General features: G+C 43.1%; 13 protein-coding genes across 15 annotated transcripts; 7 read left to right on the top strand and 6 right to left on the bottom strand.

The window, feature by feature from the left end:
* The first annotated feature begins 2,169 nt into the window (after nt 1-2,169).
* Nucleotides 2,170-6,961, top strand: fzr1b (fizzy/cell division cycle 20 related 1b). The gene is made up of 14 exons (XM_079172842.1): nt 2,170-2,307; nt 2,659-2,841; nt 3,112-3,213; nt 3,294-3,357; nt 3,470-3,597; nt 3,694-3,776; nt 3,907-4,090; nt 4,223-4,288; nt 4,404-4,506; nt 4,774-4,955; nt 5,045-5,278; nt 5,500-5,604; nt 6,165-6,257; nt 6,823-6,961. Exons 2-14 carry the CDS (start codon nt 2,764-2,766, stop codon nt 6,862-6,864), a joined length of 1,464 nt encoding a protein of 487 aa, XP_079028968.1. The 5' UTR covers nt 2,170-2,307; nt 2,659-2,763; the 3' UTR covers nt 6,865-6,961.
* A 775-nt stretch (nt 6,962-7,736) lies between these two features.
* Nucleotides 7,737-15,311, bottom strand: LOC306705947 (importin-13-like). Its single transcript, XM_079172841.1, has 21 exons — nt 14,692-15,311; nt 14,003-14,128; nt 13,218-13,852; nt 12,998-13,138; nt 12,759-12,900; nt 12,451-12,617; nt 12,133-12,253; nt 11,793-11,940; nt 11,476-11,657; nt 11,367-11,393; nt 11,070-11,204; nt 10,249-10,395; nt 9,985-10,065; nt 9,726-9,863; nt 9,519-9,615; nt 9,386-9,438; nt 9,237-9,303; nt 8,652-8,710; nt 8,442-8,531; nt 8,048-8,229; nt 7,737-7,865 (listed from the first exon to the last, which is right to left on the bottom strand). The coding sequence occupies exons 1-21, from the start codon at nt 14,758-14,760 to the stop codon at nt 7,772-7,774; spliced, it is 2,901 nt and encodes a 966-aa protein (XP_079028967.1). The 5' UTR covers nt 14,761-15,311; the 3' UTR covers nt 7,737-7,771.
* Nucleotides 15,312-15,500: 189 nt separating this feature from the next.
* On the top strand, nt 15,501-21,031 carry LOC306706272 (uncharacterized protein). Its single transcript, XM_079173272.1, has 3 exons — nt 15,501-15,624; nt 16,411-16,689; nt 18,231-21,031. Exons 1-3 carry the CDS (start codon nt 15,558-15,560, stop codon nt 18,818-18,820), a joined length of 936 nt encoding a protein of 311 aa, XP_079029398.1. The 5' UTR covers nt 15,501-15,557; the 3' UTR covers nt 18,821-21,031.
* A 150-nt stretch (nt 21,032-21,181) lies between these two features.
* mgst3a (microsomal glutathione S-transferase 3a) lies at nt 21,182-23,129 on the bottom strand. Its single transcript, XM_079173273.1, has 6 exons — nt 22,989-23,129; nt 22,600-22,725; nt 22,334-22,407; nt 22,131-22,188; nt 21,824-21,896; nt 21,182-21,723 (listed from the first exon to the last, which is right to left on the bottom strand). Exons 1-6 carry the CDS (start codon nt 23,088-23,090, stop codon nt 21,584-21,586), a joined length of 573 nt encoding a protein of 190 aa, XP_079029399.1. The 5' UTR covers nt 23,091-23,129; the 3' UTR covers nt 21,182-21,583.
* Nucleotides 23,130-26,563: 3,434 nt separating this feature from the next.
* LOC306706563 (leucine-rich repeat-containing protein 52-like) lies at nt 26,564-32,449 on the top strand (the record flags this gene model as incomplete). The annotated part of the gene is made up of 2 exons (XM_079173686.1): nt 26,564-27,212; nt 32,130-32,449. The coding sequence occupies 2 exons, from the start codon at nt 26,564-26,566 to the stop codon at nt 32,447-32,449; spliced, it is 969 nt and encodes a 322-aa protein (XP_079029812.1).
* Nucleotides 32,450-41,776: 9,327 nt separating this feature from the next.
* LOC306706278 (protein zyg-11 homolog) lies at nt 41,777-49,934 on the bottom strand. 3 transcript variants are annotated; one of them, XM_079173280.1, is made up of 14 exons: nt 49,861-49,934; nt 48,520-48,670; nt 47,349-48,148; nt 47,059-47,199; nt 45,606-45,782; nt 45,260-45,324; nt 44,883-44,982; nt 44,570-44,620; nt 43,973-44,134; nt 43,827-43,874; nt 43,420-43,620; nt 43,275-43,327; nt 42,757-42,854; nt 41,777-42,280 (listed from the first exon to the last, which is right to left on the bottom strand). In XM_079173280.1, the coding sequence occupies exons 2-14, from the start codon at nt 48,590-48,592 to the stop codon at nt 42,099-42,101; spliced, it is 2,151 nt and encodes a 716-aa protein (XP_079029406.1). In that variant the 5' UTR covers nt 48,593-48,670; nt 49,861-49,934; the 3' UTR covers nt 41,777-42,098. The 3 variants fall into 3 exon arrangements, with proteins under 3 accessions (XP_079029406.1, XP_079029404.1, XP_079029405.1); XM_079173278.1 differs by lacking the exon at nt 49,861-49,934 and adding an exon at nt 49,148-49,290; XM_079173279.1 differs by lacking the exon at nt 49,861-49,934 and adding an exon at nt 49,148-49,290 and having other exon boundaries at nt 43,973-44,131.
* A 1,653-nt stretch (nt 49,935-51,587) lies between these two features.
* Nucleotides 51,588-59,811, top strand: angptl1b (angiopoietin-like 1b; the record flags this gene model as incomplete). The annotated part of the gene is made up of 5 exons (XM_079172562.1): nt 51,588-51,708; nt 55,017-55,855; nt 57,046-57,239; nt 58,362-58,632; nt 59,624-59,811. Exons 2-5 carry the CDS (start codon nt 55,054-55,056, stop codon nt 59,809-59,811), a joined length of 1,455 nt encoding a protein of 484 aa, XP_079028688.1. The 5' UTR covers nt 51,588-51,708; nt 55,017-55,053.
* A 5,916-nt stretch (nt 59,812-65,727) lies between these two features.
* tada1 (transcriptional adaptor 1) lies at nt 65,728-70,162 on the top strand (the record flags this gene model as incomplete). Its single annotated transcript, XM_079172965.1, has 8 exons — nt 65,728-65,801; nt 66,298-66,389; nt 66,480-66,545; nt 66,894-66,988; nt 67,194-67,406; nt 68,167-68,318; nt 68,436-68,592; nt 69,018-70,162. The coding sequence occupies 8 exons, from the start codon at nt 65,728-65,730 to the stop codon at nt 69,168-69,170; spliced, it is 1,002 nt and encodes a 333-aa protein (XP_079029091.1). The 3' UTR covers nt 69,171-70,162.
* A 573-nt stretch (nt 70,163-70,735) lies between these two features.
* On the bottom strand, nt 70,736-72,592 carry LOC306705943 (transcription factor Jun-like). The gene has a single exon (XM_079172832.1). The coding sequence runs from the start codon at nt 72,434-72,436 to the stop codon at nt 71,465-71,467; it is 972 nt and encodes a 323-aa protein (XP_079028958.1). The 5' UTR covers nt 72,437-72,592; the 3' UTR covers nt 70,736-71,464.
* Nucleotides 72,593-76,284: 3,692 nt separating this feature from the next.
* fggy (FGGY carbohydrate kinase domain containing) lies at nt 76,285-87,040 on the top strand. Its single transcript, XM_079172452.1, has 16 exons — nt 76,285-76,366; nt 76,689-76,882; nt 77,591-77,702; nt 78,201-78,352; nt 78,966-79,054; nt 79,343-79,458; nt 79,618-79,746; nt 81,174-81,277; nt 81,608-81,715; nt 82,013-82,074; nt 82,814-82,976; nt 83,391-83,465; nt 84,212-84,332; nt 84,545-84,639; nt 85,998-86,059; nt 86,495-87,040. Exons 2-16 carry the CDS (start codon nt 76,700-76,702, stop codon nt 86,574-86,576), a joined length of 1,653 nt encoding a protein of 550 aa, XP_079028578.1. The 5' UTR covers nt 76,285-76,366; nt 76,689-76,699; the 3' UTR covers nt 86,577-87,040.
* A 542-nt stretch (nt 87,041-87,582) lies between these two features.
* LOC306705658 (peroxiredoxin-6-like) lies at nt 87,583-91,159 on the bottom strand. Its single transcript, XM_079172472.1, has 5 exons — nt 91,025-91,159; nt 90,291-90,447; nt 88,562-88,711; nt 88,279-88,425; nt 87,583-88,162 (listed from the first exon to the last, which is right to left on the bottom strand). The coding sequence occupies exons 1-5, from the start codon at nt 91,114-91,116 to the stop codon at nt 88,037-88,039; spliced, it is 672 nt and encodes a 223-aa protein (XP_079028598.1). The 5' UTR covers nt 91,117-91,159; the 3' UTR covers nt 87,583-88,036.
* Nucleotides 91,160-91,661: 502 nt separating this feature from the next.
* LOC306706053 (polyisoprenoid diphosphate/phosphate phosphohydrolase PLPP6-like) lies at nt 91,662-93,080 on the top strand (the record flags this gene model as incomplete). The annotated part of the gene is made up of 2 exons (XM_079172964.1): nt 91,662-91,955; nt 92,595-93,080. 2 exons carry the CDS (start codon nt 91,662-91,664, stop codon nt 93,078-93,080), a joined length of 780 nt encoding a protein of 259 aa, XP_079029090.1.
* A 1,706-nt stretch (nt 93,081-94,786) lies between these two features.
* Nucleotides 94,787-97,310, bottom strand: LOC306705790 (myocilin-like). Its single transcript, XM_079172641.1, has 3 exons — nt 96,706-97,310; nt 96,033-96,137; nt 94,787-95,901 (listed from the first exon to the last, which is right to left on the bottom strand). Exons 1-3 carry the CDS (start codon nt 97,181-97,183, stop codon nt 95,099-95,101), a joined length of 1,386 nt encoding a protein of 461 aa, XP_079028767.1. The 5' UTR covers nt 97,184-97,310; the 3' UTR covers nt 94,787-95,098.
* Between the last annotated feature and the right edge of the window lie 7,219 nt (nt 97,311-104,529).

The raw sequence follows: 104,529 nt of genomic DNA, 5'->3' as shown, positions 1-104,529 counted from the left end.
TAAAGCCCCGGAGTTTTCCTCCCCAGCCTGACCGGGGCAGACAGCTGCTCTGAACCCCCAGACGCTGCCCTCCACGTCGGCATGAGGCTCCTCCAGTGGGGGGCCTCTGTGTGGAACTGATGGAGGATGCAGATAAGAGCGGCTGTTGTGACTGGGCTGACTAAATGCAAAACGGGATGATGGCGCGATAGCTTCTTGTGTGTTATCGTGGTGTTTGTGTCTCAGTGTGCGGAATGTTTCTAAAGTACAGTGGTGGATGTACTAAAGGAAAAGTACCAACGCAACCATCTAAAAATATTCCTTCACAACAAAAATGTTCTGCATTTAAGATGCCACTTAAGAAGAAGTACAGAATTATTAGCAAAATCTACTTAAACTATTTAAAGTAAACTCATTCTGCAGAAAACGTTTCTAGATTGTCAGCGATGCCTTAATGCATAAGTTGCATTAAGTTGTTTTAGGCCTAGCTGGAGCTAGTTTTAACTACTTTATATACGGTAGACCGGGCCCCCCTCCAAAGGGTCACAAGATAAACCTGGGAAATCATGCAATGATTAAATGATTAGGAAATTGAAAAAAATAACTCTGCCACTCACATTTGTATTCATGAACTTTCCTCTAGAGATCCCCAAGCGGAGCGCACTCTAGCTCAACTGCTTGATTGAAAAATTAGATATTACAATTTGAATTAAAAAATATATCCATATATTGAGTCAGCTGTAACACCTGACCACCACGTGCATGAAAACTAGTTAGAAAGCGAGCAGAGATGCTGAAACCATGAGCCAAACATTGATAAATAGTTTAGAAAGTGGTTAAATTTGCCCCACAAGGCCCCAACAAGACATAGCTTTTTTTGTAAGGAGTTACAAGGCCGCCGCTGACAACGTATGTCAAGATCAGAGTGCCACCAGCGATGCCTTGTCTCCACTCTCCCCTGTCAGTCCGTCTCAATAACCCCTCGGCAGGAGCAGGTCATGAAAGAGATCGAAGAGCAAACCTATTTTCTGTCTGTTTGCAAAGCGTGCTCTCGGTTGGCATTAGCAGGAGTGGAAAATGTAGAATCGGTGAGGGCAAATGTCAGATCTTTATTTACTTTGAAGTCACACTCACGCGGGGGCCCTCAGGCGAGCATGTGCTAACAATACTCTCACTCTCTGCTATTGATGACAGCACAGATGGCATGTAGATTTGTGTGTGAGGAGTTGGTTTTAAACGTTAATTAAAATGCATTCCTTGTGTGTGAAGACCTACGTGGCAATAAACCGCTCTGCTCTGATTGCTAACAATTGTGTTACATGTGTTTGTATGGCAAACACATGTAACACAACAAACAGCCACAGGCGAGCTTCTCTGTTTTGGAGCAATGGATGCCAGCATATGAGAGAGAGAGAGAGAGAGAGAGAGAGAGAGAGAGAGAGAGAGAGAGAGAGAGAGGCAAAGCATGAGGAGTTAGAGGAAGAGGAGGAAGACAGGAAGGAGGAAGAGGAAGAGCAAGACAAAGATCAAGGAGAGCCATAATCTCTGAGATTCAGGCCCCTGTGCTTGATCATGAAAACATGAAACAGAGGACTGTACACAGTATATTTGTTCTGTATGTAGGGCACTTTACATATACACATTTGTGATGATTGGGATGCAAACAGTATTTCTTGTTTTTTTTTCTATTTCACAATAAACTACTGTACATATGCAATAAGTGTCACACTGCAGATGCAAAAGGCACAAGTTTCCTGATAAGACATTCAGGCATATCCTGTATTTCATTTGTTCAAATGATGGTGTCATTAGAACACAAAATACCATTTTGAGAAGACACAGCAATGTTTTGAATGCAGAGTTTAATTTTGCAAGAGAGTTTCTGTATTCTTGAGTAGAGTTCTGAGAATATGAGGTAGGGTCTCAGGGGAAAAACGCCTGCACACAATTTAGAAAAACTGTAAGAATACCTCTACATACAGGACTGAGTGGATTAGTGTGCAGTACGGCTGCGACACCTCGTGGCAACATGAAGGAATAACCGCTGTGTGACTGTAAATGCAGTGAGCACGTATCGCCAGCGGGCGTCGCTGTTGAGCGGCGCACTGCGTCCACTGCACGGGACAGCAGGAGCACAACTAGATAATTTCAGCTACAGCTGATTCAGACGCCATTTTTTTTGTCACGAACATAAACAACATCAGTCGCGTTGGCATTTGGATGTATCGCAGTTTGGAAGAAAGCGACGACAGCCTCCCCGCTGCAGCGCCCTCCTTTTCAGCCGAAGATGACGGTTGACTTGGTCACCTGAGCCGCCGTGTCAGTCGGGTAAGAACGTCTCGCGGTCGTCAGCTGGTGTTACACTGCGTGTAAACGGGTTGTTGTGTGCGCGAGCATGATGCCATGACAACGACGCGGCTGTCATTAACGCGCGGTGGAGCCGTTAGTCGATTTAACGCGGATACCGCGCTGCTTTAACGCGGTTAAACGTCAGGTGGAGCCTTGGTCTTTAAACCATGCAGCGACAACAACAACACGCCACCTGACATGCGCTGACATGTACACACACCGTGCTAACCAGGCCGTTCGGTCTGTGTTCATCCAGCACCCAAGAGCTGCTCGGTGTCTTTGTGAATTAATTTAACATTTAACATTTGTTTTGTTTTGTTTTCTCCACAGAGATGGGAATCCTGGGTGGATTTCCTCAACGGGAGGGAGCGGAGGTTTAAAGGGGCGGGCGCGGAGGGCAGCAAAGGGGCCTTGCTGCTCGTCAGCCCTGAGGAGATGGACCAAGAGTACGAGAGACGGCTGCTGAGGCAAATCAACCTCCAGAACCTGCCGACAGAGGCCCGCCTGTCAAAGGTCAGACACACAGGACGATGGGAAACCCGTTCATGTTGTGTGTTTGTGTGTGTGTGTGTGTGTGTGTGTGTGTGTGTGTGTGTGTGTGTGTGTGTGTGTGTGTGTGTGTGGTACCTGGGTCTTTACATACATATTTAGCATAATTTAGTTCTCCATCCTCAAATAGTGTGGTATGAGCAAGGGCTAAACTATATTTAAATGCCCTGAATATTATTGCCCAATAGTAATAACCCTGCTGGATTTGTTATGGTCTCTCTCTGTCCATCCCAGTGTGTGAGTGCTACCTGCAGTCCTGTCAGCATTAACTCAGGAGACCGCTTCATTCCCACCCGCGCTGGAAGCAACTGGAGCATCAACTTCCACCACGCCAATGTAAGCAGCCTTTTGCACAGCTCGGTAATCAAAGCGATAGAAACACATCTTTTACTCACCGTTCCTTTTTCTCTCTGCAGGAGAACTGCCGCTCCCCAAATCAGACCCATAAAGCAAAGGATGCCACTTCAGATTCAAGCAAAGGTCAGACATTTTGTACCTGGTATGAATCGTCCAGGTGGTCTTTTTGCGGTCCTGAGCTATATCTCTCCACGGTCGTGTGTTTCCATCACCATTTTCACTGCCACCCCTCCAGATGCTGTGGCGTACGCGGCCCTCTTGAGGAATGAGTTACTGGGGGCAGGGATAGACACTGTGCCAGACACTCACACAGACGACCGGCGTCACGCTGTCCTCTCTCAAGACTCTCACAGCCTTTTTAGGGTAAAAAAGGACCACTCAATTACAGAATCATTCATTCCTAAATAGCTCCCAGAAGTCCCTAATTATAATTCTGCTTTGTGTGTTTATTCCCTGCAGTACACTGTCCACACTAAGAGAGTGCCTTTCGATAGCGATAACGAAGTCTCACCGTACTCCCTTTCTCCGCTTAGCAACAAGAGGTATGACGTATATCTCACATGCTGCACACCGAGCGGACACGGCGCTCAAACGATGCTGTCAGATAACGTTGGTTTCCTCCCCCCCCCCCCCCCCCCCCCCCCCCCCGGTTCCTTCTCAATGTTTCTGTAGCCACAAGCTGCTCCGCTCCCCTCGTAAACCAGCCCGGAAGATCTCCAAGATCCCCTTCAAGGTGCTGGACGCTCCGGAGCTGCAGGATGACTTCTACCTCAACCTGGTAGACTGGTCGGCGGGCAACTTGCTCAGTGTCGGCCTGGGAGCCTGCGTCTACCTGTGGAGTGCCTGCACCAGCCAGGTCAGAGGAGGGGCTTCAAAGACTTGTTATTGCAGAATTTCTCCTCAGTGTAAAAGGGAAGCAATAAAGTCTGTGTCTGATGTGGTTCAGAGAAAAGCGTCTGTTCGATTTCTGTACTTTGTGTGCTAACAGGTGACGAGGTTATGTGACCTCTCTGTGGATGGAGACTCCGTCACGTCAGTCTGTTGGAATGAGAGGGTGAGCTGCCAGAACGGATTATTACTACTGCTTATTTAAGAGAAAATGAACTGCTCGTAGTAAAGACACAATGGGTATGTAACCTTGTGTTTGACTTTGGCTCTGGTCCCATCAGGGGAGTCTCGTTGCTGTCGGAACCCATAAGGGTTACGTTCAGATCTGGGATGCAGCAGGAGGGAGGAAGCTTACCAGCCTGGAGGGTCACTCAGCACGTGTAGGTCAGTTATAGCTGGAGAAAAAGTGGATTTACAAACTGCTGATTAAAATCAGTTTGAGTTTCCTTTTAGCAAACTAAAAGGAAGTAAAGGAGAACCTTCCGTTATGCATTTTACCACTTTCATTTTTTATTTTACCTAATAGCCTAAAATTAAATTTTACTGTATATTGTACCACCAAACGTGCTATTATCATATAAGAAACGCCAGATGCGTTCCAGATGGCCACAGTGAAATATCAGACCCTCCCTCCCACCCTGTGTGCCCAAGGTGCCCTGGCATGGAACGGGGAGCAGCTGTCGTCGGGGAGTCGGGACAGAGTGATCTTACAGCGGGATGTCAGAACCCCCCCGTCGGCTGAGCGGAGGCTGCAGGGTCACAGACAAGAAGTGTGCGGCCTCAAATGGTCTCCTGACCACCAGCACTTAGCATCCGGAGGCAACGACAACAAGGTGAGTGGGTTTGAAACTCATCTTTTGGGGTGAATTAAGCCTCAAGAGTAAGCAACATAATCCCATTCCTTTGTGGTCTTCCTGCCCAGCTGCTGGTGTGGAACAGCTCCAGCCTTCTCCCCGTGCAGCAGTACAGCGACCACCTGGCAGCAGTGAAGGCCATCGCCTGGTCCCCCCACCAGCACGGGCTGCTAGCGTCGGGCGGCGGCACTGCCGACCGCTGCCTGCGCTTCTGGAACACGCTGACGGGTCAGGCGCTGCAGAGCACAGACACCGGCTCACAGGTCTGCAACCTGGCGTGGTCCAAACACGCCAACGAACTGGTGAGGAGACACGCACACACAGTTCATGAGTAATAACACGTTGATAATCAATGAAATGTAAACAATAGGATCCTTATTAACCAATTAATTTAACTAAATATTGGAAACACATTTTGAGATAGAAATAGCAGGCTGGTCCCATGTAAAATGTTATTACTGCAGTATAAGTCTGGATAATGTGAAAATGTGTATTTAGTAGATTGTTCTCTCTTTGTGTGCAGGTGAGCACTCACGGCTACTCTCAGAACCAGATCCTGGTGTGGAAGTATCCGTCACTAACACAGGTGGCCAAGTTGACCGGACACTCTTACAGAGTGCTGTACCTGGTAAGCATGCAGGGTTAAATGAATGGCCGTGAGGGTTCAGTGGCAATGTAACTGCACTAACAACAGAGCGTACACATGTCCAACGTTTTTCATACACTTATCCAGTGGAGGAGGTATTCAGATGCACCACCACAGTGTGAAAATACTCCTTTACAAGTAAAAGTCCTGCATTTAAAGTCTGTAAAAGTGAGTAGTATCAGAAAAACTCTGCCAGTGTTCTATTTACTTACATTGTATATTTGTTACTATTGATGCATTTAAGTACAGGCTGCATTTAAATGTTGCAGCTGGTCTAAGCTAGCAAATCCCTCTCTCAGTGCTCTGTACCTGCGTCCAGAGGGCAGTAGGGTGAGGCGGTGGCTGAGTTGGGTGTGTGATGTCTTGTTCTATTGAGGTTGCGATGTGTGCAGCGGCCTTATCGTTTAGGTCCGCGAGGCTGGGTGTGGAGAGACCAGTTACCCAGACAGCTGTGTTTGGTTTATTGGCCACGTATGTGTACACATACAAGGAATTTAACTCCAAAGTGTTCACCCGCTCACCAGTTTGTCCTCCCTCCTCAGGCTGTGTCACCAGACGGTGAGGCCATCGTTACAGGAGCCGGGGACGAGACACTACGTTTCTGGAACGTCTTCAGTAAGACACGCTGCACCAAGGTACCGTGTGCTTGTGAATTAGCTCGCCACAGAGCCAGGTCCGTCACCTCTTAGTCAATCAGTAAACCAATCGGTCTTTTTGGTTTAAGTCGACTGCGATTTCTTTATTCATTTTGTCAATGCACTTTCATGTCCAAGAAACTTATGAGCACTTCTCTGGTAAACACAAGATGTAAAGTGGTGCTTTTTGTTTGAACCTTTGTGGAGAAACTCAGTTTTACAGATATGTTTATTAACTCACCTAATCAATTAGTCGACAAAATCGTATGAGTGTTAGTAGACTAAGATATTCTTTAGCCCGACACATAACTATTATACACAGTTCTGATGTCTTTGTTGTTTGAAGTTACTAAATGAGTTCTTGAAAGTACTGATAGTCTGAGGGCTCTATGTGTTGATGACACAACAGTTTTGATTTCACAAACCCTGGATAATGTCTAATTTTAAGTTCTTGAACTCCACCAAACAAGATCTTGAAAGTCATTAAAAAAGCCCCTGAAACAAACCTCCTCCTGACTGACTATAAGACGTTTTGTAATGTTTTCACATTTCCTTCTATTTCCAGGAATCAAAGTCAGTGCTGAACCTCTTCACAAGAATACGATAGTGAGCAGACCGGGTCTGGACCGGGTCCTGGAGGAGGAGCCTCCGGAGCTGTGGTTGAGTCACCAGCGACACGTAGAGACTAGCACTTAGAGCGCTCTCATCTCAGTGCACCAACCACCAGTAAGACAGTCCTCAAGCCCACGTTTTCTACAGAGGATGCAGTCCCAACAACTACGACAAAAAAAACTGCCATCCCTCACAGTGATGTCACTGATTCAAAAAAACAAAAACAATTCAAGCAGTCTATTGTCAGGACATATTGTCTGCTTAAAAAAGTCGGTCTTGTTATCTTTTTTCTGTTGTGTAAGTGATATATATTAGCAGAAGTATACATGTACAAGAGTTATAAGCTATATAATGTAACAGCGTCAGAGAAGAAGAAGCCTGGCTCGGAGGTGTGTGTGTGTGTGTGTATGTGTGTGTGTGTGTTTGTGTGTGTGTGGGAGGGGGATTTCTATATTTTGATAATGTGTGACTATGCTCTACAAGCTGCATACGAGAGAAGAGAAACAATAAATAAGTGAACACACACACAGTTGCTCATGCAGCTGCAAAGAATGAACTGTTTATTGTTGTCTTGTCACTTTGTCTGTTGGAGAGAGGATTTGGATCCATTCCTGGAGAAGAGTAAAGGGCAGTGTGACACCTTTTCCTTTCCTTTTATCCCGCTTGAGCACTTGCAGAGGTATTTTTATTAGAAACGTGTTGCACAGAGGTCCGCTCATCCTAACAGTCCACCTAATCTGTGTGTTTGCTTTGGTTCAGTCCAAGCATTATGGTTTCTGTTGTCCACTTTCACCTGCCCAAGTGATCAGTACTATTTGGCACCATTTATCATTGAAACAGAAAGAGATTCTGGGTTTTCTTTTATCACTTTCTCTTGAACTCGGGAGTGCTACCAGCTCAGTCTAGTAATCAGAGTATCCAGACCCCTGCAGGCCCCGACAGAGCAGAGAAAACTCCTTCACGATATCCTTAATGCGACGCTTGTGGGTTTGCTCCCTGGAAAAAAGAAACGGAGATGATAAGTACATTTTGCTGAAACATGTAAACTCCATACAGAAAGACCCAAGCCGGCTGATTCTTTTTTTTTGACGGAATGAAGAGTTTTGAGAACACAACACCTTTTGAAACAAAAACACAGTTTTGATGTTTAAAAGCTGTGACAAGTGTATGATCGTCACCTCAGAAGCTGCACACGGAAGGCGTTTTTCTGCTCTGCGGAGACCTGTGCGGAGCGGAATCCTGGGGTCTGTAGTGTTTCTTTCAGCCACTGGGACAGCAGAGCTGGACAGTGTCTGTTTAGACTAAACAACACCTCAGAGAAGTGCTCCGTCAGACTGCGAGGGGACTCGCCTCCAATGGCCTGGGACACAAATAGAAGCCTTCCATTAGAAAACAAGTTTGGTGACGGCTTGAAATGAGACCAAACATCAGGGATGAAATGCATGCTCTGGTTTAATAAGAGGAAGTGTACAAAAGAGTGAGTGGGTGCTCTCCAAATCAATACTCACAACCACAGTACACAGGGCAATGATTCACATTTTCTTATCTAGTTGTGTTTAACGAATGACTCACCTGGAGTAGGGTCTCAGTCAGAAGCTTGCCATCCCTCTGCAACACTTCGCCAAGCGAGGGCATGTCTTTACAACGAGGCAACAGCTCCGTCTGCCAGGTACAGAGAAGAAACAACAACACATGAATCTATGAGCTGATGAGATGAAATTATATATATATATTTTTCTTCAAACTATAGCTTACAAGTTGCACATTTCTGCCTCAACTTACAAAGAATAGTGTGGCAGCTTTCACTGTGGGTGCCTCTGGGAACTTCAGGGTCAGAATCCCTGGAGAAAACAGATACACAGATGTGTTTTAATGAATGCTTCGGCTAATGAGCTACACGGTTGTCTCAGGCAGAATGTCAAGATGATGCGAGTGAGGTTGTGTCTTGATTTTGAACACAGTAATTTGTAAAAAAGCAATGCAAAAAAGTTAGGCTGCATGGAATGAAACATGTGGGGTCATATTCTCCCGTACAATTAATTTGAATCAGTTTTGATGCCATTTTTCGGAAACAGAAAAAAAAGATGTAAATCAGCAGCTGCAGCAGAGAAGAAGCTGCAGGTGTGTCTGCGGACGCAGGAGGGCAGAGCTCCACGATGAGGGCATCATCACACTGCTGAACTCTCGTTGGGAACAAAGTTAACTTGCCGTCTATTTTGTTCTTAAGTACATTTTTGACACAAGTATTTTTACTTTTATTTGAGTAATATTCATTTAAAGTGACAGTACGTTTAGTTTGTAGGCCCACAATATTCTAGTACTATCTCCACATCTGTGCATACAGTAAAACCATGCAATGATACTCACCGCAGTAAAACAGCCTTTCAACATCCAACTGGTCAGACAGGTACATATCAGGCTTCCTTTTAAGAATCTAAATGAGGCACAAAGTAATCAGGCAAAGTTTCCTGTGAGCTGCAAACGTGCACAACAATGGACAAGTGTACGCAACCCACCTGAGCATGAAGGAGCATAAATGATTCTGCAATATCAGGATGATCCCGTGGACCTGTACAATAAATATAAGATGAGACTAGACAAACATGTATGTCTAAAAGTAAATTGGAATTAAGTGCAGGATTTTATTACCTTGCTGAAATATAGTAAGTGTGGCAGAAGTCAACACCTCAATAAGGCTTTTGATGTTCGAGGTGTGATGTTCCTCTCCGGCAAATATGTGAACCATCTAAGAAAAAAGAAAAAGAAGGACATATGATCCCAAAAGCATGTTAAAAGTCTGAATTGCAGTTTGAAGGGATGATGCTTTTATTCATGCCCTGATCTGTGGGGGCGTACCTGCCGTGCCAGATCCAATGCTGAGGCTTGTGGGAAGGCACAATAGATCTGCCTCAGCATCTCACTCAGCTGAGCCACCATGGGCCCGAAATCATGTAGGAGGGTTCGAACTGACTTATCAAATATCCCGCACACTGCCTGGAGAGAGAGAGAGAGAGCTGTGAGTCAGTAAACACACATCGATAAATCACACGCACACACACACACACATATACATCAGCATACACATATTTATGCAAGCAGTGAAAAACCCTCCTACCTCAACTACCTCTGAGTCATCGAGCCACTTGCTGAGGATGTTCTGGATCAACGTGAACACTTGCTGCAGCACAACAACAACCTAAAAACACAATTTGAATGTATATTTTGTATACGTATGTTTGGTTGATTTCAGCATATTTAAATATTTTGCATGTTCAGAAATATTGATGCACAAGGCCCATTCTAGTAATTTGATATCATTCAGATAGTTTATGGAGCTACCCATGTCCATAGTTATGCAATTTTCTGGAGCTAAACTTACTGGATTCTGTGGGCTCTGTGAGGGAGTGAGTCTTGGGCTGGACGCTCCCTCTAAGCCGTCTGCTTGTCTGTTGATGTCCAGAGTGGTGAAGAGACTGGACAGCATCCCCAGGATGTGAATGATCGACGGTTTGTTAGTAGGATCAGGCTGTAAAGGGAGACAAAGTGGAAGGGTTTGATATGTAGCCCTGTGAAGACAGCGACAATTGAAGGAAAGATATTGTCGAATATGACAGCGGTTGTGAGAGTCAAGAGCAATTTTACTGCCGTTGCTGTAGAAGGTGTGTCAAAAGCTGCAAAAGTGCTGCACAAGAATCCAGTGTTTTCTACGTTTTTGTCAACAGAGATTCAGACCTCCCCCTGCATGAGAGTGTCTATTAGCTCAGTAAAATGTATTTCATTTTATATTTATCATACATATTTTAAATACAATCAACTATTTGAGTAATTGTGTATTTAGGTTGATTTTTTTGTGTGCAATAACCGAGTTTTTTAAGAAAATCCATCTGTAGTTTTTATCAATACAGCCAAATAAACTTTGAGTGTACTCACATTTTAGATGATTGAAGCTAAAAGTATGATGGTAAAAATGTTACAGTGAAGTGCGTACTACTAGACGGATAAAGATTTAAAGTAGTGCAGTAAAATACCGTATTTAACCTTCTGTACTTAATTTAGCACCAAAATAATAAAGTGCTTTGAAAGTATAGTGTTCTTGATTCATCCAATTTGTACTTGGAAATAAGCACCTCTGCTACTTCAGGTATTATTTTGGAATTTGTGGGTTTCTGTAGATGTTTTGTAGCGTTTCTTTGCATGTACCTCCTGCTGGGCCAGTGTATCCAGCTGCTGGACGTGAGGGGTGATGAGAGAGTGAAGTCGGCCCAGAATCTCCTCCACTGGCAGGGCGGACAGGAGGAAGCCCAGAGCCTGCATCAACCACATGCACTGGCTGCTCTGCACACAGACACGCAGAAACACACACACACACACACACACACACACACACACACACACACAGCACACATCATACACAATGTGTTCAGAGAGACGCTTTGTGGTGCATTTGTGTTAACAGAGTAGGACAGAACTGGTGAATGTTGAAGGCTGTTTACTCACCTTATGGATTTCTTTTACCAGTACGTCCTGCAGAGGAACACGGGTGTTAATAGAAAGACCGTAATAACGCCAATGTTTTTTTATTTTTTTTAAAGGCTGCATGTCTGACCTGTGACGTGGTCAGGATGTCCTGAGCGTAGGGGCCGAGGTCATGTCTACACTCCCTGCAGATCCTCTTCAGGGTGGATACACAGGACACAGACAGCTCTGCCTTCACAAGGCCCTGAAGCACCATGGGTAATATGCCACCCAACATCACCGGGTGATCAGCCAGCCACTCAGCCAGGGATCCTGGCCAACACGAGGTACATGTCATGAATAGTGAGTGTAAATGGGTTTGTTATAGTTGAGTGCAGACCAGACGGCAGAAATGTACATCCATGGCCATTAATAATCCTGGTTGTAAGCCACGTGTCTCTTATGTACCTATGGTGTACATGACGGTGTCAGCCAGCATAACGTTGCTGATGTTGATTCTGGGGATGAGACCGATAAGACCAGGGATAACGTCCGAGTAGTTCACGTCTATCGTCTCAGCTATGGACTGGAAGCCAAATAACAGGGCCTCTGTGTCCTGAATACGGAGAAAAAAAAACGAAATGTGACGTTAGGTCACGAGAGGGGAAATACAACCAGGAGGCACAGAGTTACACACAGGAAGGAATGGGGAACATAGAATTTATAAAGAAAATATTAGCGTTTTGTAATATATCATGCAGAGATAGTAGATGTGCACGGAATGGGAGTCAGCGATTAATTAATTTACCTGCCAGACTGCTGACTGTTGTGGGTCCATCAGCTGTCGGCCCAGCCTGTCATAGAGGTTACTGAGCAGCTCTGCCCCCAGCATTTCATACACGTACATCAGAGTGTCGGAAATGTCCACTCTGAAATGCAAAAGAGACGTGGAGACAGAGTAGAGAATCTCGCTACCATTTTTAGCCACACTGTCTTAACAGCTATTAGATGAATTGCCATGAAATTCGGTGCAGACATGTTCTTTTGGGGCTTTCTTTTTTGTGAGAAAGGATGTAAAATCCAGTTTTAGTGCTCCTTAAGAACTTCCACTAGTTTTGTGTCTTACCTGTAAATTCGGAACTGCTCCTTGTCATCAGAAGACCAGGAGGCATACTCCTCCTGGGAGGGATAGTGGGATTTATGTAGTAGTACGTCTACCAGTTGGAAGTAAACCGGCCTGTAGACCTGCAGGTACACTGCCTGCTTCTCCTCCTCAAATGACAAGATGTCATCCTGAACATGCAAGAAATATATTAGAAAGAACGTTTGGTGTCTAGATCACAAAAAACACATTCACGTTTAATGTAGAGATGAGTAACTTTGTATTGTCTTGTTTACATGTATGGATCTCATAAATGTATTCTTTCACCGTACCTGCAGAGTGTACCAGAAGGTGAGTGTGAGGGAGCTGCTGGTCTCACTGACTGGGTAGTGCCCAGGGATGCCAGTACAGAAAAGAATCATGTTAACCAAAGCCAGATACTCCTGCCAGTGCTCCACCTGTTCCAACAAAACCCTGTCGTACACAAACAAACAAAAAACGCCATTTTACCGAAGCCAGGTAATTGGGTGACGGTGTGTGTGTGTCTGTGCGTGTGTGCAGCTGTGTGTACCTGGAGTGTGTTTCCCCCATAGCAACAGCAATACGACAGATACCGTGTGAGGTTTCCATGTCGCCATCCTGAGCCGCTGTCTTCAGCTGGTCATGGAGACCCAGCACCAGAGGCATCAGGTTCACCAGAGCATCAATGTACCTGCAGAGACAGGTTGTGATTCACACGTCTGGAAATTGACTGTGGCCTGAATGAATTTCTGAAGCGGCGTGTTTCTCACCTTTGGCTGTCAGGCTGCGAGATGGCATTGACTATCGTCTCCACAGCCGTGTCAAACAGCTCTGGGTTGGACAGAGCACTGAAACAGTCCTGGACCAGTTCATGACTCTCCCCTAACGGCACGTCCAGCCCCACCCAGCTGGACAGGCAGCGTAGCACCTTCTCCTTCACCTGGCTGGAGGAGTCCTGGCTTTGGAGCAGCTGACGCAGCAGGGGACACACCACTGCCCACTCCCCAGCCAGGGCCCCCCTCAGCTGGTTACGGCGCGCTTGAGCCAGCCGGCCGCTCTGGAACTCCTCTGGAAGTACGGTGAGAAGCTCCAGCAGCGCCAGGCAGTGCGCTTGAGGGTCCTGGGCGGCCTCAGAGCTGCCTTCAGAGTCGGGCTTCTGCGGTTGGAAGGCCCTCACCATGTCCGCCACCGGCTGGGACCAAGCCTGTGGAATTAAGTTAAGAGCCATAGAGGCCAGGGCGACACACAGCCTGGTTAGCACCATTTTGGGCCCAGAGGAGAAGTGCAGGATGTGGGAGAGGAGCTGCATCCTCAGGCTCTCATGCTGGTCTGTGGGGAGGTCGCTCCAGTGATGGGAGATCTTGGTGTGGAGGGTGCTGGCGCCAAAAAACTGAACCTCTGGGAGCTGCAAAGAGACAGACTCACTGTAACAGATGGACATATACAAAATGTTCACCTCTTGCAGCTCTAATCCGCACTGACATGCAACCAGTTTATGCTCTTGCGACCTGAAATAGTGTTTATTTGAAAAGATGTCTGAGCAGAAGCAACACACCTTGTCGGGGCCAAGCAGGGCCCAGCAGAACTGCCATGCCTGTGCAGAGACCTGGGCCTGGGTCAGCCACTTCTGGGCCACATTCTTACGCTCCATGACCGGGTCAAAGTACAGCTGGTAGAGAGCCTGATGAGCAGAGAAGAGCCAATAGAAAGGAAACACTTGAAAGTAATTTGGTAATAAAGATGACGATGTCGGAGTGGATACAAATCATAACACCCATCAGTGTCCCCATATTTCCTGACTGAGTATAGATACAGTAATGACAATGGATGCATCTGTGTTTTGTGCAACAGGTTGTTAATCAAATCGCTGAGTTGCATTAACACGCTTTAATGACCATGCATGCTGGATGTCCAATTGTTTGAATGGAGTAAAAATGTGTTGTCATAGCGAGTAATCCATGGCACATGGTGTTAGTTATTATTAGGACAGCATATGCTTATAACTGGTATCATGTTACAAAATGTCCAGTGTGTCCAACCTTCCTGTGGTGAACTACGATTAACCAAACTGTTTTAAATTGTTTTGCTGTTATTTGAGTTATTGTATAAAATACAACATATATCCAGATAAATATGAGACAATGCTGCTGCAGCTTTCGTGTTCTGAGTGGCATTACAATCTTCATCTGCAGGCGTAGTTTAATAAACAATCATCCAGTGAAGTGGCTGATTATTGAAACTTACCGACTCCACGTTCGCCACCGTTAACTCCAACTCCACCGGGCCGTCTCCCGGATTGGCTGGAGGCTCCATCTGGCGCAACGTGAAGGTGTCTCCCCGCTGCCGTTTGAAATCCTTCCGAAATTAAAGCCTGGTCGTCAAAAAGCAGTGATTTAAAAAGCGAGGAGACGTAATGTAGATGTAGTGTAGTGTCCTCACACTGCGGACGCAGCGGGTCATTCAGCTGTCCATACAGTACACATGTGGGCCGTGCGCTCAGGCATGACGACACGCTGACCTCTGTGGGGGCTGAAAAGTTGTTGTCTCACATTACCACCAGCGAACACTGACGCCTACTCACCTACCACCGTTTAATCGCTGTAAATAACATCGCAGCAAGCCTACAATAACCACGACCACAGTAAAAACTCGCGTGCGTCCTACGCTACAGCGCTCTACAACAGGCGCTCCTGACGCAGACAACTGCGCTTCTGACGCACTGGCGTCTGATTGGAGCAGGGCGAGCAACAGCTACCGCAAACTGGTGCATGTCGTAGGAATAGATTCAGGGATGAGGTGACTGGCAGGAAACGAGGAAGAGCCGGAGAGTGAAACATTAATTTGCAGTGAGATCGGTGACGCGTGTTCGCTCATCGGAGTGAAGCGCGTGCAGCCCTCTCTAATCCCGCCGCCCGCATGCAGGCTGGCGTGCGGCCCCACCCCTACTTCTCTTCTGCCCGACTCCCTCAGGATATTTTTAGCGCTGATGATGTGCCCTGTCAAATCACGTAACGGAAACAACCTCCGAGAGCTGGGAAGCGGAGTCGCTGCGAAGAGAGCCCGCTTTGCTCTGTTTTTATTGCGATCTGCAGGCGAAGGCCGCGAAGGAGATGCGCTTTGAAATGAATTTGGCGTTTTGCGTGTTGGTGGTGCTTACCGGCTCATTGCAGACAAGAGGTAAGGTGTCATCCTGGTGTGTGTGTGTGTGTGTGTGTGCGTGTGTGCGTGTGTGAGTGTGAGTGTGTGAGTGAGTGTGTGTTTCACCTGGCTTCCTGCTGATGCGAGTTGGACCCGTTATCGATTCCCACATGATGCTCCAGACATGTCTATTGATCTTATGGAAAGTTTACACAGAGCTGCAGGCTGTTGGTTGCATTTTGATTTAGATATGTTCATTTATTTTATTGATGTTTTGATTCCTTTGTTCAAGAGATGAGCGTTTCTTTCTCCTTTTATAATTACTCTTTATATCATGATTTCTGTTCACCAGTCATCTATTTAATCATTTATTTGAACTTTTAAGTAATGTGCAATTTTTTTAGATGTTAATATGGACACTTCATTTCGTCTTCTCATTGTTTCTCATTGTTTATACTATAATGTAACGCAAGACAGCACCAAATGGATAACACTCATGTTCGCTTGTTTTTTAGCTACAATTAGTAGATTAATCAAGCAGTTGAATGACAGGAAAATAACCTTCAACTGTTATCGTTGACAAGCATTATTTTGAGAGTAGAGAGTAGAAATTATCTGGTTCCAACTCGACACATGTGAATCATTTCGCGGGGTTTTGTCTTCTATGACAGTAAACTGCAGATATTTGGGTTTTGGACCGTTTGTTGGACAAAAAAAGAAATTCGAATATATTCCACTTTATGCTCTGGGAATTCTTTTAGACACGATTTTATAGACAACAAAATATAATGATTAATACCTTTTCATATCCCCTTTATTTCATAGGTCAGAGCAGTGCCTTGCCTCCTGTCCTCACCCTGGCTGCCTTCCCGAGTTATGCTGGACGCTCAGCATCTCCTGACCTGACAGAGGATCCTGGGAATGAGGTCTCACAGCGGACTCACAGCGGGGATGAAACCTCAACTGAAACCACCACCATTACCAAGACCAAAGCAACAGTCCATTCAGAGGCTGCGACAAATGCAGTATACGTAACGCACTCTGCAGTGGCTACATCTCAACACACGAATGTACCCGTCGTCATGACTGCTCCTTCACCCTCAGGTATCCAAGACAAACCTGCATGCACTGTTTATATGCTGCCTCTCTCTAAAAGCTTCAAGACATAAAAATGACTGTCATCACCTCGTCAATAATTCTATAATGATCTATTTTCCAGTCCAGTCTGTTTACTTCACGTTCTTTTCCCTTCACTCCACTTTTACATCCAGATTCCTGATATAGATCATCCCACACATTTAAAGCTGCCTGTTTGCAAACACAGACGCTCTTCTCAGGCTCACTGCCAGCAGTGCTCCGGGGACATATTCCTCTCCTGACCCCTGACATTGACGGCTATGAGATTGAGAATGTGTGTCGCAACCTCATCTAAAAGATTCCCTTTTATAGATCAGATAAATATAACTCTCTACGCTGATGCCCTGTTGCCTCTTTGAGCATGCACAGCAATAACAAAGATGACATAATGCCATCCTGTTCACACTCTTGCTTTCTTATTAGCTGCTGTCGTCACTTCTGTCCCTGTGGAGTAATGTGTAGGTTATCACTCTCTTTAAAAAGCTAAACATTACTTCAGTAATTACCTTAAGTTGCTTTGTGACTTAATGCAGAAAATGGCCAAGGATACTCTCATTCTTACCCATTGTGCTTTGCCCACAGGAGCACTAATTACAGCCTGTCTCTGCATTCTATCCTACACGTAAACAGTAGAAAGGAAGCCTTGACTTTCCCATTGTACAAAGTTCCTTGAACACAACCCTTTCCCAGCCCCCTCCCCAGCTGTCAGCATGAGCTGTGAAACTTGATGTAAAGAGCCAAGTGCTTATAGTGGAGTAACAATATACTCATGTTGAAAGAGGGAAAAGGCAGGTGTGTATATTCACTAGTTTCATAGAGAAAATGAAAGCAGTGACTTAAAAGAAAACTAAAAAACTCCTGTAAATTGTTATGCAATAGAACGGTCCTATAACAATAGCTTTGTGAAACTTCTAACTGTGTTCACCACAAATCCTGAGTATATTAAGTTTACCCAAAGAGTTAAAAACAAAACAGGAAATATTTACGTTTAAGAAGCTAGAACTAGTAAATTATTGCCATTTTTTTGCAACAGCTCAAACAATTAATTGATTATCAAAATTGCTGCCAATAAATATTCTGTCGATCATCGAGATCTATTTTTTATTGTTAAATCCATCAACACCGCAGTACTTTATGTATATCTTTGTATGGTGACTTACAGCTGAGTGTTTGGCACATTGTTACAGACCCATGTGGTTTATCTGAATCAGCCACTGCAACACTGGAAAGATGCCGTAGTGAGCATCCACCACCATTATTATTATGCCGTTATTTGATGCATGAAAATACAAACAAGTTAACAGGGTATCTTGACATTGTCATGCAAGAAAGGTGGGACCTGACGTCAAAAGCATGACGTATATCTGTTTTAATGTCATTGGCAGTGATCCGTTCCGAGGGTTTTGTGGAGTTACATCAGTGTGCTGTGTGTACGGTTCGTTTCCTTTGAAGAATTCTCTGTGCTGTTTTGAATTGATACAGCACTGCCTTCACATCCCCACTTTCAGCTGCCGCAGACCACCTTTCATCTGCGCCGCCTGTACAGAGCACCACCCCTCCACCGCACATCTCAACCGCTGATGGCAGAGCCATTGTGACCACAGATCCCTTCACCACCTTTTCATCTCAGCCTGCCCACACAGTGCAGGATACGAGCTCCACAGCCCACGCCTCCGCCATCCAGCCACAGTCTGAATCATGGACCGCAGCCTCCACACAGCCGACAACCACAGGACATCTGACCTCCGCTCCAGGCCGGGGTCCTGCTGGGCCCACATACCAGGACGTCCCATCTGAACTCAATGTGGGAGATGAAGGTAAGGGGATGAGAGTAATGTTATTTATTTTGTGTCTTACAAATGTGTTAACTGTTTTATTACGATTGTCCATTCGTGTGTCATTTAGACCTCAAGGGGCCCCGCTCAAGCTCCCCTCTAGATCCCCTGCTGGCTGGCCTGCTGTCAGTGTTCATCGTCACCACTGCTATCGTCTTCGTCATCCTATTCCTCAAGTTCCGCCAGCGGACAAACCACCCAGAGTTCCATCGGCTTCAGGATCTACCCATGGTGAGATAAATACATGTATTACAATACAGTAAGCTTGTGATTAAAGGGGCACTGCAGCATTTTTTTTTTTCCACATGAAGGTCAGTTTACTCGTCCTGAGGGAAAATAACCTCAGTTTGGCTTTAGATTTAGTTACGAACTGGAGGTGTAGAGTTTGAAACAAGTGATTAACCAGGCAATGAGGGTCTAACAAAAGACTGCAGTTGCATTTTGGGAAATAGGATCTGGAGGTGTGGGAGCTTGACCCAGACTGTGAATGGGATTGTGCTTAGAGTTTAGTAGTCTGAAAAGTAGACTGAAAATATATAAATATTGCAATACTTTCATCAGTGGGCTCAGTTACCATTGTGTTCCTCCTACAGCGATATATATATATATTTTAAATGAAAATATTCAAGATTGCCAGAACTTTATGGAATTGCCGTATTACATTGTAGTGCTGTGAATTGAAACTATTCCCCCAGCTCACTGTTTATAAAATCAACTGTGAACTTTAATATATCAACTCTTCTCTCCCCTTAGTCTTAAATCACTCTCATGAAGGTCAGTGGTGCAGCTAATTAAACATAGAAACTATCGAATCCTGCTCTTTAAACGTATGACCACACGCGAGGGGAAATTTTCAGGGGAGAAACAGACACAAATATACGAAATCAAGTCAGTCAGTTCTTTCAGTTACATATGACATTTATTCTCATAACTCCTTATGCTTATCTTCAGAGCTCCTTGTTGTGTGCTCCACAATCAGACAAGTTTCAAAAATAATATATTAAAAATCACAAAAGCCCTTAATATACAGTTCAAAAAGTGTAACGCTGAGCGAATAAGCATTGACCTAGTCTCACCTTTTGTAAACTTATTAGTCTAAATATTATTGTAATCTTCTTCTCCAGGATGATTTGATGGAGGACACGCCCCTCTCCAGGTACACCTACTGATGGACGCATCCTCAGTCACTTCCGCGACTCAGAGAACAGAAGCAAAGCAGACACCAAAGGAAGACCAGTGTGTATCTCAGAAAAGCCTTTGCCTGGATGCTGCTGCATCTCTGCAGACGAGTTTTGGGGTCAGCGATAGAAAAATACATGTATCTGTGGTTCCATGAGAAGGATCCATTGAGTCTTTTAAATGGGAGGTTTCAGAGGCACTTTTTTTCCACATTCCCTTTAAATTTCCAGAGATCTTCAGCCTAGTGGAGACTTGTTTGTGCTTCTGCACCCCTGACTTACTCCCCATATGCACAGCACTTTAATGTGGCTTGAATGGTCACAGTGCCCCCTAGGGGCCATCTGAGGTAATGTGGATCAAGGTAGCATGAAGTCCTCCAATGAAAGACAACCTCAGGTTATCCAGCGAGAAATAGGAGAGGAGAGCGAGAGACGCATGGGAAAGTTGCCAACATGCCTAAAATATTTAAGGAATATAAATTAGGATCCCTTAGGTGACCAAATAGGAGTGAAGTGCACTTTCACGCCAAACTGCCAGGTTAATCGTGTTGTCTTAAAGCTGAGGTCTTCATTATACATTTCAAAAGCCATAACTTTGGAAAAACAGACAGAATATCGTACAGTAGAAGCCAAATCTCATTCAGTTGCTCAAATTTATTATTCAACTTACCTCAAATTATACGTGGGAAATATTGTTGTAGCCGTTAATGTGCAGATACATGTGTTATGGAAGTTTTATCATGGTCTAATTCTGGTCTTTAAAACTTGAATTTGGTTATTCTGTTTTCAATGACTGTTTAATCCACCAATGTACACTGAGAAGAGACCTCGCTACATTAAATAAACACTTAATAGCAGCAATTTGTAAAAGGTAAAACAAAATATTGTTAAATGAGTTGTAAAATGCATATTTATAAATGTATTTGTTGCTGCACAAGGCGTTTGTTCGAATGCTTTGAGCGGAGACGATGTGAAGAGGTGCAGTTTAGATTGTCATCTGTATTAGCTGGAGTATCATGCAAATGTGCTGGAACTAAGCTGTTGTATCAGTTTTTACCTATAGTGTGTTCAGAGTTATTTTACTGTTAAGTGCCAACAGTGATGTATGATTTAATGTCATTGAAATGTGTACTGTAAGAAATTATTGAGATTAAGATTTCCTGTTTGATAATAAATCACGATACTGCTGTAGTCAACAACTTTAGTGTCTTACTGCAGCAGCATGTGGACGAGTTCTTCAGCATTACGCTGTGTCATCGTGGCCTGTGTGACGGGTATTTTCTTTTGCAGTTGGTTGTGAGCCGAACAGCTCTGCAGATACAAATCCACCTGCCCCGACAAGTAATGTGGACTTTGAACAATTGCTCAACTTCCACTCCCTTAAACAAACAGTGCCGTTATCAAAACCTCACAGTCAGTCAATAAATACCCTTTTTCAACACCCAATAAAAAGATAATTAATAACCAACGTATGTTTAATATCATTCATATGACCAGCCAAAACCCCGTTTACAGTACAAGACAAAGACACAAGAATAAAAGAATTCAAAAATATGAAATATATCTTGCGTCTTGTGGCCAACTACTTCAGAAATCAGGGTGCAGGTGAAAACGCTATCAAGACAAACTGACAGATCGTGCATGTAGACTACACCCCAGCCATTAGCCTAAAGCAGGAATGTATCCTACCTGGAGAACTGGTCAGGTCACTTGACAACATGAATATCACCTGGCTTCAAATGTTAAATTGGTCAGAGGTTAGCGTATATGTTGCAAAGTATACGGGTTATGTAGCTGCTTTGATTATAAAGTGAATGACGAGGTGAGCCCACCCTGAAGACTTTGTCATTAGCTACAGTTAGCGTTACAGAAGGGATTCCTCATTGGTCGCACCCAGCCGAGCAGGGTGCGACCGAAGCAGACGGTGGTCAGCATCAACCCGAGCAGAGCCACGTTCCCAAACGCTCCGCGCATTCTTTTTTTAGGATCTGATTGAGATGAAAAGTATTAATAGCACATTTGCAACCTGCTTTACGTTACAAAAGCAGAACATGTAAATGAAACATGGACTGCGCCACATTTTCTTACCTCCTGTAGAGTACCCATGTGCGTACACCTCCCTGCTTATGATCCAGACAACTCCAAGACCACTGGCGAGACGCTGTTGTAACCAGACAGACAAGCAAATGTAACACTCATTTATGACAGGATTTTATAATTAAAATGTGTTTTTTTAAGTATACATTTCGTTCAGAAACCCTGCATATCACATTAGTTTAAAACAACAGCATTAGGCCGACTCTAATTTTGTGCTTTAATTGCTAAAGATTTTATATACATATGCATACAGGTATGCTGGTGCTGAGGAAGTATGACATTGCAAAAATAAACTTACCGGACAATGCAAACCACTAACTGCCAGGCAGAAAAGAAAGGAGGGGTGGATCTCCAGGCTGGTGAAAGGTTATAACGGCATGTTAACTTTCACCTCTTTTGACATTGTTACTATGAATCATGAGAGAGCGTGATGCAACGTCACTCTAGACACTAGAGGGTGCAAATCTAAGTTGCATTGCTCATATTTCAGCTCATACTTACGTGTTTTGGTGTGCACGCTGGATGCAGTTAAAAATGTTTCCAGTTTCTGGGTCGTCACTGTACATCTGAGGATACTGCAAGTGAAGACAAGTTTATTTGTATAGGCAATTCAAAGTGCTTTACAAGAGCCACAGAAAGACACCGCTCAAGCATACAACTATGCCGGCGGACTGTGGGCTTGTTGAGGTGCAGCACTTAAACAGTATGATTAAGAAAGAGTGGAATATATATCCTGCTATATATGTGAACACCAATGATCTGCTCACGTTTATGTTGTACTTCTTGCGGGCTTTGCCAACTTTGATGGCCAGATGTGTAACCATCACTATACTGGCAACGCCAGTCAACACCACATATCCATACTCTTTGGAAAGCACAACCATCCTGGCAATCTTGAGAGAGGAAGAAAAACAAAGCCAAATTAGTTTGAGTTATTCCCCCCAAAAAAGTGCACACATTAGAGTGTTAGCCTAACTCTTAGTATTTGTTTTTATAGATAAGAAATCAGAGGAAACTCAAACAGGAGAAAAGAGGTTGTAAAAAGCACAGCGGAGAGGTCAAATGAGGATACCAACGACGCCATCAACATTAGACCAACAAGTTTGAGAGGAGACGTGCAGAAAACTCACAGAAGCATAAAATAAAAAAGGTTTACCTTAAAGATGTAGTTAGTGTGAAAAACAGAGCGACTGACCAATGTCACCAAAGTTTCCAAACAATCGACTGTGTTTCCGGGTGCGTCGGTCTCTTTATACATCCACGGTGTGCGTAATGCGTAAAGGCTTACGCAACACTATGGTAACACAAACAATGAGGGCGTGGTGTGCCGACTACAGTCTGTCGTTTATGAAAATGATTTTCTCCGTAAACTTGTGTTAATGTGCGCTAAATGTCACGAGAACACCCGGTTCTCTCTACGATACAGTGCTCTACAGAAACGTTTCCTCAAATAATCAGTTCGATTTTTCTGACATGCGCACTAGACCACGTACTGAACTGTAGCGTTACCATGGTAACCAGCGAAAATAGGGGACCCCTCTGATAATGAGTCATGTTATTATTACAACATTGCTTGTGCTTTCTACTTTCTACTACTTTATACTTCCACTTTATTTCAGCAAGAAAGACATTTATGTTTTACTCCACTTTATTTATTTTTTACATTCTTTAGCTGCGCGTTACTTTAAACAAACATTTTAAAAACAAAACATGTGTTGGCCTTTTACTACATGCTGCACGAATATAGATTCAACTACAGTATATTTTTTATGAAATTACCTCCATCTCAACCTATGTGGCTGCATCAATCATATTGATAATACACTCATATAATAGATGACAGTATAAACTCACAACAGCATTTTTAAGCACTATAAGTCATTTTGATCCTTAAAGTAGCCTTTGTTTGAAGTTGCAAGTGGCTGCAACAATACTACTTGTGTATTTTTACTTCAGTGAGATTTTCAGCATATAGGGCTTTCACTTGCAAAGAAAACAATTACATTTATGGACCTTATCTCTATTCTTTGCTTTTATTGCGAATTGTTTTACTTTATCAGGTTTCACATTTCATTTATTATGAAGATGTATCTTTGCTTGAGTAGATTATTGAATATGGTTAATTATAGAAGATATTGCAGATATAAAGTGAGGATTCGTTTCATACGGGATATACCCATTTATCTGACAGCGCCAACTTCTACTGCCTTTTTTTATGACAGACATTTTCACTTGACATGACAAGAAAAGCACATGGTGCAAGTAATGACGTTAATGATGACTCCATCCAGTAAGCTGTGCCAGTGAGCAAGTTCACAACACCAGGGCTCTGATCCTGGTAAACCTAAATGAAGGACTGCCAACAATCTGCCCCTGCTTTGAAGTGACCAAGGATCTCAAAGAACAAAGTTTCCTGTATCACATATCAGGTCAAGTTAAGGCACGCAAAGCCCTGTCAGTGGTGTCTCTTGTTCAGCAGGCCGAGATTCACTTCTACACTGTTATGTTATATTTTGTTATGTCACTCAAACAACAATTTGGTGCTGAAGTGATTCTTTTTATTGTCTTTTGACAAAACAGGTCTTATGAATGCAGATTAAGCATAAAGATAAAAATGCAGGACAACTTCTTGCAAAGGTAAATGTGACTGACATGCTCTAAGAAGAGGGATTATGCCGAGCCTCTACATTTTGCAATTCATCTGTCTAATGTAGAATGACACTGAACAATGTTTGAGGTGAATCAAGGCCATGCTTATGCAAACAGGTATTATGAGAGTGTAGATTATTTTGCAATGGCAACAGGGCCACACAGCCAGAACTGGTTTTATTGGTTTTACTGGTCGCATGCAAAGCCATTGTTGCCGTTGAACTGCCTGGTTGGTTAATTATAAAATTCGTATTTTTAAAGGTCTATTCTTTGACCCAATAATATACAATTTCCCCCTTTTGTTTCCCTTGAAGAAGCTTTTTGTCATCTTCTTCTGCAGTCTGACAGTATCATATTGTTCCAACTATGAAGATATTCAAACCTAATACTCCATGTTGTATATGGCACCATTCCATTGAGTGGAAATAATCTAGATCTCTTGACATATTTGATATCTTTGGCAACTTTGTGATCTCCCCTGGAGTTTAAGATTAAAGTTCTTTGGGTTTGAGCAATGCTTAAGTGAACTCAATAAACCAGTTCTTCTTCAGAGGTTAAATAATTAATTGGTGCTTTATGGGTACTCAAAAATAATAAAGTAGATTGAATATTCCAATGCATGGGTTTAGGGTAATTACCAGACAAGATGCAAACCATTCACCCGAAAAGAAAGTGTATGAGCTGATTTCTGCACGGCAGCTTCTCGCTGTGTAAAACATTACCAAGTGTTCTCACTAGATGTCCTCATGAAGTCACTGAATTTCCTTGACACAAAACAGCTGTGTGGATTAGTTCAGTCCACAGGATGGCAAGTGTGAAAAAGCATTAGGTTGTGCATGCCTATACGGGCCTCCTGCTCTATTTTTGACACCAGGGAATGGGAAAAGATTCCACCTCATTGTGTGAGAGAGGAAAAGAGTGAGCGGGGTCAGTTGACTGTCGACTCCGGGTAGTTTCTTTCACGGACTGTCAGCGGCACATCTGTCCTCCTCCTCCATCATGCTGAGTCTGATTCAGCACTTCAACACCTACACAGAGAACCAAGAATAGACTCAGGACTCATACTGAGACCAGAGTGAGGAGGAAATCAACTGCTGCCTGAGACCACCCTGTCCCATCTCGTCACATCATCCGCTGGCTGCTTAGTGGGTTCGGTTGAATTTGGGGGGGGGGGGGGGGGGGGGGGGGGGTATGTCAGACGTTATTGAGTCTGAGTCGTGTAGATGGCTGCTAGGGTTCCCCCTCTTAACACATTGTTATCACTGCCCAGCTCTCTTGTTTCCAGAGCCTAAAACCCATGTGATCTGATCATATACTATGCTTCCCAGGTGTCAGGTTTACCTGATGTTGTTCCACCTCCACACACACACACACACACACACACACACACACACACACACCTGAGGCTGGCTGACAAAAGGTATACAACACACCCACAAACAGATGTTTCCACAGGATTCACATACAACACACACCTGAAGCATATGTAGATTGATCAAACAGCTGGAGCATTGTAGGTCACCTGTTTTACTTTAGGTTCCTAATATGCATGCATCCCATTCATTTTGACTTTACTGCCGTTAGCTCTGCTGCCCTGAGATTCCCCTCTCGCTCCAGCACACTCCAAAGCGTGAGATCACTCCACAACGCACTCCCCCCCCCCCACCCGCGCACAGTTTAGTGCCCCCCTTCAGTTTCGGAGAGCGAGAGGATGGCAAACATGTAGTGGAACAACTGACCGTGATCATTGCAAGCAGCACAGCATGAGAGGACGTTGTGACCGCTTACAGTGTCTGAATAGCTTTTGTTTCGACGGGAGAATCACGATAAATAGATGCACTTTGAAACAGCATGAAGGCATCTTGTTGTCAAGTTCCAACCAGTGGATGCGCGCCGTAACCAGAACCAACGACAGGATGAACTGAGACATTGCGCGCAAGAGTTTTGCCACGGGCAAGCGTTAGGTTTGACCTCTGTGGAAATTATTTCTGAGACAAAACAGCTTGGTTAGGATGTATCAATGAAGAATGTGACCGCGCCTGACTCTCTCCAAACGGGGTTGATGAAGCCGTCGGCGGTGTCATGCGTCTTGCCCCGCAGCCAAGCGCGCAACCCTTGCGGCTCATAGTTCTGCTCCTCTTCACCGCGGGGGTGAAACCATCCCCGGTGCTCTCCACGGGCTGCCCGGACAGGTGCGTGTGTGATGACCAGCTGGTGGTTCAATGCGCTGGGCAGCACCTGACCACCTTCCCGGTCAACTTGCCGCTGTCCACGCGGCAGCTCATCATCTCCAACAACCGCATCGTGGAGTTGCCGCCACTTGCGCTCAACTACCTTTCCGATCTGGTGTACCTGGACTGCAGCAACAATTCCCTTACGGAGATATCCGAGTCCACGTTTGGGAATCTACGGAAGCTGGCCTATCTGGACCTCTCCTTCAACACCTTGATCCGGATCGAGGACAGGACGTTTGGGCCCTTGGCGAGCCTGGTGATGCTGAGGATGACCGACAACCCGGGGCTCTCGGACATTCACCAGGACGCCTTTGTGGAAAACGCAGTCCTCCAGGTGCTGGATGTGAGTCGGAACAACCTGACGGTCGTCAACATCACCTCCCTGATCGCGCTGCCCGCCCTGCGCTCGGTGGGGCTCAGCGGGAATCCGTGGAGCTGCGAGTGCGACAACGAGGACCTGTGTCTGTGGGTCCACCTGGAGGGCTTCAAGTTCCAAGGTTTTATCAGTTATACATTCTATTGTATTCTAATGTCATATAAGGTGACATAATCACAGCACGACCTTTTACAGTTGCTATTTCCTTATATCAGGTGGATAGGCCCCAGAGAGCCAATCACAAAATAGGGCTCCTGCTCCAGTAATTAATTATTAGATAATGCCCGGTTATGTTTAAACTGTTGGCCTCTTGCTGGTTGCTGCCCTCAATAATCGGCCTGTCCCATGAAAAAATGAAAACTTATTTAGCACCTTCCATACAAGAATGCAGCTGTAGGACTTAGCACCAAGTGTGTTGGTGCAAGTTATGAAAGACAAAGCAGACAATTAAAAAAGCAGATAAAAGAAAATGCACATTTTGACAATGCGTCCTTTATAAAGGGTTTATAAGTTGTAATTAATGGTTATGAATGGTTGATGAATAATGTATGAATGCACTATATATCATTAAAAAGACAAAAAGGCAAAAATTAGCTATAAGTCTTAAGGCCTCTCACTTGCTATGGAATGTTTGATTGTGTGGTAATTTGATTAAACCTTTAGAAAATGAAACACAAAGAGCAAAACTGAATTAATAAAGGTCTTAAAACCAGATTTTGACACAGGGGCCCTTTTCGAGACAGGGCCTTTGGTGTTAGTTTGGTACTGTTAGTAATACAGCCGTGCTGTTTATCCTCCTTTAGCATTTAAAAATATCAGCCAGAGTGAGTTTTCACAACCCAACCTTAAAATAGTTCTTTCTAATGGTTTAAAATGTATTAATAAAGCATTGTAAAATATTACAATTAAAATAACTTATAGCAGTAAAAGTAATTCCTAACAAAATGGCAGTAAACGTGTCCCTTAGTGCCCAAGAAGGAATGCCTCCATGCTGATAATCTTTTCCAGCACACGCAGAGCATTTACTGCTGGATTCCCCTCATATCATGTTACTGAAATACTCAAGTCTGCACCTTTTGAGCACACGCAACAGATAACATCATGCCGTCATCACCCACACTTCTATGATATTTGCTGCGGTAAATACAGTGTGTCGTGCAAAATATGTGGTTGTATGTGCGAGAAGAAGAATATACATGTATGTAACCATGCAGTTCGGAATAGTCTGCAAAGTTTGACCCTTGCTCAGCTTTCAGTGGGATGAGATGTGCACAGGTGACGGCGGTGCAGCGTGACAGCATTCAGACTATCAAATAGCAAAGAGGGGGAAAGAAGATTGGAGGCAGGGAGCCATTAGATTTCTCTTCTGGCAGCTGTGTTCATTAATTCAGCTCTGCATCCTGCAGACTGGGAGGAAAACAAGAGAGTCTTTCATCTTGAAATGACTAATCAATCTCTATTTTATCCAGCTATCCTGCAGATGTGATGAATGGAGCATAGTTGCACCATGAAATATCGATTTGCTTTTATCTCTGTCAAGCTAATAGATGTAACTGACATTCAACAATCTTTCTTACTTTGAGTTATTATGCTCATTCTTCGGTGTGGATGTGTCACTATGCAAAAGGGCAGCTGCTATTTATAGTGTGTCTTACTGAGCAAGAAGCCCGTCATAATTCTAACACCATAGCTATAATACATCCGCCACGCTTACTAAAAAGGCATCCCTTGCTTCTCTCTAACACACACATACTATAGTTCACCACAGTCCCTGTGTGCATCTCTGGCCGAGTCCAAAACGAGTCCTGCAAGAGCTGTCCTACTTTCCTGCTGCTCTCTGCCTTTTGTCTCGCTTAATTTGGAGTGGAGCCTCTTCCAGTGACAGCTGCCAGTAAGGGAGAGGATAGCTACTCACACATTTTCTACCGCGGTTACATATATACACACAGTATGTCCATCTCTATCCAGGCAGCTTATTCTCTCCTAAACCGAGTCTCTGGGAAATAATATTTGGAAAGTCACACACACACACAGAAATTCACGTACACACATTCCCTGACTCATTTGGACACACAACCCCAAATAATACAGACTTTTAGTGCTTGAGGGGGAAAACAGAAGGATAACATTTCGGAGAGGACTGTGTTTCAGCTGCGAGCTTTGTCTCCAATGGCTTGTTAGCTCTTGTCCGGGTCTCACCTGGTTCATGCAACACGGCTCGCTTGTCTCCTCCGGTTAGGGAAACGCATGGCAAGCGAGAGAGCGATAAAGCTTCAGGAAGGAACCAACAGATTCTCCTCTGTCTCGCCTTCCTGGCTAGATTAACACTCTTTCAGTTGTTATATAAGGAGAGTGTCTAGAAATAGAGCAGCGTGTGCATGGGGGACGGAGGGAGGGAAAGCCCTCTTCTTTGATGCCAGTCTTGTTGGGGGGGGGGGGGGGGGGGGGAGAGAGGAAGGTGAAGCCAGAAGGGTTTCCTCCCTCGCTGTCAGGCGCACGCACAAACACACGCAAGGACACACGCACACACACACACACACACATTAGCAGAGGCATGAAGATGGGAAAGTTAAGTCCAGTGGAGGGGGTTAGTGCATATATTAAGAGGGAGTGTGCGTGCATGGATGTGTGTCTTTGGTACAGCATATTGTGTGAACAGTGCACAGCAGCAGCCGTTGAGAGGATCAGGAGTATGCTTTGAATTCTCTGTGTGGTAGATGGAGCTTAGAGAGGCTGACTGTCCTCGTGTTCTTCAGCTGCAACGCTCGTTTTCAGATCTGTGAGCCACAGATGAGCTAGTCTGTGGATAAGAGCGCACAGATGTATGCACTGAATGAATAAAACATTAGGAAGAAGTGCATTTTTGTCGTCCCATTAAATGAACTTATCAAGTGATTTGATTGAAAGCTACGGCATGATCGCTCTCACCCTCTGTCAAATCACACCTCCCACCAGCCTGAGTCAGTTATAACACCTTAACGCCACGTGTTGCTTCTGAGAGTGCATGCAAACTAGTGGCAGAGAAGTCAGCAATAGTTGGCCAAAAGTAATGGTTTGGATAGACAGCTAAAAGAGGATAAACATTTGAAATAATTAGCCGAAAGTAATGACTAAACAGTTAATATAATGCCCTAACATAAATGGATAAACAAGTGAAATAGTTGGTTCAAAGTATCTCATAGAGGAGCGCCTTCGTAGTCGAGTGGTTACAGCACATGCCACATTACGGAAACGATCCGGGTTTGATTGAGCTTCGGGATCTTAGTTGCATGTCATATTTCTCTCTCTTTCCTCATTTCCAGTCTCTGTCTCTACACTTTCAAATAAGGTCACAAGAAATGTGTGATACTACCATTAGCATCAAACTCTCAGAAGGTGAGAAAAAAAACAAGAACAAATCTATAACATTATTGCTGAATTATTTGTGAAAGATTCTAACTGTGTAATACAATAAGTACACAAGTATTCCGTCATGGTTCAACTTTTCCCAAAATACCTTGCAGGGTGCAGAGAGTCAAAGCAGATCCTACAAATGTCCCTGTATTCATCAGTTCCACATGTATGCACAACATATGCCAGCATAATGAGGATGCATATTTCAAGGCTGTTAGTGTAGAAATAGGGTTTCAGAAAACTGTTCCCTGTGCAGAAACTTCCATGTCTTTTGATCTCCCCCAGTGGGACTTCGCTCTTGCTCAAAAGCTTTGAAAAACCAGAAGCCAATTAAAAACAGTGGTCGCATGGAGATGGAAACACTGTTGTGTTGCACTGTGTTTCTGCTCGCGGTAACAAAAGACATGGCTTCACGATTGTTTCCTGAGAAAATGCCTCTCGTCAGCTCCTGCAGAGCTCAGCATCCATCATGTGACGTATTTGACTGATAGGCCTTTTTAGAATTGAGAGAGAAGGAACTCAACATTTTATTAGGATTTGTGGATTCCAGCAAGGTCTTAGTCGTAGTCATATGCGGTGCCTGATGATGAGAAACCTTATTATCTGTCGTTTCAGGCAGACACAAAGGCCCAAGTCACTTTCTAATCCTGTGAGGGAAAAGGAGTTTGAATAATTCATAATTCAATTCTGCACCAACTCAGGACTCCAGTACACGTGAGGCTATTAAAACCTGGTAGTTTTCCGATAAAGTTGTTATGCTAGTGCAGTTTCTCTTAGCTGTGTGAACCTGAATATGTCATATAATCAGCTCAGTTTGCTGCCATTTACGATTGTTATGTAAAATGCTATTCAGTAATATATGAATTATTTATCAGGCGGCTCTGTTTGATGCCATGTGTATATTTTCCTTGCTAAGTTATTTGTGCATCAATATGGCTCTCACAACATCAAAGGATCCTTTAAATGATGATAAAGAGTTACGATAATAATATTGCATATGTTTGCTATATGTAAGTAAAGTTGCTTTGTATTCTCAAAGGAGAGCAGCAGTTAAATGCACTTGAAAGGTCCTGAAAACATATTTCTCAGTCAGCTTCCTCCTCTGACGGGGTCCTACATGAACACATTATATTCTTCCAAAGTTAGAACTGTTTCAGTTATTTCCCATGGAAGTCTTAATAGATCATATCTATAGGTGTTTTTGTCCCCCTAAACCTGAATTGGGATTGTTGTTTATTTAGTGTTTAATGCTGACATTAACATTAATTATGTCTCCATTTGGATTTCTTGCTTTACCAAACAAAAGCACTATTTATAGACAAAGACCAGATGCAGATTTACTTGCTACTGTCAAAGGACAATCATGTGTTTCAAGAATGCCACTGTCCTGGATTGATGTCATGATGTAATGCAAACCCTGCACACGCAGTCCAGATCAAGATGACTCAATAGTCTGAATGATGCCACCCCAGGGCAGCTGACCCGCTTATAGCTGGAATTTGGAGATAATGCACATTTGTCTCCAGTGCACTTCAGTGTTACATTTTTTACATTCCTAACCAAATATGTTAATGTATTCTTTTGAGCTATGTTTAATTAAGCTTAATCCTTAATCATCCCTTCTTGATGTGTGCCTGTGTGACAGATGAGGGCCAGACGGTGTGTGGCTCGCCTGCTGACATGCAGGGCCGTCGTCTGGGTGAGGTGGGCATCCAGCTACGGACGTTATGTCACCAGACTCTGGGCTCCTGGGACTACCTGTTCTTTGTCGTCATCGGCTTTGTCATCTTTGCAGCCGGCACTGTGTCGGCCTGGGTGATGGGCGTTATTATGGTGCTCTATGAGCGCTACGTCAAGAAGAAAGACGAACAGCTCGACGTGGACGACGAGGAGGAATCTAGTGAGACCTCGCCAGCCAGGAGTGACCATGGCAACGGGAATTTGCAAATGTCACAAACTGTCTAAAATGTTTAATCCCACTCTGCCCATCACGGATTCCCACAGTGCCTCCTGTCAACTTCCAGGACTGTCATGAAGTCCAATTACACTGCAGCCCAACTGAGTGTGTTTAACAGGCTCAGCTGGCTCTGAGAGAGAAAAGAGGATTCAACAGAGATGTGGAATGTCTTACTTCTCTTGTGTGGTGGGCTTTCAGGGGATGTAACACACCTTCTGGCTGCCATTGTGGAGGTCCCCCCTGCATATGGGTATTACTGACAGTGTATGCAAATGTCTGACTGTGCTATATGGTGTGGTGGTATGGTGTGACAGCTGGGCTGGGTATCTACGAAGCCACGAGCTGACCTCTGACCTTTACAGAATGTTTTAGCTGGTTATCAACTCATTTTGGCTTGTGTAACAGTATCAATGTTCACATTTACCAACTTCAAAGTAGTTTCACATTTTAGGAACTTTAATTACTCACTTTGTTGCCAAGAGTTAGATGAGACGATTGATACCACTTTATTAATCTTCTCATCTAACTCTAGGCAAGACAGCGAATAAGATGTCCAGCTATTCTTTTAACAAGCATCGGGGTCCAGCTGTGACCAACAAAGGAGAAACGAGCTTGTCATATGATGCAATTTGTTTGTACCTATAATGTTACAAATTGGATAGTTGCACCTGCCACTAATAAATATGACAATCTATTTCTAGACCCTACTTGATTAGCTTTGTTTTCACACCAAAACAAAAATCACCGGTTGACCTCCATAATGGCAACAAGCACAGTAGCTTCACAGCCACTTTGTGAAATTTAAAGTGGTGTGGTCATTCTACTTATTTCTACTCATTTCTACTGAAAGGAGAGGATTCAATGCATTTATACAATGCAGTTTTATCAGTGTAGATTAATAAATGTGTGCACATGCATGCACACACCAGTGTGTAACATGTAGCTGCACGTTTGACTGAGCTTCTGCAGATGTGAGCGTGTCCATCTTTGGTCCGGTGATGCGTGGTTTTGTACTGATTGTCCACCTCCCTCATCTAGTAGCCCAGAAACAAACTGCAGTCGAGGTATTTGTGTTGAAGATGTGTTTGTGAAGTTGAGAGTCAGCATGTGCCAACTGCTAAGGTCTGGTTTGGCAGCGGGCCCTGCTGGATGGCAAGTAAACAGGAGAATGTAATAATTGATTTCTACTTCAGCCTCTCTCTGTTGGGTTTGAGTGCAGTGTCCTATTTGCTTCTGCATGCACAGTTGATGCACCAAAAAGCCTTATGAGGTGTTTACAAGCTAATTCAATTCATTAAAGGAAACAGGATTTTCATACAAAAGATCCTACGTTTTATAATTTGAGAGTCATTCTTACTCCTACTTTCTTAGCATGTGAGTTACACTTTTTATTTACACTTTAAAATGAGTGAATTTACAAAGACTTTACTCCAAACCTGATGTTTAATGAATTTACAGTTTTAGAGCAATAAGACAGCGAATGCTGTCAGGAAAAAAAGGAACCTCAATCATTTCAGCCCACAATGGTAAATATCAACACCTGCTTTGTTTTGCCTCCAATTTGCAACATCCTAGGCCAACAGACTTTCATATTTTTACTTACTTGGCGGCTGTACTACTTCACTTTCCACTGGCATTGACTGTTACGAACTTAGGAAGGAGGAGGAAAATAAATCCTTGGTGGACTAGAGAAACCATTAGGTAGCTGCTCCAATGTGTGTGTGTGTGTGTGTGTGTGTGTGTGTGTGTGTGTGTGTGTGTGTGTGTGTGTGTGTGTGTGTGTGTGTGTGTGTGTGTGTGTGTGTATTCTATCTGTACTATCAGTTGTGTGAATAATTGTGATACTTGTTTTAAGAGAAACATTGAACTTTTGAGGGATCTGAGAGGGAGGACATCCTCTCACAGTGATTGGACCAGCTGCTTTCCCCCCTCATTTTACTGTGCAGATTTTACTTTCTACAAGTTTTGGGTTTTCTCCCACAGTCCAAAGACATGCAGGTTACTTGTTGGTTGCCCATAGGTGTGAATGTGAGTGAAGATGTTGTCTGTCTCTATGTGTCCGCCCCGTGACTGACTGGCGACCTGTCCAGGGTGTACACTGCTTCTTGCCCAATGTCAGCTGGGATTGGCTCCAGCCACTCACGACCCTGTAAGGATAAGCGGTTACAGATGAAGGATGAAAGGCAATATTATTATGAAAGTGTGATGTTTGAGGGATGTATGCAAGTCCTATTTACTGTAATGATAGTAATATCTTGCAGCAGTGCCAGCAAGGTAGAGAGAAAAGCACACGTGTAGCTAATAAAATGAATGACGGTTTAATAAATGATGGCTAAATTTAATTTAGTTTCTTGAATTTCAGGTTATTTTGCATGCTGGGCTCACTGTCACACTATCATGGCTTACTGTGACACTTGAACAAAACGGAGCCATTGGTAATGTTATGAGTAACACCTGTGCTTTTCCTACAATGACAAGTCAAAATGTTAAAAACACTTAATATTGTGGCATTATATGACTTTTACTTATTATAAAATGTGGTGAAGATAGAATGGGTGCACACAATCTGTTGTCTTACTGTAATGTGACCCGCAATACTACTGAGAAACCTTTCTTCACACATTTACTGGCGCTTGTGTGTGCACATTGTTGGGATTCGTCCAAAATGAACTACCAATATAAAGTTATTGGTTTCACTAAAGAACTAACAGTACATCAACAGTACACCACACGTGCTGGTTATTAAGTGTCAGTGTTGAATGCAAAAATAACTTTTCTGCTTTGACCATTATAGACCCTTTTTCAAACCGTTTGACTTATCATATACCGTGGAAAGCACGGGTGTAATTAATAACATGAATGATGGCTGCATTCCATTTAGGTGTTCAGGCTCCAGGGCCCTGGTCTCATGCATCATGAAAAGTATTAATTACACCTGTGCTGTTCCTGCAATGAAAAGTCAAAATGTTTACTGTGAAAAATGTCAATTGTGGAGTTTTTCCCTTTTGCAGTTTGTGAAAATGTGGTGTTAGAAAAAGGCAGTCTCGGTATAAGTGTAATCTTTTTTCAACTACAACCACCACTAATGTAAGACAGCGAGGAACTAATCGCGTGTGTATGTCTGTGTCATTGCACTCCCTCCTCATATAAGGGAGTGATCTTGACTCATGGCAGTATGCATAACTCTGCATGCACCAACCTAAACATACTTACTGGCATGACATACATAGCTAGATGCCAAAAGTGTCAATGCAAGATAGTGACCCTTGTACTGTACCTGTAAGTTGCTACTAAAGCAGTATGCTGAGATGCTCTCATGGCTTTGGGTGTAATGTTTGCATGGGTACCTTCAAGAATATACAGAATGCATTGCATAATGTGTACGTCTATTGAGGTCTGTGTAGTAAATTCTTATCTATAGCTGCATACGATACAGCCATATATGGGTTAGGCGTGTATGGTGTATTACATTCTGCTAACCACACTGATTAGGCCACGTGATGCCACTGGCAAGGGTGCGGCCTGGAAATAGGATAGCAGGTTGCCCTAATACATGTCAGCACAGTGAGACAGATGGAATGACAAGTAATAAACATGTACACAGTTGCTGGTCATGTGTTCTGCACACAAGGCAAACACCTGGCTCTGAAAACTCTCAGTATTGACAGTTTTTTGCTCTATATGGGCACTTGGAGATACTGTATAGCAGCAGAAGATGCTGAGCTTAAATAATATACTCAACGGATGACCTTAATATCCTGCACTTTTTACACCCCCACACTGCAAACCCAGAACATATTCAGGCAACATGTAGTATGCATGTGTTCAGACACGCAGAGACAAAAGCATCAGTTCTGCCTCCATAATCGACTCCAACACAAATCACCTCTGGGTACAATGCACTGTGGAGTGAGTGTGGAAGAAGTGCTCTGTTCTCTCTAACTCTGCATTACTCTCACGAACCGGACCAGCCTCTTCCCACATCATCAAAACCATGAAGTTTAAAATGTAAAAGAGTTAGATGTTTTGGGAAATACGCTTGTTAGCTTTCTTGCTAAGGCTGAGATAAGACGTTTGATACAACTTTCATGCTACCACTTGAAGCAGGAGGGAAAACGTTGAACCGTTGCCCAACTGTAATTTCAATCAGGAGAGACAATTCAGATGAAGAAAAGATCATTTATTATTAACAGATGATATGTGATGATAAAGTCTTGACAGAGTCTTTGGCGCTTGGCAGCAATAAAATGATGAGTGAGCTTGCGTGAGGAGTGAACGACTGTATGATTGAGATGTATGAGAAATATACTACGGGCTTAGGCATGCAAGAGTATAGTCTTCCAGACTGAACTTACGCTAGAGCTTCATTTTATTTGCATCAATAATGCATTATGGGATTGTTTTTCACAAACCAGTGTACATGCCATACTTTTTTGTTCTGTTATTGTTGCAATGTTATGCAGCTGATTAGCTTAGCTTAGCTTAAAGACTGGAAACAGGCGGGTCTAAAGGTAAAAAATCAATTTACCCACACAAAGCGTATTTAACACTGTCTTATCTTGTCTGTTTAATCCATTGAATATACTAAATGTAAATGTATCTGAGGGAGTTTGTGCTGGACTATTCCTTGGCCAGCAGCGTTGACTTCCTTGAGTCAGATATCTCTCTCATTGACCCTCCCCCATTTTAGTTAAGTGTCCAAATTCTGAATGTAAAATGAATGCACAATATGGAGCCATGGCATGTACACTAGTTTGTGCTGAGAATCCTGCAAATGAATGCTCTGCTTTTCATTGATGAACAAAAGGTTAGGCTACAGTTGACTGTTAGCTGTTTCCTCCTGCTTCTGTCTTCATGCTCAGCTAAGCTACCAGGCTATGGCTCGAGCTTCAGTGTACAGACTCATCTAACTCTTGGCAAGAAAGGGAAATACGCTTATTTCCCAAAATGTTAAACTATGCTATACAAATACAGTGGTACTTATAGGGATATTGTTGTGCTTGAGAATGTTTGTTTATCCCATCATACACAAGCAAGGCTGAGGTAGTGGTCAGGATGGGCTTCAGGACAGAAATGCATTCAGCTGGTTAACGTCACATCAGTAGCACAGCTGTGACTGCGAGCCAGTTCAGTAAATAGACAGAAATGCAAACAGCCATTGGATGCAAAAAGCTCCGGCAGGCGTGTTTCCAGCCTGTGGTTGTTTGCACCTTTGTGTGCATCTACTGAGCTGAAGGCCAACAAGCCACTGTAAAATGGCACAGATGGGAGATGTGACATAAAGTAAGAGCGGCTCTAACCCACTGTAATAGCCCTCTCACACATCAGCTTACAAACACACTCACTCACACCCAAACACACACAAAATAGGAAGATAATCCTTTAGTCAGGGAGCAGTGGTATTACTTCAAGAGACTGGTGCTTGGGAGATGGGTTTCAGTTATTTCAAGAACATTTCATCATTAATCACTGCCACATATGGATGACAGCACCAAATAGCTGTCAGACAATCAAACCTCCCAGAATGCTGTGCTAAGCTGAATCATAAAGGAACTGCCGCAACTTATATTAAGTTAAATACATTTCCTATGCTTACAATTGTAAACACACAGTGTATAAATGAGTCCTCCTCCTTTGCTTTCATTATTTGTGATTTCACATTTTGCCCACACTGGAGCGCACAAAGGCAGAGAGAATTAAAGACACGCCTGGTCTTCATTACAGGCCAAAAGTAACTTTTTAACAGTTTTCTTCAGATTATTTCCTCTCACTTTCGCCGTTATTCTCACATCAGATTATTATCAGAAATGATTTTTCAGCTTGATTTATTTCAACTTAATGAAGTTATTGTGTTCGTTTCTATGTTTTCTATTGGACTTGATAAAACAAGCCCCGCTTAGCCCTCCTCTGTGAACGTGGCTATTGATTGATGGTGAAGCCCCTGCCTCCACTTGGCAGAGAGAGGGATAGTCCTACTGCTGTTACATACTATCTGCACACAGGCTCAGGGGCCTGCCAACTCTGTATCCTTCCCCAGCAATAAAAGGTCATTTGAGAGGAGATGGTCGTCCTTTTGTGCGTCACAGTTCTGCCTGGAGAAGTGTTTTTTTTTTTGTTGCTTTGTCTTGTTGTTCGACCTCTCCTTCTGCTCTTTGAATGTGCTTTTCCTTTTTAGAAGGTTAGCAGGTTTCTAATTAGCATCCAAGTCAAAGATCTGTATGGCGGCCTCATGGTCTACACTGGGGCCTTGTTGACTCACAAATGCAAATCTGTGTATCAGCAACTCTAAACCTGACAAATTCTTAATTTCGTCCTGTATTTAATCCATATGTGGTGAAGAGCGCTCCCCGCAAGTGACTACAGTAGCATTATGTCTAGTGTTGGTGAACGCAAGATGTGTATGGCGGCCTCATGGTCTACACTGGGTCCTTGTTAACTCACAGACGTAGCTGCGCAAATACACAAATACACTGCAAACTCAGCCCCACAAGTGAACATGCATACACTCTCACAGCTGGAGATGTGTTGCACTGTACATAACTGTATTCTGGGTGCCCAGACTAGTTCACGATTATGTTAATCCAATAGAGCTGGCTGCAAAAGTGAGATAACGAGATGCTTACTCACACTAAGCTCCAACTCAAAAGCGGCACAATGATATTTTAAACTGAGACAGGGAATCTGCAAATTGGTCTGAGGAATTTTTTCACAAACTATCCTGGAGCATGAAAGGGTCTTTTATTTCCTTTGACTCACTCTGTTCCTCTTATCTCTCTTTATCCCTCCCATGCTTAATATATCTCTGGACGAGATATTTTTGGCCATAAATCCTATTTTTGCAGCTGTCAATTTCCCTATAAACATCTGAGCTCTAAATTTATCTCTTTTTCCATGGCGTGTTCTCTTAATGGAATAGTTTGACATAATAGGAAATGTATTTATGTGCCTTCTTGCTGAGAGTTAGATGAAGACAGTATGGTCTGTCAGGGTAATATGAAGCTACAGCCAGCGGATTAGCTTAGCATAAAGATGGGAAACACAGGGAAACAGCTAGTTTGGCTTTAGTCAGCACCTCGAAACCTCACTAATTCTTTATTTCTCCTTTGTTTAATCCGTATGGTGAAGAACGCTCCCCATAATGCAAGTGAATACAGTATCATTATGTGTTGTGTTGGTGAATGCAGCCCCAGGTCTGGCTTCTCCCACAACCAATTACCTAATTAGGGGCGGATTATACAAAGCATCTGTTGGCCTATGCTCACTCTTTTGGCCCCTGTCCTGGCTGGAAGTGTTTGGTGTAACAGGTATGTAATTAAAGCAATCACATCACATCACATGCACAAGTCAGCCTTTCTACACTGCACACATTGAGATGCTTTTGATCGTGTTGACTGTGCACAATGTGTTCGAACCCCATTTTTATCCTGTTGACCTTTTGAGGTGATCCCATGTGTTAATGCCCCCATACAGAAGTTGTGAGCTGGCCACAGTTTAAAACTGTAATTTTAGTATGCAGCATGGTGAGCCTTAATCCCAGTTTTCCCTTTTGTAGGTTCACTTGCTGCTGTTTTGCTCCTCGGGCTATCACTTTGCCTGCGTTGTCAAACCAACTGTGTTGTTTTAATTCTTGTATTAGTTGCCCTTCACTGAAGCAGCGTCTGTTGTTGGGAGGCTAGGCCCCTGTGGTGAGGGCCCACACACTGTGCATGGGACATTCCCTTTACTGTTTTAATAATTTCATTTGGCCATTAAAACCCTTTCTTCCACAGCAGCTCCAGTCTTTGCCTAATTTAATGATTTTGATTATAAGAAAACATTTGGTTAATTCTAAGAATCACATCTGTTTTGGGGCAGTAATGAGTCCGTGCCTTGTGTGCTATTTTCAAAACGATTAAGTTCTTAAACCATCATCATTGTCCCCATTTTGCCGTTGGCGCATGTAGAAAAAGTGAACAACTCGTCACCCTTGTAATGGGGATGTGTGTGTGTGTGTGTGACCGTTTCTTAGAGCAGTGACTTTGTGGCGTCTCTTCTAAATTCAAAACTTGATGTTTTTAAATGTTTTTGTTTAAATTAAACTAGAAACCTGCTGATAAGCAGTCACGGTGTTGGGTGGAATTTGCAACCTTTGGGCAGAGCCAGGTGTTCCATTTACCTTAAGTCTTTATTAAACTACGCTAACCTTTGATTTATTTAGCTACATATGTACAAGCATGGTAACTTTTTGTTTAATCCATACAAATGGTGTAAAAGCACCAACATGTGGTTTTACAGTTGGGTTACTTGCTGAGCTATTTCTGGGTTGGAGCAGTTGCTAGTGACCACATAGGCTCCAAGAAGTCGCTGCTCATGGTACAGACACTCGTGCACATAACCTCCTAAATTGAGATCGTTAATCATCTGTTCTAACACTCAGCAACAAAGCTTATTTCCTTAAGTGTTAAAGCTCTCAAAGTTCTTTCCTGTTTTTCCTCCCGTCTATTTGATAGTCTCTCTGCCTGCCAGTCTCGTCTGTCACTTGAATATTGATGGGCTCTTCGATCCGCACACTTAAGACCTGATTAAGGAAATGCACACCACTATTACCCTTTGGCTCCTCTGTTCACACTACCACCTCACGTGCAAAGTTTTCCACGTGTCCACCCGACACCAGTGCAAAGTCACCATGCACACTGCAGTTGAGTGGCATTTTCCCACACTACTCTTGCCTTGAACTTCACACGGTAACTTCACACCATGTTCACTATAGGGTGCTTGACCTTTGATCCCACCGGAGCGGTAGTTAAATGCTGACCGTGGAATAGTTTATACAGCTCCTTTCTAACATTACAGGCATGAGATGACTAACCGGGCTGAATCACAAGCACCTGAAGTTTAGTAGATCCTTTCTATTCCTCTGGGGGGGGGGGGGGGGTTAAAAATGTCAAACGGATTTGACACTAGAAGTTGAACATGGTGGTAAAACTCAAATATTCATGAGAGGTTGTCAATTGACTTTTCAGAAGGATTTATTAATAGGCCAACTTAGAATAGACTCGATGCCTACGAGCAGTTTTCCAGCTGTATTACATAAAATATAATGAATTCAGCATCTAGGATACCAGGGAGGAGAGAGGGAGAGAACTTCCCTCAGCACAGAAAAGGTAAACACAGCAGATTCAGGTTGCTTTGGTATATTGCTACTTATGTATTATCTTGAATTTAAACGTCTGATTGAATATTTTACATAAACGGATCTTAAGACCAAAACAGCCCTGAAGCTACAGTACCAAAGCACCCTCTAGTGACTTGTGTTTGTTACATGCATGATTTACGACACAAGCTTTAGTCTCAAACTTCAGTTTATTTAGAATTTTTTTTTTTTACAGTCAAACTTTTTCATACTAAACAACAATTTGACCTCAGAATAGATAAAATATTAGGACTTTATATCCTGTCTGTAAACGTTTTTGCTTAAGGATTCATCAACAGTTTAAAAGTACCTCCTGAAAGAACTTTTTATAACCAGAGATTGTACAGCATTTATTCCACTGAACTTTAAATTCAAGCTGACTGACGTGAACTGTCTGTATCCAATACTGAATCTGCAACCTCACATTTAGCAGATTTTACTCACAGCTGAACAATAAACAAAAATTGTATTTCTTTGCACGTTTGTCAAGAGTTTCGAGACTCCATCGGTTTGTTGAAGGACCCTGAGTGACTCTGGTGTTTCTCTACTACACGCAAGATGCTGTCCGACAGTCCTTTAACGTCGCTGTGTGTGTCGGGATGTGCAGCCAAAGCCCTCAGAAGTTCAGTCACGCCGTCCTTCTCCATCATGCTGCTGTAATGTGAAGCTATAGCAGATGGAGAGACGCATTAACAACATGAGGGAAATGGAAGATTACAGAGATAGTCTCCCATAACTTGATCATTAATACACTGGAGAAGTCTTTGAGTCTATTTATTGTGGCAAATGTACTGATGAAAGTGACAGTCAGCTCTATTTTACATCAATATGTAGAGGGCGGCAACCAATGATTATTTTTGTTAATTAATCTGCAGATTATTTTCTAGTTTACTCTAAATCTTTAGAAGGTATTTAAGAATGTCCATCCCAGTTTCTCAAAGTCCAAGGAGACCTCTTTAAACTATTCAGTTTAGCCTTTTTTGTATACATTGTCTGTACTATCATTGCAGCTGAAATGCTGTACTGTAATACATGAGCAGTTCTGTTTGACAAATGAATGTATATAAATATGCCAACTCCTATAAAACCACCCATGTGCTCCCACCCCCTAATATCTCCCCAGCAGTCTGTCATGCTTCTTACTGTTTTGAATGCAGACCAGATGTATTGCCCAGACTGCCCACAGCTGCACTCCGGAGGGCTGCCAAGTCTGAAGCAGAGAGCAAAATGGACGGAACGATCTGGAATGTGGAAACAAGGAGATGGTCCGATCGGAGTAAAAATATTGAACTTTGAGTAATTCTGAGCATTTTTTTTGGGGGGGGGGGGGTTTAGTAAATTAACCGGACATTTCTTTCTTTCGCATCAAACACCAAGGGAATGTAAGTTTCCACTCGCAGAAAATAATTTAATACATTTCTAAAATTCGTTCTTGTGATTGTCTGGACTTTTTAACGGTACTGCAGGGTCTGTGTGACAAATCCCTATTTGACACCTCAGCAGATATCCAAATAAATGAGTCATCATATACACCAAATCAGTGAATTCAAATAAAGTTTTATGTAACATGTCTGATGTTGATGGCCAGAATGGCTTAATGCATTAAAAGCTATGCTACTTCTAAAATGCTTTCTATTTTGTCCAGTTTGAGTTCCTCTCACCTATAAGAGACCATTTCTTTCTCGAGTTGGGTCCATGTCATTATGGATGCATGCTGCAAAGAAAGAAAGAGAGACTTTGAAAAGAGCCAAAGGTGGATTTGACTCAGTTTTAAATGCAGATCAAAACTTTGCCTCTCACACACACCAGCTGCTTCAGTATGGTGCTGCGGAGCTCGTCGTCCAGGGTCCAGGCCTCTGGTCTGGAGACGAGCTGTGCCAGAGTCCCCCCTGCAAAGTAACGGACCCGCTGCTCCACCTGGTTGTCCTGCAGCAGGCTGAGGATGTGCTCCAACAGGTCTCCATCCATAAGGTCCGCCTGTAACACCTCCACCTCTGCTATGTTGTTCTGCAACACAGAGACAAATGATAGCAGTAATACGAGTGGTCTCGGGGCCCGAGACCCCTAATTGACACTTGACACCCCCTGAAAGTTGTTTTTTTTAAATATCGTCACTGGCAATTGTCCCTAAAAAGGTCATGCAGTACTGTGGCACACATGAAGAAAAAACCAATCTGGACTAATAACGGCACATAAAGACATACTGAACCCACCAGAAGGCCAAGAACTTTCTGCTGAATGGAAGGTTCAGTGTAGTAGGTCTGCAACATAAAAAAGGGACAGCATGAGACGATGTTTGTGTGTGTGTGTGTGCATTTCTGTATTAATGTGTCTCAGTGTATTTCTGGGGCTCTTCTACCTCAAGAACCTCCTCGTACAGCTCCAGGCCCTGGCACTCGATGAAATTGCGAGCAGCAGTGGGCATCTCATCCGTCAGGTTCCACAGAGCACTCAGGGCAAATTTCAGAGTGGAGTCCACCACTCCCACCATGGCTTTCTGCTGCACAATAGCCAGCAGCTGCTGTGGGATGGAGTAAATGAGTGGTGAAAACATGACACAGAGGGGAATAATAGAGAGGGACGAGGAGACATGTAACAGCCAAAAATGAAAAATAGTTTTTTTTTATTTATAGATAGAAAATATTAACTTCAGCTGTTACAATGTGCTGTGCAATAAGCAAAACAACTGACGTTTAGAGAGAAGCTTGATTGCTCACAAAGAAATATAGAGAGGTGTAATTGAATAATGAAGTAACAGTAAACCGTGAAGGACGAGTGCATGGAGCAACGAGTTGACAGTGACAAAATGAGTGTATATGCAGGGTAGGTAATGGAAAATCTAGAGGCTGAGGAAGACCGAGAGAGAGAGAACTAGAAATACACTCATGCATATCTAGTGCTAAGCCGGGGACGTTGTGCAAGTTTGAATCTAAATACCCTGAAAGTGTTAATGTACCTTAATGATGAAGACGTCCTTGCCGAGCTGAGCGGTCTCCTCTGTGGACAACTGCAAAAGTAATAATAGATGAGTGCTTCTTTGAATTCTACATATTGTCCCAAATGTCAAACTAGATCAAATTGAATACTTAACGCACAGGAAGACTGTAACTGGACTAAATGAAAGCGTAAACCTGACTGTTGTTGAAGCTATGTTGCCACAGAGGTACAGGAGGTGACTGACACACGGGGCTCTTAACAGGTGGGACTAACAGTTGCCATACTAGTTCCCTGCAGCAGACTAATGCACAGTAAGTGAGCAGTGTCTTGACCTTGGCCACCAGAATGGAGATGACAGCCACAGCCATCCTCTGAAGGGTAGGATCCTCGTGACTGCGCAGCCAGTTAATCACCAGCGTGGCTGCTAAATACCTAAACCATGATCACATTATGGATATAAGCGACACAGTATTGCACAAATATACCAGTGATGCACAGAGAAGCCTTGGTAGTTCAGGTCTGCACTTTTACATCTGGAGGAACTATTTCTTTTGGCACAAACGTTTCAAGAGAAAATATATTTTAGCTGGATCACAATTTGGTGGAAAAACACTGCGGGGCTTTTCTATGAGTGCACTGATGATGTTGGCTACTGCGTTATACCGTGAACCAGTACACCATATATTATAACTGTGAGAAAATAACTAACTTGTCAAATGGGACATCCTGAAGGATGTAGTCACTGCAGAGCGCCATCAGGCAGTTCTTTTGCACCTGCAGAGATGGAAACAGTTTACCAATTGAAGAACCATGGTTTTCAAAAAATATATGTATTTTATGTGTGTATATGGTTATGTGAAGTATCTACAAATACTGTCTGATGGTGGAAAAATGGGCGTGGTACCCAAATGCAGCAAATATTAAGTCAAAACCGGATGAATGGCACGCCAGCTGGTATAGCAAAAGCCACTCTGTGCCACATTTGCTGTGTAACTTCATCATATCTCACATCTTTATGGATCTGTTATCGAAAACACTGAGCACTGTCCCCTGACCTGTTGGTGGTTGGGGTAGGTCTTCATGGCGTACAGCAGCTGGGTGACAGTGGAGCTGATCAGGCTGACGGGCATGGCCACTGCCAGGTCCTGAGTGGTCAGGTTGAACACACACGCTGAGGCCACCAGGTGGACGTGCAGGGAGGTGGGGTGGCTCTGCATCCCACTCAGCACCAGCTACAGCAAACAAGAGGTTTATTTCAAAAGCGCATGTGCTTCAGAATAAGAAACAACTTCCTGTCAGTAGAGACGGTGATGGGACAGCTGTGAGAATCCATTGTACCCTTTATCAGCAAGGCTCTGCTAGAAACAGCCTCTTTACCTCCTCTTTCCCTCTCTCGACTAAATACAGTAATTATAATGTCGGGTCAGAGGACATTTTAACTTTAGCTGTACAGTTTGTTCAAACTAAGCTTGAAGATGAATGCTAGGCTGTTTACGAAGAGGATGTGTTACAAACACTTTTAAATCGATTGATTTGTCAGCTGTCAGCAGGTAGTGAGAGGAGCCTGGCTTGATCAGAGTCTATATATATATATATTTGGGATTGAGTTCAGGTGTGAGCCCTTTGAATTACCTGCAGCAGAACTTCAGGCTTTCTACTGGCAACAATAGTCTGAGTGTAAAAGTGAGTTTCCTTGCTCTTATTACATTTAGTTTGTTATGCTACATTAGAATGATTCACATTGTGTTGATTGTCAGTTATATAGGGCAGCCATATATATGCCTATGTATTAAATGTCTTGTATAGTGATACATTGATTGTGCAAGCCTTACCTGATTTTTAAATGCTACTTAATTAATTTTTTTGTATGTATAAAATATTGTGAATTACCGTGCTTATACTGTATGTTTATTTTTTTGGAAAGGTCTTCTTGCCAGGAAATCTTGATCTCTGACATTTCCCTTTCAAATAAATGAGTAACTAGTGAACAACAGCATCCCATCCTGCACAGAATAAGTGGAGATATTGTGCAACACTAGAATAAAACATTATACTGTACAAGGCAATTATTTAAGTATAATTCATTGTTTCTTACAACCTGGGTCCTATTATCGTTGTTTTGGCCATCATTCATATCCTAAAAAATCATTGCGGGGGTAAGGAACGGCATCATTCAGGTTTAACAATCCCCCAGGTTAACCTAATTTACGAAGGTGAGCAGCAAAATTATTACCCAAATGTTTTTTAAAACATCAATCACAGTTTACAGTCTGACATATTTTTGCGTGCCCAGTTTTCCTGCAATGAGGGGGATATATTAGTGACCTTGAAATAAAGTGGCTTAGATAATCTTTTCTAAATGATGGATGTTTTAGCAATTACTTTGAGAGAACAACGTAATCACAATCCATAAAAATGATGTCCAAAAGACCATAACAAGACCTGCGCTGCAACAAATAAAACTATGCTTTAAAGCTTTTGTTCAAACACACAAAGCTACGATAGTACCTCTAGCAAATCTGGCCGTGGTTTGTCAATGTCAGTGGTTAGATTGTAGAGATGGACGAGGGCCTCTCGGATGAAACACTCCCGGTCTCTGTACCTTCTCAGGGCCTCGCACACCTGGTTCTCATTAGCCTCTCCAGTTACCTGAACATACACAGAAGACCAGCGTTGTCAGAGAGAGGCAGGAAATGCGGCGGGCATTTTCCGTACACAAACAAATTGAGCCTCAAGTCAAAGACAAATGAGAAACGTATGTGAGGATCCAGACTCTGTGCCCGATGCTAGCTCCTTACTTTCAGGTTTTTCTTTGAAGACAGGGTGTCACAGGAGCTGGCACCGGTGGCTAGCAGGCCAAAGAAGACCAGTCCACCTCTGGCCTCCACAAACGCTCTGACTGCTGCTTCAGTGATTCTCTTCCGTCCAGAGATATCTAGAGAAACAAGGGAAGGGAGGATATTTGGACTCCCATCCAAAAGCTGCCGCACTGTCTCATCCCCGTCTCTCCCGTCACCGTCATCCTCAGCAAAATGGTCCTCTGAAAAGTCTAAATGCCTGACAGCGTGAAGTTGGCTGAGGACAAACAGCAACCTGGCAGGCGACATATCCAGCTGCCGCAGCTGGTGGGTGATCAAAGATCTCAGCGTGTTTTTGCAATCTAGGAGCGCGGTAAGCTTTGAGACGGCACTGCAGGAGATGTCCAGGCTCTCCAGCCTAGGGAGAGTGCAGATATCCTCGAGAACGGCATCAGTCAGGTCTGTGTTGGCAAGGTTGAGCGTTCGCAAGCCCTGCAGGGAGCTGAATCCAACACGGGTCCCTCCATCCTCCACCAGAGACTCCCAGTCCACATGTAGCCCAGTTAGGGACAACCTCTGTAGGCTGGATCTGCACTCAGGGTTGGAGGCCAGGCCTGAGATGATGTTTGCCCCGTTGAGGCCGCCAGGAACCCAGGAGGCGTCTAGTTCCTGGAGCCGGTGAGGGCAGAGGGCCAGGCGGAAAGCTTCTGCAGACACTGGACAGCATCGGATGGAAGCTCGGCGCAGGCGGAGCTCTTTGCAGTTTTGGAAAATCCCAACGGTTGTGTCATTCAGTATCCCTTGTAGAGAGAAGAAAACGAAGGAATGTTGTAGGAAAAATAGCATCAGTAAAGCCTCATTGATGTTGATGGAAAATACTTTTTGCAGTATTTCAGCCTGCCATAGTAGTCTACACTGAACTAATAATCATGTAAATGAAGGGGTAAGTGAAGGATAATGCTCTCCTGAGGCTGTAAATAGTCTTTGTTTATGTGCATGAAGAATTATAACTAACTGAAGATCATAGGTAAGACACATTTGTCGTGGTGTGAGATCATTGCTCCCTTTTCTACTAACTTGCCACAGAGGTACCATCCCTTGGCAGCTGCAGTTGCTCTCAGTTGGCGATATTGATAATGTAGGAGCCTTTCTTTCTGTCCTCCTGGCCTACCTTTAGCTGCCATCTTAAGCAGTAACTGGTCTGCCATCTCCTGTGGGAAAATTGGGGCCCAGCTGAGGCACATGGAGCCGTCTGCTCGCCTGCTGCACAGAGCGTCTAGGCTGCGGCACACCTGATCCAAGCAGAGGTCGTATAGAGGATCCTGCAACACATCAGCAGATATCTGTAAGAGTCATACGACCGCTCATAATGTAGGTGTAAACACAAGTTCAGTGATCTCAAATTACTGAAACAAACATTACATAATATATTGAAAATCAATTTGGGTGAGCTATTAATCTTGACCAGGGTGTAAATTATCTATCATATATTTTAGAGGTTATTGTTTGTGCACATTAAGTACATGTGTGAAGGACGTGCGGTGACAGTTGTCTCGTCTTTCTCGGGGGCTGAACAGATCCACAGTGACACAGGATCTCTAACGCTGCAGGAGACTAATATTATCCACAGCACTGCACACAAGTAAAGCCCGTTTAAATCCCCTAATCCAAGCGGTCTCTGGAGGGCACCGTGGACAAAAGCAATGACTCCTACAGCGGTCTATAGCATGCGTTAACAACAAAGGTCAGACAGTCAAACGTTGTCAACATTTTACAGAAGGGGACGAGGTCAAACTCACCATACTTGGAAAAAGAAACTAGTCGTCAGGGAAATTAACAAAAAAAAAAGAAATGCAAGACGTCGTTCAGAAATATTTTGAATTAAAAAAACGTCATTATCTTAATGAATTCTTCCCTGTGAATCAAAGTAAAAGTTATGAAATCCTCTGTTTTGTTTACGGGTCGTTGTTGCTAACCGTCGAGTATTAACAGGTACCAACGTGACAAGATTGCCGCCTCCTATTGGCCAATACGCATGACGTCATCGAGGGCTCGTTTGAAGGTATGCTGTTTGTTTCTGCTAAAACTCTTTAGTTTGAATCCCTATTTACTCGACTTTAAACCATATATTTTATCCGCTGCAGCTTACTTCCTTTCGCATTCATACAGACAGTGGGAGAATGTCGATGTCTAAGTACATTTACTGCACTTAAGTACAAGTTACTTGTAGCCTAATTACTTGAGTATTTACATTTTGTGCAACTTTAAAATAGTTTTACTCCACTAACTTACATCTCAGAGGCAAATGTTGTTTACTACTCCACTACATTTGTCTGACAGTTTTATGACAAGTTACTTTTTAGATTATAATGTTTTATACCCTTCTTGTCCAGTGAAAACGATGCATCTCCAAATTTGGCGATTTTTAATTGTAGTAAAACAATGACAGGGACATTTCTGCATAACAAGTACTTTTTACTTTGATACAGTACATTTTGCTGATTATACTTACATACAATCACTTAAGTGTGGTTTTGATGGCAGCACTTTAACTTGTAGTGGAGTATTTACACAGTGTGGCATCGATACTTTTACTAAGTAAATTATCTGAATACTTCGTCTTCCACCACTGCATACAGTACTTCCATTTCAGATTAAAGCAATGGACATGCAACAACTATGATGATGAAGGTGGTAATAAACGTTTTTAGCCACAAGGAGGGGCTCACAGAGAGAGCTGGATTTGAACCAATGTGGCAGCTTAGTTATAGAGACATGTGGATTTTCCATGCTAAACAATTAATTCCTTAATACAAAGGCCCAAACTCACATGTTGTACCAACAAAAACTATCAGCAGGGATGTAAGCAGACTTTCTAAGGGGCAGCAAAAGGGACTCCTCAACTGAATACACTTACATTTTGTGGAAAAGGACCTTACTGAAGTATCTGTCCAATGTGACATTGGGCATTATAAGACGTTTTTAAAAAATCAGCAAATTTCTCTCGTATCCCTTAAGTGTACATGAATTATGAGCAGTTCCCCCAAAGAGATTTTTCTTTCATATCCTTTTACTTCACTTGGGACCCCTCAGATATATCCTGTGACCCCTTAGGTGAGCCCGAGCCCCAGATTGTGAAACACTGATCTAGACTACACAATAGTGGGGCTTGTTAAATGTGACGCAGATACCGTTAGATTTCCAGGCATGGGTTGAATTAGCCCAAAATGTATTTTTTAGCTTCTTTTCAGTAACCGCTTCCTCCAAACACATGTTCTTCTATATATGATTTATTTAAATTGGACAACCCCTATTATATACAAACGACTGCCGACACATGCTCTCAATCACGCATAGGCAAACACATGCTCTCATAGATTCACACGCACACACGCACACGCGCACACATACACACACACACACACACACACCTTTGTGAATGTCCTGCCTCAGTTGCTCATGAGCAAATTTGTCCTCCCACATGTTAAAGTATGTCTCCCCATGCAGAGAATCCCCATGCATCAAAGCCCGTGCTTCCTCCTCGATCCAAAACATTTAGCTGAGGGCCGTTCTTTTTTTGTCTGCAAAGCCCTCTGCTTATTGTCCTCATAACCAAATAAACACAGCTGCCAATAGCTCTTGGATTGTCACAAGAGACACCCCCATATATGGAGTAAAGAGATGCTCATCCGAAACAGAGCTCTTTATTTAAAATTCAAAAGCTACTGGATCGCCAGAATCACTCAGTCATTAGATTAGATCTGATGGGAAACAGCTTTGCGAGGAGGATGAGAAACTGTAGTTACATGAATGAAGCAGACGTGCATGTGTGTGTGTGTTAAAGAAAGGAAAAAAAAGAGAGTTTATGTGCATGTCATCAACTTCTACAAGCCTGGCAGACAAATTGTGTGTGTGAGAGACAATATAGTAAACCCTGTAAACAAGACCATATGAGATCGATATGATGACAGCTAGACTGATTTTGCTGACTCCCAGCCAATCTGATTCATCACTTAGTTTTTCATTTGTGGCGGAATCTTATATTAGGAGGAGTCTTTTCTTTCATCAGAGGAAGAGGGCAGAGCCAAGCCTCCCCTCTGCTCAAACTACGGAGAAAATCACACCATTAGCCTCCCTCTTTCTGCATATGGACCACCCTCCACTGTTCTCCTAGTGGACAGTGTTCGCTTGTGCCATAGCTGTATGCAGGCCTTCACTCTCAATGAGAGCAAAGACAGAAGGAGACTGAGAGTGAGAGGAGGAGAATGGAGAGCATGAATCTGCATCGGAAACACAACTGAGACACCAAGCCGGGTCGTACCTGCACCTCCTGGGCTGCTGACTGAACTCACTGACACAGGTAAGAGTTTCATTTTTTTCATTTCTGTGTTCAGGTTTATTGTGAAATTAACGTGTGTTTTTGGAAAAATATTAAAACGGCTGAAAATAAAAAAAAGCAATTACAGATCAAATTAAAGTTAATGTGGAGCAATGAAGCTAGGTAGACATATTAGATGGAAGGAGTAATCTAGACATCCATGACTCTTATAAAGAAATATGTAGTGACTGAAATGCTGACATTAAAGAAACCATTTGAGCATTTTCAAGTAATTTATTTGTTTTTAAAATTCCATGTGTACATGTTGTGTAAACGGCGTGATCATATTCATACAGTACAAAGCTCATGCATCATGTCGTCCCCTCAGCAGACGAAACTAATTAGTGGCACCATCAGAATAACTTGTGGGCTGATTGGCGCAGTCCGTAAAATCTGATGGCCAGGAGCAAAAGCCACAACAAAGTTAGACTGGAAAAACTTTACTTTCCGATGTGCAATTAATTCATGCTGTATGTTGAAATAAAGTTGTAGACAAATTAGGGGATGCAAGTGTGGCCTTCCCGGGGCTTTTTGAGGGTTTCGATGTAGCAGAATAGAGGATCTTTACGAGTCGGACTCAGTGGTACCAACTCTTCTGGGAAAACCAGCCACCACAAAGTTTGACCTGTCTGGTTGCAAGGACTGCATTAATCAGGTCAGGTCTGGCTCTCAGCGAGGAGTAGGAGAAAATGCCATTTTACTAAATCAACAAAAAATCACGGCTGCTGCGGTTGACTTGATGAAGACCAGCAGGGTGTGAACGACGGAGAGAAACCTGGTGGTTATAACTGCCGATGAGATCCAAACCTCTGGCTGAGGAGCCTCTGTGTAAACACTGTCACTCCTGTCAGGCCGGGGCCTGTGAGATTCATATTGTGGGGTTGGAGACGTGCAGACGGGCCAATTGCTGAGACCGAGCTATTGAAGGGGATGACCTGTGATTATGGAAAGACAGGGAAAAGAACTCCCTCGGGTAATAATCACTGACTCACAGTGCCAAGGTGTTTCTGAGCGCTGACACATGGCCCGTTTTCCTTAAAGTGCCCTCAGATGATTTATAATCTATGACAAATACTGCAGCTTCTTCCATATGTTATGGGCTGCAGGCACTTTCTTTTGCTGCTGAAATGTTGCGCTATTAAAAGTTAATGTTGGCTCAGACACTTTTCTTCTGTCAATAAATCATTGTGCTTTAAAACACAAAAACATTGTTATATATTCTCTTGACGCATAGTTGTTCCCACCACAATGATAAAAAGTGTACTGTTCTGCTACAGCGGCAGTTTGAGTTTAGGTAATGCTCTGGGATCTGTCCCATTAACTGTGGTCTGGCCTCTTCAGTGCAACTAAACATCAAGAGGAGACCACAGAAACTATTCAAAGCCCCTGCTGTCTCTGTCTTGGACTCATTTAATCCTGCTTCTTTGGCATCTGTTAAAATCCTCAGCGGTTTTGTTTTGATGTGCTCTGATAGGAAGAGGTTCATATCATGAAGGTTTCTCAACCCTCTTGGTCATATTCCCCAGACTCCACCTTCAGGTTGGATTTGGACCTATTTCAGCCTGAAGTTGGCTCACCATTAGCTCCACTTCCAGAGCCAAGCGGGAATATGGGGCAAGGGATCGTTCACTTTTTGAACGTCACCCACCACTGCTCCATTAGTTGTGCTGTCGAAACCAATAAGCTCAAAACACAAGCTTTCCTTCCAGAAATAGATTCCAGAAAACATTACTCATAAATCAGGGATTCCTGCTCCCCCTGCTGCACCTTGAATATATAAATTTATTTTATTCCTCATCAAATTCAAATGTTTCTCTTTGGGCCAGCCAGGCAGAAATGGCAGAAGTTAACATGAGCCAGTGAGGCCCAATGATGACCACCTGTTGACTTTTAGCATTTTACTCATTACTGATATATACATTTCTACACCTCATGAATACTGGCAGCTCATACTATCCCATTAAAGTGATATAGTCAATGTCATCCATGGCCACATTAATGCAATTTTCTATCAAATATTTTCACTTTCAGTCAAATCATTTGTCAGACAGAGGTATTTATTTTTTTACACACGAGTCAGTGCAGGTACACTGAAAGGCTATAGGGGAGGTTCATGGAAGGTCTGAGCAGGAGATCTACAGAAATATGAAAAACAGATCTTAGCACTTGCCCACACCCAGACACCTGATACAGATGTGGTGAGGACCGTAATGACAGAGAACCCATGAGGGACTGTAGTGAAAATCAGACTTACGATAACAGATTTGAGGTGGATGGGAGGCACTGCTTTTACTCCTCCACGCGTGTGAGGGGAAATCTACCAGGGGCTGGACTGTCTGTTGATATGTGAAACCTTTGACTTTACTGCTTTAATGCTCACTTACTCCATGATTAAGCAAGATGCTTGTGCTGAGTCTTGACTGGAAGCTCTCTCTTGAATCATGCAAAATGAGCTGTAACAAAAAGGAAACTTTGTTGGACCACATTAAAGAATACGTCTAATGAATGGTTACAGCATTATCCTGTGCCATACCGCCACTGTTGTCCAAAAACTACCCAAAAACCATTGAGCCACACCGTTGCACTGGGTGACATCTTCCTTTGTTGTGATAGACATAGCACTGCAGTTTATATACCCCTAAACCACCAAATGTATATTAATCTGTGGCTGAAAATAGTCCTACAAAAATGCTTGTTTTAGGAAATTGCTGCCTTTTCTACACAGCCATGCCAGCGGCTCTGTGAGGCTGAACTTCGGCACAGTGTTGCTTTGAGCTAAATGATAACATTAGCATGCTAGCATGCTAACAATGGCAATTTTAACATGCTGATGTTTAGCAAATAGAATGTTGTTCACATCACAGTTCTGCTTATTTTCATGCTTACACTTAACACTAAACACAAAGTACTCTTGGGGCTGAATATCATTGTGCAAGTTTTAGAAAATAGCAAGTAATTAGCTATAAGCCAAATTTTGACCTGAAATTTGTTTGCCAAAATCATGCGCCAAAGTGATTACAGTTCATTCTCAGGGGAACATGAATGTGTGCACCAAATTGCATGACAAGTGTTGACATATTTCACAAAAATGGTGGACCGACTAACCGACAGAGCCGCATTTCTTTCCTGCAAAATGTTTTAAAGATTCACGTCTTCAGTAGGAACCAATGGTTCCAATTGGTTGACACATAGTTTTGGTCTTTTTTAAATTCATTGACAATAAGTGTAATATAATAACACCAACTTGTCCTGATGTAAAATGTCCTGTACTTCTCTTTCCTTTTTTATAGATCTTTAGCTTGTTTGTTGATAGAGAGAGGAGGAACCATGGGACCCGGAACATGGAGCATATTTATTCTGTTTTGTCTGTCTTTCTGGGGCAACAGCCAAGCCCTCACAAAGCACCCCATCCTCTCCAGGATACGAAGGGCCCCAGAGGCCAATGGAGAAAGCCAGAAGTGCTCCTACACCTTCCTGGTCCCTGAGCAGAAGATCACAGGACCCATCTGTGCCGCCCGCGGCTATTCAACCGACAAGGACCGAGTGACCCGCCTGGATGTGGCTGCAGTGCGCGACCTTATGTCAAAGCAGCATAGGGAGATGGAGACCTTGAAGCTGGTGGTGGATGTGGATGGCAACTTGGTGAATGAGATGAAGCTGTTGAGGAAAGAGAGCAGGAACATGAACTCTAGAGTGACGCAGCTCTACATGCAACTGCTGCACGAGATCATCAGGAAGAGAGACAACTCACTGGAGCTGGCACAGCTGGAGACGCGCATCCTCAACGCCACCACCGAGTCACTGCGCCTGGGATCCAGGTACAGGGAACTGGAGGCCAAATTCGCAGCCCTGTCTGCAGTAGTGAACAACCAGTCAGTGCTGATTGGAGCCCTGGAGGAGCGTTGTATGCAGGTGTACAGCCGCAGGCATGACCAGCCACCTTTGGGACCTCCACTTGTGCAGGTGGTGCCCGAGAACATTCCTGTTAATGTGCCACGTTTCACCAATGAGATCCAGAGGGACAACACCCGAATGTTTGCCCGGGAAAGGGGCTCTCGCTCAGAGCCGTCACCCACCAGTGGCACCTTGGAAGTTCAGAAACCTCCACATAGAAACTTCAGCGCTGAAGGTGAGGGGATGAGTTAGTGGGGGATCCATCCATCCATCCATCCATTAATTTGTATTAATTTATTCATTGATTCAGTCACAAAGTCTTGGTAAAATATATAGCTGTCATGAGTTTCCATGCCAACCATAACAAAATAATAAACACTGTGTTTAAATACAGCTGCAGGTGAGCCATTGGCCTTATTTTTAAAGGTTAAAGATTTGCAGATTCAGCTGGAGCTCTGCTTCCCGCTCAACAGAAAGAACACAAACCTGAATGGAAATAAAAATGTTGTAACGTCTCGACTGAGGCAGGGGACTTAAAGCAAAGCAAAGAAAGACCTAACCAGTGCGATTTTGCTCATCAACAAAAATTCCTGACGCATTTGGATTGCCTTCGCCCAAGAATAACAAAGTGTGTAGGATTTCAGTGCAGCTGTGTATGAAAATGATCCCTTACAAGACTGTTCCATTGCATGTGAGATGTAGACAAAACCCAGGCTGGCGTGATAGGCTCCTGCAAACCACAAAGTAGAGGCACTGGTCTACTTCATGAAGTGAATGGACTATACCTTTATTATTTCATTATTAGCCAGGAGACTCACTGCTACATGTGCTTTTAATTAAAAATCTTCCAACGGGAATGTTGAACTACCTTGAAAAAAAGGCATATATCAGTTTCTAAATGCTAGGTTAACAAGATGCATTTTTTATTTTAACTCAAATGAAGGCAAGTCATTTCTTATTAAATTGACTTTATTTGCCCCACTCCCATCTGCTGTTCTGGGAGGACCTATATATATATATATATATATATATATATATATATGTGTATTTTGTATTGTTCTGTCTGTTGTTTACTGTTTTTTCCTACTTGTTTAGCCCTCTGTCAGACATTGACTTCAATGCCTCCTCATCATCATGTAAACTCATGATGTTGTCTCAGTGCCCTGGTAACAAAAAATGCCCTACAAAGCCAAAATGCAGTAACTAGATAATGGATAGAAAATTGTCTGCTAAAAGCAAACTAGCCAAGCTTAGTGCCCAAAAGTCTTAACACAGATATTTGTTTTCTTTTTGTTTGGGGATGGGGTTGGTGGTAATTATCCCAAACACACCTTCTATTCAGAACTATTTAGAAGTTACACACTTTGTTACAAACTTCCCTGTCTGTCTTACCACCTGCCTCCCTCTCTTGTTCTTGTCCTTTAGGCCCGTTCAGAGACTGTCTCGCGGCGCAGGAAGCGGGTCACAGCACCAGCGGCATGTACCTGATCAAACCAGACGAAGCTGAGAGGCCCGTCCAGGCCTGGTGTGAACAGGATATAGACAACGGGGGCTGGACTGTAATCCAGAGCAGGAGAGACGGCTCCGTTAACTTCTTCAGGAACTGGGACAACTACAAGGTGATGACATATGACACTTCCCCCCCAGCCCTGTTTTTCTTATTTTTCTCTCACCTCCTGAGCCAGCCTGAATATTTGGGTCATCCAGAGACGACGGGAGTGCCGTTATATGACCCGTCTAGAGGAAGCATCTGGGTTCATTGGGACTATTTCCTGGGCCAGAATCCTTGTGTTTTCACTTACTGTAAAATATAACGCCCCGTCAGCAGCGCTATTCGTCCAAGGTCATATGGTTTGAGATTCCCATTATGAAACATTAGATGACCCACAAGGAAGGTATGTTCCACAGCTCAATATGCAGGCGTTTCTTTCCAAAACCGCTTCTCCTATGGTGCCTTCCTGGATGGATGGCTACTTGGCTTACTACACCACACCGTATAGACCCTCTCATCAAAGCCCTGTGAGAATGAGCTGGAGTATATCGCTGCTGGCAGCCCCGGTGATCCAGTGTTCCATTCAGCCCGGCCAGGCTTGTGTATGTGTAACTGGAAGCTAAATTGCTCTCTTCAACATTGATTTGCTTCTGCAGTCTCCCACAAAGCCACCACATGTACACACGCACACACACAGCACCGGAGAGAAGACCCTGCACTGAAACCCTACATCAGTCATCATCTGCTGGCTCACCCGGCTAATCCACAATCACAAACCTCAAAACTCCTCTACCAAGTGAAGTGTTCTGGAGGCACATGGCCAGATGTAGATTGCTCGCGGATATTCAGCACGAGCGCCCAGGCCAGTTTCGCCATTAACCACGATCCAAGAGCTCTTCTGGGTTTGAGCGATGAACCAGCATTCTGACGTTGGATGGTTATTTTCCCGCATAAACACTACAACATGTCTTTTTTAGGAATTTCAAAGACAGGGGAGCATTCTTTTCCCACATCTTCTTTCTTTTGAAGTTTTGTAGTTTGTCTCAACTGCAGAACCAAGACCAGAACGTCATCAAAAAGAAAATTCTCATTTGTTCTGTAACAATCCGACAGCCTCGTCCCCAAGGGGGTTTTAAGTTCCTAAACAATTCTCATGTTTCTAAACTCCTCAGGCTACCACATGAAAAACAATGCTCATTATTTTCTGTAATCTTCCTCTAACCTTCCTTTTAATCTTCCTTTGACGCAGAGCGGCTTTGGCAACATAGACGGGGAATACTGGCTCGGTCTGGAAGGCATCTACAACCTGGGGAGGCAGGAGGACTACAAGCTGCTGGTGGAGATGGAGGACTGGATGGACAAGAAGGTCTACGCTCAGTACAGCAGCTTCCATCTCGAGCCTGAGAGCGAGGGTTACCGCCTGCGGCTGGGCACCTACCAGGGCAACGCCGGGGACTCCCTGAGCAGCCACAACGGCAAACCGTTTACTACTCTGGATCGAGACAAGGATGCATTCGCAGGTAAATAAACACGGGGGCCCTTTGAAGTGCATCATGATGTTCTATTGGAATTTCAAGTTTCTCCTTTAATAATCTGATATTGGAATTATTAGGTGCTCCCTGTGATCTGAGTGGATACAAAGATTTAAAGTTTTCACATCCTATTAAGCAAAACTGACGTAAAGTAAAGTAAAATCAGACATCATCACATTCTTGAAATGTTTATCCGTGAAGACCAATTGAATCCTTCCCGCAATTGCCTGCAACACCTCTCACACTTTTCCGTCTATTGTTGTGAGCATGTCGGCGCTCGCAAGCTCTCTTCGTTTGCAAACACTGTGAAAACCAGAAACGGTTACATGAAGAACAAGTGGCAACCTCCAGTGCTGAAAAATGGAGCCAACTCTAAAGTGTCAAAACGGAAGTTCTTTCAAATGGCTACTTGAAGCTGGCTCCAAAAGCGAGTGAATCCCCATAAACCCTCATGTTAAAATGCCCGACTTTACAGCAGAAATATACATGTTTACAGCCTGGTACAAAAACGCTTATGGTCTCCATCGCTAATTTACACATTCATGAATGATTTACATATAGCTCACTGTTTTTTATATTATATTAGGCTTAATGTTAGGTATGACAGGTGGGTGCCGTCTCAGGTTGCTAGCAGCTAGCTGTTTGCATTGCTGCTTCACCCGGCGCGCCTCTGCAACGATTCACCTCTTTACCTCTTTTTAGAGTTAGGCTGTGTCGTCACTGCCAAAGATGGCGACGGCTGGTTCTTCAGACACCTATTGATGACATCACGGAGACTACGTCCATATTTTATTCAGTCTATGGTCTGCATCAAGACGCCGAGGGCTACTGCCCAGATGTCAATATTTGAGGCTATGGGAGTGAGACCTTGCTGAATATAGATGTTTTCTGAAGACACATACCTTTTGAATCATTTTCTGTGTGAAAAACATACTTCCTCATACAGCTAATCATAACCATTCCTGTCTCTCTACAACAGGTAACTGTGCCCATTTCCACAAAGGAGGCTGGTGGTACAACGCCTGCGGCCAAGCTAATCTCAACGGTGTATGGTACACCGGAGGCGTTTACCGCAGCAAATTCCAAGATGGGATCTTCTGGGCGGACTACGGCGGAGGCTTCTACTCTATGAAGTCTGTCCGTATGCTGATCAGGCCCATAGACTGAGGAGATACTGCAAGCCAGGCTGGTCCAGGGGTAACTGTGGAGGCCAGGGGCAAACTTGAACCTCATTCTGTGACTGTATATGTCATCAGCAATTGGTTGATCCTAGACAGAAGAACTACACCTATGGAGATTACCAACCACCAGTAGTGACTTGAACTGCCTCCTGTTACAGACATGAACTCTGCGTGAAACATTGTTCTCTTTATAGCATAATAGATACACATAGAGGGATTTAGGGGACATGATGACTGTTTAAAGTAAGCCATACAGCTCTTTTAATAACCAAATACATATGATGTTGAAGGGATAATTAAGGCCATTTTGCAGCTAAATAATGCAAGCTGTCTATCTGATTAAGAGGCCGCAGTGTTTTCCTCATTACTATGTCACCCCGTGGAGATGAGGTGCCACATCCTAACAGAGCTCCACTGGTATTGATGTCATTCATAAGCTTTAGCATAACAGGATCTAAATGCAGCTCTTCCTACCTCGCCAAGATAAACGTGTGGGTTAAATGCTCATACATGGTATTTAACTTGTGGTATGAGCTGGAAAATGCATTTCATTAATACCTATATTGATCTATTCAGACTCCATCTCTACTTCCAGATCTGAAAAGACCAACTTTTTAAGGAGTTGGAGAAACGAAGGTGGTTTTAAGACACAGCATATGTACATTTGATTACACAAAAACAGTCTCTCTCTGCACTTAGAATGACCTTTATACTGTATGTTAAACTACTTTATGACTAGAAACGATAATTTATGTGTACAATTAACTTATCATAACAGTGAAAAGGACCAGGTGTCCCGAGGGAACAGTAAACGATCCTATAGAAAATATAACTAATTTCCTCCGCTGTATGAATGACAATCATTCTCAAAGTGTGCTTGCACATATGGACATTGCTGTTGTATGTTTTACTCATTTGGCTGATGATTAAATGTCAGTATGACTCTGAGAAATGGGCATTGTTGGAGGGGGAAAAAGAGATGGAAATATGTTGTTTTCAGTGGTTTTCAAGCACAAAAAATATGCCAACCAAGCGTGTTGAGAGTTACAGGCAATGGGACAGACAACGAGAAACACATTGCTGAAAGCCAGACAGGATGAAGAAAGAAAAAAGGAGGAGGGAGGAGGGAGGGGGGAGGGGTGTGGGATGAACGGGGATGGAACTGGTCCAAATTTCGAAATTATTTTCCCCCCTCTTCCTCTAAATACACAGAAATTTACATTCTTTCCACACAAAAGTGCTTGAACTGCATGTTTTCGTAAAATATCTTCCATTGACAAAGTCACGGCTGCTCTCTCTAATCACCGGTATGGAAGGAAAACGGCATCCTTTTGGGGTAACCATCCGAGAGGAGAGGGGAGCTGTTTTTTTCTGTTTTCTTTTAACTTGTGGTCTGCTTTTAACAACACCCACCAGTCTTTGGTCTCTCAGCTGAAAATAGACCCTCATATTGTTCTGTTTCTCTTTAGGCCACAAAGTCCCTCACACCCATCTCTTTAACAAACGTTTATAAAGCAACAAAACACAAAGCCAGGAGACCGGTCAAACCCAGCTGGACATGGAAACATGTTTATGAACATGTAAAAAAGCAGCGTCCAATAAAAACGGCATTATGTTAAAATTATACTGTAGTGAAAGCTGAAACCATTGAGTCACAATACTTGGTAGAACATTAGCACACAACAGACATTTAGGGTCACTTCAGAGGACATTCTTCTTCTTTCGGATTTAAAGGAACTCCTTTCATGTGCCATGCTGATTTATAACCAAGTCCTAATCTTCCTTTTCTTGTGGTTGTGAGTCACACAGATGAAATGTTGCTGTTTTTACAGCACACACTTTAGTTAGTCTAGAGAAGGAAATGTAATTGTATTCAACAGAAATAAGAGTTCTAATAAATGTGCGTGGCTCTGTGCTTTGTGTTGGCGTGAAAATGTCTCAAGGAGACGGATGAATACATCGTAGAGGCATCTCGTTTCAAGTGGTGACACATTCTGTGGATGACTAAGGGCAAGTCATCAGTTCATGTCTGGCTCTCAACCTGAGCTACATGACTCTTATCACTGTCTATTCATATAAACCTAAACTTTTATACTGTAAATCAAACTGCTGTTTTCTGAGGGTAACGTTTTTTTGGGCTACATTCATTGTTGTTACTTTTTATTTCAAAAGAATAGTGTGACATTTTGGGAAATACGTTATTTGACTAAGAACTTGACTGAGAATTATCTGCTTATACGGGTACACTAGGATTGGATCGGTACTTAAAGGAATAGTTGGGGAAATAGGCTGATTTTCTCTCTTGCCAAGAGTAAAATTGGGCGAACCTGTCTGAACGGTGAACATGAATATAAGTTTGAAGGTAGAGCCAGGAAGCTTATGTTAGCATAAAGACTAAAGTAGACCCAGCTAGCCTGCCTCTGTCCAAAGTTTTTTTCTTTTAAATCACCCACCAGCACCTCTAAAAGTCCCTATATGTTATGTCTTGCTTGTCTTATTTGTACAGAAAATAAAATGTAAAAACAACAAATTGTGAATTTACGAGCACTTACAGACCTATATGTCACTGAACCCAGTTACTTTTTGCCAATAAATAATCCAACCCATAAAACCCCGTAAAACCAAAGCTTATTTTTTACAGTTCTTGTATGTAAGGGTTAAACTAACAAGATAAAACATGTTAATTAGTGAGCTTTAGAGGTAATGGTTGGTGTTTATTTCAACTTTGAGCTATAAAAAAGGTCAAGTGCAGACTCAGACACTCTTTTCTAGGAATTTAATTGAACAGTTAGCCATCTGAGCACACTTGTTCTATAAATCCAACTCTCTGTTTGGTGACATGTCCACCTTCCTGTCACAAGTGTGCCTCTCAGACATCAAGCCTACAACCACCCCAGAGACTGTTGGTACGGGACGCTGCGTCACCACAGGAGCTGTAACTGAAGTCTTCCAATAACTCTGCCCACTACACACACTGAACCCTTACATTTTAAACAGCCTCACGAGGTTATAGAAATGCATGATGGGCCCACAAAAAACCAAACTCCTGCGCAGCCAGGCATTGGAGGAGAGAAGGTGACATCCTTGGCTCTGGTGAGGGGACCACACTCACGCCCGTACCACCTCGAATACCTGGCCGACAGACTTGGGGATGGCCGAGCGCTGCTGCAGTGTGGTCCTCTGAGAACCGCTGCAGGTTTCAAGGTGAAAGGCCCTCTTTGTCACCGAGTGAAGCGTCGCTGTCTACGTATTTCACCGCCATGGTGGCACCAGGGTCGGAAGATTTGTGGAAGAAGCTGGCTCTACTGCTGTTTGCTGAAAGACATCTGCTGTTGGGAAAATGTCCATGAGAGGGACTCATTAGCCTTAAAACCAGTCAACCAGAAAATCAACATGCAGGATGTGGAGCTGTTTTCTTTGAAAATAAGCACCATGACTAATTTTTGCACTACAGTATACAACTCCATAGCTAAGTCTGCTCCTAAGTGCTCTTTTGATTTAAAGCTTAATAGACACTTGTTTAAGATGGATGATTATTTGGAGGGATCTGGGAAGGCTCACTGAGCTGCAGTCAGCTGCAGTTTCCACTCTCCCTTATTAGTTTAAGACATACAGTAGAGGGATACTTCATAGAGCATGTGAAGCATGCGAGAGAGTGCTGAGATTGTGAAAATTTGATTTTTTTTTTTTTAACCGAAAGACGTCAATCTATGCACCGATCGAACCCAGAGATAACAAACAAAGGAACATATGAGCAGTGACAACTGAGCTCCTTGAATTTCAGCTACCTTCTAACAGATATATAGTCTGTTAAATACATCTATTAGTGACCAGAATTTCAGATGGTTTTCATAGATCCTGTGGCTGGTATGAAAAGCTTGTTTATTCTAGACTCAAACTTTGAAACCCCTTATCCAATGGATCTCCTTTGCAAAGACGTACGACCTCAGAACACTGTGGAGTCAGCATGTAGTCACTGAAATGGAGGACCCGCTAATAGTCTATAGTATGACTGTTAACTGTGTGTTTCTGGATATACGGTTTCACTTATTGTGATAGATGGCGTGAGTCATGGAGGTCTCTTTAAGGCTTCAGGACCGCCTGGGGAGACTGAGCCAAAGGAGTGACCGCCCTGACTACTCAACTGATTCTACACCATAGTTAAAACTGTGAAAAACAAAAGGGCCTCCCTGGTCTAAACTGGCTCAAGTGAGGCATGAGCCAAATAGCCACAAAGCACAACAGAAGGAACCACAGAAATGTTTTTGATCCAGCCCAGGAGAATAAAAAAACACTTACAGCAGTAGAACCAATAAAATAAAAAAAATTCTTTCAGCTGCTAAAAATATATAGTTATAAAATTATTGCTTGCCGAATCAGTGTAATCGGTGCTAAAATAAAGAAATAAAAACACAACAGTACAAATTAGACAATTATTACAAAAATTTACAAAAAGATAAGGATAAGAAATATTTACATACACTGAAAAAGGACTTGATGTCTTGAGCTAAATTGAGCCCACATCAAGGGAAAGTCAAATGAAATTAAAGTCCCGCTACGACCAGCCCTGGATGAGCTTTAAATGCGATTACTACAATTTTTTACACCAGTTCTGAATTTAACTGTTACCTTTAAATTATAGAACAGGAAATACACGGTCTGATCTCTTAATTTCACAGCCGTTCATATTTTAGCTGCTGCATTCTAAAGTAGCTGCAGATGTGAGGCACTTTTGAATGTGGCAAGAATTTCAGTGGTTAAAATGGGATGTGATACATGTTTTTTTAAATGACAGCTTTCACCAGTTTTATTAAACCTACTTGGATTCTGGCAGCTGGCTTTAAGTTACTGAGATCATTTAAAGTATTTCTGGAGTGAGCGGGTCAAAATATCCCTTAGTTGGTTTTACTTAGCAGTAAAAAATGTGAAGATCATTAAAAAACAAACAAATAATAATACATTCCTAGTGCTGGGAACAAATTTAACTTGGATTTACTCATGTTGTTTCACAGCTTAGTATCCATGAGATAATCTTTTTTTCTCCAGGGACATTCTTGGCATTGATCAGACTTCCACATTGATCCCACAGCCATACTTTGAACACAACACCAGGCTCTAGGGTGCCCAAGGTACCATACCAGCTCATATCATGTTTTCAATCTCAAAAAAACATGAGCAACAAAACAGGCAATTCTGCCTCAAAGACTCACGCTGAGCTGCTTGCAAAATGCAGATAAGACCTTTCTGTCTTGAAATAAATCTATATTACAGCATTACATTTTTGGGGGGGGAGGGGAATGCATCCTGACCTTGCCACTGTGATGAATGTTGACACTTTGATAAAGCACGTTCAATTTCAAATGCACAAGTCTAATTTCTCTTTTAACTCTTCTGCACCAAGATGTAAGTGGGCTGGGCTATGCAGATTTTAAATGATACTATGATACCATCTAGTGGTGGAGTAGTTTTACGAGGCAACCTTTCGATACGCTTTTAAAACAGGCAGTGGGTCAGTGAAGCTATTGTACACATGCCTGACACCCTTTATAACAGCTTCTCTCTCTCACAAACAAAAGAGGAGCAAGTAGTTTTATTTAAAATGAAATTAATGAGCATCTCAGGATAAATATTTCAGATAAATATTATTTTCCGAAAAAATGCCATTTGTTTTAAGTGTACAGCGAGCCCTACATCTATTAGCTGCCACTCCTATTGTGTAGGCCTAAAGTAATAATTAAGTATTTTTTGGTAATGTTAAGGATAACATTGCTTATGTAGAATGTGTTCGTGATTTTTATTTTTCGTCCTGTTAATGAAAGCTTCAATAAAGTTGAGAAACAAAAACAAAGGGAAACAGTTGTGTCGCCGAATGATGACGTACTTGTAGTAATTCATGAACGCCATGGCAGCTCATGTTAGCGAGCTTGAGATTGCGAAGAAGAATTTAACTGATGCAATTGGTGATAATGTCAAGCAGTAAGTAAAATGCTTTTCGTGTGTGTTTTCTATTTGTGCTGTTGGGTGTCTATTATTTTCCTTTGTTTACCGTTGAAATGCAAAGTAATTCTACCGTTAGTTAGCTTTTGGAAAGTAGCAGCTTGCTATCACTTGCTAATGTTTGCAGCATTTCTCCTCAGCAACAGTTATCAATCAGCCAATATGTCTTTGCAGTTATTCAGTATTTATTATGTGCTCTCAGGGGGAAGTGATACACGTTTACGTGTTTGCAGGTTTGTATGAATGCAGTTTAAAGGTATTTGGATGTGTAACTTGAGATGGAAAAAGAAACATGTATTAAAAAGAGAGAAAAGTCAATCATTTATTTTCACTTAATGAGACGGGAGGCTAACGTTACATTATGTCTTAACATAGGTTTGTTTATGAAACGAAAGGAATGCAGTAAATGCACCTGAACTCATGGCGTAAGGTGAGTCTTGTGATGATGTTTTCTGTTTGTTGCCTCTCCACGCAGTTACTGGGCAAACCTGAAGCTATGGTTCAAACAGAAAATCAGCAAGGAGGAGTTTGACATTGAGGCGCGTCGTCTGTTGGCTCAGGAGAACGGTGAGTAACCAAGAAACACTTCCAGTTGAGTAGTTGATGCTTTCTAGAGAAGTGTTGCTTATTTGTATTTCTCTCGGTCTTCCTCTACAGTCCATGTCCACAACGATTTTCTCCTGGCCATCCTCACACGCTGCCAAATCATTGTGTCCACACCAGGTGAAGTTGAGCTTGTGTTTGTGTCCAAGCTTTGTTTTATTGAAATGTACAATACCGTAATCAGTTGTACCTTTTTTATTTAAAGCGATTTGATTGTCTTAGGTGTTAGTGTCATTTTCAGACACCTTGAAATAATGGCTTTGTTGTTAAATTAATTGATTTAGTAATGGAATTTCAAAGTGTGTATGTGACAGAGGGCCTGTGATCAAAGACCCACTGCATACAGCCAGTTAGAGGCTATCACTGTTGAAAAGTTGTAACATTTAACTAAAGGGAAATATTCTTTTTCAATGTGATCTGTATTTATGTTTTCTTCAACTCATCTTGTGTTCTTCTACTGTCCTCTAGAGGGCGCAGGGCAACTACAGTGGCAAGGTGGCTCTGCTTCAAAGCCTGGAAAACCAAAAGGGAAGAAGAAATGTTCCTCCAGACAGAAGTTTGATGTAAGTACTTATTCTCATATTCATCCCTGGAGATAATGGCTGCGTTAACAGCAGCTCTGCCAAATGTTGAAATGTTCATAATAATGTAAGTGCTCAATTAATGACAGGGTGTAAATGTTTTTTAAAGGTTAGTGGCATATAATGAATCAACCGGTGCATTAACAACTGTCTTGTCTGTATCATTTGGATGCTTGTATGTCTTCAGCATCGTTTCCAGCCACAGAACCCTCTGAACGCCGCCCAGCCTTTCAGCCCCAGGGAGGTGGGAGGTGAGGAGGAGGAGCTGCGTCTAAGTGCCCACACTCTGCTGTTGCCCACACGGGGCCAGCTGGAGGCCCGCATGATGGTGACGGCCTTCGAGCTGGGCCTGGATAACATCACAGACGATGCCGTCGGCAGCATGATCTACGCTCTTGAGGTTTGTAGCAACTGTCCGCCAGCAATGCTGAGTCACGTCAATTTTGCAATACAAAAATGGCCTCAAAGGGCTTTACAATCTGCACGACATATGATACCTTCTGTCAGAGGATGAGTGAGTACCAAATTAAATCCCTAAAATAAAAAAAGTGTGAAATTTACAACAATGCCAATATTTGATTTTGAATCGTTTATTTTGTAGCATTGTCAAAAATGACAATATCATCACACAGAGAAACGTTAATAAATGTAATGAATTTGTGTTTGTAGATGAAGGAAAACTACATTTTTCATATTTGCAGCTTTAAAACAAAAGAGTCCCTGAATTAAAAGAAATAAAGTTGTTACCACAAAGAAGAACCCGAGTATCTTCGCCCAACACTGAAAGCAAGTTTCCATATTTGACTTTTACGTCAGTGTTGATCTCTCATACAAGGTTGTAATAAACACTCACAAGGCGATGGCTGGTGGTCCAGCAGGCAACAGGTTGAACATGTTCGTTCCTTAACTCCGTCTATCAGTTTTGTCCTTGAAATTCATAAAAATGTAATTAATTCTGTCCTCGAGAAATTCATAATTTTGGAAACCATTTTCTCTAATACAAAGTATTTCTCTCATAGTTTGTACTGAAATACAAAATACGAGAGAATGGTGGTTTCACTTTTAGAGATTTTGTTGTACCGCTTATTAAGTATGACTGACTGCTGTGTTTACCCAGGAGATTGAGCAATGGCTGACGTTCTGCTCTGATTTATATTCAGCACCACTTGAAAGACGTCCTGACTGCTGTCATCACCCGGAGGAAGGCGTATCGGTTACGAGATGGTCGCTTCCCGTACGCGTTCGGCAGTGATGTTACACCGCAGCCTTATCTGAAAAACAGCCTTGCTGCTTACCGCAGTGTTACTGAATGGTAGGGACAACTGTGTTCGCTCTTAGGTTAGGTTTCTGTTGCTGTTTATTAAAACGTAGTCGTAGTACTGATCACATTTTTCAGTCCATAGTGATTTTTCCTTTTTCTTACTTTCAGTCCCCCTCCAAGTGCGTCCGTTGCCACTGGCCCACCACCTCAAGTGTCACCTGATGAGGCCGAGCAGCGAGCTGTTCACTTATTGGCTTGTTCTGCTGCCACTCTCCCCGCTCCCCTCCCTCCAATCAGCATGTTTGATCTGCTGGAGGCTCTACAGGTAAGAGACACGTGTTCATGAACGTTTCTCTGTCCCAAAACCTTCAACAAATGTAGTGCCTTATGCAGGGATATTCAATTAAAAGTCAAATAGGTCCAGTAACTGACATTTCCTCACCGTAATGATCAGAACCTCATAATGTCTAAATTGCGTGACACAGAACATTTTTGTATGTACACTTAAAATACACAGAGTGACATTCATTTACACTGAATATGTATTCATTACTAGTGGTAAATGTTTCAGCCTTTTAAGTGGGTGCTTTCTGGTTGTAAGATATTTTGAAATGTTTTCATTGGTCATATTTGGGAACTGCACTTAAACCTCTGTGGTTGCTGTTTATCACAGTTATTCCTGTCTGCCCTCATTTAACCATCAGAGGATCGAATGCCTAACTGTCTTCCTGAAACACTTGTCTGATGTAGGTTCACCGCGGTGTGATACCCTCCCACACTATATATGCCCTGAACATGGAGCGCATCCTGTCGCGGCTCTGGCACCCGAGCCACGAAGAACTGGAGCAGGACCACGTACACCGGCAGCGCCTCGCTGCCAAAGAGGGCGTGCTCGTCAGCTGAGAACCACGAATGCTGGACTGTGTATGTTCCCGGGGAACCAAACACACAGATACTCCCCAACATGGAAAGAGATGGGGGGGGACCAGTGTGTCTATACAAAATGAATACCCTTTTCATAATACCTGGAGAATTACATCCCTGTTGCACAAAGAGATAAAGCATGAGTGGAGCAGGATGAAACTGTTGGACAGTGGACACAGAGTGGGCAGTCCACTCCAGACTCCAGCCAATAGATGGACAGTTATTTTCGTTTGTTCCACCAGAAATTGTGGCCGTCAACCAACCATCATTTGGAACTTCTGTTATTTAGGGAGAAATATATTTGTTTGTAAAATATTGAAAGTATTTAATTGAAGGCGATGCCAGCAGATGGAGCACTGGTCAGAAAAATTAGGATCTGATTGGGCCGGTTTGCACCACAGTGTTAATGTTTCGGAGTCAGATATGCTACACAACTGTTAAAATATGTCCTATAAACACAGAAGTCGATATCTAATAATGTAGCATTGTGTACATGACTAGGTCCCAACAATGTGCTTATAGGAAAGATTTAGAAAGAATAGGCCCTGTACATTACACTCAGGTGTTTTCACTTAATCTGGCTCATTAGGCCTCATCTCGGGGCAGCGCTGAGGTCATCAATTCACGAATACAAATGAGAAAGATGGAAATACAACAGAAAATGTCGATCAGTCGCTGTCGGCATAGGATCCCGAGAGAGGTTTTGTTATCACCCACACCTGTGTGGGTTCAGGGTCCTTTAAAATGTGCCAGACAGCTGCCTCCTGTGTCATCACGCCCCTCGTGAACATACCTTGAAACCGTCTCCGACGTATTGCTGAAGCATTTAATGGCGTCTGTCCAGTTTAAAGACCAGCGAGCATCCATCAGTGTTGGTGGTCCACACTGTGTGTGTAAGCTAAAGCTGTCGGTGCACTTGAATATCTGCTTGCTTGTAGTTCAGCTTGAAATGTAATGTTTTTTTTTTCTACACAAACTGTTTTATAATTTCTATTACAGACAGTAGTTCTGAAAATAAATTTTAAAATATGTCCCAAGTTGTTCACTCGTTTATAGATTCCGAATATTCCCACATGAAAATATTTCTTGTGTACCTCAACACACTTCCAAAGTGTGTAAACAAATGTGCGTATGCTTCATAGGTTTGCTCTAGGAGGGAGTCGCCAGCTGCAGTGGGAGGACCGTGACTCACTCACCGTCCCAGTGCGCACTGTGGACCTCTTGCCATATTTGGCTGCCTGCTGCTCACTTCCGACACCTCGCTGTCCAATCAGCGGCCGTGTAGACTCGCCAGCCATTACGAGCGCCACACACGACACTGGTGACTCAATATCCCGTCCGCCCCGGGGTCCTTCAATAACAAACTCTTCACGTAAAGCCATTACAAAGACTGGATCCAATGATCAATTATTCAGCAGACAAAAGTACTCGCACACAACTCGCGTGTCCAACATTTTATTTTGTCATATTTACAGTTCTGAAGTGCTCAAAAGACAGCGTACAAATATTATTACAAAGTGTTATTTCAGGTCTATATCACAAAGTTGTATGAACAGAAAGGTTAAGAAAGTAAGGCAGGTTTTTTTCTCTTTTTTTTTTTGTCAGTAAACGCTACACACACCTATGAGAGTCCTTGCCTAAAAAAGGTGTGATTTGCTTTTTGTTAGTGTTACTCTGTACATACTGTATAGTCGCTGGTGGGATACTCAGTGCTTGACTCAAGTCTTTATGCATAAATTGCTACTTGACATAGTGGGAGATTTGCAGGGCAACGCCTCGTTCACATTGTGTTTCTGTCAATTTACGATTTGATCCCACACATGCTCTGGGAGTCAGAACGCAAGGCTGCATGGGACTTATTCCGTTTCATTTTAGCTTTAGATATGGAAACTTGCCATATTAGCGTGGCTGAATACATCTTGTAGTTTTGAGTGTGTGGGGGGGACGACGACATTTTTTTTATAAAAAAATCCAACAAGTCACATCAGAGGGGTATTAGGAGCTCCCTCTGAGCTTTGTCCGTGGTTTGCAGGTTTTGTGGCCTCTGCTCTGTAATAATTCATCGCACTGACCGATTACAAGTATATTGTCAGTCTCCATTCTTGCTCTTTGTCTGCAGAAACTTAGTGGATGCAGCCTGAGCGGATAATTTGGTGGACAATGTCAATGAAACGCAGGGGCTCCCCCGCATGGCTGAACGGGCCACATTAAACTGCATTTGGTCCACAAGAAATGTCCCTTGGGTTTTTGTTTTTTTTTTAACCCTTGGTAGTCTAGTAAGCTTGGAGCTGCTGCGTCAAAATGAGCTGGCAGCCGCTGTTAACGTGGTCCATGACCTTTTGCTTGAGCAGAGCCAGCTCGTCCCGGAGGACGTTGGCAGAGGAAACCAGGTCCGTGTTTTGGTTCTTGAGGTTTTTGACCCGGTCCTCCAGCCGTGAGATCCTCTCCAGCTTCCTTTTCCGGCATTTGGAGGCGGCCACCCTGTTCCTCAGGCGCTTCCTCTCCGCTTTGATGCGCTCCTGGTTCTCCATGTTGATGGGGGAGAGCGGCGGGGTGTCGCCGGACATCTCGGGCACCGTCTGCGGCTCCTCTTTGAGCGCCTGTAGCCGCGAGTGCTGCGCCGCCGCCGCCGCCAGGTGGTCCATGTTGCTGTGGGACTGCTGCGGGGCGGTTGGGTAACTCAAAGGCGGGTGCCTCTCGCTGGCAGGTGTCGACGCAGAGCCCACGGCCCGGCTGAAAGCCCCCAGGTTTGTGTACGCCGGCGGGTCGGTGCGCACCGTGCAGCTGTAGGGAATCTCGTCGCTTTCGGACGCAGCGGAGCCGGATCCCATGCCGTTGTTCGCGCCGCTCTGCGCGTCAGGGTGGACGGCGGGGGGCTGCTGGTGGTAGTGGAGCTCCGCCAGAGCCCTCACAAACCCCTCCGCGAACCCCTCCTGCTCGTCGGTGATGTTCTTGGGACAGACGAACTGGGTCGGGGTGGGTGTCGTCAGTCCGGTGCAGGACTGAATGATTAATCGCTCCAGTTCAGGCGAGGCCAGCTTCAGCAAGCCGACATCTGGGGACGTCAGGATGTCCAGGGCCTTGGCGCTCAGCTGGGGCCTGAAGTTTTTCGGGTCGTTGAGGTTTAGCGTCATGGTCTGCTTGAGGGTTTTGGGGTTGAACCCATACACCGTCGGTCCGTCATGCTGAGAGCTGGAGCCATTCACGGCTTCGTCGTAAAACGTCGCTTCCATTTTTCTGGACATAAAAGTTTTTTATCACCTAGAATGAGGTCTATTCTCCTTTTTTCTTATTAAAAAAAACACCAAAGACCGACTGTTTACATGTGCCCCGTGCCTCCCGATCTCTCGACTGTCTTCTGATAGAATCCGCCTATTGTTGAAGTTCAACTCACTTGACAACTTCGTGTCCTGAGAAAACTTTTCTCTCGTGTACCGCGCGATCATCAACAAAAAAACGTTGTTCCCTCCGTCGCCGAGCCTCGGTGTTTCCACACCTGAAGTATCCGCTTTGAGTTGATCCTCCTTCCCAAAACGCAGAAACGGGGTCCGAACGGGGATAATACTTTCTATCTCTTCCAACGTGGAGACGAACTTTATCCACCTCTAAGCTGCAGCTCTACTGAAAATAACAATGATGTCATTTCTACGGCCTCCGATTGGCTGGAAACGATATAGTGGGTGGAGTGTCTCTAATGACATGCAGGTTGCTCTGACAACTAGCCATATCCCCGCCCCCCCGCGATGGCTTCTGGGATTAGGTAATGCAGACGGTGGAGCAATGTACGCCGGGATTACGTAGTGTTTTTGAATATTTAGTTACCCGCTCAATTATTAGTTACCCATCCTGAGGCGAGGGCTGCTCCAGATGGTCCGTGGGGTTTAACCTTGATCAACACACAACAGCGAATCAGCGGTCCCTCAATAAGACGTTTGTGTTCAGGAACATATATAAAGTTACGCGTGAGAGCACATTGAAACGATTACCTCATTATCAAAATGCAGTGAGATGACATTCTCAGTGTCTCGTATATTATATATGCTGTTTTATTTGTGATGTACGTTCCCACAGTGAGTGCGATTGGCTGGTAATGTAGTTAAGGGTTAAAGATAGAAGAAAGAAAATTAGGTCACACCTGCACCAGGCTTTCTTTTGTTGTGAACGCCACATTTTAAGAAAGAAAAAAAAAATACTCTCTCCAACTGTACTTGTTTGAGTTGCCGTTCTAACTTCTTGCAGAGAGAATGAAGATATGTGCTCTGAGAATCACAATCAACTTTAGTAGCTGAATATTATATAAAACATACAATAAATATGACCGCAGGTTTTCATAGTTCTCAACATACCAACACATAGTCTACAGAGATTTAGACTTATCACAACAACCAAGATGGGCAGCCACCATACACTTCAGCAAATATCAGTCAAATTGTTACTGTTTATATCGGGTTGTGGTATACTTGCTACTGGAATTACACAATTAATTAATATTGATTTATAGGGCTAAACGTTAAGATGAATCTATACAACAGACATTGTGAATCTCTTACTGTTCTAAATTTATATTTTATTGCAAATTCCAATAGATTAATATACAATCTAAATCTCTCTCATATACTCAAGTGGTAATAGCTCCAACAACCAATAATTCTATGTCATTTGTGTATTAACAAGGTCATATATGTAATAAGGACAAACATCAGAATAGAGCCAACATGGACGTAAGAATATGCACGGATGAATTAAACAGGTTGCTGCATTTATTGTCATCAAGGTAAATCATGATTTATACATCAGCCCTATACTTATAATTTGCCCACTTGATCTTTGCTTGCGCACGTATTTAAGTTGCGCGATAATGCAGGAAATATATTCATTACATTCTGTGGTTGACACTCATATGTGACTGAAGGCTCTGTACAGCTGCAGTCCAGTCTGTCTGCCCCCCCCTCCCCCCATTGTATTATTCAACATGTTCTCCTCAAGCCAACTATAAATAAGTTAACAGCCCCAGACAGCCTGGGAGAACCAGAGCTGCTTGAGGTCAACACTCTTGAGATGACATGTTGTCCTCACAACGCGACGGTGCAACACCCATTCGGGAATATGTGACACCCTGAAGTAGAAATCCAGCGTTGGAATGCTTCAGAAACTTGTGTGTCTAATACCACAGTGGTAATGAAGTTAAGAAAGACCTCAGTTTCTTTCATGGTTCCTCCTCTCCTAACAGAATAGAGCAACTTCTAATGAAACAATAACTTTCTGAGCCACTTAACTCTCTCTGTGTCTCTCTTTGAACACCTGTGTTAAGCCCCACTGAGGAGTTGCCTATTTTCCTATCAAACTACCACTGTGTCCTGGCTGTGCTTCCTGTTTCTCTGTCAGCTTTTTCCCTCTGCTGGCCCGATGGGTTCGCTTTTTAGATAACAGCGCTTTCCTCCTCCCTGCCCGGGCCAGCTGTTTCCACTGCATGCAGTTTTTATAATCAGGAGCCGGTCCTGCCCCGTCTCCCAAAATGCCTGCTTTTGTTGTGCAGAGGAGGGACAGTCCAGGGTCCATGGAAACACTCACCCCCTTTCATGAGAGAAAAACATAGAGAAAGACTATATATGCATGTGTTGATGTATCAACAGAGCAAAGTTTTGATTACAGTCAGGCGTGGACCAGAGGGACACGCGCACACACACACACACACACACACACACACACACACACACACGCACACACACACACACCAAGCAGTGAGTGAGACAGATGAGATTTCAAACACTGTCCATGCAGTGTTTGTTGAAGCACATCTGTTTCTTCCTGTCCTGCTGCTTGGTTCCTGTTCCAAACACGCTGATCACAGCCAGCACCGCTTCTTTGAGACAGCTGTTGATCTCCTCTAAGAAAAGAGCCCAATAGAGGGAAGTGACCAGACTAGAAAGCATCACAATTAAAGTCTTTGTGCTTTTGATGGCAGGTTTTGGGACATTTTGCCGCCCTAACGCTAACAGATTATCTGTTCCAGTAAATCATGTCCTTCTGCTTACATATAAGTGGTTAGTAACTTGTGTACACTGTCTTTACTCATAGTTTTTCATAGACCTTTTTGACAGGAGACATTTTGAGTAAAAAAACACTAGTGTACTTAACAACATTGCACAACGCATACAATTTAGTTTTGCTTGTTGTTCCAGAGCCCTTGCATTGTGCATGCTCAACACGTTCTCATCCCAACTCGTCACATATTGACGCTTTGTTAGGACCCTTGGTGTCACTTTCTGAGTCACTGAGTCGCCCAGCGCATCAAACTGTGATGCTCCACTACGGTCGCTTTAAACTCGTGGTTAACGTTGTGAATTAAAACAACTCAACCGCTTAGTTAGCTTGAGGAAAAACACCACGGCTGGGCTTAAAACAACTACGTAAACTTAGGTTCAGGCAACAAAACCATTTAGTTAGGTAAGTACGTAAAACTTGAACAATGTAACGTACGGAAAACATCACTGATGCAACTTATAAATAACTCGAATACTGGCCTCCTGGTTGACAGTCCTGTTGGTTTGACCCATCCACCTCCACATCCTCCCTGTGTGTGTTTGGGGGGTCTTTTTACAACATCATTACACTCCGGTAGCACTTTCTTTGGTTGTCTAATAATGATGTGGATGGGTTGAAATTGTGTGAAAGCCCAGTACATTTTATAAAGAAGACAAAAAGTGCAATAAACAACAAAACAAAATGTTTTCCATTCAGCTATTGATCATTGTTATTATAGTCAGATTGGTCTACTTTAACTAAGTGGAATAAGTTTTCGGTATCATATTAATCTACTTATTTAATTAAGGCATTCCCTTCTCCCGCAGTCAGCTATGTATAGAATATTTAGACTATTTTTGAGTTACAGTGATTTTTCCATGACCCAATAGTCTTCTAAATTTCTGGATCATCCAAACATAAGATGATAACGAGGGAGAGACAGAGAGGGAGGATTCTAGTAACACATTCATGGCGCTTACTTGACTTCCTTTGGACTTTACACCGCTCAGCATGAGAGGGAAAAGAAAATCGACTTTGCCCTTTTTGTCCGGTTTCGCGTTCCGTAGCAGCCACCGTCCTCAGCACGAAGTACGTTTTACAGAAACTCAAAAGTGATGTTTTGTGCGGTGAAATAAGATTTTGACCAGCTGGTAAGTTCGGATATGTTGTTATAACTGGTGTACACATGTCCTCTGCGTCTGATAACGTCTGTTGTGAAAGTGTTTCCGTGCAAAACATGAGTAGAAAATCTCTGTTGCTGCACTGTAGCGTTTATCATTCAGCTGATTCCAGTGTCTCATGCGCCACAACATACAAAATAAGTCATTAATTAAAAGCAAGTATGTAATATATACTTACGTTGATATGTGTTTCGTTTCATCTATTGCGAAACAGTCCATTCAATGTTGACATTGACGGTGTAACCTGGTTAATAATCAACTCCTGGGTCCTTCCCCCCCCCTCTCCATTCAGCTGGTCTCCTCATGGCTGAGGTTTACTACATTGGGGTGGACGTGGGCACCGCCAGTGTGAGGGCTGCACTGGTGACCAGGGCTGGCCTGCTGAAGAGCACTGCAGAGGAGCCCATCAGCATCTGGGAGCCCCAGTCTGACCACTATGTGCAGTCCTCCACTGAGATCTGGGAGAAGTGCTGCACAGTGGTCAAGGTAAGTTACTGGCATGGTGACCTAGAGCACTGGTTTATTCCCTGCCTTTAATGAACACGTGCCCACCCAATAATATCAGACAAACTCAAGTGCCCCATCATAAACTAAACCACACATGTTGTGTTCCAAATGTGTTCATTTCTAATCAGTTTAAAGTAGCTGTTAAGACGTCACAACTGGATATTGTTTATTACATTTTGTTTGGTTTTGGTCAAGTTTTCATTCCCACCAAGCTAACATTACTACCACTGGGCCAGTTATATATATATATATATATATATATCTCTATATTCTCTCCCCATATTTGTCCTCTTACCTGTAGTGCTAGTTACCAATGTTGGTTGTTTTGGTGTGAGTTGCCTAGTTTTAGAGATATCAGCCATAGAGATGTCTGTCTTCTCTTTAAACAAACGACTTTCAAAGTATTTGAGTTGCTTCATAATCTTTCCACAAAACCTCTGGCAACTAGTTGTTGGCTGAGAGGACAAGGACAACTGTATCAGGGTTATTCAAACACTCTGATCATTTGTGGAAATAAATCAGGGCTCATTCCAATTGTTGTACATGTTTCACTGTAACACACACTCTAACTGTAATGCAGTGCCTGCTAATATATCATACATACCCTCTTATAATCTCTCCACAGGTATTACTTATGTATACAACCATTGACCTAATGACTCGGAGTATCATTTATATCTGTTCCAGAGAGTTACCCAAAGTGTGGAGAAGAGTCAGGTACGAGGGATCGGCTTTGATGCCACCTGCTCACTCGTGGTTTTAGACCAAAGCTTCCAGCCTGTGCCGGTCAGTCAGGGTGGTAAGTGAAATATTTATTTGACTAACAGCCCGACCGTTGCACTTTAGGTTATTAAAGGTGGAATTAATTCTGTTTTTGAAAATTCTGATTGTAAAATTGTACTAGAATGGATTCCTTTTGAGTGTTTTGGCATGAAACCTTTCAGTTGTTGAGTTAAGCTTGGATTGCTGGTTTTGGTCTAATGTAATTGGATACTTTATTGATCCCTGGAGGTAAAACCCCCTCCTACACAGCGAGGTCAGAGGTCAGGGTCAGCTACAGAACAGAACCCCTGGAGTTGGTTGGGATTCATGTTATTTTCAAGTGACACAGGAGTCAGGACCCATGTAGTTAGGCTAAATGGCTGATCATATGCTGCCTAGATAATAGATTAATATCACAGTCTGAGTTGTGTTTGCCATCTCCTCATAGACCAATTTAATGTTAAAATATTTGCTATATTTACATTGTGCTCTCACTATAACCGGATCCTCCCCCTTCCCCTCCTGGCTTTCCCAGGTGACAAACAAAGGAATATGGTGATGTGGATGGACCATCGTGCTGAAGAGCAGGCCGCTCGTATAACCAACACCGGCCACAAGGTCCTGAGCAGGGTGGGAGGGGTCATGTCACCAGAGTTGCAACCCCCTAAGCTGCTCTGGCTCAAAGAGGTGAGAGGTGACCGAGGTCAACACGGGATCACTGATCTCTACACGTTTTATTGTCGCTCTCTGTATTGGCTGCTGGTCAACATGTGTGCTGTTGTTGTAGTTTTTCTTCCTTATTCACCCTTTTCTCTCCATATTCTCTCCCCATATTTGTCCTCTTACCTGTCGTGCTATTTACCAATGTAGGTTGTTTTGGTGTGAGTTGCCTAGTTTTAGAGATATCAGCCATAGAGATGTCTGTCTTCTCTGCAATATAATGGGACTATCTGGCACTCGACGTGTGGTGCTCAAAGCGCCAAAAAAAACATTTTAAAAAGTAAAAAGCAATGTTTCTCTCCATAAATCATGACCCGGTTACTCAAGATATCCCACAGACCTTGTTGTGAGCAGTTTCACGTAGGATCTATAGTTCCATCGCAGGCATCTCTGCGGCCGATATCTCCAACACTCACACCAAAAACAATCTAGACTGATGAATATCACTACAGGTTAGAGGAAAACATATGTATTTTTGAGGTGAACTATCCCTTTTTAAGGTCTGCCAGTACATGCATGTGCTGTTCTTACTCACTGATCATTGGTTCATTAGCACACATTTATTTTGTCTTCTAATCAGAATCTAAGAGAAAGCTGCTGGAACAAAGCTGCTCACTTTTTCGACCTTCCAGACTTCCTGTCGTGGAAGGCAACAGGCTCTTTGACTCGGTGAGCTTTGTTTGGTGATTGAATGATGTTTAAACCTCCTTTTTATTTACATGTGCAATATGTGTTTGAAACATGAATTTCAGAGTGGGATTAAAACCATGTTCTTAGTGACTACAGTCTCATAATGATAAGATGAAGCTAAGCTGCTGAAATATTATTCTTGTATTTAAAAGAAAGAACGAGGTTATTCTAAGACATTCTAAGAAATGTGGGTTTTACTATAGATAAAGGTTTTTTGATACTTTGGTCTTCACCAGATGCTCTTGATCTGTTGGCGATGTTTCACAGGTCTTTATGTACTCTGGTGTGTAAATGGACTTATTGCCCTCCAGATGGATGGGATGCTGGTTTTTGGACCAACATTGGACTCGAGGATCTCCTGGAAAACAACTTTTCCAAAATAGGTAAAGACATTAACAAACAAGCTTATAATCAGTTGTATATCTTAAGATGGAAAGAAAACAGAACATATTGTTCACTTCATGTTGTGTTCTTTTCAAACACATCATCTACTCAAGACTTCTTCTTTCATTATTTAAGCTGTGCCGTGTTATGTCATCCAGGCAGCGCCACTTGTTCTCCAGGGAGCCCGTTGGGAGACGGCCTCACCCAGGAGGCAGCAGCAGACTTGAGTTTGGAGCCAGGAACTGCAGTCGGTGCTTCTCTCATTGACGCTCATGCTGGAGGCCTTGGTATTAACCTGTTTATTGAACCAGTCTTTTTCTGCCAAATATATCTATTTTTTCCTGTGTGTAGGCAGCTTTCTAGCTCCCACATGGCTTCTAAAGGTGATACGTTTTTAAACTATAAACTTTATTAACCATAAAACATGAAATATGTCGTCAGTTAGGTGCACAGGGCTCATGCTTACCAATCTTGCCAGACCTTGATACTTCAAAAGACACCGGAGGGAGGCAGAAGATTTCATATTTATGTCTAAAGTTGACATTTTGTTTTAAAAAGATGAAGCTCCTGGAGTGTCAAAAATGTAGATGTCCCTCCACTAGGGAGCATAAATAAACGTAACTTCATGACTGGTTAAAATGTTGATATTTCTTGCGCAACAATATAAAGGATAGCATAATTGTGGTGATAGAGAAGGTCGGGGGCTCGTCAACACTAGGTTTCACTTTCAGGGGAATGTAAATATCCACCGCATGTTCTTGGAATAGTTTTCAGTATCTTGTGCACAATTTGACCTGGCACCTAAGGAAAGTCATTAAAGTGTCCCAAAGGAAAAGAGTCTATTCACCGGGGTAGTTGATGTTAGATTTCAAATATTTACTGTGCACAAATCTGTATGTTGGCCTGTTGGTGGTGCTAGATGAAAGGCCGGGGGTCTAGGGAGGATGAGTATCATCATGTACAATGTTCATGGCACTCTGAGCCAGTAGTTGTCCAGATCATTTTATTTATTTTGACATTTTTTTCCTTTGTTGACCGTAGCAGTGATACAACAAGGGAACGACTTGAATTGAGAATAATTGAAGTAGCGGTTTTACAATAACTGGTATGCATTGTAGACTGCTAGCCCACCAAAACACTGCCTGCTTTGATAGTTTGGGCAAAAATTAAATAAGATGCAACAAATAAAAAAAGTCACTAATTAATGCTGCTGTGTTACTGTATCTGTGAGCACTTTGTTTCGCTTCAGGGCAGCAGTCGACCATTCCTCTGGCTACCCAGAGGAACCCTACCCATCTGTTTTTGCTCTGGGAGATAAACTGCTCATGAACTCTGCCCTCTGACCTCTGCCTATCACACATTGTCGTATTGGTCCGAGGCTAAAACACTCATGTCACAATGATACCCCCCCCCCCCCCCCCCCCCGCCCCCTCACACAGATGAACCTTCCACCTTAAACTCAAACCAGCTTGACAAACATTATTCCAGCAGTTAGTGTCACTGCTGAATCCCATGTGAAGGTTAAAGGAGCTCTTCAAAAGGATTTAAAGCTTTTCATCTGCAAATCGTTGTGATTTGTCCCCGACAAAGCGGAATTTTGTGAACGTTGTATTGGGAAACACCCAAAAATGTTTACGCGTACATTTCCCCCGCAAATTATTATTTCTGATGGTTACAAAAATAGGATTAAAATGTGTGATTTTTCTCTTTCCAGGTGTGATAGGTGCCGACATAAAAGGCTTTCAGTTGCCCTGTGACGACCAGCCGATCACCTCGCGCATGGCGATGATCTGTGGAACATCAACCTGTCACATGGCGGTGAGCAGTTTACAACTACATTTCACCTGCTGGATGACTTTTTGAAAAATACTCATAAATGTAGTATAGATAAGGTATGAACTCCTTGATGACCTTTCTGACACTTTCACACTTTTTCTGACCTTAACGTTGATGTAAAACTAAGATAATACTAATATGGTATGCAATCTATTAGAAGTAGATAAAAATGTAATCTAACGTTGAAACAGTAGTGGTTTCCGTTACAGCATTTGTTAGCTTTTAACTACAGCTGTGCCTACATCTTTGTAGGTTGCCAGTGTGATATGCTATGCAAACTAAAACATGACATGTTTCATTCATGTGCATCAGATCAGCAAGCAGCCTCTGTTTGTGCCAGGAGTGTGGGGGCCCTGCCTGTCTGCCATGGTGCCTGGCATGTGGCTCAACGAGGGAGGACAGAGTGCTACAGGAAGGCTGGTCAGTTCTCTGTCAAGCTTTAAGCAGGCTTTCACTGACCCGCTTTATGCTGTGCAGCAGCGGGAGAGACAAAATGTATACAATCCATGTGTAGGCGCACCCGAAAGTCACCCAGACGCGAGCGGTCGGCCACATAAACGACAATGTTTAAAGGCCGTCTGTCTAAATTACAAGTTTAACCAATTATTGAAAATAATTGATAAATGATAATAATAAACAACAGTTTAATCGTCACAGTCATCAGCTGTGTCATCTGTAATCCTTTCTGTTGAACTGTGTTGCTGTCTCCTCGCTCAGATCGACCACATGGTGAAGGGCCACGCCGCCTACACCCAGCTCCAGGAACAGGCACGGCAGAGGTCAGCTGATTCATTTAGTGCTGCACCTCCCAAACACCCTCCAGCACAGCTGTCATCCCTGGTTAGCTGATGTATAATAATGTTTAGTCAGCTTTGGGAAGGTTAGAAGCTTAGAAAGGTTGTGTACTCTACACCAGCTATTCTCAACCGCTGGTGGGCATTTAGAGCGACATCTAGTGGCCTGCGGATGTACTGCCAAATGGTTAGATTAAATAAAAAACATATTGGACTTTGGACAAATTTACAACGCTAGTTGTTTTTAAATCAGAATGTGTTCAAAATTTCACATAAATAAAAAAAACACAGTAGTTCAAACAAAGCATTTTAATGACCAGTTCCGTGTGAACATCAATCCCGACAAATGTGTTCTGCCGCTGTTAGCTAGCAAACGTTCTCTCGGTTATTAAACGAAAGAAGTGATGAAAGCTCCAAAGTGTGTGGTGGAAGTTTCAAATGAAGTTATTCAATATTTACTCGTTTGAGTTTCTTAACATTTACTTAGAATTAAATAAAAATGCCCTGGTCCATTGTTCATGTTTGCCCACAGACATGGCTTACTGGAACACTTTATGAGCCGTCGTTAATGTCATTAGTAACGCGTCTGCTTTTCCTGGTATTTCGTGTCACAATATCTTATTATATAATATTCAAAACTACTGGTTAGTGTCCACACAACAACATCTTTAATCTTATCTCAGCAGACTTGAGTTCTTTATTTCCCTTCTGTTGTTTCTCCCAGATTTCCCCTTAGTGGCGAGAACATCTACAGCTACCTGAACAACCACCTGAGTTCAATGGCTCCTTCCGGTTCTACCGTCGACCGGCTGGGCTCCGGTCTTCACGTGTGGCCGGACTTCCACGGGAACAGGTCGCCCCTGGCTGACCCAACCTTGAAGGGCATGGTGAGGGGACGTGAAACATTATTGACTGCACTAACCTACAGAGTGGGAGCGGTCGTTGCAGACCCTCCTACAACTTTTAAGTATGCTTGAGAGGTTGCTTGTATTATAAATTTGTTTTATTTAACATTTTGAGAAATACACATATTTGGTTTCTGTAGGTGAGTTAGAGGAGAAGATTGACCCTATCCTCAGAAATGAGAGTGGTGTCAATGTTCTCATATACATCTTAGAAACTATTCTTTTAACCAAAATGAATTCAGAATACTGTTAGCTATCAGCTGGCTGAAGCAGCTGACTTTACAAAGCACCAGTCAAACTTAGTCTAACCTTTTTTGTTGGTGAATGCACCTCTCTTGTGACTAAATATTCAGCACTGAGACATTTTGGCATGAATGACTCATTACTGTTTTAAAGGTGATCGGACTGCCGCTCTCCCAAACCTTGGACGACTTGGCCGTGCTCTATTTGGCCACTTTACAGGCCCTCGCTGTGAGTCCACTGTGTTTTATTTGTTTCAAAATGTCGTGTGACTTTCTCTGAGCCTCAGTCTGTCGAGTAGGTCCCGGGACCCCCAGAATTCTGTGACACTGTGTCAGGGGGTCCGTGATTTGCTATAAATCATAATATTGTGTTGTATCATTAAAAATGCATATCTACAGATGGGGACCATATGCCCCATTAAAACAAGCATATTGTGTCCATTACTCCCACCCACATAAGTTATGGACCAATAGAAACTCTGATGCTTGTGACACATAATGTCAATCACTTCACTCAGGCCCAACGAGCCATTCCTACCGCTGCTTAGCTTGGATTATTAGCCAGCTAGCTAGCTAGTGAGCGTGGAGAAATATCTGAGTTATATTGAGTTTGATTTTATTGAGAAGAGCGACATCTGATTACAAAGAACCCTTAATTTAAGAACAAAACAAAGTGGAATTAGCCTGATTCAAATTGAAATGGGGTTCTGTTTATCATTATGAAACAGCTCTGACCCATTAAGGTTGTAAAGCGTTAGAGTATAAACAGTTTCTATGGCATATAAGAGTAGAAATGGTAGTAAGCATACGCTAAATTAGTGTTTTGATTATGAGGGTCCTTGGAATATGTTCTCCCCCAGTAAGGGGTCCCTGGCCCCAAAACGTTTGAGAACCCCTGCCTTATTAAAGTGTGAAGGAAGGTGTATGTGTTAACTTGTAAACTGACTCTCCTTTAATCTTCTTCTCTGGTTTCAGCTCGGTACTCTTCATATTCTGGAGGCCATGAAAGAAGCAGGTCATGACATCAGAACCCTCTTCCTGTGTGGCGGGTTGAGCAAAAACGACCTGTTTGTCCAGATTCATGCTAACGCTACAGGTATGAAATACTAACGGGGCACGATGACAGCTTTGACGTTGTGAGTGACAGTTAAGCTAAATACACATTTATCTGCAAATGTTGAATAGTGGTAGCCCAAAAACTTTCTGTACAATTTCTACTAAACCGTCCACATTGTTATGAAAACTTTTGTTAAACCTCCCGTGGACGCTTAAGCTAAATCCACTTTTTGTTAATATCGTCCTCTTCAGGATTGCCTGTGGTGCTGCCAGACCAGATGGAGGCTGTGTTGGTAGGAGCAGCAGTCCTGGGTGCATGTGCATCACAGGACTACAGCACTGTACAGGTGGAGTGGCCCACTGTGTCTAAACTAAGGTCATAACAGTGACGGGAGCTTAGACAGAAGAGACTTAATTCTTTGGGTTACATTTGGTGCTTTAATTAGGAATGTTTTTGTGTGCTTTTACACAAATGTTCTTTATGTGTTTTCAAATATCCACATGTAAATACAACTACTGTCCAAAACGAGTCAACACTGTACAAATATTCCAGGGACATTTGATGTATAGTTTTTTTATATAACTTTCTTACAAAAATATCACACAAAATCACAGATTCTCAAAAATATGTAATTAGTTACAGTTGTCTTTGTTTACTCTTCAACATACACTCACCTGGAAATCTGATGTACAAGTACATTAGTAGTATTCCAATGGAAATACACTAAGACAGCATAAATAGTCACAATGGACATTTACATTTGCTGTTTTTCGCAAGTGGAAACGATAATACGAGCCATTATCCTCGTGCTGAATATTGCATGAGAGGTACTGTAAGTTGTTTTGCTCTTCTGAATGCACTCTTCTGTGTGTGTTGCAATAAACATCTTGGTTCCCAAAATCATTAAATGCTTTTAATACGTTTAAAAAGACCTAACAGGATAGCATCTTTCATTAGAGCCCCTCTCTCTTCTAAATGTCCACTTACTGCAAACCACACACCTCCAGTTTGTAGCTCAGACTTACTTTTAAAATGTCTCAAAACCTGAAATAACAATACTTTTTTTTTTCTTGAGCCACAGCAGACATTATGCTGTTGTTTCCACAGTCTGTAGTACTCCTCATGAAGAATAAACTGAACTTCATGGGGGAAATCAGTGGCATTCCCCTTTAAAAAAAAAGTGTTTATTTCCTAATATATTTAGCAGTTTGTAATCCAATGCTCTTATTTTGTAGTCTAATAAAATTGTCCTAAAAAATATAAAGTGCGAAGTGCTTGCTTCAGCCACAGAGAAGATTTGTGGCACAATGTGTTTAAGATATAAAGTGATGGTTAAATCTTTTAGGTCAAGCTGTCATCCCTCTGTGTCTCAGTACCAAAGCTCGGAGCACAGGGGAATGGCAAGCTTTTAAGCCAGATATACTAAAAATAAGACGTTATTGTTTAGACTAGGCTGCACCTGTCAACCCATTTTCAGCCATAATCACTGCAGGCAGTTGTTGTGTCTGATCCTCTGAGCTGCACACAGTCAACTGGCTGGATTCTTTAGTCTCAGACAGCAGAGAGGCCCTGCACTGCATTAGTCATAAACTCAGAAACCACTGTAGTTGCCTGGTGTTAATACTATAACTGGGTCACGGCTGGAACTGAATGTGCATAACATGATTTATTGAGTGATATTTGTCTTTGCAATTTATGTTCTAGGAGGCAATGGAGAGAATGGCTAAAGTGGGGAAAGTTGTTCAGCCTGAATTTGAGCTCCAGAGGTGAGACAAAGAATTATCTTTTAATATCGGGTGAAAGTCATGGTCGCTGTAATGGTCTGTGGGATAGAAATATAAAAGAGTTAAATATGCATGATGTTTAAATCAGTAAGATTGCAACATATCAACATATTTTATCCAAGCAAATGTTGACTTTTTCAACAACTTGCCTTTTCAAAGGAACCAATCAAAATGTATTTCTACCCTTTCCTTTAATTCTGTCAGTTTATTTACCATCTTATACATTCATGCAGTTAAAAGATATATATTTTCTACTTCTACTGGGAAGCATTGCTTTGACGCAAAGTCAAGGTCAGGTTGTGAGCAGTGAGGGAACTTCACGATGTAAGAAGTCTGCGTGTTTTGTTACAAACTGAAACGTACACTTCCATGCGTCACATTTGTGTAATTATTGTCGGCGTTTCATGCTTTTCTCAGCTTCTATGAGAGAAAGTACAAAGTGTTCCTGCGACTGTTCGCCCACCAGAGGGAGTACCAGGCCCTCATGAACCAGAGATGACATCACCGGTGGGAGGCGGCCGAGCTGGAACTGACTCTCTCTTTCGTCACAGTGATGACAAATCCACACACTGGCAATGAGAACACTAGTCTTGACCTTGCTGCTTTTCCTGATATGAACAGCCACGTTTTTATAATTCTATCAATACCCTGAAGGACAACCGCACTCTGAGGGTGAATATCTGTCAGGAGGTTTACGCGGTTCTCATTATGTGAGCTTAGACTCCACTAATGCAGGATTTCAAACCACCTGGCAGATGACAGTAGAGAAGACCTCTGTGGAGACGAGCTGTTGGAGCTTTTTAATGGAGTCTGCCTTTTAGATCCACTGCTGCAGTTCTACCCAAAATGATGACTCGCGAATGTGGTGACGTCAACCGATATGATGACTCGCACCCCGGCTCTCTCAGATAAACGCCTTCAAGTACTGTCACCTTCACATGTATTCTTAATAAATAATTTAAATGATAACTCTGTGCTCATGCCTTTCACCAGTCGCTCCAACCTAATGTGTTTTGATATATAATTCATTTTTAATCAGCTTGTCCTTGTCCTAACTGTATTTTATCCTATTTCCTATTACCTCCACTGTCCTGAACCTCTCCTGTCTGCTGGTCACAGAGAGCAGCCTGTTGCCAGCAGTCCCCAGGATCAAAGTTGATAAGCTCTTCACCGATGCCGTCGACACGGTGGGGGGGAACGCCTTCAAACAGAACTACATTATGATAGAGAAGGGACAGGGAGGGGGGCTGCTGGCCAAAGCTAACAAACTCATGCAGGTGCTTCTGAACGGTAGCGTCCACAAGTCATGACAGAGCAAATCTATTGTTCATTATTTAGGTTAAAAATTAACCGTAATGCATTTATTGTCCCACACAGGTGAAACGTCTACATCGACGACTCAACCATTGGAGTACAGATACAAGACTTTCAGTGAAATGATAATATGACCTGGCAGAACCAATGCAAGCTACAGTAATCATTTATGTTGAAAGGAGGCAACTGTACATGTGAAACTGTTTTTATTGAAGTACACATGTCAGATAAAATGAATACATAGGCATAGCATTGTTTGCCCTCGTTACGTAATCCTTTGTGAAATCACTTCCTCTTGCATTGGTCCAAAAAAAAAAACCAGGTGCATGGTGTTAAAACTTCTCTGCCATATTGTTGATAATATATATGTTCCCATCTCATCCCTATCTTTCCAAAAATAATCCCCCTTTTGAAAAGTAGGCCGAACATTACATCTTTTATTTGTAGATGCTGTAAAACCTCCAATTTAGAAAAGTCCTACATATATTCCTGAAGACTTTGGTTGTTGTTCCCTGTTATGCCTGCTGACTTGTTTATTTACCTGGTTAGGGACAAAAACTAGCAGAAGGTCCAAGAACGAGAGCTGCTGGATTGAGTGCAACACAAGTGAGTGTTGAATGTCGATGTTGTCTCTGCCCGTGACTATTACTGAGGTGTGTAGCGCAGGTACTTCTTGCCAGAGGGCAGGTCTTTGGAGTAGACGCCAGCTGGGAACAAAGAGGCGGCCTCCTCCTCAGACATGTTGGCAGGGACCATCACACAGTCTCCAGGCTGGAGGAAAAAGAAACCAGGTTATTCTGCAGGTCAATTCCTGTTTCTATTATCTTTGTGGTCAGCTGCTGAAATGATTGGTATAAACTGAGGTCACTTTCAAAGGTGTGACGTACCCTCCAGTCGGCAGGTGTGGCCAGTCGTTTCCCTGCTGTCAACTGGAGCGAGTCCACCACTCGCAAAATCTCATCAAAGTTGCGTCCGGTGGTGGCCGGGTAGAGGAGTGACAGTTTTAGCTTTTTGTCAGGGCCGATGATAAACACCTACACAAACAAAGACAGAGAGATGGAGCCTGACAAGGTTACTATTTATTCTATGTGCATGACAGTAGATACTATATTTAGTTTAAATGCTTCCTTTTAAGTAGGGAAGTTTGATTTTGATTGTGAAGACTCTTACACAGCGGGCAGTGAGCGGCAGGCCGTCTTTGTCCTTCTCATCTGGGTCCAGCATGCCCAGGGCCACTGCCAGCTCCCGTTTACTGTCCGCTATGATGGGAAAGGGCAGCGAGCAGCAAGCAGACTCCTCACAGTTGTATGCCAGGATGTCCTAGTTAGTACAGAGACACACAAGCCCGTAGTTATTTATAGCTACACCAATGGAGCTCAGTTGTTTTATAAAAACATGTGATATTTATGATAAAAAGAAAAACTAAAGGAAACCGATTTAGTGCAGCACGCATAGTAAAGATAGAATTGTGTTTTCGGGTTGTCCATTCATTCTCCCAAACGCAATATCTCAGGAACACCTTGAGCGATTTTTTTCAAATTTGGCACAAACTTCCACTTGGACTCGAGGATGAACACATTTTGATTTAGTGGTGAAAGATGTGACAGATTTTTTTCGCCATAATATAAGAATTCCTTTTCCTCTAAGGGACAATTTCACACAAATGTCTTGATAGCATAAAATGATGAAGTGATGACATTTTGGACTGAAATAGATGTCAACGGCAAGTTGACTGGTTGGTGGAGGCATACAACCACAGGGGGGTAATGCTATTATGTATTTGCAACTGATGCAGTCCAGACTACATACATTCAAACTGCTTTCATAAATACATTTTACCATAGCATGTTATCCAATTTCCCACACACAATATAGTATTAAGATAAGATAAGATAGACTTTATTGTCCCGAAGGAAATTTGTCTTGGAAACATACATACAGTATCTGCTGTTAAAACAATACAAGTAACATATTGCATACACTACCGTTCAAAAGTTTGGGGTCACTTAAAAATGTCCTTATTTCTCAAATAAAAGCACTGTTTCTTTCAATGAAGATAACATTAAATTAATCAGAAATACACTCTATACATTGTTAATGTGGTTAATGACTATTCTAGGTGGAAACGTCTGGTTTTTAATGAAATATCTACATAGAAGTATAGAGGCCCATTTCCAGCAACTATCACTCCAGTGTTCTAATGGTACATTGTGTTTGCTAATCGCCTTAGAAGACTAATTGATGATTAGAAAACCCTTGAAAACAGTTATGCTGGTGAGAGAAGCTATAAAACTGGCCTTCCTTTGAGCTAGTTGAGTATCTGGAGCATCACATTTGTGGGTTCGATTATACTCTCAACATGGCCAGAAAAAGAGAAGTTTCATGTGAAACTCGCCAGTCTATTCTTGTTCTTAGAAATGACGGCTATTCCATGCGAGAAATTGCGAAGAAACTGAAAATTGACACGAAATTGTCTGGGTGAACCCAAACTTTTGAACGGTAGTGTACATACATTACATACACAGACTGTCGCCAGTCCACATACCCGCACACACAGTACCTACTGTACATGCAAAAGACTGCCACCAGCCAACAAATAAATCTCACACTTGTACAACACACCTGTAGTGTATATTAAGATAATTTAAAAAATGAATAGTAGTAGTAGTCATCAAATCCATTGTTAAAAGGGTTATGTATAACCTGTCTAACTCCTAATTCCTTTAAAGTTAGAATAGACTAAACTTCTTTTGTCCTGCAAAGAACTATGATTACCGGATATCTCACCGTAAAGACAGAGCTCACTACACAACAGTTTTACCAGCTGGGAAGTCCAAACTTTGATGCTCAGTATGCCATAAACAGCCTTCTGTACGTGTTGATGCTGTAACTATCACACCTTGGTCCAGCCGTGATGATCCTCCAGGCAGTCGATGGACAGGCCGATCATTTTGACGTTGCGTTTACTGAACTCACTGCTCAGTCTGGCAGCTCGACCCAGCTCTGTGGTGCACACCGGGGTGTAATCTCTGGGGTGGGAGAACAGGAATCCCCATCTGGAATTAAAAAGAGCGATCAGTGAGGCCGTGTCAGGTACATTTAAGGGTCTGTGCTTCTGTAATGAGGAGATGCAGGCTGAGGTTTCACTAACAGGTTTCCATCGCACGCAGTTTCCTCTCATCAGACAAAAATCTCTAATATTGTTACACAATTGGATGAAGATGAACATCTGACACCAAACTGACAGTATATGACCTCTTTGTGATAGAAGGGGCTTTTTTTCATGAAGTCAGCGATGTGGTTCTGCACCATCGAGGGGTTTAAGGTTTGAACGTTTGGCTTATTTAAGCTTTTCAGTTGGAAACTTCACTATCTGATCAACAGCCCTATGATCTGGTCATAAACTTCTGTACATCTGAAGGCTGCCAGAGATTCATGTGTCCACCACATTATAAAACATACCACCTTTAAAGGTCTTGATGCTATACAAATCATAAGCAAATGTCTAAAGCAGAAGTCAGTAACGGTAACAGGAACTGGGCGCGAGCTCTCTCCCTCTCTCGTGTAAGCTGCAAACTCTGTAAGCCTACAAATAAATATCCAAGGATATCAATATTCAATAAGCCTACTTACGAATCACCCAGAAATTCGTGCAGTTTGATTTTGCCATTGGTGGTCTCCACCTCGAAATTTGGAAATGCATCTCCGAGCAGCAGTCCCGGCATATTCAGTGTGACCGTGGAGGTGTTCCGTCTGTTCAGCAACAGCTCTGATGACAGACGCACAAGGCGGAAGCTTCCCTCTCAACAGGCAACTCTATTTACATATGCAACCACTGTGAACTGCACTGGACAGCTTAAAATGACTGACTGACTAGAAAGCGGCGCGCTCAGGTCGCGTTTTGATTGATTGGCACAGTTGTCTCCATGTTTCCAAATGACCAATTTACGCACGCGTATGGCCCGTTGTGTAGTAAAGCTTTAGAGTGCTGCACTGAAACACGTATCCACGAAAATATGTTTAAAATATATGCTCTCATAAAATCGATATTTAAAGAAAAGACATACATTTAAAACTCCATGCTAATTACAAGTTAATAGGAATGATAATGCAGCCACGTGACCAGAGCAGTCCAGTTCTGGTGTTAACCTCTAGATCCAGACTTTACGGGATGTTTTGCGTCGGAGTGCAGCAGTATTAAGGTGTTTATTGGTCACAGGTGGTCGATAAAGAAGGGTGGATATATTGCTGAGGACACTGTCAACCGAAAATGTCCTCACCAACATCCAGACGGAATAGTTGCCGTGGAGTTGTTTTTGGAAATCGGGCATCATCTGAGTGCCATGTCCGCCGCCGGGGCTCAAGCTGTTCTAACTTTTCCTCTGGAGCGCAACCTGAAGACTTTTCCGTCAGCCTGAGCCAGCCGATATTCACCATAACGCTCCGGTTTTTGTTGGCGATAGATCTTTGGCTGTCCAAGCGGCTCGGAGTGTGCGCCTGTGAGGAGTCTCCGTGGGGCAGCTTACGGCCCTTGGTGAGGCTGGTGGAGTTCTCTGGGCACGTCATGAAACGTTTTCTTTTTTGACCCGCAGCCGACATCTGAGGCTACTTCGAGAAATGACCTGACATGATGTTTTGTTTGCATGTGTAGATTATATATGTTGGCTGACATCTTTGAGATCAAGTCAGTTATAGTGTATTATGCTGTGGTGAAATACCAGAGCTATTTTTGGCACATAATGACGTTTAGGATGCCAATGCGTTTTGGAAATAGGCTACTGTGGCTGAGAAATAAGAAATTATTTTGGTCAAGTGTTTTTAATTTATAAGAAATAACTTTGTAGACAAATAAACGAGTGTGGCATTGTTACTATTTACATTTGGATTACTTTATCCTCATTGTCATTTCTCTACACATCAACTTATACATTTAAATGAAGCCATGTTGACTTCAGTCAATCTAATATTGGCCACACTTTAAAGTAATGTGAACAAAAGAAAATCAGATCGAGCAATATATCAGATTTGAGCAAGAAGGCTTGCAGTGTGAACCGAAACTCGTTCTAGATCGTAGTAGATAAGTAGTAAGGTAGAGTAGAAGCTGAGTTGCAGAGATGTCCTAGAATGGAAAAGAGCATTGCTGTGAGGGGAAATGAGTTTAAATGAGTTTAAAATGAGTTTAGTATTTTTAGTTGAAAAATAGAAGAGTTTTCAGCCTGCAATGCAAACTGAAACCAATGTTGCATCTATCTCTTTCCTCCACACAGCTCTGTTGTTGGACCTGCTGCTGGTCAGAGTTGTGAAGACTCTGATCAGACGTCGCAGGCCTGCCCAGAACCGCTCTGACATCCTCTCCACCTACTTTGTGGAGCGTTACTCCTTCCCCTCAGGCCACGCCACACGGGCGGCCATGTGTGCCCGGTTCCTCCTAGCCCAGCTGGTGGACACAGCGTCCATGCGGGTCCTCGTAGTGGGTTGGGCCGCTCTGGTGAGCCTGTCCCGGCTGTTGCTTGCCCGACACTATGTGACAGATGTGGGCTTTGGCTTGGCTATGGGTTACTGCCAATATACTATAGTGGAAAGGTTATGGGTGACCTGGGACTGTCTGCAGGACCTACTGCACATGCGACTGACAGAGAGACTCAACAGGGCTTATGATGGACTCTGGATGGCGGAGTGGAAACAATAGGTTCAGTGGAACTGTGTGTGGGTGTGTTTCAGCCTATATGTGGGGGACATTTGTAGCGTGAGTATGTGTAATTCAGAAATTCCCTCTTAATTATTTATTGGATTATATAAAAAATACTTCATATGCTTATATTTTGTTTACCTATAGCTGTTTGTATGTGTATTTGTGTATTGTATATTGAAATGGATGGCTTGGGTACTCGTGATGCGAGTGATGATTGTGATCGTGATCGTGACTAGTGATAGACATGCAGCTGGTTTGCACAGTGGTGTTGATGCTGCATGGACTTAATCTTACAATGCTGAAACCGAAGCTGGATTTAATTGGAGCATTTTTTTATTTTAAATAAAAAGGCCAATTAAAGTCAACTGTGCACCATTTACAGATATTGCATTGTATCTTACTGACACAGTGAATACGTTGGTGGCTGAGGAGGAAAGCTGAAACCAATTTTAAAATGACACGACCACACTGCTTCCTGGAAAATTGAGGAGTGTGTCTCAGTGTGTGGCGGCTATGTGGTTTTGTATTGAGCTGAAACAATCAACAGTGGGTTTTCAGTGTATGTGTGAACGCTGGTGGGGGGGGGGGGGGGGGGGAAGTCAACTCACACTTGGCCAAGTTTCCATCAGCTGCTGCTAAATCTCCTGACTGGCATTATAATACATCCCATCTCCTTTAACAGTGCCAACCACCATCTACTATTGTAATTTACAAACTAAACTTTAAACCAATTTGTGAATATTTTGTGTGGTTTTGCCTTTAAACTTTGAAACCAGTTTAGGCAGGAGCATGATTGAAGTAGAATGAACTCTTACTCACTAGAGCTGGTAGGTGTGTGTAGGCTATGGGTGCAGGATGCAGATGCAAACAGTTGTCCACAGAGGGCGGTGAATACCAGGAATATGGTTGCAAAGGACAACATGCGGGCTTGTGCAGAGTGGTGTAGCTGCTTCAGAAGTACTGTTTATATGGGGTGTCAGGTCAGGGTATGTGAAATAGCACTAACTCAGCTACTAGCTTTCAGTAGTTAACAGTGGGTGAAATTTCACACACGCTGAAGAAAAACATCCCATTCCATGACCCTTCACTAAGCCCCGCCCCTCGCTGCTATTCCATCAAGCAGTCAGAGCTAATGTTGCTATGGCGCCCACACTGTCACTAACTGTACTCTCTGAATAAATATCTAGTTTAGAAAACTATAAAAAAAAAAAAGATTTCAGAGAGAAGCAGAGAGATGGGTCTACAATATGTGTTTTGAAGGATATAACCAGGATGCCAAACAGTGATAACTGGTTAAAAAGATAAAGATGGAATCTAAAGTACAGATCACAGTGTAAACGTGAAGCACCACATCATCTGGCGATCGAGACAGACGCCTATTCAATTGATGAACAACACTGTTACTGTAAAGCCAGGTAGGTCTATATTCACTGTTAGAATCATTAAAAAGCAAAAGCAGCATATTTAGTAGCTTATGTAGCTAGTTAATGATGTGCTAACATACTCTGCTAACATAGCTCCACAGGTTTTTACTAAAGATACTCGATAGTCTCAACTGTCTCTAATTTTATGTAGAAATGTAACGATTTAGAAACTTATATTTCCTTCCAACCTCTCCGGGTAATGAGTAGTGTGGCTATGAATATTTTTGCAATTAAATGGCAAAGTATGACACAAACAAGCAAGCGTGTAATTGTTTTATTTTTTATTGAGACTTAAATATGTCAACATTTATACACAGCTAAAATATTTCACAACTTTAAACCATGATTACTGTTTGTAATAACCGCTGAGATTATCAAGGGCTCCAGCTACTCTAATCTGCTTTATGATTACATTTCTGTTTCATTATCTTATTTACAATAGTAATAGAAAAAATAGATTTTAATAATGCAAAACACATAGACTACCAAGCTTTGCAATAACCCCAGTACAATGCAAATGATTATATGTTTTATCTCATTCCCTTGCTCTTCAGTCCTGTTAACAGCCGTTTCTCTCCGTCTGTGTCCTCTTTAGCTGCTGCCATGGCTGGCCCTGCCCAGTCTGATGTCATAGGTGACCATGTGGAAGTTGTCCCAAGCGTACAGCTTCCTCTGGACGTGGTTGTAGTCCACCATGCTGTTGTAATTGTACTTGTTCTTGAAGGGTAGCGCAAGAGCCTGCCCTACACTGGTGGCGGTGTCAAACACGTAGTTGATGGTGGTGTTGGGTGCAGTGTAGCTGGCCACCGTGTACAGACGTCCGCACGCCATGAAAGCATTGGCCACTGTGTTCTTCCTGATGTTGGTCTCCCAGCTCCTCTTCACCTCCAGGCTCTTGGGATCCAGCTGGGAAACCACAATTGCACCCTTTGCCTTGCTTGTGCTGTAGATAGCCCACATGCCCTGTTCGTCCGCCGCCAGGTCGATGTCAGTGTAGCCGCCCCAGGAGTAAGGGTGCTGGCCATGGAAGCCCGCGTGAGGCAGCTCCCGCCGTGATGCCAGGCTCTCAGAGGTCAGGTCGTAACGGATCAGCGAGCGGCTGCGTTTGCGCTGGTAGTAAAGGGAGCCGCGGTACATGGTGGCCCCTGTGCTCTCCATAGGCTCCGGCAGTACCAGAACCTTCATAGGGAAGCCTTGGGATAATTGATCCATGTCTTCATACGCAAAGAGCTGACGGACATCTTTACCAACTGTGTCGATGCGCCACACAGTCTTGTTGGTGTAAAGGGCGCCCTGAGGCTCGGGATCCTGCAGCCACACTCCATACTTCCCTGTAATACTGTCAGCCTTCCTGTGTAACACAGGATCTCCCACTGACTGCAGCTCTCCACAGCCTGGAGAAAAGAAGAGAGTTCAACTTCACGGTATTTGATATATATTCCGATCACATTGATTTGCACCAACACTCCACCGCTGCAGGCCAATTTGGACAGCTACATTGGCATCGTTAAAACCCAAAACGTACCTGTGAAGTTGTGATTTCCCTCAGGAATGAGGTGGGGTGCTGGAACCTCCGTAACCTCAGCCTTCATCTCCTGGTATGCACCATTCCCAAAATTATATGCAGGTTCTGGGGAGACAAAGTGAAGGAGAAACATGTGTAAGACAGCAAAATGTTACACAGGCTACCGGCTGGGAAGGAATTTTGAGTAGAAAATAATCTTGAAAAATAACGATTTACGTATGTATTAGTAGTAATCTGCAGTTAAACCACAGTCAGTCCCACCTTACCATCAACATCAAAGACTAAGTATCTTATTCACTTGCCTCTGAGCACAGCAGGTTCCCCCTATAACCCTGCTATTGCTCCTCTGAAAATGATCACACGCACATAAACAGAAATGCATGAGTGACAAAGCCATAAAAGAAGAGTCTGTGTTGTAAATTCCAATCCCCATACTCAACCTGGGACAGCTCACTGCAACCTGAACTGCCGCCCCAGGACACATTTCATTGTCAACCACAAATACATTTATCAGAAAAAGTAAAAAAGCATCAATGCAGAAGAGCCGAAAAATATCTTTGTTTTTATATCGGCTCCTCAAAAAAGAAAACTTGTTAAATGCCCCAGTCTTGTAAGTAAAACAGTTCACATTCTGATTTATGTGTGTTCTCCCTTTACCCACTGATGTACATACCACTGGCAGGTCTGTTTTCACGCTGAGTCCCCCCTGAGGTGTTTGTCTGCTGGCAGGGTCTCTGCCTGAGGCTCTCTGCCTCCTCAGTCAGCTCGGTCAGCCTCCTCTGCAGCTCCTGGACCTGCCCGTTCAGACGCTCCTTGTCCTGCTGCAGCTGGTTTCTTTCCCTTGTCACCTGTGAGTAGGCTTCCTGGAGACCCTCTTCACCGTTAGTCCGTGTCCTGGAGCCTCCATCCACTCCCGCTATCAGACGGCTGACTAAAGCCTCCAGCATGGTGAGTCGGGACGAGACTCCATCCATCTCCGGTTTCATGCTGCTTCCGGAGCAGCTGGACTCCTCTGGGCTGGCCACGGTGAAAGTGTAGTGGCAGCGCCCGGCGTGGTCGTTGGAGCGGCGGAGGGAGGCTCGGTCTTGGGCCTGGCTTCGAACGGGCAGAGTTAAGCAGGACAGACAGAGGAGAAACACCGGGAGACACATTCTGGAGGATCAGACTGAGTTGATGATCTTCTGGTTTTAGCAGAGATGCAACTCCTCTGTTCAGTAGAGTGTCTCCACTTGATCTTTCTTTCTTTCTTTCTTTCTTTCTTTAGCTGGTCTCCTCTCACCTGAGTATCCGTGGTCAGTGCAGGTCAGTGTCTGAATCCCAGCAACGCTGAGAGTAGGATATTTATACAGTTTACAGTCAGAGTGGGAGGGAACGAGGAGTGTGGCAGGGAGGGAAATAGCCAGGTGGGTGTGGAGTGTTTATGTAAAGATCCATGTGTGTCTTCTTTTTGTTGGTAGGTGAGGTGAGCCGAAAGAGACAAACAATGTGAAAATCACACAGTATCAGTGGAAAAATAAACAATCTGATGTTTGTTTTTTCCTGTCGATAATTTTTTCATTGTGTCTCGGCAGGTTGTTTTGACTGGACAGCATCTCTTTATGTGTCTACTGGCTGTCAGCTGCAGAGCTGTTTACTTCCTCCGCAACTGATGGTTTTGCTATTAAACCACCATGAGATTAACCGCAAACTCAGTTTATGGCCCGGGTACGGGGTGAAATTTGGGCTCCAGGGAGAGTAGGAATCAGGAAATCTGAAGCCACCACTCGCCAACCAGGCTCAACAGCAAAGCAAGACCGGTCCTTCAGAGGACCCGAGGGCACACTGGTACTCATCTCTCCTCTGCACAGCTGGATGTCTGGCACGAGAGGACGGGCTGGCAGTCTGGCTCGGAAGGAAGATGCAGCGTGGTTACTCTTTCTTTCTTTTCACCAAACCCACGGAAGCCCCTCATGCCGACATCTCCACATGGGGATCTTTACTATTTTGTGCACTATGTTTACTGTCTGCTATTTCATTTGAGTGTTCTCACAATATAAATATATCCACTATTTATTTTACTCACAAACATAAATGTCAACCTCGTGGTGGCGCTACACAGACAAGTCCGGAGCTTGTTTGTATAAAATTGCAATCCAACAGATTCTGTGATCAGATTCTGTGATAGTCGCGACCAAAGTGGTGGAGCGACCGATGAACAGATGGGCCGGCATTGCCAACCCCCTAGAGCCCTGCTGCTTGCAAAGCTTAAAACATGGCTTAAAAGGCTAAGCATAAAAGCCATGGATTTTTATTTGACTGGACACATTATAGTGGAAACTAAAACTTCTTATAATGAAAATGGTCCCCTCTGGCTTTCTTTTCTCTATTTACAGGAGGCATGTGGCCAACCGGTGTTCCAACTGTCTCCATGTGATACGTCTGGGACCTGGTCTGGGTCTGTGCTGACCAGAGAGGGCAAAAAGCACAAACTTCCCCACTGGACTCCAATTCAAGAGTATCCATTGTAAGTGTGCAAATTATTTTGGTCTCTGAGTGGGTAAAGTTATGAACTGATAGCACTTCTTCTGTCCACTGTCTTTTTCCTTCACCAACATGCTGTTGCTGCCCTCTGTGGCAAATTATTTTATATAAATACCAACAGCAATGGACCAGTTTACCCTGAGAAGCGGCTTGCCGCGCACATCTGTGTTTGGTTCCGCAAGATCAAACTGCTGCCTAGTTAACCTGTCCGTTTTACGGCCTGTGGAAACTCACCAGTATTCCACAATGTTTTTACCACTAAGTTGTGTTTTCCGTATGTAACATAATGTCCCATACGACCTGTAAGTGAGAACAGCGGATCTGAACAAACAACCTTTTCCACAAGGATTCTCTCTTTATGCTAGCCAGCTGAGCGAGCAAAGACTCGATGCTTGTCTGCTGAAGAGCTCAACATGCACAGCTTGAGCTATGAATACACTAATGATGATGGTGCAGTGTGTTATAGTGCTGTCTTTGGATACAATACTTTTGTTAGTTTTCAGAGATACTGGGCCTCCGTGTAGCTATTAATTTACAGAACATACAACATTATAGACGTTAAAAGTAAGAAAAAACTAAACCTGCAGTAATTCTATGTAACAGAAACGTTCACTTTCTTATCTCTCATCTTGATTGTGACTCTTCAGAATTATCTTGGGACCCCTTCGGGTGTCCTGACCCCCAGGTTGAGAACCACTGTCTTAAAGACCACAGAAAGGTTACCAGACTTAGTACTCACAGACTAAAGCTATACTGTAGCATGAGTAATATAATCAGACGGCAAAATGAGCCAAAAAGTAGTTGACATCATAGTTATTTTGGCAGTTATTTCAAAAGCCCTTTTTTAAAGTACAATCCCAGAATTCTTGGCAGTTTAGGATTCCCCCTGTTTAATTCTACAGGGACATTGTACTGCTGTTTGTTTGAATATGAATTCCATGATATTATGCAACAGGAAGCAGAGAGGAGGGGGGGACCTTGCGATCGTCAGTAAAACAAAACTAATGAGAGAAACAGTGCGATTGCTGAGTTTGTTTGAGCAGCAGCCACGACAATCTGATCAGGGATTTAGTCGGAAGTCAGGCCGAAGAGATTTTATAAAGCAGGAAGGTGGGCTTGGTGGCTATTTAGACGGCGTGCCAGCTCTCTCACACTGACTCATTAAGACATCGACATCATAAGTATCCATTGACCCATGAATAACAAATTCGAATAACACCCTCACAGAACAATCGCTGGCTCGCCAGACGTGCATTTACAGGTGTGAGGTGTTGCATAACATGCTTTTGCATAGGTGCCAGTCTGGCTTGTTGGTTTGCAATGCCATTTAGACGTGAAGTTTCGAGAGGTTCAACACTCTTGAACACAACCTCCTACCTCAACGTTTAGGTGACATTTTTACAACATGCCTTAGACTAGAACCACAGAGCCTGAACCGAACTGAACTTCATGAGACACAATGTGAAAGAGAGTGAGACAGCCTTTTTTCCCGTGTTGTGATGTGAGCTGCCGAAGCGCATGTGAGTCACTGTGTTTGATTCATAGTGAGCAATTGATGGAGCAGAATGAAAACAAGGGTTTATAGTTGCGTAGTGTTAACTGAGTGGGCCCACGGGGGGTCGGTGGGAAGTGTTTCTGAGAAAAGCATTAAAAATGGCGTGCTGTCTGCTGTGACTGTGAGGGTATAATCACAGAGGATTACACGCCCACACACACACACGAAACTTCAGCACAGAAGCTGTTGTTTGGTCTTCGACCGCTCAATACAGGTGTTGCCACCAGAGGTTCTCATTACTGACGCAGACATGGCACCAGAGTTTCCTTTGTGAAAACACAGACAGTCGAACATACAAACGGATCAGATGCAACTGATGCAACCTAATTTACACTTGGTGTCTGCTGTAGGTCTTTCCAATGGGTCCTCTACCTAACAGGAAGTGATGTTTATTCTTAAAGTTCTTATGAAATGGTATCATCGCGTCCTTAATGTCAACCATTGTGTCTGACGTGATTTGATCAGTCCTACGCATGAATTGATGGTCTATTGGTGTTCAGTTGGATTTGATTGGACAGGCAGAAAGTCAATATAGGTCTGGGAGAATGTTATTAGTGGAATCTACTAGAGCTGCAGTAGATCACCACTGCAGATGCACTGTTTTCCAGGATGCATTTCACGGGATTGTCAAAATATATTAACAGCAAAATGAGGTGGTAGAAGCAGTGATGGCCACCATAGCTGGGAAGACAAATACAGAGCTGCAGGGATGACCTATTTTCATAGGCCAACCCAGGAAGTTAGCATTGCACTGGTTCCCTCAACATAGAGCCAATGGGATTCTTTACGTTGGATTTTTGATTATTGCAGAGAATAATGAGCACTTGACAAGAAACACAGCTGAGGCTGATGGGAATGTCATTAGTTCTGCAGGTATTAGGTCGTAAATCAAAGTACTTGACTTCGTGAAATCTTGATGTTGCTAGGAGAAAAGTCAAGGGATCACTAAAGTCAGCATCCAAGTCATCCAATAGACGTTGAGATATTTCAGTCTGGACAACACAACGTTGCCATTCCCATAGCCACGCCACCAGCATGACTAAAGATGCCATAACAAGTAGGCTGGTACAGGTACTTAGCAGCGTAATGTCATCAGATGTCAAAAGTAAAAATCAAAGTCTAAATAATGACCTCTTAAATACAGTCAGATATTTCAAAATTCAAAATATGACAAACATATTTGATGTTTGGCTGACACCGCTAATATTTCACATGTTTACCCTCTAAGTATTGCCTTGTAAATTGTCCACAGCCAATTTTCGTGTCTGTCTTTTCTGACATTGCGTCATCTAAGTACACAGTGTAAAAATCATGAAAAATATTTGTCAGAGCATCACCCTTCAGGCATGCTGCTTTTATAAGTATGGGTTTATGGGATTCCTCTGGCTCTAATACGCACATTCAACAGTTTCAGTAAATTCCTCTTTTTCTACCAACAGCACAAAATGTAATTCCATCGGTGTGTGTGTGTGTGTGTGTGTGTTGTGCAGTATGTGACTGGACTGTTTGAAGATGTGGGTTACGTAATGGGGGCCACTGTTTTCTCCCCACTGATGACAGTTTAACAACAGGGCCTTTCCACTGTGGAGCAAGTCAGGCTAAGATTGAGCAACTCTGCCACCAAACTAGCTGCAAAGAGGAAAATTAAGAGAAAAAAGTGAGTCTGTTCATTAAGATATTTGCCTCAAACCGTTAAGCCACGAATAGTTTGCAACCTTGGTCTGTTTTCATCTTTAAATGACAGGAGCTCACATATTTCTCCTGAGCTTATCTCAGTTGCCTTGTAATCTCATTTGAGAAAGGAAGAAAGGTCAAGGTCAAGTGAATGCCTTCCATGTAAGCAGATTTAAATCTAAGGCTGTATCAAATTTGACAGCTGTGTCTGCAGGACTGTCTGCGACTTCTTGTTGGGCTCTGCTGAAAAACAAACGGTGACCGTGTTTGCAACAGCAGCTCATGTCGAGGTACCGCTCAGACTGGACACAGCAAGGTCATTTAGTGGGCTCAGACAGCACCATCCTGTCCAAACGCAGTGCTGCAATGAACAGGGCAGTGATGGAGTGGCGCATGCAGACCAACATGTTGATAACTAGTACTCTCACTGGACTCCCTTTGACCTGCTGCCAATTCTTTGTTTACCATCTGTCTCAAAACACACACGCAAACCCACAAGTACAATGCCTTGTGTTTAATTACATTTTGAACCTTCATCCGTCCTCCTGATGAAACCTACAGAATACTTTACTGTACATGGGCCACGGTGGACGGAATCATTTAAACGCCTCATGGAAAGGACATTAACTCTGAAATAATTCACAATAACAAACACTCAGTTTTTCAAATCACTAATTTGTTCGTCATTTATAAGTTTTTAAAGCAACATTAGACTATTAAGTATTAAATATAATAAATAATTGGTGCCTTTGTGTCCACATTATAGATGCATGAGTTAAGACGTGTTATACTTGAACAGTACCGTACTGTAGTGATGATCATAGTGCTGCAAAGTAACACAATACATGATGAGCTTGCAAATTACGATGCATTGGTTTCCATAGATGTAACTACCAAACGATTGGAAGTACTTCAAATTAGTTTTAACTCGACAAGATAACCACCTTCTACATTCAATTTGCAGCTAAGGCGTCAGTGATAATAATCAAATATTATAAAATATAACATTGAAAGGGGTCGTTTTCCTGCATAATGATCATTTTATTTTGGTACTGATAATACCTTTGTATTTTTACAGCATATAATATTCTTAATACAGGAGTTGTATTCTCGTTTTGCTACTTTTACTTTAGTAAAATATATGAATACTTCCACCACTGCTGTGTTGTGGTGTTAATACTATACAATACTACCACATTGCTTTATAATATATTAGTACAATGCTAAAATGCTCTACATTATATGCAATGCCTTCTATTGCCAATGTGTATATAACATATAATGCCATGCCATTCTGCCATTCTACCATTCAATATTGTATTATCTGTACTTCTTTCAGCTACTAAACTATAAACTGTTACAAGAAAATTGAAAAAATAAATCTTCTTTATTAAATGTAACTATTGCTTGAAGTTCAGATACTTTCAGTCAGATGTGTAAGTGGCAGGGGCGTCCCTGGAATATTTAGTCCAGCTGAAACATCCCGCTCACAATAAATAAGTATAATACCTGGAACGACCTGGGGGACCCTGTCCAGCTCTGAGCCCCCTGAATCATCCAGGGCCTCAGTTTAACAGTGTCCCTGCATGTGGTGGACAGTTCACCGTTGAAGAGGCTGCCAGGTCCTGATCTAAAAACAGGCCCACCTGTATTTTTAAGCCAATACTGACCTGGCGACCAACTCTCCTGTTACTGCAGGCTCCTCAGGAAACAGGGTCTTTAGCAGGACATGAAAGGGAGGGTTGAGAGAAAGAGAGAGGGAGAGAGGAGGGGTTGGATGGATGTTGATGTCATTAGATATACCTCTCTGTCAGGTAACGTCACAGGGTAGTTTCAGACAGTTCGTCATAATATCCTAAACTACAGATTTGGTTACTGTCACCCCTGTTTTATAGAACTTGTATAGAACTTGAAAATGTGTCTCCCTCTATTATGTTACCCAATCGGTTTGTATGAATTTTTGAATAAATAATAGATATCAACTGGGCCTAAATAGGGCCCAAGCACACAGAGCTGTATTGGTTGTTAACGCCATCTAGTGTTAGCTCACTACAACATGAAGTGCCGACTAGACCCATCTCCAAAGCATGACTGTAATGAAAAGGGCAAATGCTGACTTAATCGATCAGATTTGACTGTCACAGGCAGATGGAAGGGCATCAGACCCCTTTTCAACCTCTCTGCAGAGGGACTCGATGAGCTAATTAGATCTCTCCTCTATAGCTCATCTAATGATAGGCAATGTTCACATCCAGTGGAAGAGAGACACTTGTCATCTGGCACAGAGGTTATCCTGCGAGAGGTTAAGGCAGATTGGCAGTGTCCTTTCCGTATGACCGCCTCCACCAGCCTCGGTCGGCAGGGACAATCCTCGACCAAGCATCACTCTTTTTTTTTTTTTGTCCGGTTGAAACGAACCCTTCTGGACTTCATGTTCTCAAAAGTGGGCCAGTATGATCAAAGTCATAAAGGATGCAGCTCATCATATTATTGCGCGCAAAGCAAGGCGACATAAAAAATGACTGTCATGGCCTGTAAGCCCGCGTACCACGTATGCAATGTATATGGAATTTACGACGGCTGGTTTCTGCACCTACTGCAGGGATCTGAAGGAGCGCATCCACCTCCTCTGTTGCAGCGATGCGCAGCCGTGCCGCATGACTCACAGCGGCAGAAATGGCACGGATGTAAACAGGAGGCGGGCTCAGGTAAGCCTAACCTGTACCTGTCCAGCCAATGGGGCGCCGC

The sequence above is a fragment of the Pholis gunnellus genome (genome assembly GCF_910591455.1).
Source record: "Pholis gunnellus genome assembly, chromosome: 14".
Lineage (NCBI taxonomy): Eukaryota > Metazoa > Chordata > Actinopteri > Perciformes > Pholidae > Pholis > Pholis gunnellus.
This window is presented reverse-complemented; position numbering and strand designations above follow the sequence as displayed.

Excerpts from the sequence above, each read along its gene's own strand:
- LOC306706278 (XM_079173278.1), bottom strand. Across the intron at positions 44,621-44,882 it reads TCTCCATTCTGGTGGCCAAG|TTGTCCACAGAGGAGACCGC; the intron begins GTCAAGACACTG and ends TTACTTTTGCAG. Across the intron at positions 42,855-43,274 it reads AAAGAAATGGTCTCTTATAG|ATCGTTCCGTCCATTTTGCT; the intron begins GTGAGAGGAACT and ends TCCACATTCCAG.
- mgst3a (XM_079173273.1), bottom strand. The coding sequence starts at position 23,090 with ATGTATAAAGAGACCGACGCACCCGGAAACACAGTCGATTGTTTGGAA. Across the intron at positions 22,408-22,599 it reads GCAAGAAGTACAACATAAAC|TATCCTCAGATGTACAGTGA; the intron begins GTGAGCAGATCA and ends CTTCACTTGCAG. Across the intron at positions 22,189-22,333 it reads CAGCGTGCACACCAAAACAC|CCTGGAGATCCACCCCTCCT; the intron begins GTAAGTATGAGC and ends ACCTTTCACCAG.
- LOC306705947 (XM_079172841.1), bottom strand. The coding sequence starts at position 14,760 with ATGGAGCCTCCAGCCAATCCGGGAGACGGCCCGGTGGAGTTGGAGTTA. Across the intron at positions 14,129-14,691 it reads CGGTGGCGAACGTGGAGTCG|GCTCTCTACCAGCTGTACTT; the intron begins GTAAGTTTCAAT and ends TCTGCTCATCAG. Across the intron at positions 11,205-11,366 it reads TGGTAAAAGAAATCCATAAG|AGCAGCCAGTGCATGTGGTT; the intron begins GTGAGTAAACAG and ends GTCTGTGTGCAG.
- fggy (XM_079172452.1), top strand. The coding sequence starts at position 76,700 with ATGGCTGAGGTTTACTACATTGGGGTGGACGTGGGCACCGCCAGTGTG. Across the intron at positions 77,703-78,200 it reads TGTGCCGGTCAGTCAGGGTG|GTGACAAACAAAGGAATATG; the intron begins GTAAGTGAAATA and ends TGGCTTTCCCAG. Across the intron at positions 83,466-84,211 it reads CCACTTTACAGGCCCTCGCT|CTCGGTACTCTTCATATTCT; the intron begins GTGAGTCCACTG and ends CTCTGGTTTCAG.
- LOC306705658 (XM_079172472.1), bottom strand. The coding sequence starts at position 91,116 with ATGCCGGGACTGCTGCTCGGAGATGCATTTCCAAATTTCGAGGTGGAG. Across the intron at positions 90,448-91,024 it reads CACGAATTTCTGGGTGATTC|ATGGGGATTCCTGTTCTCCC; the intron begins GTAAGTAGGCTT and ends TTTTAATTCCAG. Across the intron at positions 88,426-88,561 it reads TGCCGCTCACTGCCCGCTGT|GTGTTTATCATCGGCCCTGA; the intron begins GTAAGAGTCTTC and ends TTGTTTGTGTAG.
- LOC306706272 (XM_079173272.1), top strand. The coding sequence starts at position 15,558 with ATGCGCTTTGAAATGAATTTGGCGTTTTGCGTGTTGGTGGTGCTTACC. Across the intron at positions 15,625-16,410 it reads CGGCTCATTGCAGACAAGAG|GTCAGAGCAGTGCCTTGCCT; the intron begins GTAAGGTGTCAT and ends TTTATTTCATAG. Across the intron at positions 16,690-18,230 it reads GACTGCTCCTTCACCCTCAG|CTGCCGCAGACCACCTTTCA; the intron begins GTATCCAAGACA and ends CCCCACTTTCAG.
- fzr1b (XM_079172842.1), top strand. The coding sequence starts at position 2,764 with ATGGACCAAGAGTACGAGAGACGGCTGCTGAGGCAAATCAACCTCCAG. Across the intron at positions 3,358-3,469 it reads CACTTCAGATTCAAGCAAAG|ATGCTGTGGCGTACGCGGCC; the intron begins GTCAGACATTTT and ends CCACCCCTCCAG. Across the intron at positions 4,091-4,222 it reads GGAGTGCCTGCACCAGCCAG|GTGACGAGGTTATGTGACCT; the intron begins GTCAGAGGAGGG and ends GTGTGCTAACAG.
- LOC306705943 (XM_079172832.1), bottom strand. The coding sequence starts at position 72,436 with ATGTCCAGAAAAATGGAAGCGACGTTTTACGACGAAGCCGTGAATGGC.
- LOC306705790 (XM_079172641.1), bottom strand. The coding sequence starts at position 97,183 with ATGTGTCTCCCGGTGTTTCTCCTCTGTCTGTCCTGCTTAACTCTGCCC. Across the intron at positions 96,138-96,705 it reads TGAAAACAGACCTGCCAGTG|AACCTGCATATAATTTTGGG; the intron begins GTATGTACATCA and ends TTGTCTCCCCAG. Across the intron at positions 95,902-96,032 it reads GGGAAATCACAACTTCACAG|GCTGTGGAGAGCTGCAGTCA; the intron begins GTACGTTTTGGG and ends TCTTTTCTCCAG.